General features: G+C 47.0%; 3 protein-coding genes across 6 annotated transcripts; 1 reads left to right on the top strand and 2 right to left on the bottom strand.

The window, feature by feature from the left end:
* Positions 1 to 5,248: 5,248 nt before the first annotated feature.
* On the bottom strand, positions 5,249 to 6,579 carry LOC149855698 (protein BTG1-like). Its single transcript, XM_090021305.1, has 2 exons — positions 6,354 to 6,579; positions 5,249 to 6,177 (listed from the first exon to the last, which is right to left on the bottom strand). The coding sequence occupies exons 1-2, from the start codon at positions 6,469 to 6,471 to the stop codon at positions 5,828 to 5,830; spliced, it is 468 nt and encodes a 155-aa protein (XP_089877431.1). The 5' UTR covers positions 6,472 to 6,579; the 3' UTR covers positions 5,249 to 5,827.
* A 24,587-nt stretch (positions 6,580 to 31,166) lies between these two features.
* ATRIP (ATR interacting protein) lies at positions 31,167 to 64,672 on the top strand. Of its 3 annotated transcripts, XM_090021302.1 has the most exons (13): positions 31,191 to 31,933; positions 33,568 to 33,650; positions 36,145 to 36,315; positions 40,200 to 40,315; positions 42,898 to 43,058; positions 44,537 to 44,638; positions 46,933 to 47,062; positions 50,005 to 50,652; positions 51,958 to 52,100; positions 57,164 to 57,255; positions 60,967 to 61,050; positions 61,842 to 62,091; positions 64,458 to 64,672. In XM_090021302.1, the coding sequence occupies exons 1-13, from the start codon at positions 31,498 to 31,500 to the stop codon at positions 64,523 to 64,525; spliced, it is 2,484 nt and encodes an 827-aa protein (XP_089877428.1). In that variant the 5' UTR covers positions 31,191 to 31,497; the 3' UTR covers positions 64,526 to 64,672. The 3 variants fall into 3 exon arrangements, with proteins under 3 accessions (XP_089877429.1, XP_089877427.1, XP_089877428.1); XM_090021301.1 differs by lacking the exon at positions 44,537 to 44,638 and having other exon boundaries at positions 31,173 to 31,933; XM_090021303.1 differs by lacking the exons at positions 57,164 to 57,255; positions 60,967 to 61,050; positions 61,842 to 62,091; positions 64,458 to 64,672 and adding an exon at positions 57,039 to 57,159 and having other exon boundaries at positions 31,167 to 31,933.
* A 2,802-nt stretch (positions 64,673 to 67,474) lies between these two features.
* SHISA5 (shisa family member 5) lies at positions 67,475 to 129,177 on the bottom strand. 2 transcript variants are annotated; one of them, XM_090021706.1, is made up of 6 exons: positions 128,775 to 129,177; positions 121,744 to 121,912; positions 120,889 to 120,957; positions 78,637 to 78,752; positions 77,107 to 77,325; positions 67,475 to 71,493 (listed from the first exon to the last, which is right to left on the bottom strand). In XM_090021706.1, exons 1-6 carry the CDS (start codon positions 128,836 to 128,838, stop codon positions 71,414 to 71,416), a joined length of 717 nt encoding a protein of 238 aa, XP_089877832.1. In that variant the 5' UTR covers positions 128,839 to 129,177; the 3' UTR covers positions 67,475 to 71,413. The 2 variants fall into 2 exon arrangements, with proteins under 2 accessions (XP_089877832.1, XP_089877833.1); XM_090021707.1 differs by lacking the exons at positions 120,889 to 120,957; positions 121,744 to 121,912; positions 128,775 to 129,177 and adding an exon at positions 100,649 to 100,820.
* Between the last annotated feature and the right edge of the window lie 13,956 nt (positions 129,178 to 143,133).

The raw sequence follows: 143,133 nt of genomic DNA, 5'->3' as shown, positions 1-143,133 counted from the left end.
CATGTTTTACCATGTTAATGAGACATTTTGCAAGGTTTACTGCTGACATGTTAGCAGCAGACAGAGCTCTCTTTCACTGACTGAGCACATAATTGTGATCTGGTACAGGGTACTAAAAACATGGATATTCAACTAAATGAAGTTCTCCATTGTTTTGTTAATATTCATGTTTTGACTAAAAAATAAAATCATAGCACCCTAGAACTGTATCTTTTACTGAAGCACTGAAACCAAAATCTCTTGTGTAGTAAACTGATTGCTAGCCTATTCTTAATCATTGGTTATTTAGGTAGTTTTCAATTATCAATTAAATGTATTCTAAGGTATTCTGTGTATTTCTTAACTAAAAAATTGAAGAAAAAAGCATACTACAAATAGTATGGAAGAAGTGGGAAGAGTAGATTGTTAAAATTTAACATTTCCTTCTGAATTAAATATGAACACACCACCTTACCCACTGCTTAAGGATGTTTAATTGTCATAACCAACTGAAAATTCCCATTTCCAATTTCACATCTAAACACCCAGGAGCATAGAATCTTTCCCTTACTGAGTCATGTGTGTCCTACCTATATAATTTCTGGAGTGTAGCTTTGAAGAATTTTGCAAAACATTCATGGATGAAATCATTTTGAGGTTACTGAAATTGATATACTAAAATCATAGAGTTTCAAACCGGCAATTGATATAATAAAATCATACTGGCATACAGTTCTTTCTAAGGTGAACAAAATATGGTTGTCATGGGTGACCTAAACTACCCAGACATCTGCTAGGAAGAGCAGTCAGCCGGGCCTGACCACTCATGTAGGTTCCTAGCTGGGATACAGGACCTCCACCTAACCCAGGAGTTGCATAGTCCCACCAGGGGAAATGCCTGCTGGACTTGGTCCTTGCCACAGGTGATGACCTGGTGAGGGGTCTGTGGGTACTTGATCACCTGGGCAACAGTGATCATCACCTGCTGGAATTCACTATCCAGCACAGGGTGGTGAAAGCAAGCAGCAAGGCAGAGGTCCTTGACTTCAGGCGATCCGACTTCTGTAAGCTAAGAAGATTAGTAGGAGAGGCATTGGGGTTCAAAGAGATGGGGGTCCAAGACGGGTGGTTGTTCTTCAAGAAGACAATCCTCCAAGCTCAAAGGGAGTCAGTCCCAATGCGCACCAAGGTGGGCAGGAGTGGGGCAGGAGCCCCCATGGCTCAGCAAAGGCATCCAGGGATGCCTGAGTGCAAAAGAGGAGGCATACAAACAGTGGAAGCAAGGGGTTATCATCAAGGAGGATTACACCTCCGTTGCTCGGGACTGCAGGGAGCCTGTTAGGAAGGCTGAGGCAGAGATGGAGCTAGGGCTAGTGACCAGAATTAAGGATAATAAAAAGTCCTTTTTCAAATACATGGGAAGTAAGAAGGCAGCACCAGGTAATGTAAGGCCCCTGCAGGATAGGCTTGGCAATCTGGTGACAGCGGCAAATGAAAAAACTGACCTCTTTAACAAATTCTTTGCCTCCATATTCCTGAACAGGGACCAGGACATCTCCCCCACTAGAATTGCGGATGAACCCAGGGGAGGCGCTGCCATGTCTAGGGTCAGGGATGACTTAGGGAATATTTGGAGGGGCTGGACATGTTTAAATCAGTAGGTCCAGATGCTCTTCACCCAAAGGTGCTGAGGGAATTGGCAGGGGTCATAGCGGGGCCCCTGGCACGGCTCTATGAGTGCTCATGGGGCACTGATCAGGTACCAGAGGATTGGAAAAGGGCCAATGTGGTCCCCATTTACAAGACAGGGAGAAATGAGGACCGCAGCAATTATAGGCCAGTCAGTCTTACCTCAGTCCTTGGGAAGACCTTTTAGAAAATTATCAAGAAGCACATCTGCAAGGGCCCAGCAGGGGAAGTAGATCTAGATAAATTACAGAGCTGAGCGGATGAAAATAGGATGGAATTCAATGCAGACAAGTGCAAGGTGCTGCATCTAGGGAAAAGGAACCAGCAACAAACCTACAGGCTGGGGAAAACCCTTCTTGTCAACACGGTGGCAGAAAGGGAACTTGGAGTCATTGTTGATTCTAGGATGAACATGAGCCGCCAGCGCGAGGAAGCGGTCAGTAAGGTTAACCACACCTTGTCGTGCATCTACAGATACATCACAAGCAGGTCCAGGGAGGTGATCCTTCCCCTCTATGTGGCATTGGTCAGGCTGCAGTTGGAGTACTGCATCCAGTTCTGGGCACCGCACTCCAGGAGGGATGTGGCTAGCATTGAGAGGGTCCAGAGGAGGGACACTCACATAGTCAAAGGGCAGGCCCTATGAAGAGAGGCTAAAGAGCCTGAACCTATTCAGCCTCCACAAGAGAAGACTGAGAGGGGATCTGGTGGCCATTTACAAACTCACTAAGTGGGGACCAGCGGGAATTGGGGGAGGCTCTGTTCCCCTGGGCACCACACGGGGTTACTAGGAATAATGGCCACAAATTGTTAGAGACAATTGGACATCAGGAGACATTACTTTACAGTTAGGGCTTCCAGGCTCTGGAAAGGGCTCCCAAGTGAGATGGTACTCTCTCCTACCTTGGGGGTCTTCAAGAGGAGGTGAGACAGATAGTTGGCTGAGGTGATATGATCCTGGCACCCCTTTTCTGCCCAGGGCAGGGGGTCAGACCGGATGATCTGTTTAGGTCCCTTCTATGATACAATGAGAGACGACACTGCGGGATGAGCTGCACTAACGCCGAGTGGCCGTCCTGGAGACTGGCGCATGGATGGGGTGTAAGGGTGGTGCAGCCGATTGGGGAGTCCACAGGAAGGGAGCCCACCACTGAAAGAAACATCAAAGTCATGGCAGAAAAATCTCCGGGCTTCCCTCAGGGTGATCGCAGACTGTCTCAGAGATCGGTGAAACTCAGACAGCGGCCAACACTGGGTGCATGTGCCACGATGGTGTGTGAGTGCCTCCTCAAGACCAGGTGGGCACAATCACATTATGTCTGATAGTTTTAAACATGCTGGAATAAATTATCACATATCACAATGAAAATAAATAGTATCTTAACATTATGAATTCTTGTATATTTATAAAGGGTTTTTGGTTGTAGCTGTGTTGGTCTAAGGCAGGGGTGTCCAAACTTTTTGAATGTGGGGCCGGATCACGAACTTTTCATCACCCAGTGGGCTGGCAAGCCATATTCAAAGACCTCACAGGAAGTGGTATCACATCAGGAAGTGATGTCACATGACCTTTGACACCAATGAAGGTCTCAGGAATCTATGAAAGGGTCACGAGCAAACTTTAGAAGTGGGTTCTCATTAAAGGAGAAAAACATATAATTGTGGCTTTTCTCTTGTGGGCTGGCAGAGTCCCAGCCTTCAAGGGGCTACTTGGGGTCCCCCATGCCCCACATATTGGGGCACTGGGGTCTGGAGGTAGGATCAGTGAGGGACACTGGGTTGGGACTGACCATCTATGTTTACAAATGGGTCCTGGTACAAGAAAGTTTGAGAACCACTGATCTAGACCGGGGTGGGCAATTATTTGAGGCAGAGCGAAGCAACACATGGCACAACCCTTGCTCCTCAGGATCCTGGTGGTGAGCCAGATAGGATCAATTGGTGGGCTGGATACAGCTTGTGGGCCATATTTTGCCTACTCCTGATCTAGGCATAGCTATGCCTATGTTCTACTATGGGTACTTCTCATGCTTCTGGGCTTTGCTGGTTGCTCCCACCACCACCACCATTCACCTTATTGCTATATGTGCCAGGGTGTTTTCAAGTCTTCCTCAGAGGTACTGGGTGTTGGCTACAGCTGAGGCTAGGGACTTTGACTGGGGTGTGCCAATGCTCCTTCTGGGACCAAATCCAGAGGTTTTTGGCTAGAAGGTTATGTCCAGAGATAGGCAACCCCTTCCATGGGTGCCAGAGCATAGCACACAGAGGCATTTTGCTTGGCACGTGTGCCTCGGGGCAGACTTCAGGGCTGTGCTGCCACAACAAGGATAGAGCCCCTCATGGCTCCCCCGCTGTCTGCTACTGGCACGCCAACATTTTACAAGTCAAGGCTGCGGGTGTTTTTGGCACTGCCCAAAAAATGCTGCCGAGCCCTGGTCTTGCCCCTCTGCTCAGGGTCTCACTGATTGCCAAATTTTTGGTCAGGAAGGAATTTTACCCCATGGTCAGATTAGAGCAGACTGTGGAGGTTTTTGCCTTCCTTTGTAATGCTCCAGCACCCAGCTTCTGGGACGTGGGTACAGCCCAGGAGGGAAGACCAGGCTTTGAGGTTAAAGCCTCGGCCTCAGGAGATGGGGGTCAGAGCTGAGCCTCCCTCCCCTGTGAAAGGCAGGGACCCCACCCCCCACACAGGTGCTGGGAGCCCACAGTCACCAGCCCGGCCCTGGGGGAGGTGCCGTCTTCCCGCCCCGACCCCAGCCCGGCCCGGCCTGGCCCTACCTGTGGCACCCTGGCCGGGCTGGAGGCAGCAGAGGCCGATGATGAGGGCAAGCCCAGCCTCTGCACTGTCTCCATGGCTCTGCATCACTGTGCCGTGCTGGGCTGGAGGGAGCTGGGGCCAGGGCTGGGCAGCACCTCGGGGCGAAGTGGGTGCAGGCTCTGCTCAAGCCCTGGGCTGCCCCGCGCAGCACAGCCAATGCCAACAGCCCAGCAGGAGGCACGTGCCTGCGCCGCTCTGCCTCCACCAGGAACTTGGGGCCAGGCAGCCAAGCTGGGCTGCCTCTCGCCTGCGGGTGGGGAGCGGCGAGTCGCTCGGACCCTTCCCCACGTGGTGCTGAGGAGGCAGGCCGGGCCTGCGCTCCTCTTCCCACACGCACTGCATCAGCAACATCAAGCTGATGGTGCATGTGGGAACCCTGTCCCTTCCCCAGCCCTTCAGCAGCCATTAAGAAACTGCTGAGGGGCTGGGGGAGGGACAAGGGGTGGGAACGAAAGTAAACCGTGTTTACTCTCATTTCCCGTCGCAGCACTGAAGGGCCACAGAAAATGCCTTCATGGGCCGCATGTTGGACAAGCCTGGTCTAAGGACATAGGCAGGCAAGGTTCTTTGAATAGATGTGATATTTTTTATTAGACCGAGTAATTGGAAAAAAGTTCTTGGCAAGCTTTCAGGTGCAGTCATCCTTCTTCATAGGCTCACTTCTCCTGTTATGGTTCCCAGGCCTTACAAAAGCAATCTTTTGAAACACTTTACTCGCAGAGAATAGGGAGAAAAGTTTTGAAAAAGAAGCCAAACAAACAATTCTTTGAGCGATTCTTTAATGTCAAGGAAATTTTTAGTGTTACAAGGAACCCATTTCCCCAGTTCTTTTCTTGAAAGCTGCTTGGATGCATTGGAATTTGGTACTGAAATAAATGTGTGGTTAAAAAGTTATAGTCACCTGTGCCTTGCAGCTGTATTTATATGACCCTGAGAAAAAGTGTGTACAGGCAAGTCACTGTAGAGGTTTAGAGCTGTGCTTTTTTTTAACTTGCTGAAGTTATTGCTCAGTACATACAGGCATCTGGGGATGTTATTTTAAACTAATACCCATTGTAAAGAGTGCCATGGTATTTCTTTATTACAAACAGCCAAGAAGGTTTAATATAAATTTGTAAAACAATCAGCTGACTGTACATTTCATTTACAGTTTACAATTCAAAAAGTTATGTGCAGTTTAAAGACCTGCTTTATGACATTAGCCCTGGGCCACAAAGAACTTGGCAGTACTACTACAACTTTAATGGCTAGGGAGTGAAAATCAACAACTCAATTACATCATCTAACTCCATTATGAAAGTGGAATACATACATACATCATTGTACCGGGAAGGTTAATTTTTAACTAGAAACAGTCATTATGTTGTAATTCTTGGAAGGGCTGGATCTGCCAATTCTCCACTCTTTACAGCGGCTCCGGCACTCCAGCGCTCTGGCCGACTTCATGCCAGGCGGGGGGCTTTCATAGAGGACACAGATGGACCCATCTTCACCTATTCGGTAGGACACCTCAAAGGGATCCACCCAAAGTGTTAATTCGCTGGGTAAGAGCTGGAAGAGTCTCTGGTGGCTGAGTCCAATTCTGCCTGCCGCCTTGCCTATCAGCGGGTCCATCTTGTGGTTGATCCTAATGCAGCGGTACCCGGAGCCTTTGGAGGGCATCTGGGGGAACCAGTGGTGCCTGTAATGGTCTGTGCGAGGCACAAAGAGAAAGGAGAAGCGTTATCGCGCGGGACCCTGGCGTCCCGCCCCAGCGCAGCGGCCCCCGGCACGGGGCGGCGGTGAATCGCTCGCGCGCACTCGGGGGCAGCGCGACAGGCACCGCGGGGGCGGGCGAGGCTCCCGGCTGCGCCCTCCTGCCCCTCACCTCGCAGCGCCTCCTGCAGGCAGTCCCCGAAACAGCGCAGCTGCTCGTCGCCGATGCCTCCGGGGCTGCGCAGCAGGCGGGTGATGAAGCCCGCGGCCGTGGAGATCTCCGCCTTCATGGCCCGGCCCCGACGCTGGACCCGCAGCCAGCGCCCCTCCAGCCGCCGCCGGAGCCCGGGTAAACAGCTGCCCCGGGGCGTGGCTGCGCGCGCTCAACAGCACAACTCCACGCCTCCTGCGTCACACAGGCCCGGCCTGCCCCCCGATTGGCTGAGCGCCGGGGAAAGGCCGCGAGCGCCGCCCCTGCTGATTGGCCGGGAAGGGTAGGCGCGCCGTTTGTGCAGGTCTCGCCTGAGGTGGATGTTTGTTGAGGGGGCGGCCCCCAACGCCCGGCGATGTGATTGGCTGGCGGTGAAGCGCCGGGCACGTCGCTGGGAGGTGAGTCTCGCGTGAGACGATGCAGCCCCGCAGGAGCTGCTGGGGTCGCCTTGGGCTGTAGGTGGGGGTTGGACACGGCCCTGGGTGCCGGCTGGGGGCCGAAGGTAACGGACGCGGCACGGGGAAGTTTTACGCGTGTCGCTGGGAAGGGAAGCAGCCCCGGGCATGGATGGGCGGGAAGGCGGCGCTGGGAGCCCGGACGAAAAGAGGTTGCGGGTCCTTGATTGAAAGGCGAATATTCGCTGCATTTCGGCTAAGAAAGGCAGTTCTGCTGCTGCAGAGACCTCAGGAAGGCCAGAGCATTTCACAGTGTTTTAAACGCTGTGGATTTCTAGTTGAAATCTCTGAGGATGATTGTCTTCCATGATCGTCATCAGAGCCTGTGAAGAGACACTTGGATTCTCTACCAGGAAACATCATGACTGGTTTGATGAGAATAACAAGGAGATCCAAGAGTTGATGATCAATTGCAAGCTCAAGGCCTTTTGTGCTTGGCAAAATGACACCAACTCCAAGCGAAAGAAACTGAACCTCCAACAAGCCAAGGCAGAGGTCCAAAGGCAGATGCACAATATGAAGAACAAACGGTGGGAAGACAAAGCTAAGATCTAACATCTGGCTGACTTCCACAACCTGCCCAGTTTCTTCAGTGCTACCAAAGCCATCTACAGTCAGGGCACTCAGGGACCAAATCCCTTGAGCCCTAAGGATGGAGGAGACCTGATCAATGTGGGATGGGTGGCGCAGGATTTTTCATTTGGTCTGTGACATGGTGTTTGTGCCACTCCTGCTTTTCCATCTGCTGCTGTTGTCATAAGATTTCAGAGTACTGAGAGCCCTGCAGCAGACTCTTCCTCCATTTGTGGCAGTCCTGGGTGAAAGTCTCCCATGAGTTGACATTTTTTTAAAGCTGGACTTGAGGACATCCCCGAAGCACTTTCTCTACACTCTTTTTGAGTATACACCTTAGCTGAGCTGGGAGAATAAAACTTGCATTGGGAATCTGGAATTGGACATCCAGATGACATGGCCAGCCCAACAAAGTTGATGTTGGGTGATCATTGCCTCAATACTCATGGTGCTTGCTTGCAGGGAATGCTAACATTGGTGCATCTCTCTTCCCTCTGGATTCAGAGAATCTTCTGCAAATCGCGTTGATGGTACCTCTCCAACAACTTTAGGTGTCTTCTGTGAGTTGCCCACGACTCAGCTGTGTACAGCAAGGTGGGGATCACAACTGCTCGATAAACCATGTCCTTGGTTTTGGATCTGATGTTGTGATCTTGAGGGTTGTAATTGATGGCAGTCACTCATCGTGGTGTCCTGTGACCAGTGGGGTCCCTCAAGGCTCTGTCCTTGGACCCATACTGTTCAACATCTTCATTAATGATGTGGACATTGGAGTCAGGAGTGGACTGGCCAAGTTCGCCGATGACACCAAACTTTGGGGCAAAGCATCCACGCCAGAAGATAGGCGGGTGATCCAGGCTGACCTGGACAAGCTCAGCAAATGGGCGGACGAGAACCTGATGGTGTTTAACACCGAAAAATGCAAGGTTCTCCACGTTGGGAGGAAAAACCTTCAGCTTCCTTATAGGCTCGGCAGTGCTACGTTGGTTAGCACTACAGAAGAAAGAGACTTGGGGGTCATCATTGACCACAAGATGAACATGAGCCTCCAATGCGATGCTGCGGCTAGTAAAGCGACCAAAACGCTGGCTTGCATCCATAGATGCTTCTTGAGCAAATCCCGGGACGTCATTCTCCCCTTGTACTCGGCCTTGGTGAGGCCGCAGCTGGAGTACTGCGTCTAGTTTTGGGCTCCACAATTCAAAAAGGATGTGGAGAAGCTTGAGAGAGTCCAGAGGAGAGCCACACGCATGATCAGAGGTCAGGAAAACAGATCTTACGATGACAGGCTGAGAGCCATGGGACTCTTTAGCCTGGAAAAGCGTAGGCTCAGGGGTGATCTGATGGCCACCTATAAGTTTATTAAGGGTGACCACCAGGATTTGGGGGAATGTTTGTTCACCAGAGCGCCCCAAGGGATGACTAGGTCGAACAGTCACAAACTCCTGCAAGACCGTTTCAGGCTGGACATAAGGAAGAATTTCTTTACTGTCCGAGCCCCCAAGGTCTGGAACAGTCTGCCAGCGGAGGTGGTTCAAGCACCTACATTGAACACCTTCAAGAGTAAATTGGATGCTTATCTTGCTGGGATCCTATGACCCCAGCTGACTTCCTGCCCTTTGGGCAGGGGGCTGGACTCGATGATCTCCCGAGGTCCCTTCCAGCCCTAATGTCTATGAAATCTATGAAATCTTTGAACATCCATTTCTTCAGGTGTTCAAACGCTGCACCTGCATATCTGAAGTAATGTTGGATTTCTTCATCATTGTCAGCCTTCTGATAGATGGCTTCCAAGGTATGGGAAATACTCAACATTCTCCAGAGTCTTACTGTGGATCTAGATTACTGGAGCCGGGGACTGCTCATCAGAAGTTTGTTAGTGGAGGACACCAGTCTTCTGAATGTTAAGCATTAGTCCCATTTTCTTGTATGCCTTGGTAAAAATGTTGATAGTTGCCTGAAGGTCTGCTTCTGAGTGAGTGCATACTACAGCATCATCAGCATACTGACGCGCAATGATTGTGGCCCGAGTAGTCTTGGTTTTGGCTTGGAGTTAGCTGAAGTTAAACAGCTTACCATCCATTCAGTAGTTTTGCACTCCAGCCAGAAGTTTTTGTTGTTGGTCAAATGTACCATTGTGGCAAGGACTACTGAGAAGAGTTTTGGAGCAAGGATACAACCTTGCTTAACTCCCATTTTAAGTTCAAAGGGATCTGTGATAGATCTGTTATTGAGAACCACTGCTCACTCACCATCATGGAGCAGGCAGAGAATGGTGATAAATTTTGGTGGGCATCCATACTTCAGAAGGATCCTCCACAACATTTCTTGGCTGACAGAGTCAAAAGCTTTTGTGAGGTCAAAGAAGGCCAGGTAGAGAGGCTTGTGTTGCTCCTGACATTTCTCCTGCAGTTGGCAAGCTGTGAAGATCATGTCAGCTGTGCCTCTTGATACCGTAACCCACACTGAGATTTTTAGGAGGAGCTCTTCAGCAAGTGGAAGGAGATGGTTCAGAAAGGTACTTGCAATGATCTTTTCTGTGGTGGACAGGAAGATGATCCCTCTGTAATTTCCACAGTTGGACTTCTCTCCTTTCTTGAAGATTGTCACAGTGTCCCTGAGGTCATCTGGGATTTCCTCATCATTCCAGATCCTTAAGTTGAGGGCATGGAGTTGTGATGTGAGCTCCTCTCCTCTCTGTTTTTTAAGATTTCAGTGGGGATTCCATCTGCTCTAGATGCCTTATTGTTCTTCATTTGCTTCCTGGCTGTCTTCACCTCGTCAAAGGTTGGGGGGATTCTGGGATCATCTCTGACTGGATGTTGCAGGATGGAGCTGAGATCACTCTCATTAACAGCAGAGACTCATTTGAGAAGGTCTGCAAAATGCTCTTTCCAAAGGGCATTGATGGCTCCCCTTTCATTGATCAGGTCTCCTCCATCCTTAGGGCTCAAGGGATTTGGTCCCTGAGTGCCCTGACTGTAGATGGCTTTGGTAGCACTGAAGAAACTGGGCAGGTTGTGGAAGTCAGCCAGATGTTAGATCTTAGCTTTGTCTTCCCACCGTTTGTTCTTCATATTGTGCATCTGCCTTTGGACCTCTGCCTTGGCTTGTTGGAGGTTCAGTTTCTTTCGCTTGGAGTTGGTGTCATTTTGCCAAGCACAAAAGGCCTTGAGCTTGCAATTGATCATCAACTCTTGGATCTCCTTGTTATTCTCATCAAACCAGTCATGATGTTTCCTGGTAGAGAATCCAAGTGTCTCTTCACAGGCTCTGATGACGGTGGCCTTGAGGGCACCCCTATTACAGAAAAGCAATAGAGCAGTTCTGCTGCTGCAAAGACCTCAGGAAGTCCACAACATGTCACAATGTTTTAAACACTATGGATTCCTATTTTAAATCTCTGGGTTTATCTTATAACTCATGTTTGCCCACCTAAGAGTGCTAGTATTGTAGCACCCTTGAAAGGATCCCAAGGCACCCCAAGGTACTGGAGCACCCTAGTTGAGAATCACTATACTAATGTATTACACATTCAAATGGCAACCCCTGGCATGTGTGCAAGAGCATAGCATGTGAGGTCATTTTGGTCAGCACGCCATGGCCAGCCTGGGCTTTGGGCAGCTGTTGCCAGCCACAGAACTTGGGCTTCTCTCAGCAGGTGGCTGATAGGCTGCAAGCCCTGCTGCAGCAGCCCAAGCTCCATGTCTGGCAGCAGGTACCCAGGGGGGCTGGGAAGCAGGAATAGACCATAAGCTGAATACGAGCCAACAGTGTACTTTTGTTGCCAAAAGAAAAAGACCAAAAGCATCCTGTGTTGTATTAATGTGCATGTTACTTGCTAATCAAAGGAAGCAATTCTTCTGCTCTATTCAGCACTGCTGATGCCTCTCCTGGAGTACGGTGTCCAGTTTTGGGCACCACACTTCAAGAAGGATGTGGATAGATTGGAAAGTGTCCAATGCAGAGCAACAAAAATGATCAGGTCCCTGAGAAACAAAACTTATTAGGAAAGGCTGAAAGAGCTAAGGTTATTTAGCTTGGAGAAGAGAAGACTGGGGACGGGAGGCAGAATTTGATAACAGTTTTCAAATACCTGAAGGACAATTACAGAGTGGATTGAGAACCACAGCTGAGTTGGTCTATTGTCATGTTGGAAGATACAGTATTGGCTGGTGTAACAGAGGGGTAACAGAGGGGTCTGGTGTAACAGAGGGGTCAGGGCACCCACAACAACAGCAAAAAACCCCTTTGTGTTCCCCCGTTTGAACTGTGTGCCCCATGCTCACCTTCCATGCCTTTGTTGTTATATTACATATTTGAGTTGCAGGAGGCTACCACAATCTTTGTGGTGCTGGCTGTCTTGGTGGCCCTGGCTGTATGGGACACCACAATGGCGCCGACCTGACCTACACTGTGTCCCATGCCTCTCAGGTGACCCTGTTACAGCCCTGTCTAGTATTGATCCATTCCATTCCTGTTCACTACCAGAGCTGAGCTCTACCTCAGCTTGTGACTCCCTGGACTGCTAAGCTGTCCTACCCAGTTATTTCATCTGGTATGGCTTGCTGTTATTACCCCAGGCCATATGCAGCCCTCTCCCCTCATATTGGCCTGTTGTTATATACTCAGGCCCTGTGCAGGTCCTCTACCTTCCTGCTGGCCAGTTGCCATCTGTTTGGGCCCTGTGCAGCCCTCTCCATTCCAGCTAGTCTGTCACTATTTAATCAGGCCCCTCCTATCCTCCTAGGTCTGGTGTAGCTTGTATAGGCCTCTCTCCTCATCCTGGCTTGGTATTCACTACTCAGCCCTTGGCCCATATAAATTCCATCAGGCCAAAAGAGAGCCATCTCCACTCAGCTTAGCCCTTGTCAGCTTGGGCTCTCCACACTCCCAAGAGTCTGTTCTTCCATTAACTGGTCCAGTTACCTATTCATAACAGCCTGGTTTTTCTGCCTTGGGCTTCTTCCACCATAGCCTGGCCTACCTGCTCAGACCCTCGTTACAACAGCTTGGCCACTCTACTGAGGCCTCCTTCATAATAGTTTGGCCTCTTCACCCTTGTCTCCTTTATAATAGCTTGGTCTCTCTATTTAGGCCTCCTCCACCATGGCCTGGCCTCTTGGCTCAGGCCTCCTCCATAGTAGCTAGGCCTCTCTAATCAGGCCCTTCTCTTCATTCATAGCTTGGCTGGGCAAGCTTAGGCCTATCCTATGCCTTGGGCCTGGCTCAGGTGCACTCAGGTCCTTCTTTTAGGTGTGGCTTCAGCCTGCTCAGACCTCTGGTAGTTTGGCCTCAGTTTGCTCAGGCCCCCAGCTTGGTTTACGGGCTTAGGACCTCTTTAGGATGGCCTAGCCTCCCTGCTCGTGCTTCTTTCTACTCCTTGGGCTGGTGGGCCCTCCTGGTCCCCATGATCTTCTCAGGCCTCTTGATTTTCTGTCAAGGTGTTCTCCCTTAGCCTTTCCCCTCCATGAGGTAACCCACAAGGCAGCAGAGGCTGAGGCTTTCAGGCACCCCATCTTCGCCTTTCACTGGGGAGGCACAGATGTGGCATTTCCTGGAGCCTGCCCCACCACAGGCAGTCCTACCACACCACCCAACCCTAGCAGAGTGCAGTTTCAGGTCTTACCCAGGACTCTTCTGGCAAGCCACCCTACCCTACTACCAAGCTCTCCTTAGCTTTCCTCTAGGGTGCGTCTTCTCCCTTCTGGTAGGCTCTCCTTCTCCCTAGTCCTAGTTCTCTCTTGGGTTCACCCTAGCTCCTATTAACCCATAGGTGCAGCTCCTTAAGTCTCCACATCCAGGTGACTCTTAGTCTCCTTCATGTGGGCTAGGATGGCCTTGGCATCCCCTCTCTCACCTGTGGTCCATGCTGTGTTGGGACTTTGCAACCCTCTACTGGCCCTGGCCCTGGGTTGGGCCAGTTGGGGTGCCAGGCCTTCTGCAGCTGTGGCCTGCCTCTTTCAAGTGGGCATCTGCCCTTTGGCCCCTTCTGGGTCCTGGCTTTGACCAGGCCAGTCAAGGTGTACAAGGTGCCTCTGTGGCCATCTGTCTTCTCTCTCTGTGGACCCTAGTCTCTGAGCCATATCACCCCTTATACATGCTCCTAGGCCTCGAGCCCCACCATGCTCTTAACCCTCACAATTCTCCAGTACACACCCTGGCTGGCACTGTTCTTTCCATGCGTCAGGCCTCAGAGCTCTCAGAATCTGTACATTTGCACCTGGTATCTTACTGCCCTGACTGCGTGCCTTGCCTAGCTCTCTCAGGGTCACTCCCTCTCAGCCTCAGTTGGGCTGGGGACCTTTGTGGGCTCCGTTGAAACCTCCTCCATCACCATAGTTCCTATCCTGTCCTCTTACTGCTTCCTGGAGCAATGGTACTTCATTCCCAAGGGTGCTGCTCCACTCCAGCCTGGCTCTTTCAGCCAGTTCCCTGCCCCTGCAGTTACATGAGGCCTTCCATTGCCTCCAGCTGTCAGCCTTTTAGCCTGTGGGCTGACCCCTCATCTGCAGGGCTTCCACAACCTCACTGGCTTGCCTTAAAGTGGCAGGCACAATCAGTGCCCCGCCACAGTTATTAGAAACCCTTTTATTTCATATGTAATTTGAGACCTGGCTGAAGCTGAGTGTTTTTGTTTGTTTTTTCAGTTTTATGTATCCTGGGCCAAATTAGCCAAAACTAATTCCAAATCCAAGAGTCCAGAACCATAAGTGGCCCTACTACTGGCAAACATCCTCCACCCCCATCTGGGACTTCAGATGTTCCCAAAATCTTTGGCAGGCATCCTACTTGCAGGCCCAAGCCCAGAGGCTTGGAGTTCAGGTGCCCCTGAGTTTTGCTTGCCCTTAGCCATAAGGGCCTTGGAGCAAGCGAGGGAGTAGATTCCCATTTCCATAAAGTGGGCTCAAAGCCACTACACCTTGGCGGGTACTGAACCATGCCAGAAGAGCAATTTTCCCCAGGTGCACTTTAGGAAAAATGCCTACATGGACACAGATACATGGTATTTCCCCTGCCAGGTTCCCCTACACTTGATTTGAGCCCACAAGAGTATGAGCTTAAGTGTTCTGCTAGCTAAATGAAGGGGTGCTGTGTGTATAGGGTGACCATATGTCCTGCTTTGGCTGGGACAGTTGCAGATTTCAGAAACCAGTCCTGGCCAGGTAGTAAAAATTAAAACAAGTGTCCCAAGTGCAGAGTGGGGAGGGTGAAACAGCATAAGCTGTGAAATAGCAAGCCCAAACAGACAGGAAGATTGCCTTAAAATAGGTTGGCTTGATTAGTAGAATGACAGTGACTATTGTTAACACCTGTGAAGTAAAAAACACTGGGTCATTAACAGGCCAGTGACTCCCTCAGCTGTCTGAATAGTAATAGTAGAGCTGTACCATGCTGCCCTGCCTCTGTTTCTGCCTGCAGCAGCACCACTGACTTGAGTCGGGGGAAGGGGAAGCAGTGTCCTGGATTTCACTTCAGTTTGTTCCATATGGTCACCATATGTGTGCATCTCCATTCTCTCTTCTGTTTTTCTCATATTCACTAGAATCAATCACACTCCAAATATTCTCTGAAACAGCATTCCAAAAAATCATACTGTCAAACTGAGCATGGAACCATGCTTCTTTCAGTCGCTGATAATTCCATGGAATCTTTTAATAAAGGTTCTCAGATTTACGAGCAGTTAAGCTTCATAACTGCTTGTGAAGGTAAGTATTATATCCATTATCTATAATAGAGAAAATGAGGCACAGAACCTTATTGGCTTACTTAACAGGTCAGTAGCAGAGATGGGGGAAAAAATCCTAGAATCATAAGTCCCAGTCACCAATTTTGACAGTGTTTTCTCCCTCAATCTCACCTTTCATTTGAATGATTATAAGGTAAACAAAAAGAATGCTATGACCTCCCTCAGGCCAGCTCTGGGATTTTTGCTAAACTTATGCAGATTATTCCTCATTAGATGTAAGATATCTCAGGCAGGAGATGCTTGAAAAAAATAAGACATCTAAAAATAAGAATCTATTTTTGCAATGTTTGGCCTTAGCCTCTTTGGAAAGTGCTCTCCTACATGAAATGGGAATATTTACATAATTGAGAACTCTCGTTCAGCTGCATTCTAGAAGTAAGGCATAAACTTCCTGGACAAGAATTGGTCATAGCAACTATTTGTAAGTAAGTTTTATATATAGATGCAGAGTTTAGATAGCATCTGCATTCACATTCAAGCTCCAGATTGCTAGTGAGTGATAAGATGTATTTTACATTCCTGGGAAATCACTAAACTTCTTTTCTAGTTGATAAATAATGTCTCAAATAGGGGCAGGAGGAAGCTGGCAGTTAGCTTTGTTCTTCTTTGTATGTGGGAGAGAGGCCAGTACACAGACTTGTCAGAAACTATGCATTAATCTACCCATTATTCATGCAGACTGACTAACAAATGGAATTGTTTTTAGCAAAATGACAGAGAGTCTTGGTCACAAAGTAGAAGCCGTGACACACAAGAATAGATTTTCGCTAATCTGGCAAATAAACAGGCTGCCTGCAAAGAGCCTAATTTTTCTATTAGTTATCCTGCTTCTGGTATGCTGTGTGATTGACTGATACTGGGATCTCTACAGCAGGTATGGGCCAAATATGGCCCACAGCCCACATCCAGCTCACCAGGCCATCTGATGTGGTCTGCAGGGCCCCTCCAAAAAACAGTGATTACTGGCCCATTGCTGCCCCTCTGAAAGCCCATGGGAGATGCAAGCTTTCAGAGGTTGAGTGCTACTGGACTGAGTGGGCGCAGTGCCTCCATCTCCATGGGGCTCCTGGCACTCCAGCTGGGAGCCCCACATGGAAGCATAGAACATGACAGCGCACAGCTGGTGAGTGGCAATGGGAGCTCCCGCCTGCAGTGGTGGGAGCCCCATTTAGAAGCCTGGAGCACGCCCAGTCCAGCCTGATGGCATGTGGCTCCTAGAAGGAGCGCCAGGAGCTGCATGTGGCAGCATGGAACCTTCCCAGCCCAATGCCACATGGACTGGACTGGAAGCCATGGGGAGTTGCCCCCCTTCTGGGGGCAAGGAGAGGGACTTCTGGTGGCAGAGGTCAGGGGTTAGGGGCAGGATTTCTGGTCCCAAGATGGTGATTGGGGCGGGGTACCTGTCAAGGGGCAGAGCTACTCTTGCGGCCCTCGACAGTTCACCAGAAGTTAAGTGGCCCTCCAGCCTAAATATTTGCCCACCCCTGCTTTAGTCACCCTGTCTGCTCCAGTGCCAGAGCAAGAGTGATTAGCAGGGTTCCTGGTTTCCTGTGTTTAAAAATCCCAAATTCTGTTCTGTGATTAAAATGAAAAGCCACTAGGTATATAGGTATCGGTTGAACATAATGTTTTATTGATATATTTACAACTTTAAAGCGATTCGGAAGCCTACCAGTGCCTCAGTCATTATAATAAAATACATTATAAATACCTATATATTTTGGCATTTCATTATTTTTTATCATGGAAAATCAGAGCACCACCCCCCACTGCCTTTGCTCAGCCGGACACGGGTCCAGCTGTGGTTGTCCCCCCACATCACCCCACTGCTTTGTGGCACTGAGCAGCTCCAAGATGTTTGTGTCCTGCCCCTGCCTTGCCCCCCACTCCCAGGACAGCTCCCCAGCCCTGCTGGTGTCCCTAACTCCTGACACCTGTAACCCCCTCACTTGCAACCCGCAGACCTCTGTCCCTGCCGGTGCCCCTCACTCGCAACCCACAGCTCCCTGGCCAAGCGGTGCACCTCATTCCCAACCCACAGCCCCCCTGGTACCCCAGTGTATGGGGAAGGGGGGCATGAGCACAGGCAATGCATGGGAGAGTGTGGGGTAAAATCCCCTCCCCCCCAGATTTCTGCACCCACAGCAGAGTAGAGCTGTAGCAGGGCTGGACCTGTTCTGAGCAGGAGCCACCTCCTTAGTCCAGCAGGGGGGACCCAGTGTGGGAGGGAGTGCTGATGCCATGACCCCTTGGCCACTAATTAGTTCCAGCCTGCAAGGGGAAACCTATGGCAAATGGAAAACCTGGATCCCATGTGATAAGGCCTTTCCAGATAAAACAGGGTGGTGCTTTGTACACTGTATAGTAGCACCTCCCTGAATATTCTATGAGCACCCCATAGGAGAGCCCATTATTTGCCTTGTCCAGTGGGATATGTGGGTATCCCATGATTGCATCTTTCCCATGGCTTTCTGAAGTTGCTGAGAGTTTCTTCAGGCTTGAAACAGACCACCCAACTAGTAGGTAGCTGCTCTCTGAACTGAATAATGGAGGTGCACACATCATACATTACTCTTTATGGGAAAGGCTGGGATGATACAGAAACAGTTGGAAGAGACGTACAAATCCTTCTCTATTCCTAGAATGTGGGCACTTGTATGTCTAGTTGAGGAAACAGTATCGTCCCTGGACACTGGTCATGTCAGTCAGGGGTAAATGCTAGCTACATTTTAGTCTACTAGTAAGGGCAATTGGATTTGGCCCTATATCTGTCCATGCCATATACAGTTTGAAAAACTGGGGAAAATTAAGAAAGACCTTACTTTCAGTTGAATCATTGAAATAGGTACTCTTCTGATCTCAAAAAGATTTATTATAGCCTCTACTAAGGATGTTAACGTAAGGCTTGATTTGTTACTCACCCTCCTGCTAGCTGACACCAGCCCAGATGTAGTGGGGATCACTGAAACGTGGTGGGACTCAACGCATGACTGGGCAGTGAATGTTGAGGGCTATAGGCTGTACAGGAGGGACAGGATAGGAAGGAGAGGTGGGGGCGTGGCACTCTATATTAAGGAGGAATACACATCCTCGTTAATTAGTAAGGAGTCAGAGGGAGGGCACTCTGAAGTGCTTTGGGTTAGAGTACAAGGCAGTTGAGGGGAAAGAGACTTAACGGTGGGAGTCTACTACAGACCTCCCAACCAGGGGGAAGAGCTTGACCAGAAATTCTTAGGTCAGCTCACAGAGATAGCGAAGGCTAAGGATGTGGTAATCATGGGGGACCTGAACTTCCTGAACATCTGCTGGGAAGAGCTGTCAGCCAGGTTTGACCGCTCACGTAGGTTCTTAGCCAGAGTGCAGGACCTCCATCTAACCCAGGAGGTGCACAGCTCCACCAGGGGAGACACCTTGCTGGACCCAGTGCTGGCCATGGGTGATGACCTGGTGAGGGGGCTGCGGGTGCTCGACCACCTGGGCGATAGCGATCATCGCCTGCTGGAATTCACCATCCAGTGCAAGGTGGCAAAGGCCTGCAGTAAGGCAGCAGCCCTAGATTTCAGGAGGGCAAACTTCAACGAGCTAAGGAGGATAGTTAGGGAAGCGCTGAGGTCCCAGAGGGGAGGGGAACCAGGTGTCCAAGGAGAGTGGTCACTCCTTAAGGAGACGATCCTTGAAGCCCAAAGGAAGGTAATCCCAACAAGGATTAAAAGGAGCAGGAGGGCACACAAGCCTCCATGGCTCACCAAAAGCATCTGGGAATGTCTCCTTGCTAAAAGGGAGGCACACACCCAATGGAAAGAAGGGGACATCACCAGGGATGACTGTCGTTTGGGGATGTAGGGGGGCAGTCAGGAAGGCCAAGGCAGAGATGGAATTAGAGCTAGCTTCCTGGATTAAGGATAATAAGAAGTCCTTCTTCAAATACATAGGGGGTAAAAAGAAGGTTCCGGGTAATGTGGGGCCCCTGCAGAATGTGTTGGGGAATTTGGTCGTCACACCAGACGACAAAGCTAACATGTTTAACGATTTCTTTGCCTCCGTCTTCCTAAGTAGGGACCAGAACAGTCATCTCCCTGCTGGGCCCCGCCTCAGGCCCCAGGGGAGGCACACCTGGGCCAAGGATTAGTGAGGAACTAGTTAGGGAACTTCTGGAGGGACTGGACGTATTCAAGTCAGCCGGTCCGGATGATCTCCACCCTAGAGTTCTAAAGGAATTGGCCAAGGTCATTGCAGGACCCCGGCACGGCTTTACGAGCACTCGTGGTGCTCTGGTGTGGTGCCGGAGGACTGGAAGAGGGCCAGCGTGGTTCCCATCTTCAAAAAGGGGAAAAAGGAGGACCTAGGAAACTCTAGGGCAGTTAGTCTTACCTCGATCCTAGGCAAGCTGTTTGAGACAATTATTCTGGCACAAATCCACAAGGGGCCTGCAGGGGCCTGCATGCTTTGGGGCAACCAACACAGGTTCATCAGTGGCAGGTCCTGTCAGACCAACCTGATGGCCTTTTACGATCAGATCACCAAATCATTAGATGCAGGGGTAGCAGTGGACATAGTCTTCCTGGACTTCCGGAAGGCTTTCGACACTGTCTCTCACCCTGTTCTCATTAAGAAACTGGGGGACTGTGGTGTCGATGCCCACATAGTCAAATGGGTCACCAACTGGCTGGAGGGCTGCACCCAGAGGGTGGTAGTGGATGGGTCCTACTCAACCTGGAAGGACATGGGCAGTGGGGTTCCGCAGGGCTCGGGCCCGCACTGTTCAACATCTTCATCAGTGACTTGGACGAGGGGGTAAAAAGCACCCTGTTCAAATTTGCTGATGACACTAAGATGTGGGGGGATGTAGGCACACTAGATTCAACACAGACAAGTGCAAAGTGATGCACCTGGGGAGGAATAACCGGCACCATACCTACAGGTTGGGAAACTCCCTTCTTGTCAGCACAGAGGCGGAAAAGGATCTTGGAGTCATCATTGACTCCAAGATGAACATGGGCCGGCAGTGTGGGGAGGCAGTCAGAAAGGCCAACCGTATCTTGTCATGCATCCAGAGATGCATCTCGAGCAGGTCCAAAGAGGTGATCCTCCCCCTCTGTGTGGCACTGGTCAGGCTGCAGTTGGAGTACTGCGTCCAGTTCTGGGTGCCACACTTCAAGAGGGATGTGGACAGCATGGAGAGGGTCCAGAGGAGGGCCACTTGCATGATCAGGGGACAGCAGGGCAGGCCCTATGAGGAGAGGCTACGGGACCTGAACCTGTTCAGCCTCCAAAAGAGAAGACTGAGGGGGAAGGCTCTAGTGGCCTGTTATAAACTAGTCGGGGGGACCAGCAGGCACTGGGGAAGTCCCTGTGCCCCCGAGCACTGCCAGGAGTGACCAGGAATAACCGTCACAAGCTGGCAGAGGGTAGATTTAGGCTTGATATCAGGAGGCGCTACTTGACGGTCAGGGTGGCTAGGATCTTGAACCAACTTCCAAGAGAAGTGGTGCTGGCCCCTGCCCTGGGGGTTTTTAAGAGGAGGTTAGATGAACACCTTGCTGGGGTCGGACTAGATGATCTACTCAGGTCCCTTCCAACCCTAGAAACTATGAAACTATGTAAGGCACAGATTATACTTTCAAGCACATTTTCTCCCTTATAAGTAGGGATCTACCAAAATCAAGGCAGCCACTGGCAGAACTCACAGGGAGACTGGGGCCAGGCAGTCATTTTCGCAGGTCAAGCAGTGTGCCCCCTCCACACGTCTGATTGGCCAAGGAACCCTGGAAGTCCTGCCCTCCCTGCAGATTGCCAGAGGGCCCCAAACCATCGCTTGCTAATAACTTGTCAATTAATGGCTTCCACAGGCTTAATCCCCTGATTAAGTCTGTGGAAGCCCTTGATGTATTATCAAGCAATCTTAGTGGTCATTAATAGCTTCTGCAGGTTTGATCAAGCCCATTAATGGTCATTTAAAATCTTTAATAACACATCAGTTAATGGCTTCTGTGGCTTTGATCAGGCAATTAAGCCTGCAGAAGCCATTAATTGACGCATTATTAAGAATTCTAAACAATTAAAGTCTAAAATGAAATACAGTATCTCAATAAAATAAATGTACACCATGAATGGCAAGCAATAACAACTATGTACACTTTATTAACTAATACCAACAGTATACACTTTAAACAAGGACATTACAAAAGGAGTTTGCTGAAACTGAATGCTAACTTTGAGGCAGGCAGTTCATGCTGTGTATTAAATGCAAACATGGTGCACAGACACAGTAGCTGCAGACATTCTGCGTCTCTGTGGGGTGAATGCTTGTCCGTACACTGAGATGGCACACTCAGTGTCCACCAAGTTTGTTGGAATGGTAAGGCAGTGTCTTGCCAGGGCATAGATATGGAAACCAGTCAGAGTCCCAGAACACAGCATGGACGCAGGCATCTTTGAAGTTTACATAAGCAGCATGTTCATAGCCATGTTGTTTCCCCCCATCTCAGGATTGCTTTCAAGTAGTTGATGGTCAAAACTTAGCAAAGACACCTGGTTGGGGTCCAAAATGTGAACATCACTAAGGAAGGGTGCAGCTGGTTCTCTGAATTGTTGTGGCAGCGACGGGTCGTACCTGTAGTACTTGTTCAGCCTCACAGTTCGTGCCTGGAACAGGTCCCTTCTGTACTGGTTTTTATGAGGACAGCTGGACAATTTTTGTAATGCCATCTTCAACCCAATTTATCAGATCCATCCCCCTTTGTGTGTAGTGGATCACAGCCTGCTGGCCTTCAAACCACATCAGTAGCTTCATTAACCACATGGCGTTATCAGCCACAAACATCACTTGATCTTAAAAGTTGCCTCATCTTAAGAGATTGTGAAGCTTGAGCATGCACTGTGTGCTGGGTGTGATTTACAGCTCCTCACTCACAAACTGCTGGTAGTGCTCCGTGTGCTTGGTGTGGTAATGGACTGTGTTGAAACATGAATTGCACTGTGTGAACACAGGCTCTGATAGCAGCAGCACAGTGGCATGTGAGTCCCCACTTTGACTGGTGATGGACTGGACCTTATGACCCGAACAGTGCTTGAAAGCTTTCCTGAAAGAATACACTAACCTATCCACCTCGGGGAACAGCGTGCACTAGATGTCACTTATTAAAGACAGAACGTGCACATTGCAGGTAACATAACCAGTGTTCGACAGCATGCCTTGGAGCCCATCAGAGGAAGTTTAGGTTAGTTATTACGAAAAACTTTCTTACTAGGAGGGTAGTAAAACACTGAAACAGGTTACCTGGAGAGGTTGTAGGCTCTCCATCCTCGGAGATTTTTAAGGCCCAGCTAAACAAAGTGTTGGCTTGGACGATCTAGTTGGGGATGGTCCTGCTTTGAGTTAGGAGGTTGGATTAGTGACCTCCTGAGTTTCTATGGGAATTTTTAGATGTGCTCCGGGAGCAGGGGGTCAGGACATTTTAATTAGAGCGGCTCTGAAAGCACCCAGAGCATCACGTGCATCAGCATCCCCATGCTGAAAAATGGCAGCAGGGGCACTTTAAAAGCACCCTGCTGCCATTTTTCAGCACAGGAATACAGATACATGTGCTGCTGGAGTGTGGTAATTACCATGCTCCAACACTGTAATTACAGCGCATCAGAGCAGAGTCGCTGCACGTGTGTAAGTGCCCTATGATTCTATGAAAGCTTTGCATATGTACATGGCGTTTTCAGATAGGAATGCTGAGATCTTGTTAAAGTCTACACCATAGCTGACAATTAATTTCGTGATAGTTTGTATGAACATGTGCCCCCAGAGGCTGGGGGGACACAGTGACTGCCTGCAGGTGGCGGTGGTGAGCGGGGAGCTCCCACTGGCAGCCACAGCAGTGTCAGGAGTGGGGGGGGGAGGGTGGTGAGTGCAAACCATCGGTCCGTGACCACCTGCAGATGTCACCAGCAGCGTTGGCAGAGTCAATAGGGGACCACCTGCAGACACTGTTGGTGGTGAGGGGGGTGCTGCAAGCAGGAACCGCCTGCAGATGCCACCAGCAGTATCAGCAGCACTTTTTGCAGGGGGTGCACTTCCAAGCTCAGGGGGTGCATGTGCACCTATGTGCACCCTCTACACAGCGCCAATGATAGTTTGGGACACGGTAAAAAAAACTGACAGACGTGAGTTGAACAGGCTGAGTTAGAAACACAAGCAGGTCCCAGTCGGTTCAGTTCCCTGGTTCAAATAAAGTGTGCAGCACAGTTATCCTGCAGGTTCATGGCTTTATCAGCCACAATGGAGAAGGAATGATACTCTGCCAAGGCAGCCTTCATGGACTGTATATGTGAAGCAATCACTGCAGGGAGATAGTCTTGGCAAAGCTTGTTGGCACACACAAAACTGCCAGCATTTGGCACATTTTGGTTCAGGGAGTCCCTTAATTTTGGGTGATCGTATTTCTCCAGTTGGATGTTTGTCACCACAAAAGCCTGTATGAGGGAAAATGCTACCTCTCACCTTGCCAAGATGCTTTCTGTGGTCCTTTTAAACAGGGAGGACAGTCTCTAGCTTCTTGCTCTGACATTCAGCCTCTGTAGCAGTCTTCCTTTTCACAATGTGCCTTGGACTCCAAGTGCTGAAATATGCTGGTTTTCCTGGACACTTCCAAAATTACACTGCAGGAGGTACAGAAGAATCTGCCTTCATCTGTGTGCAAGGTCCCTGCAGGATACTGTCTTGCAAGGTTCAGTGCTGAAACATAGTTGGCCATCCTAGAGGATTTCTTTTTAGCAATTACACTGAATAAGAATCCTTCTCAGACAGGAGTATGCATGCTGCAGGATTATAACTGTGGGCTCTTTAACAGCTGGCACCAAAACCCTCCCGCTTCCTCTGACTGGCTCCTGAACTGAGCCTACATCAGGGGCTCAGGCTCCGATTTTTCCCTCTCCTTCCCCCTCCCTCCTCTTCCCTCCCACCCCGTGCTTCAGGGCACAAGGGTTTCCCACTCTTATCTCTACTTGCAACTGTTTTATTTTTATTTTTTTTTGTGTGCAGCAATTCTGTTCTTTTTTGTAGGGCCTGCCTGAAATCGTGGTTTCTGTGAAAACTGCAAGATTGTCATTTTGGTAGATCCCTGCTTATAAAAGGGCACTTGTCCAAATGCATAGTTGTTTTGCCATACAGGGACAGACCACAGGTCCATCTAGCCTAGTTCCCTGTTCTTCAGTGTCAAAGAGTGGATTGCTAAGGGAGAAGAGTATATATGCAGGGCCTATCTGGACTGATCCGTTACTTGCCCTGCTTTGCTTACATCAGGGATGTTAAACGTGGCCCACAGGCCAGTTCCAGACATGGAGCTGTCATCCAGCCTAAAGGGCTCCTGGAGGAGACACGAATTTGTGGGTGGGGTAAGCATGAGTGGAGGCAGGGCTGGCCAATGAGTTTTGGGGTACAGTGTTAGGGTAGTTTGTCACATTTAGCTTTAGTTGAACCTGCTTGAATGGTTAATTATAGTATTATTTGAACTTTTCTTTTATATTCAGCTTTATTTAGCCATTGCTTAAGTTTCTGTATAGCTTCACTATTATTTGAGCTTTTCTTTTGCCCATGTCAGCAATATCAGCTAGCCTTGATCTTGCTTTCACGGGCAGCTTATGTTCCAGAGTTATCAACATAGGTGTGTATAATGTGAGCCTTGTTACTAGCTCAAACTAACTAAACTTGGCACTAACCAACTAAATCAGAGGGATGACATGATTGGATATGTTAATGAAAGGTGATAAGGGGCGGACCAATTGGAGAGTGCCCAACTGTAGAGCCCTTGGGATTTCTGGAGTTGATGGACAGACCAAATTATGAGTCCAGGGCATGCCCAAATTAAGACACTGGGAAAAGACCAAATTAAGATATATGCATGTAACGGGTTTGTTGGAACAGAGGAATATGCTGACAGGATAAAAACATGAACAGTATGATGATCACAGGGAAACCAATCAATGTTACCTGGAAATGAAGAGTCATTAGAGGAGTGAAGTTAAAGAAAAAGCCTAAAAGGGGGTTGTGCTGGGGTCCATCCCTGGGCCTGTCTAACATAGGCCTAGCCTTCTGTCTCTAGGCTACCCACCCTCTCTTGCCTGCCATGCCCTGATGGAACAGTAATTATGATGCTACTCAGGTGGGAGGCTGCTCATTTACTACTCTTGATGCTAGGGGTCAATATCCACTGCTCCAGACCTTCCCTACACAGTGGCCCACACCTCACAGATGGTATATAAATGTTGACCTGCGCCCTACGGCTCTGGGTCTGCTCACTCCGTTGCCACGTCCCTTGGTGCTGCGTCCCCCTGGTGCTGGGGTCTGCCTACCCCGTCAGTGTGCCCCTTGGCAGTGGAGCCTGCCCTGTCTCTATGCCCCCTGAACACATTCAGACATAATACAAGTCCTACAGGCCACACTCTGGCTCCTTAAAACCCCCAAATTGCCCCTTGAATATTGAGTACCTCCCAGCTCTGGGTACCTTGAAGACTCCTGGAGCCTCATTAGCCATAGCAACAGTTTGGCCAGCAGCCATAGCATTCCTGGATAGTTCTGCCATGCAGGAGCTCTCTTCCCCTGGTCACTTGCCAGAGACCTCCTCCTGCCAGCCTTGGCCTTGGGGTTTATGTGCCCAGAGGTCTATCTCCTTCCTGTCACCTGACCAGCTTGGGTGGTAGGGCTATTAACCCATACCCCACCGGTGCCTGGTGTTCCTATAGACTCAGGTCTTAAAGGGGTAGCCCTGCCTCCTAGTAACAGGGCTAGGGTTCCCTGTTACACGGGACAACAAGGAAGTTGGGTGCGTGTTGCTGTCTAACAATATCTGGACTGAAAAACAGTCAGTACCCATAGATGACCAGGCTCTACTTTCAGGAACTGATTGGCCACCATTTTGTGAAGTAGAATAACATCTGGGATTCTGAAACACCACTGAACTAAGTATTTTTCTGTCTATGTAGAAACTATTAGTACATTTAATGCATTAATAAACTTAGATCTTAGTTAAGTTGAATAGTGTGAGACATATTCTGTGTTTGCTCTGGGTTGATTATGCTTTAGCGATCCTTTAGTATTATGGATGCATAACAACAGAGAGGGTATGTTAACTCCTGCAGCTCCTTGTTTCACCACCAGCTGGATCCAGCTCATTATGAGTCCCACAGTTCAGCTCTGGCTTGGTGGGAGCAAACAAGTTTGACACCCCTGCCTTCTAGCTCTCAGCAGTTAGAAACTATTCAGTTCATTCATGAAAGGGTTGTGAAAAAGGTACATTTTGTCCATTCAGGAGAAATGACTGAGGCAATCCTAGAAATGTATCATTCCTTCTTACTGGCTATGGGAGCACAACCACTCCTGCCTCAGCACTTCCACCACCAGACTGTCATTTCAGGAAGGAGTCTACTTGAACACCTTATCATCACTTAGTTTCCAGTGAGATACTCCAACTTCTTCAGGATGTACTAATGCAACTTTGTTCTGGTACTGAAAAGTATCGCCTCTTTCTCCAGGTTGTGATCATGTAAGTCACATTGCCATTCCAGTTGACAAGGTCGAGACAGCACTATCTCCTCCAGCATTAGGAGAGCATAGCATGATGGGCTTTTTCCCGATGCAGTGTACAGTGCTTGGCCATCACTTAGGAGGGCTGTATCTTTGAAAAAGGTGGAGGACTACAAAATAGGGAAGATTGTTTGGATCATCAGCAACTGGGAGACCACCATGGTCCAACACTCTAACCAACCCTCAACTATCCAGGGAGAATACTAAGGGCTGGTGTGGTGTGGGTGCTAAGGTGTACGGTTGACAGTTCGGAGATCCCAAGTTTGAGGCAGAAGTGCTCACGGCCCAGCCTGTCAAATTCCAATGATTCTGCATATTCTGTTAAATATCTTATCACACAGACATGAAGAAGAAAGGGGAGAGTCCCACAACAGCACAAAGAAGGATCATCCCCAAGGACACTTTGGAGGTCACCAAAGGTACCTTGAGGGTTTAGGGGGTGACAAATGGACAGGGATGCCCATCTCAGAACCTTGGGGCAGATGTTCTAATCATGTTGGATAGAGGCTGTTGAGATGCAAAGCCTAACATGTATAGGCCTCTAAATCACTGTAGAGAACTGCAAAGATGGCAGGGGAAATTACTAGAAATGCAGGATAATACAGGTGCAACTCATACAGCACTTATGATGGGGTCCTGGTCCGTGACTGGTTCAATAGGAATATAAATAATTAATTACAGTTAATGTTAATGATGAACATCCTACTGTTGGGGGTCAATTATCAGTTTAGTCTCTAATCATCTAAGCCTGCCCAAACAGTGGCTCTCTGTCAATTAACCCTCTGAAAAGTGGGGTGGTTCTTTGCCCAAAGCATATCTGATCACCACTTTTATTAAATAAATAACTAAGGGAATTGTTAAAAGTATACAAGCAAGACGGTTTATTATAAAACTAACAAGAACAGGTAAGTCACAGAAATACGCTTAACCTTCTATACAAATCCTAACTCAACAATATCTAATCACAACAGTGACAATAAAAAGACTAAATTTTATTATAATGGACAGGGGAACTTTATTTAGTTCTGGTCTGGTCTTTGGGGTAGAGGTGACTGCACCTCAGGCAGTGGCTTCTAATTCTCTTCAGACATGCACCAAGAAGAACCCCAATAACCCAGAAGAGAAGAACAGGATAGGGCAATGCTTACTGATCAGAGCAGAGGGCTGCTACTGACACACCTGGAGGGAAAAGCCTGGGGAGCCAACCCTTTCTGCTTTGGTGGCAGATGAAGGATCTCCCACGGCTACTGGGCCTAGCACCAGGAACCTCCGTGGTTCACACAGTGGTTCTGTCATTCATTCTCTCCGTGTCTCTATCTTTCCTGCCAACAAGCACCCTGACTTCTTTCCTTCTTTCAGTCCAAAACACTCAGACTCCAATCACACACACACAGTTTCTGTCCATCAAAGCCCTTTACAGGGGTAATGCACCCAGCACACCAGGGCTCCGCACACAGCACATGAGTGTGCACACACCACTCTATTCCAGGACCTCTTGAGGGTGGGTCAGATAAAGGTCATCTGCTGATCTACTTAACATGCTACTAAATGAGCCAAGCCCCGATTTCCACCGTTACACCACTGTGTATCATGGTGGGAAATCTTACTTCTAGAAAATTATACAATAACAACAATGGTGTACCCTTCACTGCACACTTACCACTAAAATATACTGGTAAGTGAATCCCACCACAAAATGAGTTGACACAAGACACTGGTCAACAAATACTCAAAAACTATTGTGACATTCCTAGGCTCCAACTTTTATTTTTGCCACGCAGGGGCTTAAGATGCTGCCTCCCGTCCTGTAATGGCATGGCTGAAGCAGAGGTAAGCAGAGCCTGTGGGGGACCAGGGACAGATGACAACTGCTCACTGTCAGCTTGCGGCTGCCCACCCTGCTGCCTTCCCCACAGGAGCTCCATGCCAGCCGCACCAACATGATGAGGCGCCCTCTGCCAGCTCAGCAGCAGCGGGGGGCACAACTCTGTGCCACTACTTTGGCTGCTGCTGGGCAGGCAGGGGGTGCCTCACCATGGTGGTGTGGCCGGTGTGAGGCTCCTGGGAGGAGGGCAGTAGGGCAGGAGGCCCAAAGCTGCAGCAGCCAGGCTGCATCCACCCCTGCCCCATGCACAAATCTGGGGGGCATGTGCCCCCCACATTCTTCCCTCCTCAGGAGTACATTGGCAGCAGAAAGCGCCCCCACCCTGGCGATGAGCCACCCCCGGCGCTCTCTCACTCCCTGCCCCAGGCATTGCCTTGGCTAGACTCCTGGCCAGGCAGTGCCCCTACACCCAGCCCCTGCCCCAGTCCCTCCCTCATCGTGGGGGCCTCAATCTGTTCCACCCCCACCCCACAAACTCAGCTGCAGAAGCTGCTGTCCACCGTTGCCTGGGGCTGTATTCCTGGTCACATGCATGTAGCACCCTGAGTCTCACCCCACAGCCCCTTGCAGGCTGGAACTCTGCCAGCCTGCAAGGGAAAACCTGCCGTTTTCCATGTTTTTCCACAGTGAAATGAAAACCCAGATCCCTGCACAATACTGGGAATCTGGGATAAATGCTACCCTTGAGTCATGCAGCTGAGGACTGGGACTTTATGTTCCCATTTCAGGACTGTCCTGCCCAATTAGGGATGGGTGGTCACCCTACCCTCTTCTCAATGGGGGCCAGGGCCCTTGGGCCCCCACGTACTTGGCACCTATGGTGTCATTGCAACTTTGCCATACATTACTGTATTGTACCAAGGCAATGCAGTATCATGACACTATATCATGGTACTGAAACATCAGAACACAATGGCAGGACATGCCAATGTGCTCTGCTAAGTTAGCTGTCACAGCACCATGATTTTGCTTAGGCCGTGATGTTACCTGCTAAGGCAGTGATTCTCAATCAGGGGCACTTTGTGATGTCACCAAATCCTTTGAAGGCTGCCATGCGGTGTAAGGAGGAAAGCAGATTGTTAACAAAAACCCAGTACTGTTTGATTGCTTGAGAGACATGAGACTACAGCCCGTCTATGATCAGGACTTCTTTGCAAGCTTAGACACAGAATTCAGGGACAGTTACAATTCTCTTAGAGATTACCCTTTTTGCATACCAAATCAATATACAATCTGACTTCCCAATGATCTTACATTCCCTTTTAGCAGGTATAGTATTACTACCACCCCAGTTAGAACAAGAGACAATAGATGCATCTATAATCCAACCTTTTATTCATTACACCCCAAAGCATAGGTAAGCACTTATCTCTATGCCTACCTGCAACTTCTCTCTCTAGCTACCTGCAACTGCACAATAGCTTTATCTTCTATACTGGGGGAAGATGCAGGGAGGAAGAGGAAGGTGCCATGCAGGCTTGCAGCAGGCGGTCTTGAATTTCCTGAGGTCTTTCCTATAAATTACTGTTTATACCCAAAATGTATACATTGGTCATTTAAATATTCTGGCTGGTGTTTTTGTGTGGACTTGGAAGATGCCAATTAGCTGGGGTCTGGGTCCCTATAAAAGGTGGTTTTGGGAAACAACTTCTGGTTTCTCATCACAGGGAGCACTACCTACCACCTTCTGCTCTTTTACTTTGCTGACTATGCCAGTTGAAACCTCTGCAGAGGTCCCCTCCAAGACAGGCTTTGTGGCCTCCTTTAGCCACACTTCTGCAACCTAACGTAAGTCCCTTGAAAGCAGCAGAGGCCAACAACAGGGTCACAAAGACACATTGTTATTGCAGGATTCCAGCAGACTACAAACAACTCCATCATCACAAGGCAAAACATCGCTGGTTCTTTCTTGCTGCTGTTACACTTCTCACAAAAAGATACAGTTCACTCCTGGCCCAGCCTAGCACTAGGAGTTTGGTAAACAGATTCTTATTCTACTTTTTCGGGCCACTTTTTTTTTATTTAAATGCAGGTGCAGTGACTGCAGCCCAGCTTCAGCATGTACACCCCCAGCTCAGGCTTTGCCCGGTCCCGAGTATGCACCAGCCAGCGCACCTGGCAGTCCCGGGCCCATAAGAGAAGCAGAGGCCGAGGCCCGCCCGTCCCTCTGCAAAAGGCGACACAGCAGTGCCCGGCGTTGCCCAACTCACACAAGCTACCATGGCTCATACGAAAGCAAGCCGAGGCTTCGCCGGGAGCGGGCCGCCCTGCCGCGGCTGCTCGGATACAAGGGCTCCGTGTTCAACCGGCAGAGCAGAGCGGCCCGGGCAGGCCCACGCACCGTTCAAGGGTGCCAAGAAGCGCCGGAAGCAGCCCTCGCCAATCAGGGACAGCCTCACAGTGCCGCTTCCAACTGCCAATCGTAAAGACTTTTACTGCTAACATTTCCCAGAGCGCTGTTGTTTGACCTCGGGAGCTCCAGTCCGCAGCTATTCTTCCTGGGGCTTCTCTGATTGGTCAACGAGAAGAAGTGGTCGCCGATTGGCTGCGCTGGCTGGCGGGTCCCGCGTATTGCGCGGGTCGGGAAGCGGCTGCAGTGGTGGCAGAGGCGGTCGGTTCTGCTTAGGGGGAGCGCTGCTTCCCGCCCGTTTGCCTGGCGGAGGGGCCGTGACTTGGGCGGGGGCGCACACGGCGCAGCGCGGGCTTCCTGTCCTGGCTGGCAGGAGCCCGCGCTCCGAGCCCCGTTTAGTCTGCGAGGCTGGGCCCCGCCGGGCTCCTGCAGCCGGCCGCTCAGCGGCCCTTGTCCTTCGGCTCCGCGATTGGGGCAGGCTGCGGCGAGCGTTGGCTCTGCAGGCGGGTGCCAGGACAGCATGGCCTTGAGCTGCTCGTCTGGAAACAAGAAGCGGAGCAGCGCCTTCCTCTACGGAGTGGATCCGACTCAGGTTCTCTCGTCGCCTTCCACCTGGCAGGGGGGCACCGCCGGGGGCAGCGCCAGGAGCCCCGGGGGCGGCTTCCCGCCCAACAAGCGCTACAAAAGTGTTGATGTGGGGACGGCCCAGAAGGCAGAAGATCTCTTTGGTGATAACGATGACTTCACTGCTGCTGACTTGGAAGAAATCGATATTATTGCCTCCCAGGCACTGTCACAAGGCCAGGACTCAAATACCCTTCCTAGTACAAACGTTCAGAAACGGGAGCAGGGTGTCAGGCCGTCCTTAATGCTAAACATAAGCCATCAGAAGTCTGTGAACATTAGACCGTGGAGTGATGCTTCCAGCGCCGAACAAAACGCCAAAGCTAGGCTCGGTATGTGCAGTCCAGCACGTGGGCCTGTGGCAGGGCAATTGGTGATTCCTTCGTTCCCAGACGTGGGGTGATAAGGCAAAGTTGATAAATCCATTGTAGCTGGGCTACTGAAGATGTCTGAAAGGAAATAGCCTGTGGAGTAGTCTCATTCTTTAACTTCAGCTCAGTAGTAAATGTCACTGTAGATCAATGAAGCCATTCTTAAATACCAGTACACAAGGGAAAAATGTTTTTCATCAGTTGGGAAATCTCTTCTGGTGCTTTCTCTTTCTTTGCATGTGTTTGGGTAACTCAGTGGTACAATTTTTGGAGTTGTTGCCTGCAAGTAAACAATTGGATAGATAGAAAGCACTACAAAATGTCACGTTCAGTCATGCTGTGACATAAAGAAAAAAAGCTTGAGGGAAGCTGTTATGCCAAGTGTGTGTGGTATGGTAATGCTTTACTATAGTAAGTATCTGCTTTGTGTATGTAACACCTTCCATCTAAGGAATTAAGCCAGTAATTCTCTACAAAAGTGTCTTGAGATAATTTCAAGGGTGCCTGGGGGTGCTGTGCAAGAGTTAAACCAGCCCTTCATCCTCTCAGAGTAGGTACGGTACCTTGAATTCCTTTTATTTTTTCTGTATGTAAAGTCTTTCAGGGAGGACTAGAAGAATCTGTGTTCTTGACTGTTCAACCCAGATATGACAGGTTTTAGGGCACCTCTGTGAGCAGCAGCATGCTGGTCTGTGCTTCATTTTTCTCCATCCCTCTTCGTGACAATTGTGCTGCCTGGTTATTTTTTATTTGTTTTGTGTGTATAGTTTTTGTTGGGCTTAGTAAACAGCATTTAAATGTACAATGAATAACTGTGTGGTAAATGACTGACTAGTTACAGCTGAAGACGGCTAGTCTGAAGTTGCTAGGGAAAGTGGTTGTAATTGGATTGCATAGTTGCATTTTTAAGGTAGTTTCTCAATTCCTGTGTCTTGTAAGTAGATCCTGTGGTAGGGCATGAATCTAGTTTCAGGTTTACAGCCTAAATTTGCATCCACTTCATATTTTTAGTGGGGTAGAGGGAGACCATGGAGAATATTTGGTATTCTGAGTTTTTCTCTGTGGTAGGAATACGGGCTACCTATCCAAAAGATCATGTCTGTTGAATTTGGTTTCGCATTTGGGTATAGTGTATTTCATGGTGAGATCAGGGGAAAAATATTTTACAAAAGTAAAATCAAGAGAAATGACTGCATGAATTTAGAAATCTGGTGGAATCAAGCTTTCAGACAATCTATTCATGCACTTACTGTGTGTTTGGATTACAGACGCATGCAGCTGAAAGTGGGATGGTATATACAAACTTTTGTTTCTAGACATCTTTCATTGTATTTGATAAAGCATATTGTGGTATAAATAGATTCTGAAATGGTTTCTTTTTGCTGATTTAATTTTACAGCTTTCAGTATTTTCGTGTATTCTTGTGAGCCTATGCATGTCTTAGTAAAGTAACCATGGAAACTATAAGTATGAACTTTGGGACTAAAATATTAATATGTATGACGATGAATATAAAAATATTGGGATGTTAAAATTTTATCAATAACCTATATTACTTCAGAGTGAAATTAGTTTTACTTCGTCTTTTTCAATAGGAAATGGCACAGAAGATATTCTGGCTAAAGATGCATTTCAATTTGAAGTACTGCAAACACAACAGGAAAACCTTAAGCAAAAGGTTAGCTACTTCTCTTTCTTTTTCCTAAGTGGTTTCTGTACCATTCAGTACAGTGTTTTTAAAGTAGTTTCGAGTCTTCTTTAAGTTTTAACTGAAGTTCTTTTTAATTCCATTACATTATTCACAAGGGTAGAAGGCCACCCTTTGAAAAATACATTGGAGCCAAACTGTGCTGAGAAGTATCAATATCTTGAGTTTCCTATATAACGTGAAACTGCAAGGCATTAATTAATCATGAATTTCAGTCCAGCCCTTTTACAGTAGAAAATGAAGAATCAAATATTAGTTGGCAGCTCTGTTATGTTGCTTCCTGTTAAATCCATATTTCTTACCTGTCCCTTGTCATTCAGAAAATATCTGTTTTGCCTAAGTTCAGGGCTTGAGATCAATGCCATGATCTGATGCCATAAGTTTGTCTGTGTATTTACCTCATTATATGTTTGAGAGAATGTGAGTCAGAGAAGTGGATGCATGGTAATTGCCATAAGACTCCCTGTGTAGCATAATTCTTGCGACAGTGCACTACTTGCTGTGTCTGGTTTTTGGGTGAGTTGATGAAAGCTGTTTGACTGCCTTATTGCAGCTATCTGCATGTTACTAGGGCAGGGTGAACCCAGCAGAGGATATAAACTACATTTCCCTTTGTGCACTGAATGCTTAATCAAAGAAAGGCATATTATTACTGGGGGAAAAATAATCTGAGAAGAGTATAAGAGGTGTCAGGGGGATCCAGTCTGTGTTTTGATAGACCTAGTACTGGGGTGGGCAATTATTTTGGCTGGAGGGCTGCTTAACAAGTTGTGGTGAGTTGTTAGGGGCTGCATGGGTAGCCCCGTCCCTTAACAATTGCCCCACTCCCTGGTCACCATATTGGGACCAAAGGTCTCACCCCCTAACCCCATATCTTTTGCCACCAGAAGTCCATCCCCTTGCCTCTTTCCCCTACCCCCCAGTACTCCTTTGGGGAGGCGGGGGTGTTACCATCTTGGAACCAGAAAGAAACCAAACCATACACTAGAAGTCAAACACCTGCTATACCATATTTTAATTTTATTACAAAAAATATTTGTAATGATTTGTGTTTTGTGTAATGTATATAGAAGAGATTACATAGTAACTCAGAAATAAAGTCTCACTCTTACATTGTGTGTGTGTATGGTGTGGTGTGGTTGGGGGATGGGGGGGTGTGTATGGTGGGGGGTTCATGTTTGAGTGTGTGTATGGTGTGTGTATGTGCATGCGCATATGTGTATGGTAAGATTGGGGAGTGTAGGGGGATTTGTGAGGGTGGTCTGGCAGTCTGTGGGGGGCATAGAGTATATTCGGGTGTTTGTATATGTGTGTGAGGTTTGTGGGGTGTGGGAGTGTGGGAACCCCATGGCATGCAGCCCGTGCTGCCAGCAGCGGCAGGCGGAGGGGGTAGGGGGAGTGGACTGAGGATGCTTATACCTGGCACAGGTTGGCACCCAGTGGGGCGTGGCTCCGACCAGCGCTGCGTGCATGGGGGCCATTATTGCAGCCTGTCCAGCCACCTCTGGCTCAGCATGGTGCACTTGCAGGTTCTGCACTTGCACTGGGTAAGCCCTGCACTGAACTTTGCAGGGAAACAGGGGGCAGTACTCCCTCCACTCCCAGTGGAGTCCAGGGACCTCTGCAGCAGGTTGCAGGGAAAGCAGCCGGCTCCAGCACACAGCTACCCCCGGTGCCAGTTGGGGGAGCTGCAGGTGCATAGCGCAGAGCAGCTGGGCAGGCTGCATTCCTTGCCCCCATGTGCAGTGCTAGCCAGAGCTATGCCAGGCCAAGCGCCAACACCTGTGCTGCGTATGAGCGCCCTGAACCCCCTCCCCCACCTGCTGCTGGTAGTGGGGGAGTGTGTGTGGGGGTGTCCCTACAACCCCCACTCTACCTCACACCCACACTGCCTAGCTGAGCTCCACACTGTGCTCTATGCTTCTGTCCAGCTGCCACTCCACCCCTCCTCACCCTTGCCTGGCCCCACTACTTCCTTACCTGCTCCCCAGTAAGCTGGACATCTGGGAAGCCAAGCACATTCCTATGGGGCAGCTGCAGCAGGAGCCCTGCCCAGAAGCTGCTGCTTGCCAGGCCAGGCCCTTCCACTCACAAAGGTGGAGCACAATTCACTGGGGGGCACCATGGGCTGGGTGAAAGTGCCTGGCAGGCCAGATGCATTCCGTGGGCTGTATTTTGCCTTCCCCTGACCTAGTGACTATAGTCATTTTCAAAATCTACTATCATAGGCTGAGTTTGGGCTTGATAGTTAGAAGGTATACTGAAATAGCAGCTTGGATTATCTGAACAGTGTAAGAGGTTTTCTACCAGGGATTTTAAATAGGCTATACTAATTTCTCCTGTTCATAATGTTTTGATGTTGCAGCCCTCTGGGATGACCCTTTTTTGGCGTAATTAATCCATGGTGGCATACATCCATGTTTCTTAAAGATATGCTGTAATAGAGTGTGTTTGATATTTGCAGCTGAAAGAAATGCAGGATGAAATCATTTTAAAAAATGGAGAAATTAAAGTTTTGCGGGACTCAATGCAGCAGTTGGAGTCTACCATGGAGGAACAGAGAAGTTCATATATGTTACTGGAAAAGGAGAAAACCCAAACCCTGAATGAAAGAGAGAGAGAGTTCTTCAAAAAGGTCTGTGAAGGGCAACTGCTTCTGCTATCTAACAGCTTGCATCGAAAAGCTGTTTTCTTTATCGATTACTTAATATGTTGCTAAAGCCACAGTCATTGTGAAGCCAAGGGAAGGACATGTAGAATAACTTTTCCTCTAATCTGGTACATGTTTTTTATACTGCAAAATTATTTATAGCTAAAACTAGATCACTGAATTATGGAAAAAAGGGGAGGTTCTTCTGAGTGAGACTCTACATTATAGTTTCATAGTTTCTAGGGTCGGAAGGGACCTGAGCAGATCATCGAGTCTGACCCCCTGCCATGGCAGAAAAGAGTACTGGGGTCAAACGACCCCAGCAAGGTGTACATCTAGCCTCCCCTTAAAGACCCCCAGGGTAGGAGCCAGCACCACTTCACTTGGAAGTTGGTTCCAGATCCTAGCCGCCCTGACCGTGAAGTAGCGCCTCCTGATATCTAGCCTAAATCTACCCTCTGCCAGCTTGTGACTGTTATTCTTGGTCACTCCTGGGAGTGCTCGGGGGAACAGGGACTCCCCCAGTGCCTGCTGGTCCCCTCTGACTAATTTGTAACAGGCCACTAGATCCCCCTCTTCAGTCTTCTCTTGTGGAGTCTGAACAGCTTCAGGTCCCGTAGCCTCTCCTCGTAGGGCCTGCCCTGCTGCCCCCTGATCATGTGAGTGGCCCTTCTCTGGACCCTCTCCATGCTGTCCACATCCCTCCTGAACTGCAGCACCCAGAACTGGATGCAGTACTCCAGCTGTGGCCTGACCAGTGCTGCATAGATGGGGAGGATCACCTCCTTGGACCTGCTTGGGATGCATTTGTGGATGCATGATGAGGTGTGGTTGGCCTTCCTGACTGCATCCCCACACTGCTGGCCCATGTTCATCTTGGAATCAGTGATGACTCCGAGATCCTTTTCTGCCTCTACTGATGAGAAGGGAGTTCCCCAACCTGTAGGTATGGTCCTAGTTGTTCCACCCCAGGTGCATCACTTTGCACTTGCCAGTTGTTGAATCCCATCCTGTTCTCATCCGCCCACGCCCTGTAGCCTGTCTAGGTTCGATTTGCAGCCTTTTCCTCCCTTGTAGTGTGCCCACATCCCCCACTTCTTAGTGTCATCAGCAAATTTGAACAAGGTGCTTTTTACCCCCTTGTCCAAGTCACTGACAAAGATGTTGAACAGTGCGGGCCCAAGGACCAAGCCCTGGGGGACCCCACTGCCCACATCCCTCCAGGTCGAAAATGACCCATCCACCACCATTCTCTGGGTGCAGCCCTCCAGCCAGTTGGCAACCCAATTGACTGCAAAGGTGTTGACACCGCAGTCGCCCAGTTTCTTAATGAGAACAGGGTGAGAGACAGTGTTGAAGGCCTTCCGAAAGTCCAGGAAGACTATATCCACTGCTACCCCTGCATCTAAGGATTTGGTGATCTGGTCATAGAAGGCCACCAGGTTGGTCTGACAGGACCTGTCTCTAATGAACCTGTGTGGGTTGCCCCTAAGCATAATCTCCCCTGCTGACCCTTTGTGGATATATGCCAGAATAATTTTCTCAAAAAGCTTGCCTAGGATCGAGGTAAGACTAACTGGTCTATAGTTTCCCAGGTCCTCCTTCCTTCACTTTTTGAAGATGGGAACCACACTGGCCCTCTTCCAGTCCTCTGGCACCACACCAGAGCACCACGAGTGCTCGTAAAGCTGTGCCAGGAGTCCCGCAATGACCTCAGCTAATTCCCTCAGCACTGTGGGGTGGAGATTGTCTGGACCAGCTGACTTGAATACATCCAGTCCCTAAAGAAGTTCCCTAAATAGTTCCTTACTAACCCTTAGCCTAGGTCCGCCTCCCCTGGGATCTAAGTGGGGCCCAGAGAGGGGGTGACTGTTCCGGTCCCTGCTCAGGAAAATGGAGGCAAAGAAATGGTTAAATACATTGGCTTTGTCATGACCAGATTTCCTAGTGTGTCCTGCAGGGGCCCCACATTACCCGAAACCTTCTTTTTGCCCCCTATGTATTTAAAAAGGGACTTCTTGTTGTCCTTGATCCGGGAAGCTAGTCCCAGTTCCATCTCTGCCTTGGCCTTCCTGACTGCCCCCCTATATCACCGAGCAACTGCAGTATAATCCTCCCTGGTGATGGCCCCTCCCTTCCATTGGGTGTACGCCTCCCTTTTAGCTAGGAGACACTCCTGGATGCTTTTGGTGAGCCATGGGGGCTTATGTGCCCTCCTGCTCCCTTTGATCTGTGTTGGGATTACCTCCCTTTGGGCTTGGAGGATCATCTCCTTAAGGAGCGACGACTCTCCTTGGACACCTGGCTCCCCTCCCCGCTGGGACCTCATTGCTTCCCTGACTATTCTCCTTATCTCATTGAAGTCCACCTTCCTGAAGTCCAGGGCTGCTGCCTTACTGCAGGCCTTTGCCACCTTGCGGTAGATGGTGAGTTCCAGCAGGCAATGATCACTGTCGCCCAGGTGGTTGAGCACCTGCAGCCCCTTCACCAGGTCATCACCCGTGACCAGCACCAGGTCCAACAAGACGTCTCCCCTGGTGGGGCTGTGCATCTCCTGGGTTAGATGGAAGTCCTGCATTTGGGCTAGGAACCTTTGTGAGCGGTCAGACCTGGCTGACTGCTCTTCCCAGCAGATGTCTGGAAAGTTTAGGTCCCCATGATGACCACATCCTTTGACCTAACTACCTCCGTGAGCAGACTTAAGAATTCCTGGTCTAGCTCTTCCCCTTGGTTGAGAGGTCTGTAGTAGACCCCCACTGTTAAGTCTCTTCCCTCTCAACTGCCTTGTATTCTAACCCAAAGCACTTCAGAGTGCCCCTCCTCTGATTCTTTGCTAATTGGTGAGGATGTGTATTCCTCCTCAATGTAGAGCACCATGCCCCCATCTTTCTTTCCTATCCTGTCCCTCCTGTACAGCCTATAGCCCTTGACATTCACCGCCCAGTCATGTGTTGGGTCCCACCATGTTTCAGCGAGCCCCACTATGTCTGGCTTGGTGTCAGCTGGCAGGAGGGTAAGTTCCTCCTGCTTGTTTCCCATACTACGAGCGTTTGTGTAGAGGCATTTGAGGCCTTCTGTGGATGTGTGCACTGGCCCCCTACTTTCAGCATTACCCTGGCCCCTGTCGCTTACCTGTGTATATGTTTCACTCGTCAGCCTAGGCTGGGCTGTACTTGTGGGTGTTGCTTGGTCTGGCAGTCTGATGCTTCCTCTGCCCTTGTCTTCCTCTTCCCCCAATGAGCCTAGTTTAAAGCCCGCCAGAGGAGATCCGCCAACCTAGAAGAAAACGCACACCCACCTTTAGGGGAAAGGTGGAGCCTATCCCATCCGAGCATGTCTCTTGTTGTGATGTGCCGGTCATTGTCGAGGAAGCCAAAGCCTGCCTCAAGACACCATTCCCGAAGCCGCTGTACATGAGCAAAAGTTAAGTGATTAGTGTGGGCACCCAGAATGGCAGCCTTATAATGGAAAAATTTAAGAGTACAGAATCTGTGATTCTGTTATTCAATTCCTGTTTCTTACATTCTCAGTTTTTCACCAGCACCCTGCAGAAGGTGGTGGTGATAGTGGCTGCTGTTTATTCCATGAGTAAGCTCCTTACTGAAGCAGTCTCACTTTGACAGCTGTTGCTTATAACCATCATGGTGAACTTGCTTTATTATTCTGATATTTTCTGTACTGCATATGCCCTTATATAACTGTCATTTTGAATTGTATACAAGAGGTTTGATGGATATTTTTTTTTTTTTTCTTCATAGATTGCAGTCAGTTGCATTGTAGTCTTGGAATACTGTAGGTGTTTGGAATATGTTATTCTTCCAAGTTGTGTGGTGTTTGTTGTAAGATGAGTCTCATTTTATTTTTTTCAGTTACAGTCCTTGCAATCACAATTGCAGTTTAAAGATGCTGAAATGAATGAATTGAGGACAAAGCTTCAGAACTGTGAAAGGATTAAGTCTGTTGCTTCGTCAGTTTCAACTGTCAGGTATTGAGTAGTTTTTGTAAGGTAGAAAACTTGTATGTTGAATGAATGTTATGGGAAATTACTGCTGGTGTAACACCACTGACATCAGTAGACTCATGCGGATGGAGAATCCATAGCTTTTTTCAGATGCAAAAGTTGTTAATAATAATGATGATAACACTGCAACAGTCTCTCTCTTATCAGTGTATAACAAATACCTCAAGTGAGCAGGTATATATGGGAGGCAAGGATTTATAGTGATATGTTTATTGACCTGAGGAGGGGTACTTGATGAAAGATTGTCTAACAGCTCTCCCAGCTATGCAGTTTGTCCAATAAAAGATGTCATTAAAAATCCTTGCCTCATACATTTTCCTGGACCATTATGGTGACAACGTTTAAAATCTGCTACAAGTATGAATGAGCATACTGAAATCTGAAAAGCATAAAACCTTGTTATAGTTAGCAACTGTTTCAAAACTAAAGGACTAGCAAAACGTTATCTAGTTTGAACTGTGAATTCTAGGGTTTTAAAACAAAAATTTAAAACTTGTTTTAAGTTTATTCAAATAATAATTTGGCTACAGTTCTGAATTGTTTGCCATTTTAATCATGGAATTCAATTTTCCAGGGCATTACATAAAATAATATCTATTATAGTCCAGACTTAGAGAGATGCTGTAGTAAGATGCGTTTATTTTCTGACCACAACACCTGCACTGTACCCATCTATGGCATCTTTCTGTAGAGTGAAAAGATGTAGCTAGTCCTACAACTTTATGCAAGGAAGAGAGGAGAATATAGAGGAAAGTATATAGAGGAAATTGGAAACACATATCAAATTCCTCCCCGACTCATAGAACGCACTGCTCTTTTTACCAAGTGGAAAATGGGCATAAACAGATACCACTGACAAGGGGCAGAGATGAGATGGGAGGGATGGAGTTTAGTTCTTGTGAGCACATATTTGTTGTAACTGGCTTGTCAGTTTTGCAGTGATTTACTTCAGACTGAAATGAGTGGTTTAGCTCTACCTACTATTGTATCCGTCTGATCTCTTCTGTGATAAATTTCATGCCTTCATTAAAATGGAATAGTTGTTTAGTTTTTTCCATGTCCTTAGTGCAGGGGTAGGCAAGGTTTTTTGGCCGGAGTGCTGAAACCCCCCCACAGAGCCTACCTTGGAAGGTGCCAGAGTGCTGGCATGCCAGAAAAACAAAACAAGGGCAGGGGGTTCATGGCAGCATGCCCTGTTAACCATGGAGCCTGGGCTGGGTTGCAAGGGGCATCAGCAGCTACCCAGCCCCAGCCCCAGCCCCAGCTGTAGCTGCCTCCTGGCCCCAGACCTGGCCCTGGGCTCTGGGGAGGCAGCAGATACCGGCGAGGCTCCCTGCTGTGCTGCCCTCCCCAGGCCCTCCTGAGTGCAGCATGTGTGACACAGAGTGGCAGTGCACTGAGGGGCTGCACAGGGAAGCTGCCTGCTACTGCAAGCTCTGCACTGCCCAGGTCACACTTCCCATGTGTGCATGGGAGCAGTGTGGGCAGCACTCAGGGTTGTGCCCCTTGCTGCTGCCCCCACCTGCAGGGTAAGTGTGGCCAGGGCAGCAGGGAGCTCGGAGAGGCAGGCAGCTTTCTGCACTCCCGGCTGTTCCCTGCTGTGCCGGGTTTCACATGCTGCTCTGTAGAAGCGGTGACAAAGGCAGCACAGTGGGGAGCATCGCTGGTATCTGCTGCATCCCTGGAGCCCGGAGGTGAATCTGGGATCGGGAGGCAGCAGCTGTTTGCAGAAAATGTAGAAATAACAGTATATAGCAGTAGGTGGCAGGGGGTGTGGGTAGGGCCACAAAGTAGCTGGTTGGCGGCTCTGGGTGGCTGCAGCAGGGGAGAAGGTCAGGCATGCAGCCAAGATTGTATGCCGGGTCATGTGCCCGAGGGGCCATTCAACCCTTCTGCACCCCTGGTTGTCCTGGGGTGCGGGGGGCAGCTCCTGCTGCTGGGTGCAGTCTGGCAGAGGCCCCAGGGGCCACTGTCCCCAACCCAATGGGGCTGGAGCCCTACTTGCCTTCCCCTGCTCCTGGCTGAGTCACAGGTCAGTCCCTCACCACGGGGGGGTCTCAGTCTGTCCCCTGCCCCTTCCCTCCCCCACTGATTGACCTGCTGGGGGTGGTGCGTGTGCATGCCCAGCTGCCCCACCCCCAGCCCAGGATCAACCTAAAGAGGCTTTGCGATTGACTGGTTGATTGCGAATACCAGGTTGGTGCTGTGTAGGCTTTTACTGTCACCTATTGAGCAGCTCAAACTTTAATATTGGATACACGAGGTAGGTTGTACAGCCTCAATAAGCAATAGTAAGATCCGTAACAAGAAGTTTGTCAGAGCATAGGTGACAGTCTTCTAAGAAACATTCCTCCGAGAGCTGACCTTTCCTTAAATTACTCTAACTTGTTTAGCCAGGACTTGTGCTTTGGAGGCGGGGGTGGTCAAAATGCTACAGGTGTTTTCAAGGTAACTGAAATATGCTAACAACACTGTAAATGCAGTTGGAAAATCATGTCTTGCAATATTTCAAATACGTCATACAAGTGTTTGATTTATTATTTTAGCCCTAGAAAGAGTCCTTCAAGGACAGTGAAATTGGAAGGAGGTTCTCCTCAGTCTGGAAAAAGGTCTTTTCCTACAGAAGAGTCTTTCAGTGCTGAGATGTCCAGTAAACAATCCTGTTCTACAGTAAACTCGCTTGCTCAAACCATTTTGAGGAAGGAGGGTGAGTCAACTTCTTAAAGCATCTAAAAATTTTAGCTAGACCTAAAATGTCATGTTTTTATGACTGCTGTGTCTTGTAATGTGCATACTTTCTAGCACCTTCTGTTGTCTTCAATTTTATATTTTTGTCAATCCATACAAATTCTCTTCTGATCTGCAGAAACCGGTATTAATTTATGACTGAAATTTGAATATCAACCCCCCCTATTATTAGGGATGTGTACATTTCATATTTGATTGAGGGCAACTTCTGTTGGTCTTACAAGCTTCTCTTTTGGGTGAACAGTATAGATTTAAATATGTTGGGTAATGATGGTTAGTTCTTTAAAGCGTTTACCCTTTTAAACAAAACCTTTTTTGTTTCTCACTAATGAATAAAAGATAATATACTTCTGTTAAATAACATACCTTAAATACATTAATTAAAAATCCTTTTTATTGGACTCACTAACTAGATTATTCCTACCCTTCCAAAAAAATGATTTTTTTTTTTTTTTTGCATATTCCAAAGGATTTGGAAGATTTATAGGTATGTCTTTCATTCACTAAAATACCATTCACAAAACTGTTATTTCAGTTGGTGGGTCATAAAAGATCTTTCATGAATAATTCCATTTACTTCACTTTCAGAACCAACACACAAACTCACAATAAAGAAAAGAGAAGTTTTGCTTTTAGCCAGTTAGTTACTCAGTTGTAACTTCCCATGTGTGTTGTTCTGCCTTGCAGTACATGTGAAAAAGGTTATTCCACTGTGATAATTGGATGAACTATTTTGGATTTACTGTGAGTAGGATTGTGCATGCAGGAAGTTACTGTGGAAAAGCTAATTTTCTGTTGAGTCATACCATAACTTGCCTGATGATAACTTTTTTGTGTGTTCCTGTCTTTAGACTCTTATGTGAAAAGGGTGACAATCTGGATTGGGTTCAAAGACATAATTGACTACAGTTTCCTCTTTTTGCTGAGAAGACTGCTAACATGGCAGTAAACTGCCACAGGGGGTGCAATAATTCCATGTATCCAAAACTAAAACAATTAAACTTACATAGGAAGGAAAAAATAAAATGAATTTCACTAATTAGATTCTATGTCTGGAAATTTGTAATGCATTTTATAATAGAATCTAATTATTGGGGAGGCCATCTTAAATTCAAAGTCATCTCAGATTTGGATAAATGAGTTCATTTATATTCTCGCCTTGACTACCAAAGCTCATTGCCTACTAGCTAAGCTTTTAAAAATATTCTGTAGAGTAGTGGTACTGAACATTATATACCTGGACTTTGGAGTAAAGACAAACTTATTCTATCAACTCTAATTTTCTAATGCAGAGTTTGCAGAGGGAGGAATGAAGGCTGCCTGGATGTGGACTCTTGATATCACAGCCAATAGCTAACTGAATATAAATGTAACTCGAATGTGGTTGCAAATATATAATAAAAATGGGTTTTACCACTTGAATTCTATACCTTCTAGTTTCAGAGAATAAGATACCTTGTCTCGAAGCTGCACTGATGAAACAAGAAGCAAAAGAAAAAAACTTTTCTTATACTTCTGTTCAAAGACGAAGCATTCAAGGTAACTTTGTCCTCTATAATCAAAAACAAGGCTGTAGTGGAGCGAGGGCTAGGGCCTTCTGGTGGCAGAGGTACTAACCAGTAGCCCCACTCTCTGTTCCAGTCACCCCTGGATTCTCCTGCAACACCTTTAGTGATAGAATGGGGTGAATGGGAATGTACCTTGTCTCTGTGGTAGCTTATCACAAGGGTTAAGGAGAGTCCTGCTGGATGTCTTTGCACGGCTCCTTCTCCTCTACACCCTGCCCACACCTCTTCTGAAGAGGTATGCTGTTGCAGATGTTGACAGTTTCTCTTCTGAGGTGGTCTCTTTGGTTCCTCTTCTTTCTTCTGGTATTGACCCTTTAAGATGCTGGGCCTGCTCCAAGGCATTGCCCCTTTTAGGGTCACTGGTCCAAATGATAGACCCAACTTGGGCTTGCCTTGTTGGCTTCCTGAGTTCGTCCCACTAGGGGAATAGCCCATGGGCTCTTAGACCCTGTTGGTCCCAATCTCAGCCCCTCTCCAGGCTCCTGCATGCTGCCACTAGTTGCTTCAGAAGGGCCGTGTAGCTGTCAGCCAGTGTAGGATCTCCGCCTGTCAGCTATGTAACAATGGTTGTGTGGCAGCTCCCACCCAGCTACAGTCCCAAGCCAGAGCCTGGACCAGAACTGCTGCTATGGCTATGTAGCTGAGCAGGGGCTGGTATGTCCATGTACTTTGTGCTGGAGCCAGAGAGTAAGCAGTGGTGTGGGCGGCAGGGCAGTGTGGGCTAGAGGCTGTGAGGAAGAGAGACATTGTGGGGAGGAGGGGTTGGGGGAAGCAGCGTTTGCAACTCCATCTCCCAGCTGGAGTCTGAGGAGATGCTGCAGCCACCTGTCCTCTCCTCCTCTTCCCTCCCCCCCACCCCATTTCTACTTGAATCTGAAATGCGGAGCTTCCCCCTCCCCCCTGTTAAATCAATGTAGAAGGCAGGGAAGAACAGTGTAAGGGTGTTTTTTGTTTTACTGTAAGTTACTGTAAGGGGCATTTCTAACAACTGACTCTAAGGTCCTGGACAGATATAACATTGGAGGCTTCTTGGATGCCTTTGAAATGTTTCAGATGGTGAGAGACAGATCTACGCAACCATTTGAAACACTCCAAAAAATAACCCTGTAGGAAGCAACTACTATTTTTAAATGCTTCTTGTTACATGTGGATGACCTACAAAGCAAGATGAGGGGTTTGGTACTCCAGTATTCCATAGGGTTCTGGTCCCTTTCTTTGCTCCCCCCTTCTCCCCTCCCCTTCCAACATACACACTGGGCAGTGAAAAGTCGGGCACTGTCAGGTGACTGCTAACCTGTATGCTCTGTCTCTGTTCTTGCAAAGATCCCCTGTACTGGAATTGGGAGCCTCACTTCACAGCACACCTCTCTGTTTGAGCAGAGGGATACTCCAGGACAGCAGAAATGGAGTATATGGGAGAGCACTTCTTTACAGTCAACTCTACCTTCCCCTGCCCACTGAATTCCCCAGTGGGAAATGCAGAAGTCCATGGGAGACTAGGGGATGCAGAATATGTGCTGATAGTTGGCTCCACTCACCAACCACTATCTGCAGTGCAGCTGATCTGTCAGTGAGTGTTCTGCAACTCCTGGAGCACCCCACTACCTCCCTCCTGGAACTGGGAGCAGTGAGGGGCTGGTCTTGGTCAGGGGTATAGGGAGGGAAAAGCCAGGAGACTGGAGGCAGAGCACTTATTGGCACTGATTGAAGGTTTGCTTCACTTTCCTGCTCTTGGTTGGAGAGCACCTTGCTGCATGTAGCTAGTGATTCTTTTTTTGAAGCACTCTAGGGGGTGCTTGGCTGTCCTCTGGCTGAAGTGCTCTATTTTTTAAGTACTTCAAAGTGCCACTGCATTTTGAAGCACTTCAAATAATACATTTATCTCTACCCTAAGAAGCATACTTTAAGTTCATTGCTTTCTTATGAGGCACTAACATTTACTAGTACTATAGTAACTGAATACTGAGAACAGATGCATTACTTGCACCTTTTGTATACGTTACTTCATTAATATTGTAATAAGGAAACTATAAAAATATTTTCTTGTTGAAACAAAATCTTAAATTCACATTGGTGGAGACCAGTTGCTCGCAATTTATGGTATGTTGTTTCCACTTAATGGATGTATCAAAAATATATATATTTTTATAAGTTATAAATGATTGTGGTACAGTGTCGTGGATTATGCATTTCTTTTTGTGAAAGGCTTCAGTTTTGTTGCGGTTTATGGAAAAGTGTCTCCAAAGGCAATGTGTACTGTTTCAGGTTCCTTTTTACTAAATGCACTGATGAAACAGCCTGTTGTCCCCGGGTCATTACTTGGACTTTGTCATCTTCTTAGCAGTAATGCTGAAGCTCTGCCTGGGTCTGTTTTACAGCCTAACTCTCTTAACAGGTAAGTTTTTTTGTTTTATAGTTTAAAAAAAAAAAAAAAAAAAAAAAAAAGGTAATATTTAAAAAAAAAAAATGCTTACTCAATCAAGGGTGTAGGTTGTAGCCGTGTTGGCCTAAGGACATAGGCAGACAAGGTTCTTTGCGTGAATCTGATATCTTTTATTAGACCAACTGAAATAGTTGGCAAACAATTGTTAAGCAAGCTTTGAGATTCAAAAACCCTTCTTCAGGCTAAGAAAGTATCAGCAGTTGGTGTGCGCTCTTCCTGGATAGAATAAAAAGTAAAGAAGCCAGAAGCCGGGCTGGTATGCATACAAGATAGGCAGTCAGTGAAGATGCCTATTGAGGAGTCAATGTGTGAGAGACAGGCTGGGTTGTGGGGAGAGAAGGGGGATGAATAGTGGAGAAGTACCTGGGGAGTCGGATGTCAGGCAGATTATAATGCGTCATAAATCCAATGTCTATATTTAGTCCGTGATTTTTAGTATCCAGGAGGTTGATGAAGTGGAGTTCATAGGCTTGTCTTTGGGAAGCGTTTTGTAAATTTCCTTTGAGAATCAAGACTGAGAATAAAAGATTCACCCAAAGAACCTTGTCTACTTAATCAAGTAATCTTTTCTTTTTATATACAGCTGTAGCTACTGTAGGATCATTTATTTTATATTAAAAGTGGTACTGCACACCAGATGGTATATACTGACAACTATCTTTAGTTCATGTCTGTTGAACTTCTGGGTGACGGGCTGCAAGTATCCTGGCTATATGCTGTGCAGAGCACATGTCTTGTCACTTGAGCCCCTCTGTACCACAAATGCAAACCTCAACCCCTGCTGTGCTAGTGCCCCCTTCTAGTATTGCCACGGGCTGTGCAGGTCCACCACCCCATTCTTTCCACCTCAGGCCCATTGCATTGTCCAAGTGCCCTGGCCACCCTAAACCCTTCAGTCCTATGGGCATGCTGCCCCACTGCCCTCAGGGGTGAATGCAGTCAGTGGAAGCTGGAGGAGGAGGGGGAGCCCTGAGGCTCTGGGGGCAGCAGCAGAAGAATGTTAGAGGAAGTAGTGACCAGATCGGGAATCTGGGGACCACGTTCCAGATAAAGAAAACATTATTAGTAAAACAACTAGTTTTACTCAAAACCAAGCAGAGGATTGAAGAACATTTTTATTGTTGACAGGGTATTGCCAAACTCATGCTATTGCCCCATAGTATTTAAGGATTTAGCTACCTCATAAATGTTGTCCTTACCTTAATGTTATCTGTATATGCAGTAAATCTTTAAATACTTGAGTCACTCTCAGAATGTATGTTTAATTATCCATCTAATCTGTATTCTTATAAATTGAAAACATCGTATCAAAGAGGCTTCTCTGCACTGTTGTTATTTCATAGATGCTCTATTTTCTAAAATATTAATACCATAATGAGCAGGTTTTCCATTTGCCTCAGAAAAACATGCATTTTCTTCCTTTAAGGGGAAGAAACATGGGACATGGCAGGGCCCAGGGGCCTGTGGGCTGGAAGTGAGGGGCACTGGCGGGGGTGGGGGAGGGAGAGTGGGGGTAGGATATATGTCTGGATTGAGGGGCAGTAGCATGGGCAGGGCACTGGCATATCAAAGCTGCTGATCACCACAAAGCAGTGTGGGAAGAGCTGCAGCTGGACCTGTGTCCTGGTGAGCAAAGGAGAGCTCTGATTTCCCATGATAAAAAAAAAAAAAAAAAATGCCAAAATAAATTGGTGTGTGTGTGTGTATTATAATATATATTATATTTCTTTATAATATTTTTATAATATTCTAATATAAAAGCCTATGTCTGGCCGTAACATTTTATTTGCACTCTGATTGGTTGTCTTGGCAGCCAATCAGAGTGCTTTGCACAGACAGACATGTAGCGAGTGCTGCCATGACAGCGGGGACTGAGGGGCCGGAGCAGGCGGGGCCAGTGGTGCTGGCCTGGCCCCTTCCCCCATCCCTGCTCCCTGAAGGCAGAAGGGGACAGCGGGAGCCAGAGCGCTGCCATGATGGAGGGGACAGCAGGGGGGTCCAGCAGTGTTAGCCTCAAGCCCTGCCCCCCACCCTGGGTCCTTGGGGGTGGTAGTGGTGGCATGGGGTGCTGGTGGCACAGTGCTGGCCTTGGGGGGGGGGGGGCCCCCACATGGTGGAGCGCTGCCATGACAGCGGACACTGAGGGGCCGGAGCAGGGCTCCCACAACACCTGGCAGGGAGGGGGAGATGGTGGGGAAAAATGGGAGGGAGGGGAGCAGGAAGGGGAGAGGGATGCTAGTGGTGGCAGCATGTGTCTGCCTGCTGCTGTGTGTGGCTGTCTGCTGGCCCCAGCCACCTGCCAACCGCTGCCCACCGTCACCACATGCAAGCTCCCCTTCTTGCCCCGCTGGTCCTGGGAGGTGGTGCCAGCGGTGTGGGGTTGAATGGTAGGGGATGGGTGGGGGGGTGCAAGGGCCTGCACCCAAAGCAGTGAGGGGAGGGAAGTGAGCCCAGGCCTGAAGTGGCAGGTGTGGGAAGGGAAGGGAGGGAGTGGATCCAGACCTGAGGTGGCAGGGGACAAGAGCCAGACCCCGACCCAAAGCAGGGGGCAGGTGATGCAGATCTCTGTCCCTGCCTGCCCTCCCCGTGATATTTGGCTGGCAACTTGCTAGAGAGAGAGAGAGTGTGTGTGTGTGTGTGTATGTGTGTGTGTGTGTCTGTGTGTGTGCTCACACACACACGAAACCTATATATAGATCATGAAACTTAGTATATAGTTAGATAGAGAGATATGGTTTCATGATCTGTATATAGGTTTCGTGTGTGTTTGTGTGTATGTATGCATGTGTGTGTATACACATACATACACCCGTATTAACTTTGCTATCTTTGGTGTACTTGAAGTGTGGTGCATGGTTTTTTTTTTCTTTATTTTGTTTTTAATATCTGACTAGAGGATCTGCAGGAATTTCTGGTGCCAGCACAGCTTATTCTCAAGAAGAAACTCTTTCTGTTCTAAGAGAAGCTCAGAAACTTGCAACAACAGGTCTGAATTTGATGGCTATGGATGAAGGATCACCTGAAGGAAATCTGGCAGAAAGTGAGAAGGGCGTGTTCCATCTCAAATGTATTAAAATCCCAGGAGCAGTGAATCTTCTGCCCTTAGTGGAACATTATGTTGGTGCATACTGTCAGGCTGTCCAAGTGATAGACAAAACAGGAAACAGTCCTTGCAGAAACCAACCAATTTGTTCTTCCAGAACTAACACAAGCATAGTATCAAGTACAGAGGACTTTAGATCTACTCTGGAAGAGATTACAATTACATCTTTAGGCATTCTTTATTACTTGGTATCCTATAGCTGGGATGTTGTTTATACATTGCTATCCCCTGAAGTGGAAAGAGAGGCACAAAAGTTAACTGGAGATTTACAAGATGCTGCTAATAAGAATCAATTCCAACATGCTTTATTAAAAAAGCTGCTTCAGGTTTTAGCTTTTTCATCTACAACAACAGGCTCTTGTGCTGAGAGGATTGTGGATCAAAGCCTTAAGGTTTTGGTGAAACTAGCTGAAAATTCAACAGTCGAGTTGCTAATAAGGTAAGACAGTAATGCCTCAAATGTATTTCATGCTTGCTGTTACCAAACAAGTACCTTTCTTCTCTTCAAAACCTTAGTTCACAAACAAGTTTGTAATGCATAACTGAAAACAGAGATTTTTTTTTTCCTTGTTGTTCATACCAGTGACTTGGCTGTTCATAAATGGTATAATTGCCTAGCTTCAGTAAAACTGACTTGATTCTGCTAAGCTTCTGTTGCTGTCCACACAATAGGAATTTTCCCATTTACTACTGGGTAATGAGTAACTTTTTTTCAGGCTCTTGCGTATTTGTTTAGACTACCCCTAAAATGTGCAATCTTATACTCATGGTTATTGTGTGACCAAGAATGTAGACATCATGCTGCTTGACAGGGTAACCAAAATGGTGTTGAGTTCACAAGCCTAATGGACATCTAAAAGATATCCACATGGCAAATGATTGCACACACAACTGTAGAATCCTTTAGAGCAGTGATTCTCAACCAGGGTGCCAAAGCATGCTGAGGTGCCTTTCAAGGGCGCCACAGTAGTTAGCACTGTTAGATGTGCAAACATGATTCACGAGATCAACCCAGTGATTTCAAATAAGTACTGAAACATTGAGGGCTGACAGATGCAAATAAAAAACAACAAAACAAACAGCTCATGTCCAGAATAGGCATCATGTTAGTTTGACCCAGCTCCCCAGCATCTAAAGCAAATTGAATTGGCTATTGGGTAAAGACATCACAAAGCCCTGCTGAAGCACAAGATCTATACAGACGTGGAGGAGCCAGGTCAAACTAAAGCAATGCCTTTTCTGGGCATGCGCTGCACTTGGTGTGAGGGTGGGCCAAGCTGAAGGTAAGTGCTGGGGTTCTTCCCCCCTGCCCCCTCCCATGTCTGTAAGCAGCCATTCTGACCTGTTGTAGTTTTTTGAGTTGTTTGCAAAAGAAAGATTACTCTCATTGTTCTGTAGTCTAAAAAAACCCTCCTGAAAATGAAGAGTTGGTATTCTCTGAAGAGTACTTTGAGTCTAACAAGGGGTGCCTTGAGCCTTAAAAGGTTGAAAACCACTGATTTTTAGAGGCTCTTTGAATTTGAATGTAGTTCACAGGATATTTACTTCTGAATGTACTTTTTTTTTTTTTCTTTGTGACAAACAATTTCTTTCTTTTTCTGCATGAGAAAATTGTTTAGACCTATTATGACCTGGTTAGAAAATTTTTATAGCTTTTAAAATGAAATCATAGTGAATAAAATGGTGACTTGTTTCCAAAAGTCATCACATTTTCAATTTTTAACTCTGGTTTTCCTTCTAAAAGCTTTCACCACTTACTGAGTAGCCAGATGCTGTTTCACTGCATGTGTGCTGAGACCTCTGTACCTACTGTCTATTTAACTATTCGGCTGTTGGCTGTACTTGTTCATCACCCAAGGCTGGCTGCCCAACTCTGTTCTCACTCAGGTGAGAGAAATTCTTAAAAGTAATTCAGTTAATGAAGCATGTTTGTATATGTTAGGCAGGATTAAGGATGTTACAAAGAAATCTCACTCCAGTTAAACACACAACACCCCCCCTCCCCAAACTGCAGTATTAACAGGGAATTGGTCTTCTGATACTAGTCGTCAGTGATCCAGGTTGCTGGATTAGCTCTGTCTTGCAGCATTCATCTGTAAAGTTTTAATACCTATAGGGATTTCTCATGATTACTTTCCAACTTTATTCTTCACATGCTGAAAGCTAACACTGGGGAAGAGGGGGGAAAAAATGACCTGAATAAGAACGTGCTGCATTTGAAAGTTTGAGTCTATCCCAGGGGCAGGCAGTTATTTCGGCTGGGGAGTGGTGCTTAACGAGTTTTGGTGAGCTGTTGAGGGCTACAAGGGTGCCTCGGTTCCTTGGTCGCCATCTTGGGACTAGAAGTCCCAGCTCTTACCTTTGGCACGGGAAGTCCCTCCCCTTGCCCCTGGAAGTACTTCTTTTCAGAAGGGGGTTTGCCATCTTGGAACTAGAAAAAAACCCCAAATTATATACTAAAAATCAAAGATCCATAATAACATATTTTAATTTTTATTTAAAAAATATATGTTTGTCCTGCTTTGTGCGTGTTTGTGCTGTGTATATAGAGAAGTGATCCCATAATAGCTCAAATGAAGTCTTACTCTTGTATATTTTGGGGTGTGTGGAAGAGTATGGGTGGGTGGGTGGGTACGGGGTTTGTGGGGGCTGTGGAATGTGTGGAGGGAGAGGGTGGCTGTGGGTGTGTGTATGTGGTGTGTGCATGTAGCAGTGAGTAGCGCTGTCCCCAGAGGTGTGTGGGTGTGGGGGGGTGCAGTGTTTATGGGGTGTCTGATTGTGTTGGGGAGAGTGTGGTTGTGGGGGAGGTTTTGAGGTTATGGTGGGATGTTCATGGGAGCCATGGGTAATTGCTGGAGCCCAGGCTGCTCCCAGCAGGGCTTGCAGCATCCCAGCTGCCTGCAGGGAGCAGCCCGGGCTGCTGGCTGGCAGCAGCTAGCTAGAGCCAGGGCCGGCGGGAGGCTGCAAACAGAGGCATCAGCTCTGTACCAGTGTGTGCACGCACACCTCGGAGCAGGCAGTGGGGGAGGAGCCTGAGGCAGCGCAACCCCAGTCTCTCCCCTGCTCCCAGTACAGAACTGGTGACTGGGCTCCAGAGCCCAGCACAGCTGTTTGTGGCCAGCCTGGGCTCTGGGCAGCTGCAGGAAGCAGTGGGCAGGCTGCAAACAGCTGTGCCGGGCTCCACAGCTCTGGCATCAGCTCCATGCTGCGGTGACTCTGGAGCCCAGTTGCCAGCTCTGTGCCGGGAGTGGCGGAGAGACTGGGGTTGCACTGCCTCAAGCCCCTCCTCCACTGCCCGTTACAAGGCACGCATGCACATGCTGATACAGTGCTGATGCCTGGGCTCTGGAGCCTGGAACAGCTGTTTACAGCCTCCTGGCTACAGCTGGCCCTGGCTCTGGGGAGTTGCTGCCAGCTGGGAGCCTGGGCTACTCCCAGCAGGCTGCTGGGATGCTGCAAGCCCTGCTGGGCGGGCTCCATCGCTGGCAGCAGCTACCCAGAGCCGTGGCTGGCTGTGGCGTGCCAAGCAAATGGGCTTTGCATGCCATGTTTGGCACACGTGCTGGGGGTTGCCAGCCCCTGATATAGACTTTGTTCTGCTGTTGTGTAGGCACTCTCTCGGCTGGGGGTCACCCATAGGTTATCCTGTGGTCCAGAGTTCCTCTTTGTACTGTTCCCTAATTAAATAGGGAATTTTAACCACCAGGATATCTGTCTTACCTGTCTGTATCCGTCTTGATCTAGTTCAGTTGGCTTTTGCAATGTTTGGACACTTAGTTATTAGTTATTTGTATCCTCTTCCCTGCACTGGGCAGCCCAGAGGCAGCAGTAACTGAGCCACAGGCCAGTCCACTGCAGCGCGGGCTCTGGGTGGCTACACGGAGAACTGCCCAGCAATGGTGAAGGGGAGGGGCCGCTTTCCCCCCAATGCTGAGCAACAGTTTCTGCCCAGCCACCACCACTGATGCTACTCAGCCTGGACAAGTGAGCCTGGAGCACATGCTGGGGCCCAGGCTCAGCAGCTGTGACATGGGAGAGAAACTGCTGCTCAGCGCCAGGTAAAAGCAGCCCCTCCTTGCCACTACTGGCGCTTCCTGGCATAGCCACCCAGAGTCTGCATGGGGCTGCCCTGCATGTGTTCTGCGCTGCCACTGCTGCCTTGCCAGGCAGCCCAGAGGTGGTGGTGATGCGACATAAATTCAGGGCAGCCTGGCATGGACCTGTTCCACACTGCTGCTGCTGAGTCTGGGTAGGCAAGCTCAGAGCAGGCATGGGATCTGGGGGGTCAGGGCTGCGTACGCTGGTCCCCGCCAGTATTGTGGTGCTGGGACCAGTGGTGGTGGCAGCCGGAAGGAGCTGTCCCCGCCTGGGTTGCCTAGAAAGGCACTCCAGCTGCTAGTCGCCCCAGCCCTGCTGTGTGCCCAGGTGGTGGCAGGATATGCCATGACTGGGCAGTGCCTCAGCCAGACAGGGCTGGACACAAGCCCTCTGGTGGCCGGATGTAGCCTGCAGTCTGTATTTTCCCACCCCTGGTCTATCCCAACTGTGCAGTTGGTCCAATAAAAGATTCTGCCCACTACAAACCCTGCCTCTGGGGTGGGAAAGAATGTGACTGAGCTGCAGAAATTAATCCCACTGTTAGGTATGTGGCCCCATTGGACCACAAATAACAAATAGAAGGACATTCTGACTAATTTGGTTTCCATCTGATAGCTATGTTGCAAGTATCAGGCCCCCAGAATCGGGTAACTATTGGAAATTACAACCTACAGAAATAGCTCAGTGTAGTATGTACTAAAATAATGTTTCTTCTCTAATACTTCTTAAAAGTAGCAATAGCCTTGAACTAAAATGCATGGATTTTTTTTGTGAAATTGCTACCTTGATTAGTATTTAATGTGTCCTAATTAGCACACATCAGAGCAAACTCAATTTACTCAAGTCTGCAAGAGCATGCTAACTAGCATACTTCAGCAGCCTCTGCATTATGTGTATTCAGCACCCTGCGCTTCAAAATGATGGCAGGGGCACTTTTAACTAAAGCTCATTTAATTAAAGTGTCTCCACTGCCATTTTGAAGTGCAGGATGCTGAATACATGTGATGCTGCTGGCACTTTTAATTCGAGTGGCTCTTGGAGCCATTACAGGGGTATAGGTTGTAGTTGTGTTGGTCTAAAGACATAGGTAGACAAAGTTCTTTGGATCAATCTGGTATCTTTTATTAGACCAACTCACATAGTTAGAAAAATTCTTCTTAGGAAGCTTTCGGGTTTAAAAACTCTGTCAGGCTGAGGAAGCATCTGCAATTGGTGTGTGCTGTTCCTGGATGGAATGAATAGTAAAGAAGCCAGAGGCTGGTATGCATGCAAGAAAACCAGTCAATAAAAATGTAAATTGAGGAGTCAGTGAGTGAGAGAGAGGCTGTGGGGGAGAGGATGAATGTTGGAGCTGTTTATAATTAAAGCGCTATAATTAAAATGTTTACAATTTAAGTGCCTCCCCACCCCAGAGCATGTGTAAAGATGCCCTCAGTTCTTTGTGTGGAGATGAGGGATAGTTTACTGCTGCTTTAACTGTTAAACTAAAAGAGGGTGGGAATGTGCTCCTGTTTCTCAAACATAGTATAGCTGTTTTAGTTATAAATTGCTTAGCAACTGCAAAATCAGAAAAAATAGTATCTTCCAAAGGCTCTGAAAGTCCTTCCAAAATGAACATCCTCTGGAATAAGCATGGAATATATTTGTTTGTTTCTTCCTTGAGTAAATGTTGTATGTACTACAGTCTAGAATTTTTTTGTGCAAAATTATCTATTGGATAGTGCCTACAGTATAATATTCTTGTGCTTCTACTCGGCATGCAGTGTGTAGCGTGGGGACCAGGGTTGGGCTATCCAACTTCAGGGTGGCCAGGGGCAATGCACTGTGCAGCATCCCCCCTCCCTCCACCACTGCACTGTGGCTATGCCCTGCATGTTGCACTGCATGTTATCCCCCAATATGCACACACACAAACTGTGCAACAGGTGCTCGCAAACTGAGCTGGACATCTCTGATGTATGCTAATCCAGAGCAAGGTTCAGTTCCTTGGTTCACCACAGACCGCTTGTATGATGTTGGCCAAGTCGGTCTCTCTGAGTCTGTCTATCTGTAAAGTGGGAATAATACCTCCAGAGACTGCTGGAGCATGCTAATTAGGCTATTAATTGAGTCTGCTTCAATGTCTGCTAATTAGCACACATTGGAGCACATGTCCAGAGCAGTGCGGGAGCATCTGTTGCATAATTTGAGCGGGAAGGGGGATGACATCATGCAGTGCAGTGTGCAGGGCACAGCCACAGTGCAGTGGTAGGGGCAGGAGTGCTGCACAGTGCATGGTCTCTGGCCACCCCAGAGTTGGATACCCCTACCCTGGTCCCCTTGAACTCCCTGGCCCTGGGCTCCTTCAGCCCAGCAGGCTGCACTGCAGTATCAGTTACAGGCTTGAGAGTAGGAAGCAGGTGGAGGAGGGCCATGTCTAGCCCACAGACCCCCAGTTAGACAGCCCTGCTCTAGGGCAATTAACCAACAAACAGTGGAGCAAGGCTAACTGCCTCTCTCTCTTCATATTCTAGGCTTTCATAGACATTAAGACTGGAAGGGACCTCAGAGGATCAAGTCCAGCCCCTAGCTGAGACCAAACTGCTAACAATGTCCTTTTTTTAGCTCTAAAGTTTGAAGACTGTCACAAAACTTTAATTGTATACGTGTGTATGGCATGATAGCATGTAAATGCCTTGCTGTCTTTATATTCCCCTAAGAGAGTGAAGTATTATCCCTACTTTACAGATGGAAAGACTCAGAGAGACTGACTTGCCCAGCATCATACAAAAGGTCTGTGGTGAACCCTAGAACTGAACCTTGTATTAATGGGTTAAATTTGAAATAAAAAAATGAATAAAACTATCTTTCAGAAACCTGTCTACTTCTTGCGCTGTACACGTATATTACTTCAAGACCAGATAAATCTGCATCTGAAATACGTTGGCTTCAGCTGGAGCAAGAGGTAAATAACAGGCTTTTTTTTTTTTTAAATGCTTGTTCCATCCCACTCCTGATAAGGAAGAGTATGGCCAGTAATACTTCACTGTAAGCTTTCTTGCTGATTTCAGTTGTGGCACGGAATATATCTGTTGCATTAAGAGATTAATTTTTATGAGGTATTTAAAATATTAAATGGGGCTGTAACTATTTCTAAAGTCATGCTCATAGTCTTGTTGTAATACTAAGAAAGTATAAGACAACTATGTGCATTCAAGATCTTTATTTTTGGACTAGGTAGAGAAATGAGGTGATGTAGGTTTATTTTATATTGATCTGAAATTGCTTGAGGAAAAAAGCCTTGCTTTTTCTCAACATATTGATGATTTTATTTCTACTAAGTTCTTCATTCTTTACTTTACTTTTCATTGTGCTGTGTGCATGGTTGATTACATTTTAATGTTATGTCAGTGGTATTCAACCTTTCAGCCCTCTGGGCCAGATGAGTGGCACAGAGCCAGTTCTTCAGCTGGATGGAGCTCTGAGTGCCAGGATCAGGCTCTGGATACCAGCACCACCTGTTCCCTGCCTCTGAACCAGGAGTCATCCCCAGGGGTCCTGGCACCATCCATTCATGCTGGGGTTGGGTCCTGGGGGCCCAGCACTGCCTCTTTCCATCCCCATATGCTGAAATTAGGCTCTGGCACCACCCCCCTTCTGCCTCTGTGTACTGGGATTGTTTTCCAGACCCATGGGGAGTCCTGCAAGCCAGATGACTGCTGCTTGCCAGGGGTTGAACACCCTTATTAAATACAATAGAGTCAACCTGTGCCAATCACTAAATAAAAGTGAAAAAAAACTATTCATAATAGAGGCAAATTTTTAATTGTATTAAGTTGTCAGTGAGGACTGTACTGTTAGTGGTAGGTCACTATATTGTCTAATGTGAGACTCAAGGCTTCCTTAGGGTGATCTCTTTTATTGGACCAATTGTGTAGTTGGGATTAGAGTGAGGCAAGCTTTTGAATGCAAGACATTCTTGACTTGAGGAAAAATGTCTTGCTTTCAAAAGCTTGTCTAACTATCCCAACTGCATAGTTGGTCCAATAAAAAAGATCACCCTAAGAAATCTTTGCCTCACATAATTACTGGACCCTCACAGCTACACCGATTCAATTCAGTTTCAATTTATGAAGGATTCTGGCTAAATGCCATGCTCCTGAAAACATCCACACACACACACACACACACACACACACACACACACGTTTGAACAAAGTAACCGAGCTACAAATATTATACTAAAAGTAGAGCCTATTAACATAACATTATTAATATAAATATAGTAGTAAATCAAGACGTGGATCTATAATATTGTTGTGCATAGATCCACAATTGAGACAATAAAATCAAATCTAATGTTAAAATGTATAATCGTATCAGTAATAAAGGATATTTAACTTTTAATCCCTCAGCCTTATAAGCAAAAATTGCAAGATGGCTTACTAAATTTGGATCTGTTTGCTGTAAAAGCCAGATTAATTACTGTTTGAAAAATGTATCACTTTCTGCAAAAACAGTAATAAATAGGTTCTCCTTATGTCATTATATAAAGAACATTCTAAAACATAGTGGATAGTATCTTCCAACACTGCTAGACAGACTGGGCAACATCTTTTAACCCATGGAATAGAAAATATATGTCCAGCCAGAACAGCTGTGGGCATCTGTTCAGTCCTGAGGTCTAGTCAAAGAGGATCGCCACTTATTATTGAGATCCAACTGTAAATACTTTTCTCCCCCACCCTAATCTAATTTCCAAAGAGTATATAAAGAGGCAATACGAGTAGCCCGAGCCACTGCAATATCATTCTGCCTGGCAATATCTCAAATCCTCTGGAAAACCCAAACCATTTCTATGGGGGAGAAAAATCTTTCATTATTTTTGAGATAGTATCCCATCCCAGAAAGTACAAAATTACAGTAAAGAAAAGGGTGATTGGAGAGGAGGGGGATTATTAATAACTTCTACATAGCATCTCATCTGCTTAAATTATGCTAAAAGGAGCAGGATTTTAAACCAAAATCCTCCCATTCTAATAATAATATTAGTTAAAATTAGAATCCATTCCCGTTTCTAATCTCAAAAAAGATGCAGGAATTGAGGGAGATATACCTCAGAACAAGTTTCTTAGGGCTCTGTTTCCTAGGGGTGTGCAAAACAGGCTGTATTTGATTCAGATTTGACCCGAATTGGGGACACTGATTCGATTTGTTCATTTGGATCACTGTCCCTGATTCAATTCAGCTAAATCCAAATCTGAAGATTCGATGCCGATTTTTTTTTTTTCCAGATAATCAGCAATTCGGACATAGACATCACTTTAAATGGTTTTTTTGTTTTTTTTTTTCCCTACGTACCTCGAGGTACCAGGTGCAGCTTGTGAACGCTGTGACGATGGAGTGTCCCACAGGAGCACAGGGGAGGTGTACTTGGTGGTGAACCCAGAAGTGGACCGGAAGTAGTTCTGGTCCACTTCCGAGTCTTCTGCTGAGCACGCTGGGGAACCTCCCATGCCCCTCTGGCTCGGCAATCAGCCACAGGGGGACCCCGGCTGCTCCTCTCAGACCCAGCAGGTACCAGTTGCTACACCAGAGGGCCCCCCAGCATGCTCCCAGGCGGACCCAGAAGTGTACCAGAAGTGCTCCAAGTCCACTTCCAGGTCTGCTGCCAAGTGCACTGGGGAGCCCCCCGCACTCATGTGGGATGCTCTATCTGCCCCACCATTGCAGCATTCACAAGCCGCCTGGTACCTTAAAGTATCTAGAAAAACCATTTAAAGCTGCGTCTATATCTGAATCGTCAAATCTCTCTGAATCGATTCAGAGGGTTCCGATTTGATTCGGAGAGACTAAAGGGTCTTCTGATTTCAATTCGTATTCAGAGATTCGGCCATTGAATTGGGCCGAATCGCCACCAAATCGAGTTGGGGACTGAAGCTTCACAGATCCCTAACGTCTACACCATTACTAGCAGCATAACCCCATGCTTCAGAGCCTTATAAGATCTGAGAGGTAACTCTGGCTTTATATGCTGATATAGAAGGTTGGACTGATCATCCTGCTGTGGTTTCATAACATTTCTTTATAGCCACAGCCAATTGGGCTGCCTTAGTTTTAACTGCCTGAATATGTTTCCACGATGGAGAAGCTGTGAATAACACACCCAAGTACCTATAGGTTTTGACAACTTCAAGTTTAGTTCCCTGCATATTCCATGGATATTTCATCAAACAACTTCACCAATACATTATTTTGGATTTATCACAATTTATTTTTATACAGCTATGTCATTACTCTTATGCTGCCCTTTAATGGCAAGTGTCATTTTTTCCCCATAGTATAGGTACATTTTGGTATATATTTCAATGTACTAGTATTAGTTCTGAGCCCTGTTCTGAAGAAAATAAAAAGACATCCACACCCACAGCCCTACACACCCTTCTTGAGCTTTCTCGTCAGTTTGAGAGGTTTTCTTGGAAGCCACAAAGGAAAAAAAAAGATCTAGCTGATGTCACGGTGGAAATGATCATTAAAATGTAAAGACTGTTGGGGGAGAAAGCTAGAATCTTTTAAAGCTAGCAATATAAGTGTCACTTCTTCCTTTTATTACTGATGTGATTGCTTGTTAAAGCTACAGAATTCACTGTAATAAGCTCTGTATGTTTTACACTAGGCTGTTAGATTCCTGACCAAGTGCATGCGGTGCTCCAGTCTATCAGTGTTACTACTTGATACAGATTGCCAGTGCAGCCTTGAGGTATGTTCCTAGAGCTATCCAACTTAGCCTGTTAAGGCTGTCCAATTCCATATAAGAATGGTAAACATAAGCTGCGGCAGGGTGGCACTGTAGAGGCTTTCTGGTGTAGAAAGGTAATTTTCTTAGGCAACAAGCTACTTCATCATATGCTATCAATGGATGAATAAGGTTGTTGTCTATGCAAGCTCGTGTCTCTCTGAACCAGACAGTTTCTTAGTTGTTTATTATTTCAATGTTTTTAGATTCAAGGCACTCCTCAGAAAATGCCAGCTCATAGTTTACACTCATTTTGACTATGGAAAAATAATCAAGCAGTTCTTGTTGTGAGGACCACAACAGGTCAGAAATGTTTTTGACATTTAAGGTTTCCCCTGTGGAAATCTCTAGGTTTATCCTGTTCATCATGTGCAAGTGTTTGCACATCTAACTGCTAATATTTTGTGCCACCCTTAAAACAATCTCACTGCACTCTAGTTGAGAATCACTGCTCTAAGTACCATGCTGCCCTGCCTTCTGCCTGACTTCAGCCTAACATGGCTAACCACCTCTGCCCATGAGAATGGCAAGTGATATTCTGCTTTTAACTGCTGTGGTACAGTATAGTACCATGTTCTATCAAAGCTGCCTTCTAAAAGTCTTAACAGAGAGAGGCAGGTTTTCTTCCTATATACTGGAATTTGATTACTTGATATATTTGACCACCAAAGGGCAAAACAAATAAGTCCTTTCCCCAACTAATGCTGTATCTTTTGCTCTTTATTTTGACCCGTTTTTCTTTATTTCTCCTGCAGGTGGTTAAGGCACTTATCCTAATGTTACATAGACAGTGGGTAAAGGTTAGAAGATCTGAGAGCAACTTTCATATGTATAAAGAACAAATTGTTCAGTTTTTGCGGGACACAGTTTTGCTCTTGCATAGTCTTTCTCAAAAAGATAAACGGTTTCAGGAACACCTCTTGGAAGTTCTCCATCAGTATGATCAAGCCATACCTGGTGTAAGAGCCATCCTGAAAAAATCTCAAAAATTGAATGTCTTTGAAGGTAAACTAATGAATGAACGAAATAAAGCAATAAATGACTCTTATTTTCCCCCCTTTAACAACCCTTGATAGATGTTTGCTGCTTTGGGTGGGTTTCAATAGGTAGTCTAACTATTGACTTTCCTCCAGAAGACTGCCTGTCTGAAAATGTCTTACTGGTAATATACAGACCTCTGCATTTGAATATGTAGTTCCAAGAATCTGTCCCAGAGCAGGCAGCTAATAATGATATTGTAATTTCTGTGTACGTGTGGCATTTCATAAATGCTTTTGCTATTTTTTTTTATTTTTTTTTTAAACTATTGAAAGAGCAAACCCGTTAATTGCCATTTAAGTGGTAACTTGACTAGTTGTCTAATTTATTCTGTCTTTACCGAATTGTATAAAACACACTCCATTTAGTCAGAGTCATGGGAAGTAAGTTGTCCCAGCCTGAATTATATTTGCATGAGCATGCTGTTTGCTTGTCTCCCATGTCATTATGATAGAAATGCTGACATTACTCTACTCATGTATAATGTCATGGTACATAATCTGAGGCCGTATGTCAAACTACTTCTAGTCTTGCCTATAGCCTACTCTGTGGATCTTGCACCACTGCCTTTTCTTGTACCTAAGGCAGAACATGCAAGGATTCCTAATGTGAATAATGAAGATTATCTTGGCATTGGTATAAATGACAGTTGATTTCCTTCCTTGTGTAGTGTGTCTCCAGTAGCCTACAAGGGCAAAGCGCTGAGGTTCTTTCTTGATTCCCATGCAAAGCTTAAGCAGCCTCTGTACTGAAATGATTGTAGCTTTTTAAAACTACTTTTCAATTGATGTGTGTAAGCTTGGTGAACAATCAAAACTAGTCTTAAAATACTAAGTACTATAAATACCTCATACCATCAGCTGCTAACATTTGGAAATATATCACTAAACTTGGAAAAATTTTCAGAATAGTTCTTCCCTCAGGTTGGGTTCCCAAATTAAATATTGTAATGACTTAAATTTTTAGGCCAAATGTGTTTTAATGAAAGACTTTGACACTCCCAAAGTAATAATCATTATTCTCATCATCATCTTTTTTTAAAGGTTATGGCCTCATTTTTTATTTTGGATGCTGATTATTGCCTTCAGCAAGTTAGTCTCATACTTGTAGTGTTAAGTAGAGGTACACTGTTATAGCAGTCCATATTGTATCGGCACCGATTAAAAGGAAAATTTACATGATCAGGAACCAGCTTTTTTTTGGCTGGTGTAGCTGATAATGTTGCCAATAAATGCCACATGCATGTGCACAGCCGCAGTCTGCATGTGGCCAGAAATGTAGGCTGGCAGCTTAGAGAGCAGCCTCCTGCTGGTAAGTTGGCAGGACAGGGGTGAAGAGGCATGGAGGGGGCAGACTGAGGCCCCCATGGTGAGGGAGGGGCTGCCCCATGGGGCTGGGGCAGGGGCTGATCAGCTGGGGTGAGGTACGGGGTGGAGCCATGGGAGGCTCATCCATGGAAGTGGGGAGGGGGGGCAGCTCCCCACTGCTGCGTGCACCCCCAGGGAGGCACAGGGGCATATGCCCCCCAGATTTTGTGTTGGGGCGAGGGCAGCCTGCCTGCTGCGGGCTCGGGGCCAGGGGCTGCACTAGCCTTTTCCCAGCTGGGGGGTTGGGCTGGCGCTGTGCTTGGGACATGCAGCAGGGGGACTACAGGGTGGCTACAGTGAATTTTGGGATGGCTGTAGCCCACCCTGTAACTCCCCCTCCCAGTGCAGCCCAGCCCAGACCTCCCATCAGAAACAGGCTGGCTCACCCCCAGTCCTGAGCCCACAGAGGGCAGCCTGCCCTTGCCCTGTACACAGATCTGGGGGGCACCCCTGCCTTCCTCCAGGGGTGCATGCAATGGTGGGGAGTTGCTGCTCTGTCCCATGCCTGCCCTGGCTGTGCAGCCCCACTCTCTCCGTCACCATGGGGGCCTCAATCTTTCCCCTCCCCCCCCCCGACTTACTGGCCAGATGCTGTTCTCCAAGCTGCAGGGCTGCATATCAGCAGTTGGTTAGGCATTGGCCAGTGTGGCTGGTTAATAATCGGCCATCGGTATCAGCCAAAAAATCTTTATAGGTGCGCCCCTAGTGTTAAGAAACATTAATTTATATTTTAGTTGGAAAATCATGAGTGACTGGTGCCTCCTGAATCTGGGGGGGGCACCCACAGAAGCTGATGGCGGTGGCGGCCGTGTCGGGGCACCAGCCCTGCCAACAGTATCAGTGTCAGCTGTCAGGGGGGCACGTGCACCCCTGTGCACCCCCTACCAGTTACCTATGCAGAAAATCAAATGTTGGAAGAATATTTGTCTTGTGTTTATAGTAAAAGCTTTTTATCTGTTCTTTCAGAGTTGGCTTTGGATGAATTGTATCCTCCTGAGACAGAAGCAGATGCTCCAGAAACAGAGGCAAGTTAGTTGCCATAGGGCCATATCTTGTTCCATATGAATTTTTGTTGTTTAGCTTTGTTACCAATGAGAAATTTGAAATTTAACCTGAAGAAAACCTATTTGTATGTCTTTAAAGATCACTGGATGTAATGTAATACAAATATAAAACTTTGAGTGCTTTGACTATTTTTTTACTTAGCTGCCACCATAGAACACGGGTAGGCGGTTATTTCAGTTGGTGGGCCACTTGATGGGTTTGAGTTGTGGTTGAGGGCCGCACACAGTATCTTTCAGCAGATATCTTTTTAACAAATTATAGATTTAAAAAAATCATATACTGAAAATCGAACATCTGCTATAGAATTTTAATTTTATTTCAAAAAAATATTGTTTGTCCTGACTTTGTTTGTTCGAGCAGTGTGTATAGAGGTAATTCTTTAACAGCTCAAATTAAAGTCTTTCTTTTGTATGATGAGGGCAGGGGCCATAGCAGGGTTGGGGGTATGTGCATGTGTGGAGGGGTGGCAGTGTCCAGCAGGTATTGGGGGTATGGGTATGCATGGGTGTGGCATGGGCAGTGGTGGTTGTGCATGCATTTGGGGGCTGGCTGCACACTAGGTCCTCGGAGGTAGCTGAGGAGGGGGGAGGGGTGCATGCAGCAGAGCTCACCCTGATCTGGCCCACAGCTGACCCTGCAGTGCTCTACTTGGGTTGCCCGAGGCAGCTTGCACTGTTTCTACCTGCACCTGCCTTGTGTCTGTCGAGGGCCCTGGCCAGTGTGCACAGCTTCCTGATGGGGCTGCTGCAGGTGCTGCTCTGCTATTGCTTGGCTCCCCATTTCCAGTGGCTCCTTCTTCTGTCCCTGTTGTGCTGGTCTGGCAGAGCCATCCCTTAGGAGGGGAGGGAGGGTGTAAATTGGGGTGAACGGCCCAGGCCCTGCACAGTGTTGTACAGGCCCCATGGACAGTGCCATTGGCACATGCTAAGGGTGTCACCATTCCATGCAGCGGCTGCTCGCCACCCCCATCCCAGTTTGCGCCTCAGCCACTTGCCCTCCTTCTTTCCGCTCCCCCCCTCGCACAGGCTGATATTCCCTGGGCCCTGCACACCCCGAGGGTCGGCTCTGTGCTCTGGCCACTTTCCACCCACTCAGCCACTTGCAGGTGGAGTGGGTAGAAGGCAGCTAGGAGCTGGACCCCAGGTGCTGAGCCAGGAGCTACCCAGCTATAGCTCTTCTCTCCCCCTCTTCCTTCTCTCCTCCCCCACTAGCTGGGTGTTGGGTACCTGGTACTTGTCCTCATGGCTGGTGCCAGTTGCCCATGCTACCTGCTGCCCTGAGCAGCACAGCAGGGCCGGAAGGAGTTGCTGGGGTTGGGGGAGCTGAGCAGTACCTGGTTGGCAGGAGCAGCCCTGCTTGGATGGTGCCATCGGCAGGTGCATGGCAGGAGTGGGCACTGCTACAGGCTGGCTCTGGCGTGTATTTTGCCCACACCTGTCATAGAAATGTAGCAGAAGGAAATATTTTACTAATCATTCCATAGAAGGAAGAGCTTGTTTTCTGAGTTCACATACCCAGAAGGGGAAAATTCAAATATTGTTTTGTTACCACCTGTGAAGCACATGGACAGCCAAGCTGCTACTCTGGCTCCCCGTGCAGGCTAGCAGCGCCCAGACTTGTTACAGTTTTAAGACGTAAGTGCAGAGAAGCCCCCACCCTGTCAGGGACAGAATTTGCCTGCAAATTGGGAGAATCTATAATAAAAAAAAATAAAAGCAGTTACATCAACAAATATGATTTAGGGAAGAGTCAGCATGGGTTCTGTAAAGGAAAGCCCTGCCTCACCAATCTGCTAGAGTTTTTTGAGGGTGTTAACAACTATGTGGCTAAAGGGGATCCAGTTGGCCATATACGGATTTTCAATAAGCTTTCAACAATGTTCCTTACCAAAGGCTTTTAAAAGAAACCGAGTTGCCATTGTTCATTTGGAACAGAAGAGTGCTCACGTAGGAGGATTTTAGTAGTAAAACTATTGACTCAGCATTCAAAAAGACAAATCACTAGGGGTATGACAATAGAGATTTTGGGGGCCAATACTGATAGCCAATTTTTAAGCAGGTATATTAGCCAATACTGATCCGATACAGCTGCGTCCAGCTGGTAAGTCTATTGTGGTGGAAGGGGACGGGGGAGGGAAGGGGCATGTGGGGGCAGATTAACACCCTCTAAGGTGAGGGATGGAGTGGGGCTGGGGTAGGCACTGCCCAGCCGGGGCAGGGTGCAGGATAGAGCTGTAGCTCATCCAGGGGGTGCAGGGAGGGGGAGCAGCTCCTGCTATTGTACGTACCCTGGGAGGGCGTGGGGGGCGTGTCCCTGGATCTGCGTGGGGCGGGGCTGGGCAGGGCTGCAGCTGTGGGCTGGGACCAGGGTGGCTCTGGGCTCTTCCTGGTGGGGAGGGGGCGGGGGGGTTGGGCTGCGCTGTGCTCAGGGCACATGGTGGCAGTGCTAGAAGGGGAGCTATGGGGGCTGCAGCTTAGAGGGGCAGAGCTTAGACTGTAATCAGTTCATGTTACCCTGAGGTATATAACTAGTAGGGCTGTGCGAAATTTCACTGGCCATTTCGTTTCAATGTTGTTTCGACTCTTTTCAAGCTCAAAACAGTGAAATTGAAACAAAACAAAGGACTTCAAAACAACCTCAAAATGAAATGAGGGCAGTCGAAACACTTCAAAAGTTTCAAAATGTTTTGAGATGCAATATAAAAATTTGCGTTATTCCTGCCTGTTGTGTCTGTTTTCCGGTTGGAAACAGTTTTCAGTGTCTACTGTCAGCAAATATAAGCATTATGTTCAGGTATAAGATGACTGAAAATAAAAATGTTCAAATACCTTTTACACACAGAGTCTTCTGCCAAGATTCTAGTTTCTCCAATTAAACTTTAAAATACATTATATGATGGTAAAATTGATATACTATACTTCATACATTTGTATTTATTACAAAGAGGTACACAGACTATATGCCTGTTTTTTTGGGATACTTTTCGAGTTCAAATACAAACAATTTACAAAGCAAGGTTATAGTAAGTGAGAAAGACAAGGATTACCAGGTAAATAGAATACAACATAGAATAGTTACTACATTCAATTGAGTAGACATTTCTAAAATAAAGGCACTTACAGAATTAAAAAAACATTAATTTCTACAACATTTTGAACTTTAAACCAATCTCTCAATTTTCTAACACCACAAGCATTGATGCATAAGCTGTGTTGACTGATAGGTTCAATACGTAACATGTATAAATACATAAAATAAGACTTCCTATGTCAGTTTAACTTTGCTATAAATTATATGAAAACAGATTTTGCTAGAATTGCATAGGAATAACAGAACAAAATTTGGTCCTGTTTTATCAATCTGCTAATGACATCTTTATTATATGCTACTGACAAGAAAGATTTGGCTAAGTGGAAAACATACAGATGTGCACCCATTTTGTCCTTCTTCACCTTTCCAAGACCAGCTGTTAATATATTAAGTGAAACTTCTGTCCTTACAAACATATAGCTTCCACTAATATGCGCACAGGAAGGCAGAGGTGTCAAACTCATCCAGCTTAAGGGTCTCTGAACCAGTCTGTAAGCTGGATCCAGCTGCACCACAGCCAGTGGGCAGGGCCAGTCCTGTGGGGTGCCACATGCAGTGCACCGCTCATGCTAGCCACTGGTGCCACAGGAAGTGTGTGCCAGCCCTGCTCTGGGGCTTGTGCTGCAGGCGGTATACATGCTAGACCAGTGCCACGAGCACTGCCTGTGGCCCAGGGGGCTAGTATAGTGCATGCCAGACTGGCTCAAAGCATTGGCTCCGAGAACTGGTCAAGATTGGGCTGCAGGCCATATGTGTGCACCAGGGCCATCGCACAGGGATGTCCTGTGGGGTGCTGCATGTAACCCATGCCCCATGTTGGCTCCCTGTGCCATGGGCTTTGCAGCACCAAGTCCAACCCGAATGCTGCAAGTAGCACAAGTCCCAGAGTGGGGGCTGTTGGTTCATGGGCAGGGTCTGGCACCACAGGCTCTGTTTGTGGCATGGGGCTGGCATGGAGCATGTGCTGCGTGTGGTCCTGCTGGACTGCTCTGAGCATTGGCTCTGGACTAGCCTGATCCAGACCAGGTCTGGAGCGGGTACTGCACGCAGCTCGCACCCCATGTGCTGCAAGCAGTGCACATGGGTCCAGCCTGCCCACTGGAGTGGCTCTGCATGCCACAGGTTCATGTGGTTCCATGGGCTGGATGTGGCCTGCAGGCCTTCGTTTGACTCCCTTACAGCCTGCCTTATCCCATTCCTAACCAAGCAACAGATCTGTCCTTATAAGATGGCATGTCCCTCAGCCACCTCTTTGCACATCCAGCATATGTTATTTGGCCCATATCTACTCTGAAACGAAAACAGGTTTTGATATTAACTTTCCTTCTCCATTGGCATTACATGGACCTGTTTCTCAGAGCTAAGATCTGTAAGTTACAGAGGAAGGATGCATGCCTGCATCTTAGGCTAACCTCTCCCCTTGAGTCTGCAAGGATTTATGTCAAAATGCATTACCCTGACGGTACTACAAAAAGAAGTGTTATCATCACTGAGTATAGGAAAAGTCACAAGTGCAGAGCCACAGACTTGTAATCATACCGAGCCATTCAATTACAAAAACCCTCTAGTCCAACTCTGATGAAATCAGGGCATCCATGCTGAGTGGCTGCACCTTTTTGGTTAGGTTCTATCTTGGCAGTGGTTGAATCTCGTTGCTTTAATGGTCTGAGTTCCCCCACTGCTGTGTGTGGACTCCTAAGCCACTCCTATTGTGAATGGTTAGAAGCTACACTGAATGAATTAGAAATATTGCAGAATTATTCCGCAGTGGTTTCTGCTCTAAAATGTGTAGGGTTTCTAGGGAGATATATCCATGTTCAGTAGGAACTGCCTCCTCATCAGGTGTTCCCACATAACCCTAAGAGAACAGTATTTGTAGTCAAGTGCTACAGAATCTCCTGGTTGCAGGGTAAAGAGAAAGCATCATGCCTAGTGTACCCCATTTCTGCTCTGTGAATTTTTCTTGGCACTTTATTTTTTTTACTCAACATTTGCTCTCTGTGGTCCTGTGCAACAAGAAAGATGCACAGAGCCTCATGATATAGCACGAGGACATGGACAGCTACATAAAACCCCCCCCACCAGAAACAGACTTGACTGTATTTTAGTTTCAGGCAGTGGTAATAGAAATTAAGTCTATTAAAAAAAGCTGTTCTGGACAGTGACAGTTTCCATTATGATAACCCTCTACAGAGATGCAAGGTAAATACTGCTATTAGTGAAAGAATAAATTCTTTATAAACAATTTTTTTAACATTCTAAATAAAAGACCCACAAGAAGTGGCTTGTAAACCTCTGGACAAGTGAAACCAGAATGAGAGCAACATTTCTGAAATATTTCACTAGTTACAGTACGCTGATTAAAATAATATTTAACCAATAGCTTCACTGAAGAACAATGTGTTATTTCAATTTCAGAAAACGGTTGTGTAAAGTTTTTAAAATTTGGTTATCCAGTACATTTAAAGCAGAAAGGTCAGTACTATATTTGGCTGTAGAGAAATAAAAAGTATTGTAGTCCCTAGTCAAATTTGGTGGCTCATACACGTATTTTAACAAAAAAATTTCCAGTCCTTTCCCTAGATGTGTGCAACTCCCAGTTATATCAAATCTTGCAGTTTTAGGGCCAAATCCTGTCACCTCTAATTATCCAAATTCTGATTTCAACAGTCAATTAAATGGGCAGCAAAATTAATCTCCTATACAGCCAGTTGAGATTTCTTGTTTCTCCACTATTATGTTTCAACTCAAAATTTATTTTTAACGAAAGATGTATCTGCCTTCTAGAATAGTTTATCTTAACTGTAGGGAAGAATGAAGATGTAAAGTCTGTGTCTCGACTTCTGGCAAGAAAGAGATATCTTCCTATATCTAATTATTTCCCATGTAAATGAGCAGGACTTAATATTGCCTCTAGCTGATCGTGTTAAAGATAGATTAAAGAAATGCACTGTGTTCCTTCACAGGTCAAATGTATATCATTTGTCATAGTGAATTTTTTTCCAGTAACAGCTAAAGATCATAAACTGCACTGGTGAAGCAAATAAATTCCCATCCAATTATTCTCATGCAGCATCTGTAGATTTTCAACTTCTGATATGCTTATTTTATTGTATAGAGATTTTTTTTGACCAGGGAGATCAATGAATTAAACAAATGGGATGAACAGTCACCTACTAAGTTTTCATGCTTTAAACTTTAAAAATGGAAAGGAAGACAAGGAAATGATCAGCCCATGTTCCATTATGCCATGTTGTGTCAACTATATTCCAGAAAAAGAAATTCTCCTCTTAAGTCATTTAGTTAAGTGTAGTAACTTGAAAACAGGTAGATTGCTTAACAGCCAGGAAACTTCATTAAAATTCACTTATATTTTAATAGGATGCAAATAATGATAAAGCTTTGATTGCTCACTACTAATTATCTTATTTTTGAGTAGCCCCTTCTAACATACTTAAAAATTATTGCACAACAAACATTATTGTGGTTTTCATGGTTGAAGTACTCCTTCCTGCCTTTCTAAATTTTGAACAAGTTCTGTTGTATTTTCTTGAGGTATAAACGAATAACTTCAAGTGAGGATTGCTTTCTTGCTGCGTTTGATATAGTTTTAAAAAACAGGTATAGATTTAGATGGCCTCTTTACTAAGACAAAGGGCTGCTGCTGAATTTTACCAAAATTTGCCACAGCTGTATGCCACAGACAGCACAAATTAGATTTTAAAAAAGAGAATGTTTTGCAAGCAGGAACATAAGAGCAGATCCGTTCAGTAGGTAGGCTTTTGAAGATCCACATAAGCAGGGTTGTAAGGGGGCTGACTGACGGGGTAGGGTGCTCCAGCACCAGCTGCAAAAAAGAGGAAACTACTATTAGAATGCATATTTATGTTTAGAATTTTGTGTGCACCTTATGATAGTTTCAAATGCATGTTTCAAAGGTTCAGCTTGTTTTGCATTTTTAATTGTCCAAAAATAATTTACAAGTAGTAACTTAGGACACATTCATACTTCACAAATTTGAGCATGGAAGCTTTTTGAAGTAGTCTGTATATCCATTACAGCACTAAGCATATTTTTTGCTGCTTAAGTAATATTCTCTTTCCCATAGACTGCCGCCCATATTAGAAGGTTGCATATCAAAACAGCTTATCCAGTAGGGAGCAGTGGGACATGCTGGAAAGGTCAGGTAAAATTATTAATTTGTAGATAAGTGAAAATAAACTTTTGGATGAAAGACAAGAAAGAACTTAAGGAAACCTCTCAGTAGAAAAGTAAGATTACTTGGGAGATACTCCCTGAGAACATTATTAATTTATCATTTAAAAAGGAATTTTAAGACAACAGTGCCAACTTAGTACCATCAAGAACATGGAATGGCTTATAAATACATGGATCTGTGGGACAAATGGTTGCCTGTAAATGCAAGAAACTGGACACATCGGCCAGGGAGTCCTCTTTGAGTCCCTCGTTCCTGTGTGTTTTGACTCCCTGGCCAATGTGTCCAGTTTCTTGCATTTACAGGCAACCATTTGTCCCACAGATCCATACAGTCATCCACTATAATCCCTCGACGCCTGTTGTACACAAATGGTTTACACATTAAATTCAAATGTCCTTTAAAAAAAATCCTTTATTTCCTATTCACCAGGAAATTGTTGAGGGTGGATATTATTTAAAGCTACATAAAAATGAGCATTGTTTTATTCTTAAAGTTCTGAGGTCCATAGCTATTTTAATATCTTCCAAAGATAGCTTCCACAGTTATGGGTCAGTTGCTAAGTAAGGTGTCCTTCTTGCACTTGTAATATACCCCAATGGCTAACAGCTGCATTATTTGAATGAAATGTAGCTATTGTGAGAAATCATGACTTACAGTGTACAGTTATCTTGTAGTACCCCAATCTTCTCTTGCTATGATTTCACAGATCCCTTCATTACAAGCTTCCTTAAATCCCGGTGGGAGGGGGCAGATCCACGATTTTCCAAAGGAGTGGGGTGTGAGGAAGCAACAACCTGCACTGCAAGGTTAGCTGCAACCCTTGCTCCCATCCTCCTCTGTCCCCATCAGTGTGGGCAAACCACACAGTGGAAACCTCTGGGGACTTTAAGTCCCTAAAGCATGTGAAAATCTCCCCTCCCGCTCCCAACTGCTGTGGCTGCTTTACCCATAATCCTGGAAGCAGGGCGAGCATCAGAGTGAGGGGCTAGGAACAGCAGTTTGGAGAATAGGTCCCCTTCCCTGCCCAGTCCTCTGGGAGCAGGCACAGGGAAGGGGAACTCCCCGTCCATTTCTTCTGCCTCTGCCTCTGCCTCTGCCTCCATCCCCAGCTGAGCCCAACCCCTAGCAGCCCAACTGGGGTAGGCAAGTGGCTCTGGTGCTCCCCTCACCCCAGACAATGGAGAAAGCAACAGCTACAGAATGGGGGGTGGGAAGAGGAGGGGAGATGCCTCTAGCATGGAGGGGAAGAGTGGAGAGACTGTCACGTGCTTTAGGGCAGTGGTCACCAACCAGTTGATCTTGACTGACTGGTCGATCATGGAGCCTCTGACAGTTGATCTCAGTCTGTCAGAGGCTCCATGATAGGGAGTGGCAGGATGCACATGGCTGGGCTAAGCCACACCTCCTGCTGCCTGGGCTGGGCTGGGTGAGTGGGGTCAGAGCCTGAGCAGCTTGTCTGCAGTAAATCTTGGGGTACCAAAAAGTGATCTTCACCGTAAAAAGTTTGGAGACCGCAGCTTTAGGGACTTGAAAACGTCCTTGGAGGCTTCTGTGGTGCACTCCTGGATCTGGCCCTGCTTAAATCTCATTTTATGTAGAATTCTGCTGTCTACTTCAGCCTAAGTGCAGTAGTGCAAGTGTGTCATCCTAGCCCTTAAATTCCACTGGAACCAATTTTTTTCTGCCCCAGTTAAAGGCTGCCTCCCATTAGAAACAGTTTAGCTCACTGCCTATCAGCATTAAGTTCCAACATAACAATTTATTCTCCTTTGTCATAGAATCATAGAAGTCGGGTCGGAAGGGACCTTGTAGATCTTCAAGTCCAACCCCCTGCCAGGGTAGGAGAAAAAACTGGGCTGAAATGATCCCAGCTAGGTAGGCATCAAGCCTCCTCTTAAAGACCCCCAGGGTAGGAGCCAGCACCATTTCCCTTGGAAGTTGGTTCCAGATCCTAGCCGCCCTGACTGTGAAGTAGTTCTTACGGATGTCTAATCTAAACCTGCTCTCCAACAACTTGTGGCCGTTATTCCTTGTTATGCCAGGGCTCGCAAGGGGAAACAAGGTCTCTCCCAAACCCTTCTGGTCCCCCCTAGTGAGTTTATAGACGGTCACCAGGTCCCCCCTCAGCCTTCTCTTGTCAAGGCTGAACAGGTTCAGGTCCTGCAGTCTGTCACTGTAGGGTCTGCTTTGTCTATGCTTTGTGGAACTTCTCTCTATGACATTTAATAAATTTGAAGCTGTAATCTACAGTCAGACCCTCAAATCCCAACATAGCTACTGTGAGAATACTCAACACTCACCTTGCCAGCCTGAAATCTGCCTTTATAGAAGACGACCTGAAGAAGAATGTCTTGCATTCAGAAATTCATCTAACTTTATCCCAACTATGAAGCTGGTTCAATTAAGATATCACGCTAAGAAATCCTTGCCTCACATAATTCCTGAGTATCACAGCTATATCATTCTAATACCACCACTTTAGAAAAACAAGGAGACTTCAGCAGAGAAATAGTATGTATGTTTGAAAGAGCCACATGAATACCCCAAAGTAACCTGCTACAAACAAAAAGAAACCCCCTGTGACTGCACATTGTGGTATTCGCATACTGCCCCAGACCTGAACCGACCGGAGTTATCACAAACACTTACAGCCTATACTTGATAAAGATCAAGCCTTGAGAGAAATATTCCCACCCTTGACTTGTCAACAGAGGCAAAACTGTCAGCACATCTTCACTGCTACAACAATCAGCACCACCCACAACAAATTCATCAGAATCCATAGATCCTACACATGCCTATCTTAAAGTGTCATATGTCTTGTGGAAACTATGTAGGTGAAACTAGACTAAAAGTATACACCAGAATGAATGATCACAGGAAAAAGACAGAAACATGTTTAGGAGAGCACTTTTCACAGAACAACTATTGACTTTCTGATTTCACTACACTTATGCTCAAGGGAAATTTACATAACGCCTTCAAAAGATGGGCTTTGGAGCAAAAATTCATAAGCTAACAGGACACTAAGAACAAAGGACTGAACACCAATATTGACTTCATGGCACATTACAATCTATCTGACTCCAGATACAATTTTCCTCACATTACAAGGGATAATGACTCACTTCCCTTTTGAAAAGACTTGATCTTCTGTTAACCAAGCTATTCTTTCTTCTGTGATTTTCTTGTCTGCAACCCCTGGGATTCCCTCCCATCTCTAATTTCACAGTCCTGCAGCCTGTTTCTAACAACCACGTATGCTTTTTCTTCATACCTGAAGAATGCATTTCATTTAAAAGCCTGTCTAAGTCTATCCCAGCCATTTAGTTATTCCAAAAATGGAAGGTTTAAAGGTGGTGGTGGTGGTGGGTGTGCGGGCATGCTGATGCGTGGTGCAGTCTTTGTAATGGGACTAAGAATGGTGTAACTGTAAAAGTGTGTTTTGGATTGTCAAGTGAACCACAGCAGTCACAAGGTAGTTTGTTAGAGGTACCATTTTACACACACACGTACACATATAGAAATTAATATTTTTGCAAAAAAAAAAAAAATACAAAAGTAGGTACAAAATACTTACCTAGGAGGGGAGATGCCATGATCACCACCATGGTGGAGGCAAAATTGGTCCAGGTGGATTTGCTTTATCTGGAAAGGGAGATTCCCTTCTCCCTGACCTTGAATAGCGTTGTGTAGTTGAGAGTGGAGACTTGTCCATTGCACTGTGAGCAAGCACCTTTATGAGAATGTCCTATAGCCTCCTAATGGGAGGATCTTGGCTACACACTTTATTTTGTGGAGATGAGAGATTTCTCCCTAGCTTGCAACTTTGGACTTTTGGCTAAGAGCAAGCAAGACTTGGGGGCATCTGAACCCCAAGACATCCAGGCTTGGGGCTTGCATGTAAGATGCCATGGATGTGGTAGTATCTGAAGCACCAACTGAGGAGTCTGGGAGGCAGGATACTTGCTGGTGATAACACTCTGGACTTGAACAACTGAGGCCTGCTCAGTGGATGGAATTTGGAATTGATTTGACTAATTTAGTGTGAGACACAAAAATAGGTACAAAAATGCTGCTTAAAAGTGTGTTTATGAAGTTCTTGTGCTAAAACTTTCAGCAGTTTAAAAAAAAAGGCAAAATGTATCAATTCTGGATAAATTAAATCTATGGGTACCTGTAGTAATTTTATGCAAATTACTATAGGTATGTTTATTTCAAGTTCTGTGTTTTCAAATATGCCCCTTGTCAGAGCAAGGTCTGACAGTAAGGAGGCAGCTGTGTGGGGAAGAAGTTGAGGAAGGAGGGGCACAGAGGGCAAGGGGGCCACTTGATCGTTGCCCTACCCCCCCCCACGCAGATTTTCTTTCCCTGATGTATCAGTGGGTAGGGGGAAAATTCAAAGCAAACCTCTAATAATTAAATTCTATACCTGGAAAATTGTTTTTAAAATGATAAATTTGCCATATATAGAATGTAATTATTAGGGAGTTGTCTTGCATTCATGGTCATCTTACATTCAAGTAAATGCAGTATTCAGATTTCTGAGTTAGTTTTACTGAACATCCTGAATTACCAGTATCATAGCTGAAGAAGTTACTTGTGCTTTTTATGCATCTCAGGAAGGGTTGTGTATGCCTGCCCCTGGAGTGGGGATTAATCAAACAATCCACACTTACTGAAACAACTATTCTATATTATCAGAAGGTCTACAGATATTTGAGAGTGGGCAGTTAACCTATCTGCATATCTAGAGCTAGACCACCACCCCTCTACCAGCAAACTTAGGGGTCTAGTTCTGTTCCCTGAACTACAAAGATGCTGAAATCCTATTTGGAAACACAAGTAGAGCATCTTGCTTAGAAAAAAAAAATCCATTTAACTGGGAAGACTGAAGACACCCAAATGAATGGATTCAGATAGTAGTTTTTCATCCTCTTATACTACTTCAAAATCTTCCATTTGGAAAATATCTGTGTGTGTGTGTGTGCGCGCGCCTCACCTCTCTGAAATGTCAAACTGTTGGTTAACGTCTATGGAGATCAAGTGTATTAAATAAAGAAAAGATTTAAATTGTGGTGTTGATAAATGAAAGAGGATGTGGAAAAGGCCTGTAAGGCTTATGTGTGCAATTACAAATATCTGTTCTCAATGCATTGCGTCTTTCAAGAGATTCATTTAAGCCAAAAAGAAAAAAATTTATTTCCCAAAGGTGTTTTGCTATCCCTGTGCTGGCCTTACCTGCCACTGTCTCGTGGTAAGCTGGTGGACCTGATGGCTGCATTGGATAAGGTGGAGGATACTGTGTCGGATAAGGTGCTGCCGGCATTCCAGGTTGTGGCTGTATTGGTACAGGATGATATCCTTGATATGGTGCTGCTGGGTAACTTGGCGATAGTCCTGGTTGCTGGGGATAAGGGGCCTGGATCACTGTGGTAGCAGTTGTGGTGGTCACAACAGCTATAAACAGACCAAAGCAAAAATATTAGTATTCAACTGAAGCAAAGATATAGAAAACTTTCTGAATCTGCTTTTCCTATTCCTTCCCAAAAGGAAAACTCCCCTTTTTTTTTTTCTTTCTGTTTTTATGGTTCATATCAGGTAGAAGCCCCAGTACAGAGTTCTGGGGCTGTTCAGAAACTATGAATTCACTTCTGCAGTTCAGTTATCTACGGATTCTGGTCAAGACCCTATCTTAATCATAGAATAGGCTCTATGTTTTTAATCTAATTTATACTCAAAACTTGCAAACATTCATTCAACATGTGATAAATACAGTATTAATGTAGTTGGTTTTAGTGCAGTAGAACTTAAAGTGATCTCAGTGGAAGAAAAAACAGATTAGCTTGTTATAATTTATTAAGATATGAACTACTTTTCTAATAAGTACCTCAGTAAGACATAAAAGAAAATACAAGGCTAGTCCTATGATATATTCACATATAAAAACAGCTATGTTTAAAATAGCATAGCTTTGTAAATACAATATTGGCATACTGAATATTCTTCCTAATTTTAAAAGATATAGACTCATGAAATCTTGTAAGAACTAGCCCACATTTTAAACTAGATTCTTGTACAACCACCAGAGTAGAAAACTAAGTTGATATTTCAAAGCGATATTGTATGCTTCATATGTTGGTGTGGCAACAAAGCACAGCTTGTTCAAAGATTTCCCCAGCTCTACTTAATGAACTACCAGCTGGTTTTGCCAAATGAAAAGTTACCTCAAAGTAGAAAGTTTTACACGTTTTAAGAATTTATGAGAGAGACAATTAACTGGGATTTCTGTCAGCAGTGACGCAGCAAAGATGAATGTATCTCATGAATAGATTTTCATAACTTAGTTCTGAGTGATCAGTAATAATCCAAGAAACAGAACCTCAAAGATTATCAATTTAACATGAGCTGGAGAAGAGAAAGTCTCTCATTCTCAGGTTTGTTTTTCTCCTGGCCCTGATGATATTTCAGTAATTCCGCTGCAGTTCAAGATGCATTGTATGGACTGCTGGTAAATGACTGCTATAGGAAATGACTTCTACAGAGATCTATTATTTCAATTTGTGCTCACAAAAATAAATGTAACAGTTGAAAAAACCTTAAAAACACTGAATATTTTCTGAACGTTAGGTAAATTCTATTGTTACTTCAGAGTTTTAAGTGTCTCAGATTCTTAGATTTTGTATTCAAGTTCATTTACCAATAATGCTATTTAAAAACAGATCTTCATTAAAAAAGATGAAAAGTAATTGCAAATAGTGAGATACTTACGTCGTGGTCTGCGACACATTTTATACAAACAGCAGCATGAACATGTGAAGCACAGAATGATAGTGACTACAAACACTGCAAAGATGGTAATTCCAACTGCAACAAAGCTCGTAAAACTAAAAAAACAAAAGTTAGTTGAAAGTTACACAAGTTTTCTATACAGGATTTTTACTATACAACTACAAACAAAAATGTTTAGAAGACTAGGAATATAAAACTTCACATTTAGTCATGTAAATAAAAGGCAAAGTAGAGATGCATCTTATAACCAGGGATCCTGGTTTTCCCTGTTAAAAAATACCAAAGTCTCTGCTAAAAAAATCACAAAGTCTCTGCTACAGAAAACCCCAAACCCTTTATTAAAATTAAAGCCCCCCTGGCCCTGCTGGTGCCCCTTGCCCCCCACCCACAGCCCCTGCTCTCCCAGCACTACCAGAGGGGCTCCCAGATGCCTAGGCTACGGACCCAGGTCTGCAGCTCCTGCCCCTGCTCCCCCATGCTGCAGGCTCTGGTGGGCTGGCTCCCTGCCACCGTATGCACTCCTGGGGGGAAGGGGAGACCCGCAACCCCCAGATCTGTACCCAGGGCAGACACAGGCTGTGGGCTGAAGCTCCTGCCCTGCTGACACCCCCCCGTGGCCTCTAGAGCCTTGTGGGCATGACCCAGTGTGGCTGAGGACAGCTGCGCTGGTGACACATGTCCATCGCCTGGTGCTGCTTTGAGAGGACGCAGCCCTGTGCCTCTGCCCTCACTGCAGCCCCGCACACAGGAGGTGCATCACTGGGGTGGGGCAGGGAGCGAGCAGCAGCGAGGAGATCCTCATGTGGCTCCACTGCTGCCACCCTGCTTCTCTCCCCCGGGGCCTCCGGAGCCTGGCGAGTGCAACCTGGCATGGCAGGCAGCAGTGGAGCCATGTGGGCATCTCCTCACCAATGCTTGCCACCCCTCCCCATTGTCCCTGCTGCCCTGGCAATGTGCCTCCTGCACACAGGGCTGCAGTGAGGGCAGCAGTGTGGGGCTGCACCCCTCAAAGCAGCAGCAGGCACTGGAGGTGCATCACCAGGGCAGTGGGGTTGGGGGGGTAAGCAGTAGTGAGGAGATCCCCGCATGGCCCCACTGTCCCCAGCTGCCCCAGGTCATGCCCACCAGGCTCCAGAGACCCTGGAGGAAAGAAGCAGGGCAGGAGCCCAAGCCCACAGCCTGCCCTGGGTCCAGATCTGGGGTGGGTCACAGGCCGCCCCTGCCCCCTGGGAGTGTGCATGGCAGCAGAGAGCTGGCCCTCCCCCCAACGAGCCACCCACGGCCCCATCCTGCTCTCTGCTGGGGCCCTGTAGCCGCATATTGCAGCCCCAGGCCTAAAGCCATACCCAGCTGGGCAACAGCCCCAAAACTGCCCAACTCCCACTCCCCCGCCCTTCCCTGCTGAAGCTGCTCTGCAAGCTGCCTGGGGCCATGTGCACATCTGTGCACATGGTTCCCCCATCTCTCCGCCTTCCTCCCACTCCCTTCCAGTTCCCTGCAGGCTGGAACTCTGCCAGCATATAGGGAGCTCATTGCAAAATGGCAAAACGAGAAATCTGTGTTTGCCTCTGGCAAAAGGTAAAATCCACAGTTTACTCCATTTTTCTGTAGAAAACAGAAAACCTGGATCCCTGCTTGTAACTAGCTGAATCAGAGATGGATAAGCTTTAATGAGCAAGATTTACCTTCATCAGATGCTGAGGAAGGATATGCAGAGAACAAGCTATCAAATAGGGAGAGTGATTTAAATACAAAAGACAGGGAAGACAGAGGGAAGGAGGGAGGGAGCAGGCAGTACTGACAGAGGCACACAAATGATAAACCTATAGAGATAAAGGGGTCACAAAAGATAACCCAGGTAATGGGATAAAAATCTGTAGTCCCTGTTTAGACCATACTTAATACAGCCCAGTCTGCGAACACAGGCAGATTCAAGACTGTGTAAATTAGAGTGCTGGAGCACTGAGCAGTCCTACAGGAAGCTGCACCCCTCACTCTCAGCCTCCTTATCCCCACTGGAATGGGCAGACTACATTACTGGGGCAGCAGCCAGGGACCCAGCTCTGGAACTCCCCCTCCCTTTGTACTGGGGATAACAGCAGCAGCAGGTGAGGATGTACCACTGAACACAGAGAAGAAAGGAAGAGGGAATTTTTAACTGCTTGGGGACTTAGTACCTGGCAGCCAGTACCTTCCTCTCTGTGTTCAGTGGCACATCCCCTCCTGCTACCTGTTGCTGCTGTCCCCAGTAGACAGGTGGGGGGAGCTCCAGATCTGGATTCAGCTGGGGAAAACAGCTGTTCAGTGGACAGGTTCTACAGACTAACATGTTGGTTAGATGTTTATATTTAATTTGTCTTCCTATGTCCTTAGACCAGCATGGTTACAACCAACAACCCTACAACACGTGCAATTCTGGGCGCCGCACTTCAAGAAAGATGCGGATAACCTGGAGAGGGTCCAGAGAAGGGCCACTCGTATGGTTAAGGGCCTGCAGGCCAAGCCCTATGAGGAGAGATTAGAGAAACTGGACCTTTTCAGCCTCCGCAAGAGAAGGTTGAGAGGTGACCTGGTGGCTGCCTATAAGTTCGTCAGGGGGGCACAGAAGGGAATTGGTGAGTATTTATTCACCAAGGCGCCCCCGGGGGTTACAAGAAATAATGGCCACAAGCTGGAGGAGAGCAGATTTAGATTAGATATTAGGAGGAACTTCTTCACAGTTCGAGTGGCCAAGGTCTGGAACGGGCTCCCAAGGGAGGTGGTGCTCTCCCCTACCCTGGGGGTATTCAAGAGAAGGTTGGATGTGTATCTAGCTGGGGTAATGTAGGCCCAGCACTCTTTCCTGCTTATGCAGGGGGTCGGACTCGATGATCTATTGAGGTCCCTTCCGACCCTACCATCTATGAATCTATGAATCTATGAACCAAATTTAGAATTAAAGCATAAAATGGCCATGTATGGCAAAGTATGAAATGATGGTGCTGTATAGGTTTCACTGTACAAGAACAGCTACTCAAAGGTCAGTGATTAGAGCTTGACCAGGAATTCTTGGGTCAGCTCACAGAGGTAGTGAAGGCTAAGAATGTGGTAGTCATGGGGGACCTGAACTTCCCAGACATCTGCTGGGAAGAACAGTCAGCCAGGTCTGAACGCTCATGTAGGTTCTTGGCCAGAGTGCAGGACCTCCATCTAACCCAGGAGGTGCACAGCCCCACCAGGGGAGACGCCTTGTTGGACCTAGTGCTGGCCACGGGTGATGACATGCTGAGGGGGCTGCGGGTGCTAGACCACCTGGGCAACAGTGATCATCGCCTGCTGGAATTCACCATCCAGCGCAAGGTGGCAAAGGTATGCAGTACGGCAGCGGCCCTAGATTTTAGGAGGGCAGACTTCAACGAGCTAAGGAGGATAGTTGGAGAAGCGCTGAGGTCCCGGAGGGGAGGGGAGCCAGGTGTCCAAGGAGAGTGGTCACTCCTTAAGGAGACGATCCTCCAAGCCCAAAGGAAGGTAATCACAATGAGGATCAAAGGGAGCAGGAGAGCACACAAGCCTCCGTAGCTCACCAAAAGCATCCGGGAATGTCTCCTTGCTAAAAAGGAGGCTTACACCCAATGGAAAAGAAGTGGTCATCACCAGGGAGGACTATTCTGTAGTTGCTTGGGGATGTAGGTGGGTAGTTAGGAAGACCAAGGCAGAGATGGAACTGGGGCTAGCTTCCCAGATTAAGGACAATAAGAAGTCCTTTTTTAAATACATAGGAGGTAAAAAGAAGGTCCCGGGTAATGTGGGGCCCTTGCAGGACGCATTGGGAAACTTGGTTGTCACACCAGACGGCAAAGCTAACATGTTTAATGATTTCTTTGCCTCCGTCTTCCTAAGTAGGGACCAGAACAGCCACCTCCCTGCTGGGCCCCCCTCGGGCCCCGGGTTAGCAAGGATTTAGTTAGGGAGCTTCTGGAGGGGTTGGATGTATTCATGTCAGCCGGTCCGGATGATCTCCACCCTAGAGTTCTAAAGAAACTGGCCGAGGTCATTGCAAGTCCCCTGGCACGGCTTTACGAGCACTCATGGTACTCTTGTGAGGTACCGGAGGACTGGAAGAGGGCCAACGTGGTCCCCATCTTCAAAAAAGGCAGGAAGGAGGACCCGGGAAACTCTAGGGCAGTTAGTCTTACCTCGATCCTAGGCAAGCTGTTCAAGAAAATTATGCTGGCACACATCCAGGAGGGGCCAGCAGGAGACTGCATGCTTAGGGGCAACCAACATGGGTTCATCAGTGGCAGGTCCTGTCAGACCAACCTGGTGGCCTTTTACGATCAGATCACCAGATCATTAGATGCAGGGGTAGCAGTGGACATAGTCTTCCTGGATTTCCGGAAGGCTTTTGACACCGTCTCTCACCCCGTTCTCATTAAAAAACTGGGGGGCTGTGGTGTAGACACCCACACTGTCAAATGGGCCGCCAACTGGCTGGAGGGCTGCACCCAGAGGGTGGTAGTGGATGGGTCCTTCTCAACCTGGAAGGACGTGGGCAGTGGGGTTCCGCAGGGCTGGGTCCTCGGGTCCTCGGGTCCGCACTGTTCAACATCTTCATCAGTGATTTGGATGAGGGGGTAAAAAGCACCCTGTTCAAATTTTCTGATGACACTAAGATGTGGGGGGATGTGGGTACATTGGAAGCATGCAACAGGCTACAATCAGACCTGGACAGGTTACAAGGGTGGGCGGATGAGAACAGGATGGGATTCAACACAGACAAGTGCAAAGTGATGCACCTGGGGAGGAATAACCGGCACCATACCTACAGGTTGGGGAACTCCCCTCTTGTCAGCACGGAGGCGGAAAAGGATCTGGGGGTCATCACTGACTCCAAGATGAACATGGGCCGGCAGTGTGGAGAGGCAGTTAGGAAGGCACCTTGTCATGCATCCACAGATGCATCTCGAGCAGGTCCAAAGAGGTGATCCTCCCCCTCTATGCGGCACTGGTCAGGCTGCAGCTGGAGTATTGTGTCCAGTTCTGGGCGACACACTTCAAGAGGGATGTGGACAGCATGGAGAGGGTCCAGAGGAGGGCCACTCGTATGATCAGGGGACAACAGGGCAGGCCCTATGAGGAGAGGCTACGGGACCTGAACCTGTTCAGTCTCCAAAACAGAAGACGGAGGGGTGATCTTGTGGCTTATTATAAACTAGTCAGGGGGGATCAGCAGGCATTGGGGGAGTCACTGTTCCCCCGAGCACCACCAGGAGTGACCAGGAATAACGGTCACAAGCTGGAAGAGGGTAGGTTTAGGCTAGACATCAGGAGGCGCTACTTCACAGTCAGGTCGGCTAGGGTCTGGAACCAACTTCCAAGAGAAGTGGTGCAGGCTCCTACCCTGGGGGTCTTTAAGAGGAGGTTAGATGAACATCTTGCTGGGGTCATTTGACCCCAGTACTCTTTCCTGCCATGGCAGGGGGTCAGACCAGATGATCTGCTCAGGTCCCTTCCGACCCTAGAAACTATGAAACTATGATTAAATGTGCAGGAGTGTTAAAATGTTAATTTAAACAGTTACATGTAAAAGTATCTATTGGCTGGTTTTACAGAGGGTAATTATACCTGAAATTAAATTTGCATTTCTGGATGATGATTCTCAGATTTACAGAAGAGCAAGAATATTTTTCTTCTTAATAAAATTTTGATTCCCCCTCTCAAATCTTGTTACACCTGAATCAGTGAGAATCCAGCTACATTGCAGACAAACTCCTATTCTGTAGCTCAACTCTTCCTGATCAATGATCTCAGAATCTGTGTTTTACAAGGTTGGAAGGATGTGCCCTTTTTCCAGCTTGATAACATCCAGAATATTTATATAGGTAATGGTTTGTTGGTAGATTCTGTTAAAAGAATTGGTCTAAATGTATTTACTAATTGACAGGAACACTCCTTATGAACAACACTTGGTTGGCTATTTTAGCAAGTGTGGAGAAACCAAGAACTGCACTAAACTATTTTTTGTAATTAGCACTAATCATGGAGACAGCTAGTGAAAAGCTTGTACAGAACCTTGTTCATGACCCCAGTTTACATACATATACTAAACTTTTCAGATAGTCAGAGGTAGTCTCCTATTTTCTGAAGGTTTTTTCAGACTATGATGGCTTTACCTGTATATCTTCTGAAATGTCAATTTCTAGCAGATTTTAGGTCCTCTTTCTTATTGATAAATAGATCTCAGTGTTTGGCTTGTTCATACACGACCATTTTATCTTTTAATTATAAATGAAATATATGTATTTAGCCAACATGTTTTTCTTTGCTGTGATTTGGAATCTAATGGAGCACTTCTTCCATTCAGGCCAAAATTTTATTCAGTTTTCACACCAGTATCTTAAAGAAAATCTAGACATCCTATTTGCTTCACAAACAAACAAAAATGATATTCCACTGGGATTCCATACTTATTACCTAATAATAATTATTATTTATTGTATACTGAATTAGTAATGCATTGAATATAACATTTCATACTGGATGTCTACTGCCATTGCTCCTCTGTTTTTCTTCTTTTCATGTCCTGTGTGAGACTGTTGATGACAGGTATTTAGCAGACTTTGTAGATTTGTTAGAAACTAACAGCGTCGTAACATGAGCACTTCTACTGTGGTTGTTATGACAGTTGGAACTCTGTGTTGCATTTGGGTATAATATAAATAGGTTTTAAGCACTATAGCTGCATCCCTTCAATAGGCACCAAGGTACCAGAAATATTACCAAGTCAGAAAACTAGGGGTGCACTGATAAAGACTTCTTTGGCAAACACCAATGACTGATTATTAACCAGCCATATCGGCCAATACTGATCTGATTGCTGATACGCAGCCCCGCAGCTTGGAGAGCAGTGTCCAGCTGGTAAGTCTTTGAGGGGGAAGGGGCATGAGAGGGAGAAGGGTCATGGCAGATCGAGGCCCACACTGTAAGGGAGGTAGTGGGGCCTGGGCAGGGGCAGGTGCTGCCCAGCAAGGTGGGAACATGGGACGGATCTGTGGGTGGCTCATCCAGACAGTGCAGGGGTTGGGGAGAGGGACAGTTCCCCGTCACTCCATGCACCCCCAGGGGAAACACAAAGGGAATGTGCCCCCTAGATTCACGTGTGGGGCGAGGGTGAGCTGCCGGCTGTGGACTTGAGGCCAGGGGCTGGGTGGAGCAGCGGTAGCACCGGGAGGGGGGCTGATGGGATGGGCTACAGCCAGCCCAAAATTTGCCGTAGCCATCCTGTAGTTCCCCCTCCCAGCACTGCCCACCCCAAGTGCAGCCCAGCCCAGCCCAGCCCAACCCTCCCATCAGGGAGAGGCTCATGCAGCCCCTGGCCCTGAGCCCACAGCAGGTAGCCTGCCCTCACCTCATGCACAAATCCTGGAGGCATATGCCCCCTGTGCCTCCCTGGGGGTGCACGCAGTAGTGGGGAGCTGCCCCCTCCCCAACCCCCCCACACCCTCTGGACGAGCCACTTATGGCTTCATCTCATGCTCCGCTCAGGCAGTGCCTGCCCCTGCCCTAGCCCCACTCCCTCCCTCACCATGGGGGCCTTGATCTGTTCACTCCCCCCACACACACACACACACTCTTTCCCCAGCACAGACTTACTGGCAGGAGGCTGCTCTCTAAGCTGCTGGGCTGCATTCTTGGCTGTGTTCCGACAGCTCATTTTTTGAAGAAAGGTACATGTGGTATGTGAGTGGTATTTTTTCTATTATGGGGTATCTATTTTTACAAAAAGCTGATTTGCTTTGCATTTGGAAAAACAAAATTAACTTTCTTCCTATTCTTGATGATTTTAGAAAGTTCTATTTGCCTGACCATTAGGCCAACATTTTGTGTATCTGTTAAATGCTGTCTTTAATAAACTGTGCTTTCCAGGATCAGTTTCCTCTGCAATACCGAATCTTTAGTAGACCTACACCAGAGACAGAAAACACATCTGGAACACTAAAAATAAAGTTCCAAAACACCAGATACAGACATTAGCTAGTAAGTAGCAACAGCTATGTTCTAACCTGTATAAACATGTTTTCTTATGGCACTGGTACGTGCAAGTTTTTCTAACATTCCTGTAATTTATACTTATTTTTATCCACTTCTAACCAAAAAATACAAAGGTACCTGGATGAATATTAATTCTGTACATGTCATAACACAGTGCTTTCGTCAGACTTTCTAGGAAAGAAATTACTACTGAAACTCTGAAAGCATGTGATGGAACTATCTTCTGCATATGGATTACTCCTATATGTCCTACTCTGCAAAATGTAAATTAAATAGCATATCTAAGGTGCAGTTATACACTCTTGTAGAAATATGAAGTCTATTTCTAAAGGTATATTAAGAATTTGTAAGATTTCTTATACAGTTTCAATGGACGTGTGTACTAATTTGACCATTTTTCATCATTTCAACCAGAAATGTAACTGATATTTCCTCACACTCACAATTTATATTTATTGTTGAACTCTTGCATTCTTCTTTGAATCCCAACTCAATTCTTTGTGTACACCCCTTTTCTTCATTAAGGTACCAGAATGGCAATCAGGTCAACCAAGTTTTATTCCTAGTTCTCCCAACCTACTATCTTAATTCAGGCAAATAACTCCAGCTCCCTGCCTTAAAGGTCTCTCATGCTTAGAATTGGGCTGATATTAATCCCATATTGTAAAGCATTCTGATATTGTTGGATGAAAGTTGTTAATAATCATTACTGTTTGTTCCAGAACTCCTACAATTAGTTGTTTTCTCCCTGCCTCCATACTACATAACATATGTAACATTTTCCTCATAGGCCTGCTTTGCAAAGCAGGTTAACCTTTTCACTGCTATTCCACACATTTATTGTCTAGCACTGGTTCTCAACCTTTTTAGGTTCAGGGCACCCCCTGCAACTTTTTAACTTGGCAGCTGCCCCAGTTGAAAACCACTCTGGTGCTGCCTCAGGTTACCTCACAGATTTTCAACTAGGTGTTGCCACCACCACATGGAATTGCCCCACATGCCTCCTGCACGGCCAGACCAGGAAGTGGTTTCAGCATGAGTGTTTGCTCCTGCCTGCATTAGGGTTATCAAATATGCTTAAAGGAAGCAGGAACGCTCACTCTTGCCACAGCCTTGCATGGTCTGCCCATTCACCACACTCCTCCCCAAAACAGAGGTGCTATGCTGTGCTAAAAGATGATACTATGATACAAAAAATGGTGAGGCCAGTTCCTACACAAAGGCATTCTCAGATTCCTGGAATATTTGACAATTTTTTACTGTGATCAAATAATAAGCAATCAATTGTTCATTCACTTGATCAGCTTGCCAACCTTAGTACCAAGTTTATGTCCTCTCAAGATTACTGGCACAACCAATGACAAAAACTGCTTTAAATAATTGTTTTCTGTGTAACAGAAAAGTGACTCAAAGCCAACCTAAGGCTGAGTTTCCATTTTCTCACATCTGTATAGTTAAAAATATGTCTTGTATTATATTACAGTAATAGCAAAACACACAACTTTGTTAAACCCAACAGAACAACAGTTAAAAAACGAGGCAAGAACTATATTTCAGAATTTACTGCCTTGTGGCCAACTGGTGTCTGACTATTCTGTCATCAGAATAAACATCCAATGTCAGAGCTAAAATGTTTTAACCATGCTTTATCTGACTATTTATGGCATTACTGGAAGGGGATGGTTTTAACTATTAAAGATATTTAATTTGCCATCTTCCTACTGTAGGATTTAAATGCACACTTACTTTTTGTTTTTATACAGGTTCTATTATTTAAGGCTTTCAAACTGCACTACATACTTCAACAAAGTTATGTTTTTTCAATCCTATTGTAAGGTGCGGAAAACCAAAGAGGTCACATGACTTCCAGTAAGTCACAGATTAACTGTAGCAGAAAAACAGTGCAGTGTGATTTAGTACCTTCTTTCACAGAATTACAGGTTTCCCTCGATTTATGCAGTACACGCGTTCCTGGAGAACACTGTATAAAACGAATTTGCGTAAAGCGAACCTAATTCATAATGTAAGAAATAGGGATAAGTTCCCGTGTTGGCTGCTCCCAGGGCCGCTCCAGCATGGGCTGGGGTGGGTGTGGACAAGCAGAACCCCGAGGTGGTGTGGAGCGTGGCACTCACCCCAGCCCTGGCTGTAGCGGCCCGGGAGCTGCCAGCACCAGCTGCCTGCAGCCAGTGGGCGGCACCATGCCCTGAACCCCACAGGGCTCTGCCTTTCCCCACTCACCCCAGCTCCTCCTGCAGCTACCCCAGGAGTGGCTAATACCAGCTCCCTGTAGCCCCTGGGCTGCACTGTGCCCTGGTGCAGGCAGCTGAAGCTGGGTGCTCCTGGGGCTGCTTCAGCCAAGGCCGGGGTGGAGACAGGCAGAGCACCGGAAAGAGCCTGGAACCACTGCTGGACTGAGCCAGCAGCAGCCGCTGGCTCCAGCCTGCTCTCATCCAGCTGCGGGTGGCTGCCTGCCCCTGCTGCAGCCCTGGAAGCGATGGACGCCACCTGCTTGCAGCTGCTGGGCTCTGCCATGCCAGGGGGTTTGGGGCATGGTGCAGCCTCAAATCTGTGAGTAAAATTAAAGGCATCCCCAGCCTCCCCCTCCCACCCTGCTGCTGCCCCTCACTCCACCCCCCCACCCACAAAGCCCTCCCCAGCCCTGCTAGTGTCTCTCACTGCCCCCCCACAACCTCCAGCCCTTTTGGTGTTGCTCACTGCCTCCCCCAGCCCTGCTGGTGTCCCTCACTGCCCCCCAAACCCTCCCAGCCCTGCTGGTTCCCCTCACTGCCCCCCCCCCACAGCCTCCTAACACTGCAGGTGTCTCTCACTGCCCCCTCAGCCCCACAGTCCTGCTGATGCCTGCCACTGTCCCCCAACCCCTCCCAGCCCTGCTGGTGCCCCTCACTGCCCCCCAGCCCTGCTCAAGCCCCTTGTCCCCCCCCACAGCCCCTACCCCCACAGCCCTGCCAGAGTGGGCCCCCAGCTGTCAGGGCTATGGGTCAGGGCCTGAGGTCCACAGCTTCCTGCCTCTAACAAAAGAAGTGGCACAAGCTGTGGCGGGCCAGTAGAGGGAGCTCCAGTGTTGAGCCTCCCACCTCGCCACGCCCGTCCACCTTCCGGACTCCACGTCTCTCTCCAGAGGCACCTAAGCCCTGGCAGACCCCCTTTCAAGCCTCACTGCAGAGTCCGGGGGTAGCGTAAGCTGCCACCACCCTGAGGGGGACCCTCTTAAGCTCTGTCTCCTCAGGGAAACACAGGCCTACTAGTCCAACATGTACTTGACCCAGTAGAAGCACTTGGGGCACTTCCCCAAGTCGAGGCCAAAAATAGTCTCCCTTAGTCCACAGACCCAAGGGGCCTCTTAGGCATAATTTAGATCCACCCCTCAATAAGTCTCTTACACTAGTCACAAAGGAGAACTTTATTGATTACAAGGGGTAGGGTGAAAATAGGGTACAAGATAGAGCAATATCATAGGAATCCCATAGAGCAAAACAGTCTGGCTGAGGTAGCCTTTTGATTACGCATCTGAATTACTGCCAGCTATATATTTAATCAGATCTCTAGTAGCTTACTCACAAGCATCATCCAGAGGCTGTTAGAGATTCCCTCTGGAGGCAGGCCGTTCCTAGCTCATGAGTTATGGGGGAGAGAGCCAGTTTCAGATGGTAAAGCTCCTCTCTAATTCTGAGTCCCCTGCATGGCTGCTGCCCCCTCCTCCTGGGCAGTCTTAACTTATAAAGCCCCTGTGACTTCATTCACCTGGTCCAATGGAGGCCAGCACCTGTTGGCCAACCAATCTGAAATACATCACTAGTTGCCTGGAAGACTGTAACCCACCAGGTAGATGCCCCTCACCCAGGTAGGTGATACCAGTCATGCAGGCACAGGGAACAGGTTTCCCCCCTCCCTCAGGAATGTAGCCAGGTCAGGTTACCTAAAGAGATAGGGTAAGGTACGTCTCCTCCACTGGGCCCATCCTAATCAAATTGTCACAGAGCAGAGATTTTGGGGAGAAACAAAGGTGGCTTCCTGCCACACAAGCCAGCTCCCCACCTGCTGCTGCCTGCTATGGGCTCGGGTGGGGGTGGGGCCAGCTCCCAGCCCTGCCTGTGTCCCCAGCAAACTCCCTTATTGCACAAGCTCCAGCAGCAAGGAGTGAGCCTAAACCAAGCTAGCCCTTCCTTTTCCCCCTCTCTCTCCCCCTTCTGGCTGTGCTGGGGGTTTCCCACTCTTTTTGCAGCCAGCTCTTGCAGACTGGAGCTCTGCCAGCGTGCAGAGCTCTTTGCAAAAGCAGGGAATCTGTGGGTTTCTCTGCTAAAAGCAAAAATCCATGTTTTTGCTGATAACAATGGGAAATCCGTGGTTTTCCCCATTTTCCCATGGGAAATGGAAAACCCGGATCCCTGTATCTGCATTGGGCAGTGCCTGAACTGCATTATCTTGTGCTGCTGTTACCTGTTCTGCCTTAGTGTTAAGAGGTGGTTGTTAATGAAGATGTTTCTCTTGTTCTTCCCTATGTGATCTCTCTGGGACAGGAACCCCACAGATACACTAAAGTACCCAAAATGGGCTTTAGTGCATTCTAGCTAGAGAACTCCAAACTCTCCAGGGATTATGAGTATGTACTCTGGTTGCTAGGACATTCTAAAACTTGTGCTGCTGTCTCTTCACTGATCCTGTCTTGAAGGCTGGCTAAATTAAAGCTCCTATATATATGCAAACATGCACAACAATTATTTTTCATTTTCTTGCAGTATAATTCATTTCCTGGTTGTGGTCATCTAATTTTTCACTTCAATTTAAAAAAGTATTTTTCAAGACATCACTAAACAAAAGGAGGAAAACAGTTGCAAAAACAAACTAATACTGACTCATCATCCTCCACATATCTTAAAAATGTGCTCAAAGGAAAGTTTCATTAGACAAGTACATTTGTGAAGTTTTTACATCCTGTTACATAGTATGAAATATAATGAAACCCATATTGCTTGAAAAACATTGCTTGTTTTTTGACTGGTTTTCACTTACAAAGTTAACTGAAGTTATATTTTGGGTGTTCTTGCTAATTAAGGGACTGTAAGTAGTCAAGGCCCGTACTGGGGTGTGGTAGTGCTTTTAATAAAAGCTGACTAAGCCCTGTAAGTGGAAATAGCAAGTTTAAACAATTTATCAGCAGCTAAAATGACCATGCTGGTAAGATAGTTCCAGGTGATATAAATAAAAAAAGTTGATAGATGATGACAACCCCTACCTACACCAGGAGAATTCAGGGGTGTATACATTATACTTGTATATTGGTAATTTCTCCCCTCACTGCAAGCAGGTTAATATATGCCCCTAAATAGGAAAGCACTGTAATTGCACCTGCTATGAATGGCTATTTTAGAATAGCTGTTCATTTGTTCACTCGACAAATTTACACGGGTGCATAAAACCAATGTAGATAACAGTTATGTAATTTGTTGTGTTTTCAGAGCCCTACAAGACAGAATCCTGCTGATTGCGAACAACTTTCATATCAAAGCTGGAAACTTTTGAGTATATGTACTAAGTAAGAAAGTGTTGTACATGCTATCCAGTTTAACCCTTACAAGAATAAATACATCATACTTGCTGAGTACACTCAAGTGTAATCAGTGAGAGTGACTTTATCAGGCTTTAACCAATGAAATAACAGACTTCATTTTTGTGCACTTATAAAAAAAACCTCAACATTTATTGTTCAGTACAATTTTGGAGATGTAATGTAATTTTTTTATGCAATTGCTGCAAGCATTTTAAAGCAAGGCTTAAAAATGTGCAGCTTACCTATCCTTTGAATGAATATGCAAGTAACTGGGAAGGGAGGGAAATTTTTTGGAGTCTGTAGTTTTACTCAGTGATAAATCTGACATCAAGAGGTAACCTGTCTGGTATGAAAGCTTTGCAAGTATATATATTTTTTTCTTGTTTTGTTTATATACAGAATACTAAATGTGTGCGTTCACATGAACTCCTTTGTGGACATTTCTGAATATATCATTACCTAGGACTGAACCCCAAGAATACTTCCAATGTATACACTACAGGTGTTTCAGCTAGTACATTTGCTACTTCTGACTACCAAAACTATATAATTAACAGACTGTGTAGTGCTGGCAGCTACTCTCGACACACAGAGCTGTATTTTATACTCCTCATTCTGCCAAAATCTCAATCAACTACTCCATAACAGGCAATAATCTGCATCAGAGTTCAAGATAAGGACTTCATCAGGAAGTGATAGACATGCGCACACTGACCATCTCTCTTAGGCTGGTACTCAAAATCATCGTCCCTTCTTAAAAATCAGTTTTGGCTGTTAGTAGCATACCCAAAACCAGGTTTCCTAGTTTGCTCATTAAATTAAATATTTCTGAGAATCATTGTCCTTAACATTGACATGGTCAATGCAACCTAAGGGGAAAAATACTTGATAGAACTATCTGGACATAAAGGTTTTCATTTATTCATTTATTTCATTTCACTGATCATAAATATGAAGGAGGTCTCACAGTGATACACTCTGCTGCTCCTGACACAACTGTTTGGCTCAACCACCTAAATGTAGATACAGAACAGGAACAGTAATTTTACAACATCCTTTCGAAAAGATTTCAGAAATGTGTGTGGGGTGTGGGAGAGGGCAAGAAGCACTATAAGCTTTTTTAAGGTGCAATACTATGACAACCACCAAAACAAGTAGTAAAATCACAACTGAGAAAAATACGATCAGATGACATTTAAATTACTATATTTCCCAACTGAGAAATTAATTATTTTGCTTTTATGCTATAAAATGAATTCCTAAGTTACCTATTTGTTTAAATACAGAAACTGTCCAACAAATTTGCTTTTCCACCACAGAATTTCTCTTCAGCAATTAAAACACTTTGCTACCAGTGAAAAGTGATTGAAATTAGGTAACTTTTTCTTTGTAAGTCATATCAAATCAGTAAATAAAGTATCAATTCCTTGTAACTGTCTAGTTCTCTTAAAACTGCTGGCAAGAGTAAGCACACAGCAGACCAAAAGCAGCTAATTTGTTAGCCTTTGGAACAGTGTATCAAGAAAGAAGTTTTACAAGGAAGCATCCTGGCAGCACTACTCCGTGTCATTTGTATTGGTGCCCACAGTATCATCAGCCTCACAGCAGAGTGGAACACAAACAGATCTGCCCCGAATCCAAGTTACCTATTGCACTGAATGTATCCCACATTATTTTAACTAACGAATAACTGACAGGATTACTGGGCCCAAAGTCAAGAAGCAAGACATTTAGCTTCCCTATTTATAACCTACTATTTTGATACACACCATGTTTACACTATCTTTGGGCATGAATGACACATGCCTGTGGAGGCTGGGGGGGGGTCACTAACAGGTGTGGCGGCAGCAAGCAGGGAGCTCCCACAGGCGGCTGTGGCAGTGGCAGTGGTGGAGGGAGGGGGTGAGGGGGAATGATGACCAGTGGTCAGCAACCACCTGCAGATGACGCCAACATTGGCAGTGGTAGCCGGTGGCATTTGGTGACTGCCTGCAGATGCCACAGGTGCTGGTATCGGCAGTGAAGGGAGGCCTCCCCTGGGGCCTGAGGGGGGCCCGGTCGGGGGGCTGATCCGGTCCCTGCTCAGGAAAATGGAGGCAAAGAAATTGTTAAATAGGTTAGCTTTGTCGTCTGGGGTGACAACCAGTTTTCCTAGCATGTTGTACCTGCTTGAGAGGGATTGGGCAGGCCTTTTTACTCCCTTTGCTCGGCTAAGGGAGGCTATTTGTGAATGCTTCAGGTTAAGAGAAGCACCCCAAAGAACCACAGTGGGTTAAGCAACCCTCAAGGTCTACAAGGCCTGTCTACCCCAGGGGGCACAGAGCCTGGACAAACACCAGATCCCAGGTGGTGGTAGCAGGTATCCCAGGCTTGTGGGTGTGCTCCACGAAGGCGGTTGACCCGAAGCTGGTGCCCCTGGGGAGGTATCCGAAGCTTGGTTTTTGGCAGGGCACAGTGAGGTGGGTGTCTTGGCGTAAGATTGCTCCCAACTGAAGGGAGGTTGTGGCAAGCAGCAACTGCCCACAGGCATTGCCAGCAGCATCAGGCTCTCCAGGGACCTAGCAGACCTCCTAAGGCTAAAAAGAAAAGCCTACAAAGGATGGAAGACGGGATTCACCTCGACGGAGGATTATTCTGCACTGGTCCGGTCCTGCAGGGAGCAAACCAGGAAAGCCAAGGCTGCAACTGAACTCCAACTAGCTTCAAGCATTAAGGACAATAAAAAGTCCTTTTTCAGGTAAGTGGGGAGCCAGAGGAAAAGCAAGGGCAACATTGGACCCTTGCTGAACCAGATGGGACAACTGATAACTGACGCCCAGGAAAAAGCCAAGCTATTAAATGGGTACTTTGCGTTGGTCTTTCATCAGTCCCATGGGACAGGGAGGTCCGGGTGAGGGAAATCCCCTGCCCTCCATCAATGCTGACCTTGTGAAGGAACATCTTGAGAAGCTGGATACCTTCAAGTCAGCCGGCCCTGACAATCTACACCCCAGGGTACCCAAGGAGCTGGCAAGCATCATAGCCCAGACCCTGGCACAGATCTTTGAAAACTCCTGGCGATCTGGTGTAGTGCCCGAAGACTGGAAGAAGGCCAATGTGGTACCGATCTTCAAGAAAGGGAGGAAAGTGGATCTGGCTAACTATAGGCCCATCAGACTGACTTCTATCCTGGGGAAGATCTTAGAAAAGTTTATTAAAGAGGCCATCCTTAATGGACTGGTCAACACTAACATCCTGAGGGATAGCCAGCATAGATTTGTTGGGGGTAGGCCTTGCTTGACCAATCTCATGTCCTTCTACGACCAGGTGACCTATCACCTGGACAAGGGAGAAGAGATTGATGTCATATATCTTGACTTCAAAAAAGCCTTTGATCTGGTATCCCATGATCACCTCTTGGCAAAACTAGCCAATTGTGGCCTTGGGTCCACCACGATCTGCTGGCTGGGAAATTGGCTCCGTAGTCGGACCCAAAGGGTAGTAACTGATGGCAGTCACTCATCATGGTGTCCTGTGACCAGTGGGGTCCCCCAAGGTTCTGTCCTTGGACCCATATTGTTCAATATCTTCATTAATGATGTGGACATTGGAGTCAGGAGCGGACTGGCCAAGTTCGCCAATGACATCAAACTTTGGGGCAAAGCATCCATGCCAGAAGATAGACAGGTGATCCAGGCTGACCTGGACAAGCTCAGCAAATGGGCAGACGAGAACCTGATGGTGTTTAACACCGAAAAATGCAAGGTTCTCCACCTTGGAAGAAAAACCCACAGCATGATTATAGGCACGGCAGTGCTACACTGGCTAGCACTACAGATGAAAGGGACTTGGGGGTCACGATTGATCACAAGGTGAAGATGAGCCATCAATGTGATGCTGCAGCTAGTAAAGTGAGCAAATGCTGGCTTGCATCCACAGATGCTTCTCAAGCAAATCCCGGGACATTATTCTCCCCTTGTACTCAACCTTGGTGAGGCTGCAGCTGGAGTACTGCATCCAGTTCTGGGCTCCACAATTCAAAAAGGATGTGGAGAAGCTTGAGAGAGTGCAGAGAAGACCCACGCGCATGATCAGAGGTTAGGAAAACAGACCTTATGACAACAGGCTGAGAGCCATGGGGCTCGTTAGCCTGGAAAAGCACAGGCTCAGGGGTGATCTGATGGCCACCTATAAGTTGATCGGGGTGACCACCAGGATCTGGGGGAACGTTTGTTCACCAGACCACCCCAAGGGATGACGAGGTCAAACGGTCATAAACTCCTGCAAGACCATTTCAGGCTGGACATAAGGAAGAATTTCTTTACTGTCCGAGCCCCCAAGGTCTGGAACAGCCTGCCAGCGGAGGTGGTTCAAGCACCTACACTGAACACCTTCAAGAGTAAACTGGATGCTTATCTTGCTGGGATCCTATGACCCCAGCTGACTTCCTGCCCTTTGGGCGGGAAGCTGGACTCGATGATCTTCTGAGGTCCCTTCCAGCCCTAATGTCAATAAATCAGCAGTGGCCAATCGCAGGGGGGGCACGTGTACCTGTGTGTACCTCCTACATGTTGCCAATGTCCTTGGGTGACTTAAGTAGAATTCTCTTCCTACATTTGCTGGTTTTAATATTAATAGATATTGCCCTGCATCTGCCTCTGAAGTCACTCTCAAAACAATGGGAAGAAGTAGTGCTAGTAGTAACACATTTAACAGACATTAGTTTTTTTGTTTTTTTTTTTTAAAGATCATACTGTTCTGCCCATTATGACCATATTGGTGGCATGCTTTACAAATGTTGTGGCAGTGTAAGAGTAATGTCATAGCCATGAGGACCCAGGAAACTATAAGCCAGTTAGTCTTACCTTGATCCTGGGTAAGCTTTTTGAGAGAATTATCCTGGCACATGTGCATGAGGGTCCAGGAAGGGAGATTATGCTTAGGGGCAACCAACACGGGTTCATTAAAGGCAGGTCCTGTCAGACCAACCTGGTGGCCTTCTATGACCAGGTCACCAAATATTTAGATGCAATGGTAGCAGTGGACACAATCTTTCTGTACTTTCAGAAGGCCTTCGACACTCTCTCTCACCCCATTCTCATTAAAAAACTGGGGAACTGTGGTGTCAACACCTACACAGTCAAATGGGTCACTAACTGGTTGGAAGGCTGCACCCAGAGAGTGGTGGTGGACAGATCTTATTCGATCTGGAGGGATGTGGGCAGTGGGGTTCCACAGGGCTCGGTCCTCGGGCCCGCACTATTCAACGTCTTCATCAGTGACTTGGACGAGGGGGTAAAAAGCACTCTGTTCAAATTCACAGATGATACTAAGATGTGGGGGGAAGTGGGCAAGCTAGAAGGGAGGAATAGGCTGCAGTCAGACCTAGATAGATTACAGGGGTAGTCAGATTAGAACAGGATGGGTTTCAGCACTGACAAGTGCAAGGTACTGCACCTGGGAAGGAAGAACCAGCAGCATACCTAGAGGCTGGGGAACTCCCTTCTCGTCAGTGCAGAGGCAGAAAAGGATCTTGGAGTCATTATTGATGCCAAAATGAACACGGGCCGACAGTGTGGAGACGCAGTCAGGAAGGCCAACCGCACCTTGTCATGCATCCACAGATGCATCTCAAGCAGGTCCAAAGAGGTGATCCTCTTCCTCCATGCGACACTGGTCAGGCCACAGTTGGAGTACTGTGTCCAGTTCTGGGCGCTGCACTTCAAGAGGGATGTCAACAGCATGGAAAGGGTCCAGAGGAGGGCCAGCTGCATGATCAGGGGGCAGCAGGGCAGGCCCTACGAGGAGAGGCGCAGGAACCTGAACCTGTTCAGCTTCCACAAGGGAAGGCTGAAGGGAGATCTAGCAGCCTGTTACAAACTAGTCAGAGGGGACCAGCAGGCACTGGGGGAGCCCCTGTTCCCCTGAGCACTACCAGGAGTAACCAGGAACAACAGTCACAAGCTGGCAGAGGGTAGATTCAGACTAGATATCAGGAGGCACTACTTCACTGACAGGGTGGCTAGGATCTGGAACTAACTTCCAAGCGAAGTGGTGCTGGCTCCTACCTTGGAGGTCTTTAAGAGGAGGCTAGATGAATACCCTGCCGGAGTCGTTTGACCCCAGTACTCCTTCCTGCCATGACAGGGGGTTGGACTTGATGATCTGCTCAGGTCCCTTCTGACCCTACTAACTATGAAACTATGAGGTTCAGAGATTCTGCAAGAGACAAGGATTTATTTCTTAGGGTGATATCTTTTACTAGGAAATTGCCCATCAAGAATGACAGGGGGGTGGGAACCGGCGGGGACAGAGCCCCAAATCTGGCACCACACCCTCCCTTCCCCTCTGCCATTCCTTGTGTAACCCTTCTGTACCCCCACCCTCCTCCCAGTGCTTCAGGTTCAGCCCTGTTCCCCCCAACCACCCTCCCACTGCTTCAGCTCCAACCCTGCTTACCCCCCAGCTCCCCTGCTCCTTCCGTCCAGCCCCCCTCCACTGCTTCGGAACCAACCCCGCTCTATTCTCCTCCCCCCACCACTCCAGGTCTGACCCCACTCTACCCCCTCCCCCCACTGCTTCGGTCCAACCCCACTCCACCCCCCTCCTCTCCATCACTTTGGTCTGACCCCGCTCTCCCCCTCTGCTGCTTCAGGTCCACCCCCAATCCCCACCCCAATGCTTCAGCTCCAAGTCCGGTCCCCCCTCTCCTCCACCACCACTTCAGTCTGACTCTGCTCCCCCTCACCGCTTTGGGTCCCCGTGCTCCACCCTCCTCCCCACTGCTGCTTTGGTCCAACCCACTCTCCCCTTCCCCACTGTTGCTTCAGGTCTGGCCCCAACACTCCAGTCCAACCATGCTACCCCCCTTTCCCCTGCCACTTCGTTCTGGCCCCACTCCTCCTCCTTCCTCCCTGCTGCTTTGGGTCCAGCTGGCCCATGTCCGCCTGCCTCCCCAATCCCTTCCTCTGTCCCTGCCCGCCACCTCTCCCTCCCTGCTGGCTGTTCTAGGGGGTGTCCGGGCCAGGTGGCGGGGGGGGCACGCCATCACCATGATGCCCCCTTTGCTCTCAGGCAGGGAGGCGGGGGATGGGGGGAAGCGCCACCACTCAGGCAGCCGGGGCATGTTCCCCAGTGCCAAACTTCCCTGTCAGTGGCACAAACTTGGGTCTGCACAGCCCAGGCCACTCAGTCACTCACTGCCTGCCCTCTCAGTGGCACATGCACACTTCGCCAGAAGTGCTATGGACAGACAGACACACAGACAGGCAGACTAAGCCTTTCATTATATTAGAATTGGACCCACTGAGTAGTTGGGGTAGAGTTAAACAAGCTTTCAAATGCAAGACATTCTTCATCAGGTCTCAAGTTTCTGCATTTGAAGTCTAACTCTATCCCAAGTACCTAGTGCGCCCAATAAAAGATATCCTCCTAAGATATCCCTGCCTCTCTCACTAATATTGGACAGTATTTCTTCCAGTGGTATACAGACAATAAAAATAAGACTACAAACAGTCTTCTATACAAATGAAAATAAACTAGGACAGTTTTCTCAGTTGCTTCAGATTATGGACCCAATCCAAAAAATAATTACTTAGATTTTTGCAATCAATCTTACAAAAAATATGACTTCACTGGTACTCTTCAATAACACAAATGCTACACACAGAATAAATGTGTAGGCCATAAATTACTTCAGTATAAATACTGGAAAGTGTAGGCAATTATTTGAATGTTCAAATTCAAAAGACATACTATTAGTGGCATGTGTTAGCCTTTATTAACAAGAAACATTGAGAAATCACTGTTTATAAGACCTTAATACCAGTATTAGTATTAGTGTCATATACATACAGAAAAGAATTTTGTACCTGCAATTTTCAAGATAAGCTGTTTAGAGATTGTTACCACCCCAGGCAAAGACAAAAAAATTAAAAAAAACCCCAAGCCCCAAATTTATTGTACTTGTCTGTGCATGTACAGTCAACTGTGGACTGGAAACGTTACCGTTCAAAACGTCAGCTTAATTCCAGTAAACCAAAATGCTAGTTATAGATAAAATTTTTAAGTTAAAAATTCCTCAGAGATATTTTAAAAATGGTTTAATTTAAGGAAATTAGTTACTGTTTATACACTGATTTTAGTTTGTTTTTAGAAAACCAATTTCTGCTGCAAATTTTGAAATAATGGGTAGAGCTATTATTAAAATAGCTAACTTAATGTTACACAACAAATCAGGAGGCTCATTTCATAATCAAGGGAGAAAATGTGCCGAGCTTTCTGTATTTTAATTTAATCAAAATTCTTGATCCAAAGTCTTTCTATATAATTTGTCCTCTCCTGCATTCAGGCTCTCTACCCTTTCTATTACATGAAACCTCACTGCATTTCTTAAAACATCAAACTTACCCCATTTCAGTTGCATCAAAAACTCTTGATCAAAACTTAGTATAATCCTTCCTTTTCTGTTTTCAGGATCTTTCCCCTCACAACAAAGTGAAAATGAACTGCATTTCTTAAAATGCCTCCGTTCTAAAGGCCAGACGTCTTCTTTCCACTGAACTCTATGGGTGGTTCTGTTTCCAGTGACATCACCAGAAAAAAAAAACACACCTCACTGACTGCTCGAAAGCCTTCTTAAAGGCACAGTACCTTTTTTCATTTCAGCACTATTCAGTTTTCATACAGAAATACAAAACACAATACTTTCTGCAATCTTTTCAAATAAGTGCATCATGTTCTAGTACCTCAAATACTAGATAAATGGTACCAAGTTCAGGCAGGGACAATTGATCTAGAAAGTTACTTTTTAGGCAAGGAAAAACAATTCTCTTTAAGCCTTTAAGCTTTATCCACAGTGAAAATGTTAATTTCTAGTGACAAGCCTTAAACCTCTTGCTAACCATTCCAGCTAAAGCAGTTTATCTTTACAGTGGTACTTAAAGTGAAAAGCAAGGTTGGCCTTTTTAGGGCTCAGCATATTTTATGTTATAACCTTGACTCTGATGGCAGGGAGGGGTAAACAGAAGTTTAGCTTTGCCTATGCCTATTGTAATTGATACTTATGGAATAAAAAGGCTTACTGGTATACTGCAAGTATTACAACTGGTGACAATCACTGAAGTTTACTGGTCAGATAAAGACTGAAATCTGTAATACCTGAGATTTGAGTTGGTGACACTGAAACCTTTTACTAACAGTTTCCTAGTTTTGGTTTTGAAGACAGTAATGCAAACACTAATACAATTACTGTGCAGGAAGCTCCTGCAGAACTCAGGCCCTGAAGTTAGTCTAATTCATAGAAAACATCTAGCACTGGATGAGTAACATGACCAGCAAAACTTAAATGAATGAATATTAATTAGCAGCCACTACAAACAAGAGGAGAAAAGCAACTCCCACTGAACTTGGGTTATCCACAGGCGAAACTGACTTTTGTAGTAGTGACAGGTATTGTTGTCTTTGAAGTGGATTTCATCTGAGGTTATCGTTAGAAGGTATTTAGCTGTGTTAGTCTGAAGTCAGAAGGCTGGGTAGACCTCTGCACCTTATAGACTAACTAAATGAAGTCAGAAAGCTGGGTAGACCTGTGCACCTTATACACTAACTAAATCAGAGATTTATAGTTTTGTGATCCCAAGCTCACTTATTAGATGCAGTGAAAGGACATGCATAGAGCAACGTATAACATGGAGAGAATTATTTGAATACAAAAGGCAGAGAGGGAGGAAAGGGGTAATGCTGGGAAAGGCAAACAAGCACACAATAAACCCACTGAAACAAAAAAGTCATAGAACTTAATCCAGTTAATGGAATAAGAATCCTTAGTCCCTGTTTAGACTATGCTTAATGCAATCCAGTATGTAGATGATTTGTTCTGTAATTTCCCTTTCAGACTCATTTTTAAAAATTTTGCTGGCTGAGAACATCAATCCTGTGGTCAGTGATGGAACATCCAGGGAGTTTAACGTGTTCTTAAACTACATGCTACTGTTTCTTTCCGCAGCTGATATTAGATCAGTGTTCATTCATTCTTACCTGTAGGGATTACCCAATTTGTCCAATATAGACATCAGAATGGCATTATAAGCAGGTGATGGTATCTATGATGTTAGTAGAGTTGCAGGTGAGTGAACCTTGAGAAATATTTACTCAAATCTAGGATGACCTGGAATTTAAGATGACTCCCCAGTAATTAGATTCTATACGTGGACAATTTATAAATTTGTTATAATTTTCCATGTATAGAATCTAATTATTGGAGAGACATCTTTAATTCATCCTTCCTATCACTGCAGGGGACAGGCAGTGGGGAGGCAGGTGGTATGGGGAGGTCAAACAGCTGGCCCCCTGCTTGTGCTTGTCCTCCTGCCACCTCTGGCCCCCACCCCCAGCCTCTGCTCCACACCAACAGGACCCGCCCCATTCTAGCCTGGGGCACCAAACTTGACCCTAGCCCAGCACCCTGAGCAACAGTGTGGGCTACATGCCACTGCTATGGGCTGGGCTAGGGCCGTGCTCAGTGCCTCATGAAACAGCATGGATGGAGCCTACTTGTGCAGAGCAAGGGTAAGGGGGAAAAGGAAGAAGGGCAGGCAGGGAACAGAGGCTGCACAGAGAGGGGGAGATGGCAGGAAGTGGAGGTGTCAAGGGACCGCCCAGGCAGCAGCTGCAGATAGAGGCCACTTGTCACTACCTCTCCCCCCACTCCTCCCCATTGCCTCCCCACTGCCCTTGTACTCAATTCTAAGACAAGGTGCTTCCCCCCATGTTAAACAGGGGAGAACCTTGGCTTAGAATTTAGTAAATATGGTATATTCCATTTTATTCAGTTCAGTGTTTATATGGTCTGTATTGATGAGGGGGCAGAGCTAGCACATGGGTCTGTCACACGGCCTGGTGCCTTGGTAAGAACGGGAGTAAGGTAGCCTGTTGCTTGAGAGATGCTGTTTGAGTTTGGGGGCTATCTGCCTTCTATCACTAGAATAACTGAGGTGTTAGGAGAACAATGCTAAGATACCCTAACTGGATACAGATAAGAGGGAAATTCTTGAGAGTCTTAGCAATGCCTCTATCACACCAGTAAAATAAATTTATGGTGAAACTTTTTTTCTCTGGTACAGCAGTTAAGTATCTTGAAGGTGCTGGCTCTTAAAACCAGATAATCCTGAATAAAGCAGTTGAAATATTATCTTACTCTGTGTAAGTTTTTCCTGGTTATAACTATTGGATGCCTTAAGTTGAGCCTAACACCATTTGTTAAGTCTACCACGTTTTCTTCTACCAGAGGCCAACTTTCTATTTAAAAAATTCTCTGGCAAGTGGTGATCCAACATCCTCAAAAAAGCAGCAAGGAGCTGATCTTTTTTGTGTGTGTTCATCCAAGAGCCTGCCTAACTGCCTGAGCTGTGCAGGGCCTGGTGCTTCCCTCTATGGTGTCAACACCCACCAGGCAGCAACCGCTTGCTAGCAGCCCACCCAGGCAGTCCCGGGGGGTGCTGCTGTCACGTAGAGAAGCACCGGACCCTGCACGGTTGAGGCAAGGCAGGCAGGATCCAAAAGAAAGAAAAAAGTTCAGGCTCCTCACCACTTTTTTCTTTTTTCTTCCTGTCAAGCCTGCCTGCATGAGCTGCCATGGGGTTGCAGAGCCCCCGAGCTGCGCGGGGCCTGGTACTTCCCTTTGTGGTGGCAGTGCCCCCAGGGACTGCCTGAGCTGGATGCTAGTGGGTGGGTACTGCCTGGGGGGCGCTGATGCTGTGGAAGTACGTCTAGGGTCCCACGCAGCTCAGGGGCCACTTGGTCCACTGGCAGCTTGCCTCCCAGCTGCAGGAGAGGCAGGTAGACTCCAGCATCCTGTGCACTGTCCCTGCCGCCTTCCTGCTACCTGGGAGTGCCTGGGAACAGGCTGGCTTGCCCCTGGGGAAGAGCAGCAAGGTGGCAGGAGGGTGGCTGGCTGTGCTGGTTGCAGGAGAAAACAGGGGAACAGTGCACGGGGTGCTGGAAGCCCACCAAGTCTGAGCTTCCCCAAGCATGTCTGGGCTTCCAGCACCCCGTGCACCGTTGCACTTTGCTATGTAGAAAACTAAAATACCTTGGATGGGTTTTACTGTGCTACATAACCAAGTCATTTAAAGTGAAATACGCTGCCAAATGCATACATCATCATGAAATTAAAGCAGAATACACCACCGAATGTGAAAATAGCAATGTCATTAAAGTGGTGCAAAAAGGCAATTAAGCCGCTTTAAAGGCCAATTTTGTCATGTGTACAAATACTCTTAGCCCTCAGTGTGCCTTAAGGGTCCTTTAATCATGGCCTCCAGCCACCCCCATAGCCATGCTCATGCCTCCCAGGTGTCGGTTGTAATTTCCCTTGCATCCCTGCCTAGATCAGGTATTGAAACACAGAGCACCCCCCTGGCACCCTGCTGCTTGGCCTCCAAACCTTTCCCGTAGCCACAGTCCAGTCCTCCAGTCAAACTTAAACACAAAACACTAACCAAATGGTTCCATCTTTGGTCTCTTTATGGCTACCCAACACTCCCCAAGTAGCTGTCCCTCTCCCAGCCTCCCAGATACCTTCCCAGGAACCAGTTTTGTCAAGAGGTCCTTCCCCTCTGGCAGCCAGTCAGACTGCTTGTCCAAGCCTAGAGGCTGGGCTTGTTAGGTACATCAGCCCTGCTCATTTCCAAAGACCTGACTCAGCCCTCTGTTAACATGGCCCATGTACTGCTAATTCTCCAATTAGCAGCCCAGCACTCTGCTGCTTGCAGTCTGGGTCCTGCAGCCCATTTAGCTAAGCTATTCACACCTAATGCTCCTTGCAGGCAAGTTTTCTGCAAGCTGCCCTGCTCTCTTCCTTCCTAGTAATAAGGGTAGGGGTTCCCTGTTACACCCTCCCCTTGCTCCACAGTCTTCTTTCCAAGCTGAAGAGCCCTAGCTTTTTTAGTCTCTCCTCGTATGGCAACTGCTCCATACCCCGATCATTTTTGTTGCCCTTCTCTATACCTTTTTTAATTCTACTACATCCTTTTAAAAGGTGGAAACCAAAACTTCACACAGTATTCAGGATCTAGGTATTCACAGATCTGTATAACGGCATGATTATCTGCTCTGTTTTGTTTTCAATTCCTTTTGTAATGATGTCCAACATTTTATTGGCATTTTTGGATGCCGTTGCATATTTAGTTGATGTTTTTGAGGAACGATCTACAATGACTCCAAGGTCTCTTTCCCAGGTCGCAACAGCTACTTCAGAAACCAGCTTTGTGTGCATATAATTAAGTTATTTTTCCTCATGTGCATAGCTTTGCACTTGTTGACACTGAAGTTCATCTGCCATTTCTTTAACCACTCACTTAGTTTGGTGAGCTCTTGCTGCAGCCTCTCTCTATCAGCTTGAAACTTTACTACTCAAATTACTTTAGGATCGCCTGCAAACTTGAAGATTTTCACAGGTCATTGATGAAAATGTTGAACAAAACCGGGCCTGGTATCCCTCCAGGACACCACTTTTGACCTCCTTCTATCCTGAATACTGGCCATTTAGGCTTATAGTTTGCTCCCTATCTTTTAACCAGTCCACAAAAGAACCTTCCCTCCAATTCTCTGGCAACGCAGTTTTCTAAAAAGCCTTCAGTGAGAGACCTTGTCAAAAGCTTTATGAAAATCAAAATATATTATGTCAATTGGATCCCCCTTGCTCACATGATTAACACCCACAAAGAACTGCAGCAGAATGGTGAGGAAGGATTTCCCTTTACCAAAAACATGCTGACTCTTCCCCAGTATGTCACATTTCTCCATGTGATTCATGCTGTTGATTTCATTCTTTATTATAAATTCTACTAATTTGCCTGGGATGGAAGTGAGACTCACAGGTCTGTAGCTCTAAGGATTACCTGTGGAGCCATTGCTGAAGAGTGTTATGTTGGCAACCTACCAATCCACTGGCGCACAGCTTGCTCGTAATGATTGGTTACATCAGTGGTCTCCAACCTTTTTAGGTAACAGGTTACTTTTGGAATTTAAAAAGAACTGAAAATCTACTCCCCCACCATCCCACCCAGCAGATAAGTCTGTGGAGCAGTCAGGGGAAAGGGACATTGAGGTGGGGGGGCAGATCGAGGCCTCAGCCCTAGCCCCACTCCCTCCCTCACCACTGAGGCCTTGATCTGCATCCCCCGCTGCAATGGCAGTGAGGCAGGGGCAGGTGCTGCACAGCTGGGGGTGCAGGTGATGGAGCTGTGAACAGCTTGTCTGGAGGGCATGAGGAGGGAGAGGGCTCAGTGGGGCGCGTGCCTCTGGATCTGCCAGTCGGCTGGGGCCTGGGTGGTGCCAGGCAGTTCCCAGCTGGGCTGTGCTCAGGCCAGACAGCTGTGTCGGCAACACTGGGAGTAGGGCTGCCGGCAGGGCTATAGCCCCCCATTCGTGACTCCCAGTACCACTGCCATCTGTACCAAGTACAGCTGTAACCCGCCCTCCCCCATGCCTACCAGCCCCTGGCCCCCATGTCCTTCGGGGTGGGGGGGAAAGGGGCAAGAGAGGGGAAGGCTGTGCTGGGCTGTTCCTGCTGGGCCTGGTCCATGCTGCACTCGGCAGCAGTGCTGGGAGCAGGGGTTGGGGGGATTAAGGTCCCTCCTGTGGCCCCACTCCCAGTGCCACCACTACAGCCACCTGGCCTGAGCACAACCTGGCCAGAAATAGCCTGGCGCTGCCCTGGCCCAAGCCTGCCCTGCCCCGTCCCGCCCCATGGGCAGATCCAGGGGTACCCCCCCTGCCCTCTCGGGGTGCATGCCCCTTCCTCCCCACATCCCCTGGATGTGTTGCTTGTGGCTCCATCCCCCACTAAACCCCTTTTGCTGCTGTAGGCTGGGCTTTGCACTCTGAGGCCCGCTGTATGTTCCCCCCGGGCTTCCATCCCTTCCCTCCTCCACTGACTGACCTGCTGGACTTGGGGGCGTGGCACGTGCGCACATGCATGCATACACTCAGCATCCGCAGCCCAGGATCGACTTCAACAGGCTTTGGGATCCACCAGGTTACATACTATTTCCAACAGTTGTGCAATTTCAACTTTGAGTTCCCTTAGAACTCTCCAAAGACCCTCATCCAGTTCTGGAGACTTATCAGTATTCAATCTGTTTATCTGTTCTAAAACTTCCTCCTTTGTCACTTCAATGTGATCCAATTCGTCAGATCTATTTACTAGGTGATCTAGTGTAGGAATTCTCCCAATAGCTTGTGTAGTAAAAAACAATGCAAAGAATTAATTTAGATTCTCTGCTATGGCCCTATCATCCTCAAGTGCACCATGGTCCATCTAATAGTCCCACAGATTTTTTCACTGGATTCCTGTTTCTGATGCATTTAAAAATGAGTTTTTATTATTAACTTGAGCATTTTTGGAAAGATGTTCCTCAAATTCTTTTTTGGCTTGCCTTACTCCATTTTTACATTTGACCTACAAGGGTTTCTGAGCTTTCCTGTTTTCCTCCTTTGAGCAGGGCTTCCATTTATTGAAAGAAACCTTTTCGCCTTGAATGGCCTCCTTAGCTCTGCTATTAAACAAGGCAGAGTTCTTTTTAGACTGCTTGGTACCCTTTTTGATTCACATCATACACTTTTCCTGAGCTTTTAATATGGTATTTTTAAATAGCTTCCAGGCTGTTTGCAGGCCTTTTCCTTTTTTGGTTTACATTTTTTACTGCTCCCCTTAACTTCTTTCTACCTTCCTCATTTTTGTGTAATTTTTCTTCCTAAAGTTGCATACCTGTGTGGTGGAATTTTTGGTTTCTCTCCTCCCACTCGGATGATGAATTTCATTTTGTTATGGTTCCTATTACAGAGTAGCTCACCTAACGGAACTATTCATCCAAGTCTTGTGCACTACTCAGGATTACGTCTAGAATTACTTCTTATCCTGTGAGTTCTGAGGCAAGTTGTCTAGAAAGCAGTCATTACATCCATTAGGATTGTTGGCTGCAGCTGTGTTGGTCTAAGGGCGTAGGCAGACACGATTCTTTGGGCAGATGTGATATCTTTTATTATACCAACTAAATAGTTGGAAAAATTGTTCTTTGCAAGCTTTCAAGCACAAAAGATATCACATCTACACAAAGAATCTTGTCATTACATCCAAAAATTTTACCTCTATATTTACCATGAATTTCCATCCTTAGCATGTGGTCTTTCCATCTCACTTTCATAATTTTTCAAATATTTCCCAAATGGAAAGAGTCCAACTTTTGTATGTGGCAGCTGTAAATCCGTATCTCAGAAACATAAAGCAGGGAGCCAGGACAACTGCCTTATACCAATGATTCTCAACCTTGGCACTCTGAGGTGTCATGAGATCCTTTTAAGTGTGCTGTGGGGGCTGCGCAATATTAGCACTGTTAGGTGTTCATAATTCAAAAGATAAACCCAGATAATTCCAGATATTTCAGAAAGATCCATAGCATCAAAAATATTCTGATCTGTTGTGGTCTGAGTTTTTTTGCAACAAAAGAGTTGCTACATTATTTTTCCATAGTCAAAAAATGAGTGAAAGCGTAATTACAACTGGCATTTTTTGAAGGGTGTCTTGACTCAAAAAAGGTTGAGAATCACAGTCTTAAACTGTTTCAATTCAGTCCAAGTGCAATGCCTCTCTGGTTTCAGGGATGCCTTCTGAGTGCTGCACTGGCTTTGGCAATTCTGTGTGGAATTTCATCATAGATATGGGATCACTTGCCACAACAATTCTGAGGAAGTTAAATGTGGTAACTGAATGCAGTTCCTGTCCAGCAATTTTGACTTCTCACAAGACTTTAGGTCTTGCAGGACTATTTTGTGTTTTTTTTTTGGACTGATTGCCCCAGTACTTTCCAAACTTTTCCTCAGCATGACCCCATTTGTGACCCCATTTCCTCAGCATGACCCCTTTGGCAGAATACCGTCTCTGCCTCTCCCCCAAACTCTGCTATCTGACAATTTGGTTACCATGGTCACTGCAGGGGGCTGACTCCTCTGGTCCCATCGGCTTCAGGTAACCCTGAGTTGTAACCTGAGCTGGATACATTCCAGAGGGAGGAGGGAAACCTGCTGCCTCTGCCTACATGACTGGCATCACATACCTGGGCGGGGGGCTTAAAATCCCTGTTGTTCTAAGCAATGCCAACTCGACTGGGATGGGGCTAAAGACCCTGCCAGTCTACCATGCCACTGTTTGCTCTAAGGTATTTCTCTGATATTGCTCTACCCTGTACCCTATTCCAAACCTACTCGTTACAAGGAGTAAAAAAACCCAATAAAGTTCTTCTTCATACCTAGCATGGGAGACTTATTGGGAGAGGGTCTAAATTATGCCTTGGGGTCTCCTTGGTTCAGCTAAGGGAGACCACTATTTGTGCTTCAGACTGAGGGAAGCAACCCAAATTCTTGCAGTGGGTCAGGTACCTTCAAGGACTACTAGGCCTGTGTTTTCCAGAGGGCACAGGTCCCAAATTAGTCAGACTCTGGGTGGTGGTGGTGTTACCCCCCAGGCTTGCGGGTATGCTCCAGGAAGGAGGTCGGCTGCATGTAAGATGCCCCCAGGGAGGCACTCGGAGTCTGGAAGGTGGTCGGGTGCAGGGAAGTGGGTGGTTCAACGCAGGAACACCCCCTACTGGCCTGCTAGAACCCCATTTCTGCATGGCCCCTCACTCTACCCACAGCCCCCACACAACCCCAGCTGCCCCTCACTCCCTACCCACAGCCCTCTGGCCCTGCTAGTGCCCCTCACTCCCCATTTACAGAACCCCACCTGCCCCAGAGCCAGGACCAGGGTCCACAGCTCCCCACCCTCCCAACAGTGCCTGAGCCCTGGCTGCCAGCTATGGGAGGTGGCAGCTGCTGTGGCCAGAGTGGAGTGCAGAGCCTGGCTTCCCCCCACTCCCTACCCAATCCCCTCCCCCTCAGGTAGCACTTCCACAACGGAGCCTGTGGGAGGCGGGGAGGATGCAGGCCGCCCACTGCAGGCTTGGGGCTCCCTGCCCTGCTACCCTCCCCACAGGGGCTCCATGGCTCAGTAGGCAGAACCCAGTGTGGGAGGGAGGGAGCGCCACCCTGTGCTGCGCCTCCATGGCTGCCAAGCTGAAACGCCCCCCTGGGCATGGGCACAACTCTGCACCAGCTGCCTCTGCCTTGCCTTACCTTGGCAAGTCCCACCCACTGGGCTGGGAGAGGCAGCTCTTGCCTGGAGCTGGTCTGGCCCGGCTGCAGACCCACACCCCACTGTGGGCACAGAAATCTCAGGAGGCTCGTTTATCACAACACCTTCTGCTGATGTTGTGACTCCATTTGGAGTCATGATCCACAGTTTGGGAACCTCTGGATTACCCAGTTGAAAAAACCAAGCATATATTTGCAAAACATTCCACCATGGTTTGTATGGCCTGATGCAAATGAGGAAATAAGATATTATGTCCGTGAAATTCTGTTTTCTGGCTAAGTTCAAAAATGCTGTCTTTGCCTGAAACTACTTCAAGTTAAACAGGCATCTATCAGTCCATAATTTTCTCTTGATTCAATAGTGTAACCACCCTAAAAAGCAACCAAGACACCGAACATGGTGTATGCAGAATGCATCATTTTTTTAACAGCATTTGTTTTTGAAAAAGACTCTGAGGTATCCTTACCTTTAGCACTATCACCATCTTGCAGTTGCTTCAACAAGGTAATATATTTGTCAGGACAGCCGCATTCAAAGTTTCCATAAGCCTTCCCTGATCCTTGAAATATATTCCTTGATGACCTGCTTCATAATCTTCCTGCTTATCACGGTCAAACGGAATAATTTAGAATTCCCCATACTCCCCAAATTGTGCAGCCCACCGCTCATGTAGACACAGCAGCTGTGATAGAAAATGTGTCATCATCTGACTTATAACTTGTAGTTACAGTAACTGAACATTTGTATCTAAACAGCTACAGAAGAATTTTATGAAGGTCAAAAGAAGGGCAGTACAGATTCTTGTTATGCTCTAGGTATGCATTCCAGTTTTGCAACAACGGCCCTAAGGATAATGAACTATTGCAGTGAATTTGTAGGTGTGTTTGAAGCTAAGAATATTCACCAAGGATTGCTGTTCAGCATAATGCAATTTTGAGCTGGACCAAAAAATGAATTCTGAGGAGCAAAGTGAGACCAGAATGTTTGGCTAGTAAAAAACCTCAATGATTGATGGCTAGTAAAAACCCTCAATGATGAGAAAAGTGTCTAATGTATCTGGTGTCTCAAACCTCTTAAAGCTGTGCAGCATCTCATCCAGTAATAGTATCATAGAAAACAAGGAAAGAAGCAAGAAGAGCAGTTTCTCTTGTGGCAGACTGGTGTGTTCTCCCAGAATAATGGAGAAGTTGTCCCTAGTCACTAGATTATGAACTAGATTATGTTTAAACCAAGGACCTGATTTGAGAGGCACCCTCCATATCAGATTCCCCTCGTATATCAGTTAGCAGCAGAAGACAAGATCAATCACGTGCTAGATGGTAGACTAATTGAGTAGTCTATATTGTCTTGGGCATCCCCAGTTGCAAAACAATGTTCAAAGACTAGGGGAGATTTAAGCCTGGCAATTCAGGGTAGCCACCCCCATACTCACACAACATACCACAGACATCTTGATAAAGTCATAGGAACTAAATATTTTTCTGGTTTTATTTGTTACCTAAATACCATCAGAATAAAGTTCCACCTAAAAAATCAAGGAAAAAACGTCTTTGTGACTCTTCATAGTTCTGATGTCAAATTGGAAAGGACAAAATATGTGGCTAAGCAAACAGAACAAGCATCAGCATTAAGGAGCAGATGCTACTATTTGCTAAGAAGAGTGATTCTCAGCCAGGGCACTGCAACACCTTGTGGTGCTGAATTTATTTTAAGGATGCTGAGAGGTGCTGTGCAATAGTAACACTGCTAGGTATGCAAACACCTACATATGATTCGCAAGATAAACCCAGAGGTTTCAAATAGGAATCCATAGTGTCAGAAACATTCTGGTCTGTTGTGGTCTTTCTGAGATCTTTGCAACAGAACAACTGTTCATTCTATTATTTTTTTGTAATTAAAGTAGTAAAATTAGTTTTTCAGAACCACTGGTGTAGAAGGTCAGCTGACTGCAGCCTACACACTCGGCTCAACCTAGAGGACAATGAAACTTTTTCGTCTTTTTTTTTCTTTACTAATAACCTAAATCTAATTATAAGTACCATCCTGATGACTAAATATGGGACCTGAGCAGTTCGGTCAACAGAGAATCCTCTGTGGGGAGCAAGCACACTACATGACAATGCTTGATGGTGATATGTTTTACTGGACCAACTGCACGGTTGGGAAAAATTTAGAAAAGCTTTTGGGTATCACAGTACCCTTCCTCAGGTCTCCAGGAGAGAAGCAGGCATAGTAGAGTTAAATAGCAGATGGAACAAAGGCTTGTGTAAAACTTCACATGTAAATAAAAACAGAATATAAGAGAAATTTCCTGGACTATCACAGCTGCAACCTCACTTCAGCACTGCTATGATACTGCTTTCACATTTTTATTTTAAAGGGAGGGTTTGATTGTAATGATCAACAAAGAAAGCATCTTCATTAATCAGTGGTGCTATAGGGTTGAGAGATGCAGAAGGAAGTTAAATCATAGAAAAATAAGACTAAAAGGGATGTCAGGAAGTCATCTTGTCTAACCCCTAGCCAAGGCAGGATTTTCCCTGTTTAAACCATCTTATCCAAGTATTTGTCTAACTTGCTCTTTAAAATCTCCAAGGATAGAAATTCCACAATCTGTCTAGGTAATCTATTCCATTGCTTAGGCCCTCTTATAAAATTAGAAAGTTCTTCATAGTTTCATAGTTTGTAGGGTCAGATGGGACCTGAGCAGATCATCGAGTCCGACCCCCTGCCTTGGCAGGAAAAAGTACTGGGGTCAAATGACCCCAGCAAGGCATTCGTCTAGCCTTGTCTTAACGACCCCCAGGGTAGGAGCCAGCACCACTTCGCTTGGAAGTTGGTTCCAGATCCTAGCTGCCCTAACAGTGAAGTAGCGCCTCCTGATATCTAGTCGGAATCTACCTCATATTAAAGCTAAGATTCCCTCGTTACAACTTAAGACTATTGCTCCTTTTTCTGCCCACTGCAAGCACAAAGAATAGACTATCACAGTGGTGCTCAACCTACAGCCCACAGAAACGTATCATCCAGTTTGTGGGATTCCTCACAAATCTGGAAATTTGGTGGGCAGGGGAGTGGTGGCACTGTTAACTGCCACAGCTCTGGCTGGATCAGACCACAATTAACATTGCCTGCAAACCAGCCTCATGTGCCAATCCCAGCCTACAGACTGGCCCCACACCAATCATCCTGCCTGTAGAGCTGGATGTGTTGGGCACCATCCCCTTCATAACCTTTAGGAATTTCAATCCCTGCCTCAGTTTTCTCTGCTCCTGACTAAATAGACCCAGTGCTCCCAAACTGTCCTTGTAAGTCATGTTTCATAGATTTACAATCTTTTCTGTTGCTTTCATCTGGTCTCTTTCAAATTAATCAAAGTCCTTCCTGAAGTACAGTGCACAAAACTGAACACAATACCCACTGCTCTCCCCTCATCCACAAAGCCTGTCACCTTGTTGCACCAGGAAATCAGATTGATCATCATGACTTACTTTTGATCAATTCATGTCAGCTGTGCCTGACCACCTTGCTATCTGTAAGATACTTAGAAATATATTCCTTGATGACCTGCTTCATAATTTTCCTGCTTATCAAGGTCAAACGGAATAATTTAGAATTCCCCATATTCCCCAAATTGCGCAGCCCACCGCTCATGTAGACACAGCAGCTGTGATAGAAAATGTGTCATCATCTGACTTTTAACTTGTAGTTACAGTAACTAAACATTTGCATGTAAACAGCTATAAAAAAATGAGGAGACAGTTGATGCACAAAACTATAATGCTACAAGTAGGCTTAGACCATACTAAAATGACCCTGGCTGAAACACGAGTAACTGTGAAGCACTTCAAGTTACGTTTGAACTCAACACCAGAGTGCCATTAGGAGTTGGTCAGTCCTATATCTCATGGTGCTTTGTTTCCAACCTCCTACCCTCCAAGTGATCCCTCTATGATTCACTCCCAAACTCTACTGTCTTGGGATCTCAGTATGTGACCTCACCTTTTAAATACTAAGTATGAAATCATGCCATTGCCCTAGTTTCTCTGCTGCTATAGCATATGACTCCTAGCACCTTGCTAATGACACATACAGGAGGTCACATCCTTGAACACAGCAGGGGCCTGCACACTTGGAAAGACTATTGGGAGCACTGGACTGGAGGAGCCATTCCGGCCCCCACCCTCTCCAAACTCACTCCTAGAAACCTGGAATTGCATGGCAGCCTGCGCTGACCTTGCATCTCAGAGTTGCCAAATGTACCCTAAGTGCTTGGGGTGATAAACAGACAGGGACATGGTGCAGGACTTCAGTTCTTTTTTTTCCCTGCATAATGGGGCAAGATACCACTGTGACAGTCCCAAGGGAGTCACTGGGGCAAAGCCACATTAAAGGTGCCTTCCTTCTCCCCTCCCTACCTAGAGTTCACAAAACAGTCTGTAGTATATTAACCCCTCATTTGTAAAGCACAGCAGTGTTTGAATTATTTCTAATCTTTAATAAAGAAAATCCTTTTTTGAACAAACAAATTGTTAGTGAACTGGCTGAACTTTACTAGTGGCATAGGCGACTGGTAGGGGTTGCACAGAGGTGTACATGCCCCTCCTGGCGGGGCCGGTGCCCCCCCGACGGCCAACACTGATGCTGTCGGTAGGGCTGGTGCCCCCCCGACAGGGCTGACCGCTTCTGTGGGTGCCCTTCCAGATTCAGGAGGCACCAGTCACTCATGCACAGTGGTGCTGTCCTCTTAACCCATGACCTGGAATCACAGGAAGTAGTTTGCCAGGGGCTCCCTCAAAAAAATTAGTTGATTGTTGTGATGTTTGAAAGGCTCAGTCTCTGGGGCTTGGGAACAACTGGCAAACCTCTGAGCCTCAGCTACATAGGCCTGCTGGCTTTACTGCTCACTAGTGTCCAGGAAGGTCCTCAGTGTCCTCCCTTGCCCCTTAATATACTAAAGGCACACCATAAATTCATCAACCAACTGCTCAGCCAGTTGCTTAAGAGATCCTTCCTGGTTTCCAAGCATTTGGTATAGGGCTTCATGAGACATGGGGGAAACTGGTGGCCTCATCCCCAGGCAACCTTCTTCCAGCTCTAACCTGGAAATACTGTCAGCAGGTGCTCCTAGTGTCATGGGGGCAGCAGGCTGGAACTCCTGAACACATTGCAATTATATTTGTCTGCAATTTGTAATTAACTGGATTGCAATTGACATTGCATTGCAGGCTATGTCTGATCCCTTGATACCTGATGGTTCATTATGCCCTACAGCACAATGGAGACATATCCCTTCCAGTCTACTGCAAGCTACGGTGCACTTGTGAAAAGATGGCAATGTGTGTACAGTTTGGAAACCCCATGCAGGCTAATCTGACTATGGCCCCTGAGGCCTGGAGAGAAATTGTGGTGCCAGCATCTTTTGGATAAGTGGCTTGCTTCTGAAGTGACAGGGCCAGCTTGGCACAGATCTTAAGGAAGGTCACTGTGACAGGGGGCTTTCCAGAGGCTGGTCACTACATCAGCCCAACCACCTAACTGAGACAGTCTGCCCACCTGTCTCACCTGCCACACCTTGGTTGCAATTAACAAGTTGTTTCTAGGCAGGAGGCTGCCCCTTTTATGCCCTTATATCAACAGCAAAGCACATGGCTCCAACCTCGCTTTATCGTGTCCCAAGCCTTGCAGGTCTTATATTACTATTTGTCACTTCTGTGCACTGCTCTGGCACCAGGCTCTCTGCACCCCTGTAGCTGCGCCACTCTGGTGGTGGGCTCTCTGTGCCTTACACTATTTACCAGGCTGTACTACAGCTGAGCCTTGAGCCTGCTCCTGGCAGAGATCAAGGCAGTTATGTTCCTCTGGATATCGTTCTTCCCTCTCTGGGGTCCTCATCCTCCCCTTCTGGGTCATCTGCTCCTTCTTCAGGGCCTCTCTTCCTGGTTGTGCCTTGGCAATGTCGCCCCGGGGTGCCACAAATGGGCTGCCATTTCCTTTTCTCCCTGCAAATACAGGCAACCCCCACTTAACGCTGTTTCACTTAGTGCTAATTCGCTATAATGCCCATTTTAAATTGATACCTGATTCCACCTAGTGCTCAGTGAGTTTCATTATAAACACTCGTGGTCACCATCTTAGGTCATTAAAAACACTTGCAGTCACCATCTTGGATCATCAAATACTTTCAGTTTCACTTAACACTTGTTTTTTCAGAAACCAATTAAGAGCGCTAAGCAAGGGTGGCCTGTACCCCTAACCCTTCACCTTGCATCTGCAACTCCTGTCAAGGTTGGGTTTTCTTTTCCTCTGGGGCAGTGAGTGGCTTTTCCCGAGGGTTCCTCTTCTGATTTAACTTTATCTGAAATTTCACCTACAGTCTGTTTCACTGCACCCCTCTTTGGTTTCTCACCTTGGGCTCACTTTCCTGTTGTAGTTTCCGGCCCTGCCCCCTTGATATCGCCTCAGTCTCCTCAATATTGCGTCTGGGTTTGGCCTGCCACCCTTCTTTGGTCTCTTGGTGATAGGCACTTCCCTTCATGAGTTCAGTCTGAGTCAGGTTACTCCTTCTATTGATTATCTTATTCAGTTCACCCTTCTTCCTTGTCTCCTGTCTCTCTTGGTCCTCTTGCAACTCTATTTCCAGTTGCTGGATATGACCTGTTACAGCTGATATGTCTGCTTCATATTGACTGCTGATCTTTCCCAGCCTTTCCTTCAATTCCTCAGCTTCCCTCTCATGCCTAGTCTCTAGTTCATCCCATTTGTTGTCTAGGCACTTTTGAATCACTGGCAGGACTTTTTCCCACAAGGGTGTGAGATTTATGTGGGATAGCCCCCTTTCCTCTAGGTCTGCATCCAGCTGGCTGCTTCCAGGCTCATCTCTTGGGATTCCTGTGCCCGGGTCTGCGGACTGTCCTTCCAGTTTTACAGCCTCTACCTGTTTCTTGGCCTCGGTTAACGAAGTTCTTAAAACCCCTGTCTCTTGAAGGTGTTCCTGGAGCTCTCCTCTGACTGCTGCCATGTGTTCTGCAAGCTGGATTTCTATTTGAGTTACCTTCTCCCTCAGCTGGTTTGTTGCCTGGACCTCCCTTTTCTGGGTCTCTTACCACTTCTTCCAGGGACTGCACCCTGCTTTGAGCTTTCTGCAGTTCTTTTTCGGTTACCACTAGCCTGTTTTCCCATTGCTGCTCCTCTTCTTTGACACCTTCCTGTAAGTTTTGCATCTTCTTTTCCATTTCTGTGAGCTGGGCGTGGTATTGTTCACACTAAGTCTGTAACTCCTCACTCACATGGAAGTCTCTGACTTATGTGGTGGTTTGATCTGACCACTCCTTGAATTCATAGATTTCATAGACATTAGAGCTGGAAGGGACCCCAGAAGATCACCGAGTCCAGCCCCCTGCCCCAAGGGCAGGAAGTCAGCTAGGATCAAAGGATCCCAGCAAGATAAGATTTCATAGATTTCATAGATGTTAGGGCTGGAAAGGACCCTGAAGATCATCAAGTCCAGCCTCCTGCCCCAGGGGCAGGAAGTCAGCTAAGGTCAAAGTAACCCAGAAAGATAAGCATTCAAGCATTTCTTGAGTAATTCCAGAGTAGGTGCCTGCACCACATCTGGAGGGAGTCTATTCCAGGTATTGGGGGCTTGGACAGTAAAGCAAGTTCTTCTTATGTCCAGCCTAAAATGGTCTTGTAGGAGTTTATGACCGTTGGTCCTTGTTTTTCATTGGAGTGCTCTGGTGAACAGACGTTCTCCCAGATCCTAATGAATACCCCTTGTGTAATCAGATGTCACCCAGTTTCCCTTTGATCATTAGGTCATGGATTAGGTCGTCCCCAGTTGCCAGTACCAGATCAAGTAGTGCTTTACCTCTCGTTGGCCCATAGACTTCTTGAGTCAGATAGAGCTTATCCACACACGTGAGGAAGCTTTGCAACCATTTGGATTTGGCCGAGCGCTCTTCCCATGAGCTGTCTGGGTAACTGAAGTCTCCCATGACAACCATGCACCAGGAGTGTGGGGCCTCAGCCAATTCCCTGACAAACTTCTGGTCAAGCTCTTGATCCTGGGTGGGAGGTCTGTAGTAGACTCCCACCATTGTGTCCCCTGTATCTTGTTCCCCTTAGATTTTAACCCAGAGGGTCTCCAGTTGTCCACCCTTGGCGCCAGTGTCGGCTTGCAGGGATGCATAGTTCTCCTTGACATAGAGAGCTACACCCCCGCCCCTTTTATCCATTTGATCTCTCCTGTACAGGGTATAGTCTTCTATACCTATGGCCCAGTCATGGGTGGAGTCCAACCAGGTCTCCGTTATCCCTATGACATCGTAATTATTTGTGTTAAGCAGGAGGACAAGTTCCTCCTGTTTATTCCCCAAGCTCCTGGCATTTGTGTACACAGGCAAGTGTCCCCTTGGGGGCCCTGGCCTTGCCTACAGATTGCTCCAGGGCTAGGGCAGGGGTGGGCTCCCTTAAGTGCCTTGGCCTGCTGGCCTTGCAAAAGATACTCAGTGGGCCAGCAGTGGCAGTAGTCCCCCCCATCTCCCAGTGGGCTTAGTTTAAAGCCTGGTGAAGCAAGTCAGCCAGTCTGGCTGAGAAGAGCCTCCTCCACAGCAGAGATCGGTGGAGGCCATCCCTTCCCAGAAACTCGCTGCCTCTCTCACCAAAAAGCGGACTGTGGTCATGGAAGCCAAAGCCTTCACGATGACACCAGCACCTTAGTCTTTGGTTTGCTACCTCGATCCTCCTCTCCCTTCTCAGCCTGTAGCCTGAAACTGGGAGGATCGAGGAAAACACCACTTGCGCCCCCAACCTCTTAAGCCCCACTCCCAAATCCCTGTAGCGCTTCATGACCCAGCTGGGATTGCTCTGAGCCGTGTCATTTTTGCCCATATGGATAAGGAGCATAGGGTAGTGGTCAGTGGGCCAGAGGACCTCAGGGATCCTCTCTGTGATGGCTCAAATATGGGCTCCCAGGAAGCAGCAGACTTCCCAGGCTAAGGGGTCAGGGCAGCAGATTGCCCCCTCAGTCCCTCTCAGGATGGAGTCTCCCACAACAAACACTTTGCATTTTGTCTTAGGGAGAGTAGGGGAGCAAGCTACAGTTGAGCCTGTGTTACCTACAGGATCAGGCAGCTTTGCAGGCTCTGCTGGGGTTGCAAGAGGTTCATACCTATTGCAAAGCTTCAGCCAGGCAGGGACCTTGGTGCAGAAGGCCTTGGGGCCCTTGACCACCTTGGTCCAACCCCTTGGCTGGACAGAAAGGGATGTCCCCAAGTCCTCCCTTGTCCTGGAAGAAGACCTTGCTCTACCCTCTGCCTCCAGGGGTGAAGGGCCTGGCAGTAGGAGTTGATCTCCTGCTCATAGTCCCTGATGGCACTCAGTCTCTGGACTACAGCTTGGAGCTCCTCTAGCTGGTGCATCAGAGGCCCCAAATGGGAGCAGACCTCACAAGAGGACGTGGCCATGCTCCCAGACCCCAGACCTGAAAAAGTGTCAGGCAGCCCCTGCAGCCAAGAGGCAGAGGCTCCATCTACGTGGAGCCCAGAACCATGGGCTCCGTCTGGCTGGAGGTCTCTGAGGAGGCAGAGGGGGAAGCTGCAGACTCCGAGGGGGACCCTTGGGGTGCAGCATGTGCAGTACATGGTGCTGCTGGGAAGCCAGCTACGGCTGGGACTGCCTTCCCTAGGGCACACTGGCAGGGCCTCGGGCAGAGCCTCACTTCCTTCCTCTTTTCAAAAACCACCATGGAAGAGATACAAGACACCTGAAATGATGGTAGATATTAAAAAGTTCTACCAGTATTCCCTGTCTCAAATACAGAGAATGACAAAAATAAACATGTTAAAATGAAAGCACATTTTTATATATAGGTACTGTACACAGAAAAAAATTCCGATGCATGTTGTAGGTATGTTGGTGACACAGTAGATTCACTCATCACAGAATATATAAACTACATAGTGTAAAAATTATGTCTGAAACTGGGGGTGTCAAACCCCTTGCCCCCTCCCAGTTCCTGGGACAAATCCACACTTCAGGGATCCCTGCAGGCCAGATAAGAACCCACCTCTGGTGATAGGATGAACAGCAGGGTAAATGTCAGAAGGGAGCTGTGGGGGTTAACGTTTCTGTTGCTTGCTTATCCACCACTGATCCAGGGCCCCAGTTAAGCTCTGTTTGCTGGAATTTGGTGGTGAACCCTAGCCTCACTCAGCCTACCCCACCAGGAGCTCCATGGATGTGGACTGCAAGCCATATGTTTGACAACCTTGTCCTAAACAATAACATGCAACTTTTATCTCCAGGTCCCTATTTCCTGTTATAATTTCAAATATAGAGCAGTTTTGAGAACACTGTGGTACAAAATTGTTGTATTTTCACTTTGCATTTGCATGTAGTACATACAGTACATTGATAAAATACCTCTGATTAAAAGGGAAAGCCTCTTACTCACCTGCGTTCATGGTCCCATTCTGAGTCCAAACTAGACAACAAAGTATTTTCTTTAATCGAGCTGTGTGTCCTGAAATTTTAAAAAAAAATGCATCTCTGGAGTGGAACTTAACTCTTGTTATTATTTTTTTTTAACCAAGTACTTCATGATACTCAACTGATATTTTGATAATAGGGTAAGTCAATTGAACCAAATTAGGACTTATTTGTACTGTTTCCTAGTACTATGAAAATTAGTATAGTATCTCTGAGGTTTTAAAGTATACTGACAAAGCACGCCTACCATCATGAATACTGAAGCTCACAACATTCTTATGCATAACAGGACAAAAATGTATACAGCCAGATGAAAGCTGGACAAATGCCACTCATTTTCATATCTGATCTAGCTTCATTAAAAGTGACATAAAAATGTAAAATATAGTCCAATTCATACCAAGTATTTGCACTCTTGTGTTCAGAGACATTTTTTCATGTTGTAAAGCCTAAGAAATGTGCATATGAAACTAGATGTTCCCAAGCAGAAATAGAGCAGAACAGCATTTCTCAAATATCTGAAAGCTGCCCCATTCAGGAAAAATAAAGCTAAAAGCACTTCTATTTCATTTGGCTGTATAATGCTAAAAGCTTATTTTATTTCTTATATTGTTAATCTATTGCAGTGCTCCACACTTCAATCAATGCTTGCATACATCATCATAATGATCACTTCTAAAGGAAGTGCTATTGTTTGATCTTTTTCTTTTTTACAGCCTCCTACACTAAGTTACAACTTTTATTTAAGGGTTGTTGGTTGTAGCTGTTGGATTATTCTAAAATTACTGTACTATATCACAGTCTGAAGTTTATTGTGTACCTTTCATGCCGCCCACTACACTCAAGTAGTTCATCTTCGTCAAATTTATATAATTCATCTGAACAGCAATATTGAACGAGGCAGTTTCCACAGCAGAATGCTGGACAAGATGTTACAGGGTAGGTCCGTCCACCAGAATCCGCATATGCCTTACAAACCTCACTCAAAACTAGAAAAAAAAATGTGAACAACTTATTAGTCACATAAGAAAAGCGTATCTTTAAATGTATCTACAATTTTTATCGTCTGATCTAGTATGGCATCAGAATATATTAGAAATGTTTCACTTATGTATTCCAAATTAAGGATCTCCATTGAAGCATAAAAAGATTCAATTCTTAGTCTTCAATCTCTCTAGTTACAAAGGTGCATGTTACTTCCAGTCAAAACAGGTTAGCGCTCTTCTAGCATTCCTATGCAAATAGAGAACGAAACTATTTTAAAATACAGTTAACAAATATATTTTGTACTTTTATTTGTTCCATTGTGGCTGCTAGCAAATAAAGATACTGCTTTCAAAAAACTTAAAAACTTTTTGAAAATGTGATACTCTGAAGCAACTTGTATAACACACAACAACAGATCAGCTTTCCATGTGGCTTTGTTTCTTTTAGACATGTCTGTGGCAAATCATAATCCTACTGAATTCATGGTACAGCTTTACTACAACTAGCACGGGCTAAGCTCAAATAGTTGGAACATTCCCACTACAAAGCCATGCCAGTCCTGTGCAACTGCATCCAAAATGGTGATGGAATAACCTGCATGCTTTATTGTAAAAGTGACTTGCCATGTCGAAAGGGGGAGGAGAACAGGAAGAAAGTACAGACCAGGTAAAACTGAGATACCAATAGAGGACTAAAAGCATGCAGGACTGAATAGTCTGCATTCTCACGACAAAGTACATGGGTGGCCAGCCTGGTCTGAAGCAAAGTCCCCAAACTCAAGCCAGTATCCTCAACCATGCCTGCTAGTTAAAAGTATAAGCATCTTCAAACCTAGGTTGGCTTGCGGGGGAGAGAGATATTCTCAATGACAAAAGGCTTTCAGCGAATTCAGCCTTATTTTCAAAATGACCTGCATTTTATATGAAATTCTGTATGAATTCTCTCTCACCAATGCATAAAGAGGGCCTTTAGGCTTCCCCTCCCCTGCTGTTAACCTATGAAACATCATAAATATAAAATCTTGACTCCTTTGCCTTGGCTTGGGGTTTCAGTTGTGTGCTACAAGCTCACAGGGCACATCTACACAAGATGCTTAATAAGCAATAACCTAATAACACTGTGCACTAGTGTGCCAGGCAAAAACCATGCTAATATTCTACTGTACAGCAGTATTAGGCTATTGCACAGTAAACTTCACTACACAAAATTCTCTCATTTAAACCAAAGCCAGAGCTCAGTTTAGTTCATCTCATTCCATCCCATCTTAAAGTCACCTTTAATATTTCAGCAGGTCAAACTTTGGGAAGCGATAGCTCCTTTCATCTGGGGAATTCAAGGGGTTCGATAATTAATGATGCTTCACAACATGGTTTTAAGTTATGAGAACTAGAGAAGGATCCCTAGGTACTATATGTATCGTTTCAAAATATATTTCTATTTGTAGTGTGAAACAGAATTCATTACTCGTATTTTGAAGTAGCCAGTAAAAAAAATGTGACTTAAAGTAAGGGTAAGCAGCAGGGCTGCAAGGGGAAAAGGCAGGAAAGCAGTGGTGGTGGTGGCCAGGTAGACCCCTGCCACCGGTACCCCTCCCCCCTCAGGCATCCCAGCCACAACATCCAGCCCCACTATGAGCTCAGAGGACCCTGCTCCCCAAGCAAGTTTGACAGGGTCCCGGGGAGAGCAGCAGCAACCAAGGGGACAGAGGCAGCGAGGCCCCCCTGGCCTTAGTTATGCCCCCACCATAGCTGCCCCACCCCCAACCCTCACCTTCTCCTACTGAAGCTTGTCCCCATGGCGGAGTGGGTGCAGGTCCCCTCTGGGCATTGAGGCAAGAGGAAGGCCCAGGCACAGCTGAAGCTCTCTGGCAAGGAGGACTCCTCCCCTCTCCCAAGACCACCACATGAGGGGAAGGAGTGGCCCAGCCTCCAGGGGCCTCCCCAGCTGTGCCTGACACTCCACCCCCAAGAACTATCAAATGGGTGTTCCCCGTGGAGGAGGTTTTGGGGATGCTGGACAGTCCTGAACAGGAGCCCATGGAAGAAGCCTCTCACTCTGCTGGCCAGGGCCCACCCCCTGAGACCACAGGCACTGAGGCTAAGGATGAGGCAGACCCAAAGGAAGGTCTGGTGGTGGAGCTCTCCCCTTTGATGATCTGGAGGAGACAGGAGCCCTGGATATTACCGTGGTGAGTCCTGAGGAGGGAGGTCCCCTTTCCCAGGACCCCAAGGCAGACACCAAAGCCACCCCAGTGCCTGGTGGGTCTCTTCCCTCCCCCTCCCTCACTTCCAGCCTGTCCCATGATCCTGCACCAGAGGGGGTTGGGGTGGGGTCCCCTAATGAACAGGACGATCTTGTCAGGGACCTACTGCAGACCCCCCAGGGCTCCAGCTCTACCCTACCATCTTGTGAAGGAGCCCCACCCCCACCCCCAGCTATACCCCCACCCCTTCACACAGCCCCAATAGCAATCCTGTAGCAAATGTAGCCACCAGAGGGGCTGAAGAGCTCTCCCAGTCCCAACCAGATTCCGGGGTCTTAGCAGACTGGGGGGCGGCGTTCAGATGATGCCTAAGAAGCCTGCTGAGCCCCAGGACCAGGAGAAGAACGCCCAAGATGTCTTGGTCCTGGCAGTCTCCAGGGATGAGCTACTTGCATTTCTTGACCACAGCTACACCCAGAGGCCTGCCAGCAAGGTACAGCTCCCCTTGGACCTCTAGGGAAATTCTGACAGCATCCTCACCACTGTAAGGGCGCTGGTGGGGGAAGGCAAGGGACCCAAAAGTTGCCATGCCCAGATTTATAGGCAGGCCCGCACTTTCATAGACACCCTCTATACTTATGGGAAGGTACTTCATGAGCCTGCAAACCCCACACCAGGCACTGAGATGCATGAGGTCCATGCCAAACCGTCTGCTCCATGCTCCCAGCCATGAGGTCATTTAAGATTGCGACCCTCGATGTCCACAGCTGCAAGAAGGGTCTCCGGAGATGCCAGGTGCTGTCCTTCCTTCAGGAGGGGGTTATCCCATGGTATTTTTGCAAAAGAACTCAACAACTCTGACCACCGAATCTAATTGGTGGCTGGAGTGGGAAGGCAGGGTCTTTTTTAGTCACTCTCAGCCACATCTTGTGGGGTAGCCACCCCGTTCTCCCCAGGCCTACAGCTGGAGGTTCTCCAGGATGCTGAGGTGGTGCCGGGCCACCTGCTGCACCTCCGGGTCCAAGTGCAGGGGCTGGTCTTGAACCTTCTGAACACGTATGCCCCTGCAAGGGACCAGGTGGTGGATTTCTTTCTGCCAGGCAGCCACTTACATTGGCACCCTCAATCCTCTCAAGTGCCTAGTCCTCGGCAGGGACTTTAACATCACCTTAGACAGGCGAGACCAGTCGGGCAGAGAATGGAACCAGGCCACCGTGGGCATCCTTGGGGAAATCCTGACAGACTACTACTCCCTGTTGGACATGTGGTGTGCCTGTCAGTCTACCAACCCCCTGCCTTCACCTATGCCTGTCACTCTACCAAACCCCTGCCGCGGGGGGCAGGTGGGGGGAGCAGGCATGTGGCAGCCCCCGCTTGAGATGCTCCACATGCCCACCCACTGGGACACCCCCCCCCAGCGCCACTCCCCCCCAACATCCCCTCCCACCCCCACAGGCCCTAACAACCCCATCTACTCCTGACACCCCCCATCCCCCTGCCACTCCTCACACCCACTTATGCCCACCCACACCCATAAATCCTCCCACCCCATATCCCTAACTTACAATTAACAGCATGGGGGGCAACAAGAGCAACACAGAGATGGTCTGTCCAGAAACTAGAGCATCTCTCCTGGACGACCAACTCCTGGGTTGCCTCCAGGCATAGTCTGGGGCTATGCCTTGCCCTGTTCTGCAGAGCATTTTGTTTTTACCCCTGGAGAGATCTAATTTTGCCCCCATGCTGCAAACTTGCAGTGCCAGGAACATTTTTCGTTCCTGCATGTGCCTCTTGCACCTTCTCAAAGAGGTTTGAGACACTGCAAGATGCACATACATGCTCGTCTGGACGTGCCCAACTTGTCCTGGGAGTGCTAAACTTAACCTAAGTAAAAAGTTTCCAGTGCTTGCTTTGACTTTAACTCTTTCCTGAGCCTTAAGCCAACCAGCCCTTCTAATTAAGCTCCCTTCCTGTTTTACATCTGATATACTATATCAACCTTGTCTTTGAATGAAATAGGTATGCCCATTTGCTACAGGATTGCTATTAGGGCTGTGTGAAGTATTTCCAATCAACATACATACATACCGGGAGGGGGGACACAGAATTCTAAAAAGGCAGGGACCTGAAAACTATGTTGTAGTGTTATTTGCAATAATGCAATGAAGTAAACATTAACAATCTTAATCCCTAAATGGAAAGTATTATATTCTGGCTCTTCCCTCATGATCAATGACATGATTAGAAAGCACATAACTTTATAATGGTTAGCCACATTAGATCAGTGAAAAATACTCTGTGCCTAGGCAATTAGAACATTACCCTGATTCTCATGATGAAAGGATTACTGCTGAATGTCAGCTGTGGATCTCTTACAGCAAATATACTTCCTGTCTATGGAAATAACTCAGCACAACAAATAGGCTTGTCTACATAGGTAACTGAGGGAACCTAGACAAATCCAGGTCATCTTCCTGTCCTTCATCCATGCATGCTACTGGGCAAAGCTCCATTGGCTCCTTGGACCTGTTCAAGGGCAAATGGGTTCTGGCCAGTGTGCTTTGCTTGGTGTGCCCCCTTTAGAGCATTCGCTATTAACATTTGGCCCACACCCCGCCCCTGTTTTCTCTTTAGTTGTTCCAAGAAATTATTTACTGCACATTTAGTGCCGCTACTCAAGAATTAGAGGTGCTTATAGGTTCTGAGTGGGCATAGGCGAGGGGTGGGCAAAATATGGCCCAGAGGCTTGGTCTGACTCTCTGACTGCATCCATCTCATGGGTCAGAAGCTGAAATGCAGTAAGATCCAGGTTGTAGGGAGCCAGCAGTTCCACCTGCCATGTCTTGCCAAGCAGGCAGGTATGTCCTGGCCCAGCCACATCCACAGCTTACACCAACTCCTGCTCCATAAGCCACAAACAGCACCAGGTGCATGCTGGCATCAGCTGTGGACACTACCTGCAGGTTCCTGCTAGGGATTAGGCCAACTGCCTGATGCAGCAGTGTCACCTGCAGACCCAGGAGGACACCCTAATCCTCAGGGGGAAGCTGCCGCCTGTGTATGCAGCTGATGCCAGTATCTGCCCAATGCTGCTTCCAGCATGTGGGATGGGAGCCGGTGTAAGCTGTGGGGCTGTGCTATAGGTCTGGGACAGTTGGAGTGGGGGGCAAAGGGAAGCAGGCAATAGAGACAGAGGTGGTCCTGCCTGTGATAAGCAGCAGCGACCAGTGCTGGGTGCCAGGCAAACGAAGGATCCAGCAGCAGATGCCCTTGCCACCTCTGGCTGTGGCTCTTCTGACTGTGGCTGCCCCAGAGCCTATGCTGGAGCTGCCCTATGGCTCCTCCCTGCTGCCGTCACCCCACCCCACCTCCAGGCTGCCCCAGGGCCTGTGGGGGCAGACAAGATGGTGGCTGCTCCATCATGCCAAGGGTGAAGGGTGGGATGCCACAAAATACCCACAAAATTGACTCTGTGCCCGGTGAAAAACCCTTTATCTCACTGCAATTTAAGTAGGTCCCTACTCATTTGTCATCCCCTGGAATCTCCAGCTGTGCTCCCAGTGGCCTCCTTGCTTGAGGGAAGCTCATAGTTTTCTTGGGATGCAGGCCCAGCACTCTACACACAACAAATGGCTACAGAAACCTCAGCTAGAGCACAAGGAACCTGGTGTATCAGAAAGGTGTGGGAGAAGCAGGTGTTTCAGAAGGTAAAAGCTCCCTTGAGGCTAATGCAGAAATGTATGTTGCCCACAAGAGCACGGGTGACTGGTGCCTCTCGAGTCTGGCCGGGGCACCAGATCGCCACAGGCAGGGTCCCCCAGCAGCGGACTGGCAACCAGGGGAGTCCCCGAGCCAGCAGCAAAACCAAAAGTGCACCTCCAGTTTCATGGCTGGCGCTTCCAGGGGGTGCATGGCTGATCTCAGGGGGTGCACACGCACCTGCGTGCACCCCCTACGCACTGCCAGTGCATAAGAGCATGGAAGGGTTCATTTCAATGGGTACTTCTACATGTGTGCTTTAATACACAGTAGCCTATTTTACTGTGCATTAGAATCACAGTAAAAGCTACTGCACAGTATAATTATGCTACTCCATGTTCAGTGTCCCTAAAAAGAGTGTGCCTTTACTACTGTGCAGTAGGGCAGCCTATTGCACTTTTCGTTAGTACCTAGAGGTACTAAATTTAATGTGGAGTAGCAAAAGCACATTCATGAGCATGTAGATACTCCGGGCGAGCAGCGGGGAGATGGACTCGGCGCTTCACAACGCAAAAAAGTCGCGGGGCTGCTCGCGGCTTCTGAGAAGCGGCCGCTTCCCGCCCCCGCAGGGCACGGCCGCCCCTCATCCCGCGGGCCGCGGGAGCTCAAGGCCTTGGCGCGGCTCTTCCTCAGCCAGCGGTTCCTTGTGCTCAGCTCTGATGTTCTTTTACGGACTGTATGCCCCCCGCCACGGGCGTGGGGGAGCGGCTGTGGCCAAGCCCCGGGCAGCAAGGCTCGGGAGGAGAGGGCTGAACCCCGCCGAAGCCGGGACCCCCCGGCGGGCAGCGACCGCTCGAGGGCAGCGGCGCCCCGGGCTCCCCCAGCCGGACGCCCCTCTGGGGAGCGGCCACAGCCCGCTGCGTCCCGAGCTCCCGAACCTGCAGCGCTACCCCGGCACTCACCGCCCGGCGGCTGCAGCAGGAGGGCGCCCAGCGCCACGAAGCCGGCGCTGCCCATAAGCCCCATGGCTCCTGCGGCCGCCAGCAGCGTCTGGCCGTTGGCCTTGGGCGTGGGCTGGGGGCGCGGGGTGGCTAGCGCCCCCTGCGGCAGGACCCGGAGCGCCGGCCCAAGCTCCTGCCGGCGCTGCGGCGCCGCCTGCCTGGGCCAGGGAGCCGGAAGGCCCGGGCGCGGCGCAGCGCGGGGGAGCTGAAGAGCTCGAGGCCGAGTGGGCTGTAAAGACCCTGCAGGCTTCTCCCCGGAGCTGGCAGAATCCCAGCTGCCATCGGCGCCTGGGCCCCCGCGGCCCCGGCCCCGTGCGACAGGGTTGGCCCTTGCAAGCACAGCCCCGAGCTCCCGCTCCTTCACCGGCTCTCACGACTTTGGCGCAGGGATGCAGACGACACGGGCGGGGCTTTCCCGAGACCTTTCGCACGGCGGCACCGGTGGCCGCGCAGCTTCAGCAAGGCCAGACACGGACGTGGGTAATCGTGTCTGGCTAGGCTCGCCATTGAAAGAGGAAGATTTTGTATCAAGTGGCTAGCAGCAGGGAGTTCAAAGCACTGCTTTGGGATACAGAATGAACAAAGTAGTGATGGCGAAGTGTCAGGTCTTGATTGTGCTGAGGACCAAATAAAGACTCAAGTCAAAATAAAATTTGTCAAAATGTTTTAGTGGCAGCTTGTACATGAACCCCCCTATTTGTAAATGGGACGAATGGGCCATTTTCTCTATAAAGCACTATATAAGACCTAGATTATACTGCTAGCTAGGCTTCTGGTTAAGCTTTCATGAACATGGCACTGGCTAAGGACAGATATTCAGAAAGCCCCAGGTGGATTTGATCAAAGTTACGCAGATTTCTGTACGCAGCATAGGTTAGATCTGCAGCGAACAAAACACATGTTGGTCCTTTTGTGGAGAGGGGAGGGGACACACAGGCTGCCAAGACCAGCAGGTTGGGGGCACTCTTACACACCTCCTGGCATGCCACACAGGCTGCCGAGACTGTGAAGCACAGCTGAGTGCCTAGGCCACCTCTTATTGGCTGCTGGGCATGGGCAAGCAGCCCATCTTAGGCCAGGTACCACCATTTTTAACTAGTCTGTGTGCGCCAAACTTCTTTTATGGGTATAGTCTGGTTTCCGATCACTTATACCAGTAAAAGTGTGACGTCTACTTGGGCAGTATGTTTAAGCTAAACCACATAGTGCTTTGACCTGTAAATGAAAATCCACCTATGAGAATAGCAAGATTTGAAGCAAAAGTCTTTGTCAAAAATTCTTGAGGAATACCTCCTGTCCTTGCAGTGGCAGGACAAGACAATGCTCTCCCCCTCCGCTTTATCTATGGCAAATCAGGATATTCTTGATGTTTTCGTGCTTTCGGCTTGGTAGTTGCTTGAAAGTGTTGTTTATGCAGTTTTGTTTCAAATAGACTAGAGACACACTTGCATAAAATGGATTTTGATAAGAATGATTCTGCCTTGAGCAAGGGGTTGGAATTATATGACCTCCTGAGGCCTTTTCTAGCCCTACTTTACTATGATGCCATGAAAACTATGAGACTTGTCATTGTCCATTCTTACAAATGCAGGAAGTAAATCAACAGCTGTACATCATCAGCAAAAGAAGACCGGAAGAAGGCCAATGTGGTGCCTATCTTCAAGAAAGGGAGGAAAGTGGATCCAGCAAACTATAGGCCCATCAGCCTGGCTTCTATCCCGGGGAAGGTCTGACCAGCAGGGTTAAAAATGGCGGCGCACACTGTGGAGCTGGCCAGGGAAGAAGAGAGTGCAGCCTCAGACGTCCCTGCAGCCCGGACAAGCTGGGACATGGGAACAGAAGAGCAGGAACAGCCAGGACGGGAGCCAAAGGAGGGAAGAGCATCATCCTGGTGACACTGTAGAAAAGGCGGTGGAGGAACATCTGGATCGCCTCACAAGAACGGTGGAGGAGCATCCGAAGAAGTCTGTCCCGGGAGAGAGAGACTGCGAGGAGCTCAGGAAGAGCTGCAGCGGGAGAAAGCATCGCCATTGGATCGGGAGATGCCTTAAAGCAGTCAGTGAGCTGAGTGCCTAAGGGGATGTGGCAACCAGTGTTCTGTTGAAGTGCTGGAAGGGAACGTTGGGGGAGGTAGTTAAAGGGACAGTACGCCTGGAGCCTTTTTTCTATGTTGTTCTTGTAATTTTTGTTCTTCCCCAAGCTCCGAGGTATCTGAGGGCAATGAACCCACATTGTGGCTAGGTAGTGCTGAGGAGGCTTGAATAGGGTCTGGTCGAGGGTCCCAGTAGTGAGACGCTGACCATCTTGAAACAGATACACAGGAGGCCTGAGGCCAGGGTGTAAGGGTGGTGGAGCCCCATGAGTAACCACTGGGAGGAACCTCAGGTCTACGAGCACGCCAGATGAATGGCCCCTGACACTGAGGTCAGCAAGCTGTGGCAGGCGAGCACGGGGTTAAGGATTCGGGTGGAGGTCACCAGCTCAGATAGAGGCATGAGCCCGCAAGGCAAGTAATATCAATCACCCGAGCGAGAGCAGCATGAGAGCAACTGGTTGAGGCCTGGCGGTTACTGTGTTTAACACTAAAAAATGCAAGGTTCTCCACCTTGGGAGGAAAAACCTGCAGCATGGTTATAGGCTCAGCAGTGCTACACTGGCTAGCACTACAGAAGAAAGAGACTTGGGGGTCATCATTGACCACAAGATGAACATGAGCCTGCAATGTGATGCTGTGGCTAGTAAAGCAACCAAAACGCTGGCTTACATCCATAGATGCTTCTCAAGCAAATCCCGAGACGTCATTCTCCTATTGTACTAGGCCTTGGTGAGACCGCAGCTTTCAGTTTTGGGCCCCACAATTCAAAAAGGATGTGGAGAAGCTTGAGAGAGTCCAGAGAAGAGCCACGTGCGTGATCAGAAGTCAGGAAAACAGACCTTATGACAACAGGCTGAGAGCCATGGGGCTCTTTAGCCTGGAAAAGCACAGGCTCAGGGTGATCTGATGGCCACCCATAAGTTTATCAGGGGTGACCATCAGTATCTGGGGGAATGTTTGACCACCAGAGCACCCCAGGGGATGACGAGGTTGAATGGTTATAAACTACTGCAAGACCGTTTCAGGCTGGACATAAGGAAGAATTTCTTTACTGTCTGAGCCCTCAAGGTCTGGAACAGCCTGCCATCGGAGGTGGTTCAAGCACCTACATTGAACACCTTCAAGAGTAAGTTGGATGCTTATCTTGCTGGGATCCTATGACCCCAGCTGACTTCCTGCCCTTTGGGTAGGGGGCTGGACTTGATGATCTTCTGAGGTCCCTTCCAGCCCTAATGTCTATGACATCTATGAAAATATAAACATTAACTAATCCTCAAATTTGCTGTATTATTTAGATAATCTTTAATTATTTTTATCTACTTGAGGAAGGGAAGTCAGTACTTTGTCAGCTTCTTGGAGGAGTTCCTGGTTTACTGTCTTAATGTTCACACTAAACATTTCTAATCAGAACAAGTGAAAGGCCTATGTGAGTTCTTTTGGCCCACTGAAATACCAGGTTCTGCAGCCAATGACACACAAGAGAGTAATGTGTTGCCATGAATTACACTTCTGACGTTCCCAGTTACCCTTAAGCCCTCTCCACCACTGTACTCAAGAATGCAAGCAGCAGAACAGCTTTAAATATCAATCAATCCTTCATCAATAAAAATCCCAGGTGTTGGGACTTAGACTGCCAGGGATGATGGGTAGGACATATTTTGGGTGGACAACACTCCTGGCAGTAGCACAGCTACTATAGGGCAAAAAATATTTCCTTGTTTCATCCAAGTGAAAGTCATTACAGTGGACTCTCTATGAATAAAGTCTCTTGACAGGAGGGAAAGTCACTCTTGAAGAGTGTTTGTGCCATAGTGCTTTCAGACTGGGCAATGGAACTGGAAGCCTGAAAGGAATAGTTGGAGAAAAAGTTATGAACTTCTGTTTATTTCATTCAACATAGTTCAGAAATCCAACATTAGCCAGAAAAACTGAAAAGATTGTTCATTGTAATGGAGGGTGCTTTGACATAACCACACGGTAAGTTTTGATGCCATCTGAAACCCACTTAGGCAGTCTGAACAGAGATTTATTGTTCGCATTATGAAAGTCAAACCGTATGAAATGTTCTGAATGGCTTTGTTCTGTTCAAATAAAGAGAAAAAACTTTAGTCACATATCGGGTACACCATTTTATTTCATCTTGGTTGGAGATACGTATTGGATGTGATATATATAAACTAAGGTGAAAGAACAGAACTACCTCGGGCAAAAACTTAGGACGGGTCTGAATAATGATCTTGTCCTTATAGCAGTGTTTCCCAGCTGGTGTGCCATCTGACATTACCAGGTGTGCTTGGGATCTTGCGGGGGGAGGGACGTGGCTACTGGTAGGGCATGGCTCCAGCCAGTGCCGTGCCGTGCTGCCACCCTGCGCTGCCACCACTCCACATTCAGCTGCACACCACCCCTCCTCCCCGCTCCACATTTGGTTGCACACAATTCCCCTCTCCCTGCTCTGCATTCAGCCAGTGTGCTGTGGGATGCAAGAGACCATGTAAGTGTACCGTGGTGTGAGAAAGGTTGGGAAACACTGCTTTATAGAATATTGTACATGAAGAGCCTCCCATGGTATCCCATATTTCATGGACTATTCTAGCTGAGGTAACAGACATAAAGAAGTTGGATTCATAGATAGGTAACAGAGGAAACAGGAAACCATGGATTTAAAGGGAGGTCCTATTAAGCCACATAGAACTGGACTGAAGTCCCAGTTAAACAGAAGCTTGTTAATTGTGGGTAAAACTGTTAGAGGGCCTTATGAAATTTCAGTAGTGCATAGGAGAGAGTATTATCTAATCTTATCCTGGCAAATGAATTGTGGACTGTCTGTCACAAGTTACCATCTCCAGGGGGGCCGTAAGACCCCCAGAGACCAAAACAAATAATTTTACCCTGCTCTATGGGCAGTCCACCCTCCTTACCCACCATATCTTGATATTGATTGCCATTAAAATGTAGGAGGCTGTCCTGGTCTTAGCTGACCACCAGCTGTTTTTGGCCCAAGTCTTATGGGCTAATTGTATGGCTCCAATCTACCTCTATACCACACCCTAAGCCTCACAGGTGGGATCCTCATTGATGTTCTCTCATTACATACACAGTCCCTCCAACCCCTGATCCCTCTGTCTCTTACTCAGCTCCTAAGAGGAATCTCTGCACCCCTCTTCTATCAGCTCCTTGCTAGTCCTATGGACCCCTCTGGTCCCACTCTTGCTCTAGGCTCCAGCTCTCCCTGCAGGGCCCCACTGTTAGCCTCAGGTTTCCTTTTCTTTCTGCCAGGCCTTCAGCCTTAGGCTCCTGTTCTTTATGCTGGGCTCATTCTCAGCCACAAGACTCTTGTTCTCACTTTCTCCTTTAGACTTTCCCCAACTTGGATGGCACCATGCAGGACTGCAGTCTCCTTGGTCATCATGCAGGACTGCAGTCTCCTTGGTCTCCTTCCTCTCAGGCTGTACTCACATATGGACCTTTGGCCTATCCATTCCAAGACCCTGGCCCCAACTCAGTCCAGCTGAGACCTCCAGCCCCACCAGACTCTGGCAGTCTCTGCAGTGGTCCCTCCTGGAACTTTTAACCCTCTTGGGCCCTGGCCCCACATGTACCAGTTGAGATTCCATGGGTCAATCACTTGCTGCCAGGCCTTCCTCACCCATTAGTCCACTTGCTCTACTATGAAATTCCTTCTGCAAGCTCAAGTCCCATAGGCCCATGGCCTCTCCAGCCCTGTTGGTAATTACCTTGGCTGTAGTCCCTCTACCCTTTCAGGCCCTAGGACTACTAGAAACCTCCTTTCAACATTTTTCTCTCAGGGTGTTCTCCCCTGCCAAAGGGTAACCAACAAGGCAGTGGGAGATTGGGTTTTCAAGCACCCCATACATGTCCTTATCTGAGGTTTGCCACCAGCAGCCCTTTCAAAGGGCTAACCCACCACAAACAGCCCAACACTGACCAGAAACTTCAGTAGGGTGCAGTCTTCGGTCATAGTCAGGAGCCACCTCTAGATTATCCTGCTGATCCTAATGTTACACATGCCTCGTGGGCCATGGGCTTCCAACTCCATTCTTTACCCATCTTGGGCTACAGATCTCTGAGCCCCCTGACCCCAGCTCAGTCTCACCACTGGGCCTCTTGCCCTAGTTCTCTCTGCCTCGGTCTCTCTGGGCACCTGCACTCAGTGTTGTGTGCACAGGGCGTACAGTATGAACCAAAAACAAGCAGGAATCTTAGGGGATAAGGCACAACGCCACATTTATTGGAACATAAAACAAAAAACATGCAACATAAAAAGAATAAAGAACAGTAAGGTTATCTGCTTCACTCATTCCCATGCATATTCATTCATCCATTCATTCATACAAAAGAAACAAGCACACACACACACAGATAGTTAGACAGTTCTGCAAAGGTTAAGGTGTTACCAAGTTCTAAAGTTGCTCAGGTCAGTCTGATGGCCAGCCAGACTAACCAGGAGGGCTGGAGTTAGGTCTTGTTGGATGCGCCCAAAACTCCTTGCAAGTGGAAAGACCTAAAGCCTTTTCTTTGTGTTCATTCTTTATAGTGATAGCTGTCCATACAAGTCTATGCATTTTGCTGAGTCAGATACGAAGGTCAACCTCCTTATCCTGTTGGCAGGCTGGGATTGGTAAGACATGATCTTCTGGCTTTGCGGTCTGCAATCTTCAGGGGGGTTGTTGCTTTCAGTCTTCAGCCGTCAGGGTGAAGCATGATCTAGTATTTGGTAAACCTTAACTGCTGACTCAACATCGCTGCAGCCTTTAACCATTAAACCACAGAAAGCTATTTTCACCTGCTGCAGGAGGATTGTCTTCCTTCACATTGTCACATACATACACCAGTCACCCTTTCATTACCTCTTTCTACATAAGCCAGACTTCCTGCAAACCTTACACAAGCATTTTCCTTATACTAAATTTAAGTTCTAAAATCATGAGACCAATAGGTCAAATATATCTAAAATCATTAGACCAATATGTCAAATGTATTTATGCTAAGCAATAGGAAATTTAAAATAGATGGCTAATTCCAGAACACTAATAATGACTGATCAAAATATTATAAAATGTAAATCATAACAAGATTAACTTTATCTTAATGGTTAAATATTTCATTATATAAAAAGAAAAATAACAGTATAAGCAATCAAAGCAATTACAGTTACTGCAATACGACATCAGCCCCTCAGTAGGCTCTGGACCCCTCACCAGTTTCCACATGCTTGGCCTCTCTCTAGGCCCTGGATCCTTCATCACGCGCTTTTTTTTCCTCAGGTTTTCTGACCCCTGGATATCCAGGGGTCAATAAACACCCCTCCCGCCCCGCTCCCTTCCAGCACAGAGAGCAACTCAATGTGCAGTATGTGGTGCTGCAGACATGTGAAACAGCTGTGTTTTGATTCACTTTTGGATTTGGCCATTTTGGAGAACAGTGATTCATTTCAGTGTTTCAGATCACTGTCCTGTTTTGTTTCAGCTGAATCTGTTTCAGAGATTCAGCTCTGCTGAATCTCCTCTGAATCTATTTCAAACAGGCTGCAACCTTTACACAGCCCTCCTGCCCAGCCAGGTGGGGCTTGGGGCTGGGGGCTCAGAGCCCCAGCGGAGAGCAGGACAGGGCCGTGGGTGGCTCATCTGGGGAAGGGGGAGGACCGCTGCCCACTGTGACGGCGAAGAGACCCCGCGTGGATCTCTGATCCCTGTCACACCGGGTCTTGGGGCAGGGAAGCAGTGCAGAGCAGCGAGCAAGCCTGCTGGTCCCTGCCATGCAACCTGGCTCCACAGAGAGCAGAGTTTTGCACCGGGGGTCTCCTCACCACTGCTGCCTGCCCTGCACTGCCTTGGCGATGTGGGGCTGTGCAGAGTGGACAGTGGCATAGAGGAGACCCCAGCATGGATCTCTGCTCCCCGCAGAGCCAGGTCACACAGCAGGGACTAGCACTGCCAACCCACGTGACTTGGCCCCACAGGGAGCAGAGACCCACACCAACGTCTCCGACACCACCGCTGCCCGCCCCACACTGCCCCAGATCTCTGCTCCCTGCAGAGCCAAGTTGAATGGGAGGAAACAGCACTGCCCTGCTGTGCAATGTGGCTCCACAGAGAGCAGAGATCTGCGCTGGGGTCTCCTTGCCACCACTGCCCACCCCATGCAGCCCCGCATCGCTGGGGCAGTGCAGGGTGGGCAGCGACAGCAAGGAGACCCCCAGCACAGATCTCTGCTCCCTGTGGAGCTGAGTTGTGTGGTAGGGCAGCAGTGTACAGCAGTTTCCCTGCAAGCCTGGCTCTGAAATGCCAACATTTTCCGAAATATTTCCAAAATGCTTTGGATGTCTCGTTTCATTTCAGTTTTGGTGTTTCGGGCACTGAAACAGCCTGAAACATCTCTGAAATGAAACAGCTGCCAAAATTTCATGCAGCCCTAATAGTTATCTTTAGTAGTTACCCATTTGTTGGGCCCTTTATTCCTAGTAGCTCTTCATTTTCAGTTTAGTTTTTATTCAACCATTTGTTTTAAAAAGCTTCCCTTTAGGGGCATCAATATGTAGACGGAGATGATATATGACAGTACTGTTACATCATGGTTGGATGTTGAATCTAGCTCCAGTCTTGCTTGATCTGACTTATTTGAATGCAGACTGCCGAGTGAATGAGAGATGCATGAAGCCATTGTGCGTGTATTGTAACCTGCTTCTTCTCCAGGGCTGTCTGCTCTTTATTACTGCCCCCCTAATAGAGCCTCTGGTCCTGCCCAGTACATCTGGAGGACCATGGCTTTATGATCTATGACTAGTCAACTTGACCTCTATGATCTGGAAAGATCATGGAGCAGGTCCTCAAAGAATCCATTGTGAGGCACTTAAAGGAGAACAACATGATCAGCAGCAGCCAGCACAGATGCACCAACAGCAAGCTATGTCTGACCATCCTGAAGATGCCTATCTAGCCTCTTCTTAGAAAACCTCCAGTAATGGGAGGTTTATCTTGTCCTACATACAACTAAAACTCAGTTGCCGGGTTAGGGAATGCTGAGGCAAGAGACCAAGTCAGAGGGGGTATGGGCAACATTTCAACAATAGTTAGAGGTTCATTACAATGTCCAGCCCATTGGAGCCCTGACCACAAATGCTGTCATACTTTTCCCAGGATGACTGGTGGAAGTCCTCCTCACAAAGTTTATGAACACTCCAAGTAATCCCCTTAAGTATATTAAAAGACTACAGTAAGATGTGAAAGTCATGCTAAACTGAGGCTTATTTACAACAGGTAAAATACAAAACACTGATGCTGACTTCACAGTGCAAGCATAGCTAGGCAGTCTGAGAAGATATAATGTGGTATCCCTTGCAGTATATCTTCTATATTCATAATAATTTCAAGCTGGCTCCTACGTGTCTGGTTACTCCTTAAAACTCTGTTTTTCTTGGTTGTTAATCAGTTTCTCGAGATGTTCCAGACCAGATAATCCCTTGTCACTGAAAAAGGTCATTCATGTAAATTGAAACTGTTTATAGAACAGGATATGCCCTGTCAGTTACGGATTGGACCCTCTTGATTTACACAATTAAAAGAATGCTTTGAAGAGGCTGGACTAAGGGTGTAAGAAAGCTGTAAAGCAGCAAACAGTGTGCTTCAAGAGGGAGAAATCTCTCTGACACCATCTGCAGTTATTCTCAAGAAGCTGGAATGTAAGTTTCCAGTCCTTTTTATCAACAAGGTTGATGAAATGTATGTGTTCATTTATTTCTATGTGACTTCCTGAAAGTCCCGAAGGAAGCATGTTGCAGAGTGAGGAAGTAAATCTAGGTCTCCTGACACCCCAAGTCAGCCCCTAAATGACTGTATCATCTTTTCTCTTGCTTAATCTTCAGTTCTACATACAGTGGGCATATCTACATGAGATGCTACTGTGCAGTGGTTACTGCACATTTATTTGGTTTTAAATAAATATGCAGTAACCATAGTTACTGTGCAGTAGCCCTGGCAAACACCTTTTAAGTGACGCTACTGCACAGCAGCCTAATATTACTGCACAGTAGCACCTTGGCATGGTTTTTGCCACACAACGCTACCGCACAGTGGCATTATGCTACTGAAGCCAGTGTCTTGTGTAGATGTACCCAGCCAGCAGAGGACTACATACTCCTAAGAACATAGCTAAGCAAAGCACAACCTCAAATCAGAGCAAGCTGCTGCCTGGAAGTAGGTTGTTTGGGGGAAGACAGCCAAGGGCACCCTGAAAGCAAGAGCTGATGGGCATACCAGGATAACAGTGTGGAGGAATTAGAAAGACTTTGACTTTCACATCCTGGTGCTGGGCTGTAGTTAGAATCCTGGTTGACAACCCTTGCTCCTTTCTTAGCATAAAGCAGTTGCATTTAGGGTATTTTCCATTTTTTCCTGGAAGCCCTAGAAGTGGAATTCTTTGTTACTTTTTCAGAACCTCTGCTTCTGGGAATGTTTCTAAGACTAGAGCCTGTAGAATTTAATGCTTAGGAGTTCTATGGCATTTAGAGCTTGTGTTGCACAGTGTGCTATCAAACATACCCAGAAACTGATGAAACACAGCTGTCACAGCAACAGGTTAGAACCAACCCTGATACAGTAGATGTCCCAATCAGAGATCTGGCAGGAAGAAAATAGATTCCTGCTAGGTTTTCCATGAGTGAGAGTTGTTTGAGGCGATTGCCAGCAGTCCCTAATTTTTGTTTGTTCATTTATTTGTTTGTTTCTGTCTGTCTGTCTTTTTCTTCAGAGAGACAGAATTCTTCAGGAGTATTTTGTATCAAGAAATGAAGGGGTATGTCTAGATTAATATGAAGGTGACCATGGACATTACTGCAATTGAATATTCAGAGACATGCAATATTAATGCATTTCCTTCCCACTGAAAAACTTACTATTTAAAAACAGAGTGACAATGAGAGCCACAGAATGGTATCTCCTAGTGACTAACTTAGAGCACTAGATGGCTTCTGAATTTTCGTCCATTCTGGAACTGAAACATATCATGATTTCGGATGTAGCTATGTAAAATGATTGTTTCAGGTTTTTTGTAGGTATTTCACCTATGTGCTTCTCCAAACCTTCTATCTGTAAAGGTGGATGCTTTCTGACATGTAGCTCTCACAGAGTTACAGTTACTGTACTCTATCCAGGAGACTGTTCATTACTGTTATTTTCCCCCTTAAGCTCATGGTTGCTCTGCATTTGCAAAGAACAGTGCCTCCTCCCTCCCCTCCCCTTTTGATCCCTTTAGAGCTCCTCCTTCCACATTTAAGTATGCTCTTTCCACTCTACATATTAAGAAGAATGTTCATGGCAGAGTGCCATTTTTACTATTCCCATTGCCACAGGAATCAATCATGTAGTCTTGACTGTATTTTAAGCTCTCTCTTTGCAAAATGTACACTTCGCTGCAAAACACCTGGTCTCCATCACTGCTGAATCACTTCTACTTGGGGGCAGAAACCAGAAACAAAAATCGCAACTGCAAATACAGTATGAAAGAGACTCCACATTTGTATGTTTTGTGCACTAAGAAGTGGGTGGGGAGGACTTTCTTTCGTTTCCTTTCCCATCAGACTCATCCTCCTTTTCCTGTCTGGCTTTAAAGCTGATTCTTCAATTATTTCCCTCCTGGAAAAAAGGAAGATTAAAGGCTCTTGTTTCTTTCTGTGACCATTTTTAAAAAAACACTTAGTCCCATTCAACTTTACTGAAGTTCTGTGGTTTGGGAATTCTCAGTTCCTGTTGCTCTTTCCCTGAACTCTCAGTCCCCTAGCAATCTGTGTGAAAGGCAACATTGACTTAATGTCAGTTATTGCTCTGTTACACCATTTTTTACTGGAACAGAGAAACTGCAAACCGTTACTTTAACTGCAGACTTCCTTTGCTCAGAGCATTGTGACATACCTTGCTACAGAAGAACAAAAATGAAATCCTATCTAATTTACAAGTTGGCTTTAAAATGAGGACTATGTTTTGACTGCTATGGACAGAAAACAGCAACCTCTCCTAAGGAGCACTCTAGCAATAATATAACAAAATGGAAAACCCAAACAAACAAAAACAAAACGTGGTATAACCATTTTCCCCCTCATAGAACTAGACTGTAGGAAATACATTAACCCTCCCCTCCAAACATTAATTTTAGCTGCATTTAAGTAAATTAATCTGCATAATTAAATTGAGAAAGTGAAATACGAACAGAGGGGAATCAATTATTCTTATATGATAAAGGGTTTAGTCTGTCTGAAACACTCTTGGAGCATTCTGATTGGTTAGTGAAACAACCAGAGTGTGGGATGCCACCATGATGGTAGGGACAGAGGAGGGGACTGGCCTCGCCCCACCCCAGCCCTGCTCCTCAGAGGTGGCAGAGCGCCACCATGATGTTGGGGACAGAGCAGGAGGTAAGGCCACCCCCACACACTCCATCCCTGCCATCATGGCAGCACTCCACTGCCTCTGAGGAGCAGAGACGAGGGGAGGGAGGACGGGGGGAGGGGCAAGGCCAGCAGCGCCGGAGGTAGCAGTGTGGGGTGCTGGTGGAGGGGGACGGAGGGGATGGCAGGGCAAGCTTCCCCCCCCCCACCCCGTCCCATTCCTGGGAGGCAGCAGCGGCATGGGGTTGTGGGTGGTGGTGCTCCCTCCCTGGCCAACCACCCCCCTCCCCACTTCATTCTTGATGGTCAATAGGCTAGTAATATATTTTTTTTCAATAATCAATAGAGTTTCTAGTTAACTGAAATACAACAACAACAACAGAATAAAGTCACTGTTAACTATATCAGAAGCCAGTTTCTAAAACACATAAATGTATTTAAAAAAAGGTCAAATAGATTCCAGCCCCTCTTTACCCAAACATGCTTCAGCCTGTGGTTAAATTTCTGAGCCATGCCGTAAGTGAATAATAGTTGGTGTGGTAACAGTGATTTGACTGGAATAGCAGTTAATAAACTAAATGTTTACAATAGATTGCATCCAGGACTGAAGGAGAGAAAACAGAAGGTGCAAAGTGAAAGTATTCTTTAGGATTACCTGCACTGAATCATTGCACCAAAGTTTGCCGGTAGAATAGGGCATAGCTATAAGATTTTCAAAATAGAGTGAAGTAGTTTTACAGAGAAGCAAGAGGAGGGCTACAGTTGCATATACTAAACCACATTCACCTTTGTTTTCTGCCATTTTCACCTGGTAGAATCCACAATCAATGGTGGCATAAAGGTCCACTAAAGTGGGTTTGTAATGACAGACAGCTCAATATCATAAGAGAAAAATGCTGGCCACAGGAATAACCTAGGGAGACCTTATCTGTAATACCAAGGATACTGACTGGTGTAGTATTTGTCAAGGCCCAGATATCTGGGCCTTGACAATCTGGGACACCACAATGATTTGACCCAGATCAAAAATCATGGTACTGGCATGTACACACATCATCCTTCCAAGTATACTTAGTAAGCGGTAACATTGCAGTTTCGACACTAGTAGGTGGCCAGTAAGATCACACATTGCAGCATGTCTCATGGTGGTCTAGTCTCCAAAGTTTCCCAGGGATTCCCCAGCACAGAGGAAAGCACACAGTGGGTGGTCAGCCAGGTGAGTGACCAGTGAAAGTGTAGTGGCAATGATCAATTGACTCCTGCTCTGGACCACCCATTAGTTACACTGCTATCAGTGCTAACCTGCTGCTACCATTGAGTTCACTGAAGGGACCCAAATCAGCTTCTTGCCTTTCAGGCAATAGTTGCCCAACATCAGGAGGTCATGACAAAGGTGCTGCAGAGAAGTCACCACCTATGATTTATGGAGGCTGATTTAGCTTTGGCCCTTTGTGAAATGAAGGAGGATGGATATTTCATGGGGATGATGGCCATGCACTTCCTGGAGTCCATAGAAAGGCAAGATCTTGACCATCTCCAGCTCTCTCTCTTGCCAGTACCTCTCACTTGGAAGAGGTCATAGCTGAATGGCAAAACTGTGTCTAGGATGCTGTTTTCTGTTCTATCTTGTTTTATAATTTATATTCTACCATACCTAATAATATACTTACATTTGGTTTAATATATTCCTCTCTCCTCTTATTTTGTGCAAACTGTCACATAAAACCTGTCAGATATCCAGTCTAAGCTTTAAATCTTAAGTTACCTGGCTAAACCTTGTACCCCATGTGGCTCATGTGTCTAGAGACAAGCCTTGCTCCTAC

Source organism: Crocodylus siamensis, chromosome 11 (genome assembly GCF_052110815.1).
Source record: "Crocodylus siamensis isolate JL-2025a chromosome 11, ASM5211081v1, whole genome shotgun sequence".
Classification (NCBI taxonomy): domain Eukaryota; kingdom Metazoa; phylum Chordata; order Crocodylia; family Crocodylidae; genus Crocodylus; species Crocodylus siamensis.
Note: the sequence above shows the minus strand (reverse complement) of the source record. Positions and strands in the feature narration are given on the sequence as shown.

What these genes read in the sequence shown, in the direction of transcription:
- ATRIP (XM_090021302.1), top strand. Translation starts at nt 31,498, where the DNA reads ATGGCCTTGAGCTGCTCGTCTGGAAACAAGAAGCGGAGCAGCGCCTTC. An exon ending in AACCATTTTGAGGAAGGAGG is followed by an intron (nt 43,059 to 44,536) that starts GTGAGTCAACTT and finishes TATACCTTCTAG; the next exon opens with TTTCAGAGAATAAGATACCT. An exon ending in GGCTTCAGCTGGAGCAAGAG is followed by an intron (nt 57,256 to 60,966) that starts GTAAATAACAGG and finishes GTTTTACACTAG; the next exon opens with GCTGTTAGATTCCTGACCAA.
- SHISA5 (XM_090021706.1), bottom strand. Translation starts at nt 128,838, where the DNA reads ATGGGGCTTATGGGCAGCGCCGGCTTCGTGGCGCTGGGCGCCCTCCTG. An exon ending in GAATGGGACCATGAACGCAG is followed by an intron (nt 78,753 to 120,888) that starts GTGAGTAAGAGG and finishes TTGTTTTTTTAG; the next exon opens with TTTTACGAGCTTTGTTGCAG. An exon ending in TTACCACGAGACAGTGGCAG is followed by an intron (nt 71,494 to 77,106) that starts GTAAGGCCAGCA and finishes TCTTTTTTGCAG; the next exon opens with CTGGTGCTGGAGCACCCTAC.
- LOC149855698 (XM_090021305.1), bottom strand. Translation starts at nt 6,471, where the DNA reads ATGAAGGCGGAGATCTCCACGGCCGCGGGCTTCATCACCCGCCTGCTG. An exon ending in CCTGCAGGAGGCGCTGCGAG is followed by an intron (nt 6,178 to 6,353) that starts GTGAGGGGCAGG and finishes TGCCTCGCACAG; the next exon opens with ACCATTACAGGCACCACTGG.